Below are 143175 nucleotides of genomic sequence, written 5' to 3'. Positions count from 1 at the left end.
GATCCGCCTGAAAGTACCTTACACTGTTGGATGATGAGGTCTGTTAACGGTTTTGGATTAGTTTTGAGCTGGGAATTATTTTCTTCACCGGCTCCGACGGTAATGCATTAATTTTCTGTTATATGTTCGATATAACATTTTTAATTTTTCATAATTTGGTGATCACTCGATATATTAAACAAATAGGTTAAATAACTAATTAATCACTAATCTCGCTCAAAACTTGCAATTGAGTCATATTGTTGAAAAAAATTTCAAACGCATCACCAAGTAATTAAAAACTTTCAAAAGCATCACTTTATGTCAGTTCCGTTCAGTAATTAACGAAAAGGTCTTTTACTTAATGATAAGGTTCTTTTTCATAGGAGATTATAACCACGTCATTGTAGTATAATGAGAAATTTTCCCTGAAAACGGCGCCAACTCGAGATTTTAGTTATGATCTGTAACTATCATGATGATCATAGTCCTTTTTTACTTATTTTTTGGGCTTAAAAAACTTCTGCTCTCGTTCTTCATGCTTGGATTTTTATGATTTATAGGTGGCTAGTCTAGTCCTTAGATGGGCGAGAGGGACAAGTTATCTAGGACACGTGGGAATTAGTCCAGATTTTTTAGGATGACATGATATAAGAGTGATTGACGCGTGTTCAGCTGCTTGAGGGAGATAAATGAAAAAACCACGAGGCGCCTTGTCACATGCTACCCAAGGTTTACGGCTCGTCCGGAGATGGCCGTAGACTGCAACCTGATCTGTTCGGGTCTGCAGAGGCCTTCGGCTTCCCGGGCTATCATCTCGTATATTATTATTATTTAATAGACAATTTGGAGAGAGAATGAGAGAAAAATGATATAAATAGAAGGAAGCAAATATTCTATTTAATGATAATAAATCAAGAACACCTAAATGTTATTCCCTTCTCTCTCGTCTCTTGGTATCTCTCGTCAACGATTGTATATCAATCTTTGTGTTCGTGGTTCTATCTTCGGGCGGAAAGTTTATGGTGCTATTTGAGTATTTGTCAACCAGCGTACTAATCGGATCCGATCGTGCCTCACGATAATGGAACGGGAAAAGGAGTGCTGGTGATTCTTTCCCAACAAACATCATACACACGTATTCTAATCGTCGCGTCAGGGCTCATCTACGGATCTACATGTCAAGATTTCGACATTCAAAAATAAAGGTGTACTTTTTCCGATTCTTAATTTACATATTTATGTGATTATTCGTTTTCTTAGTATATTCAATATTTATGTTTTAAAAGTGTTGATGTAAAATTCGGATTTTCTCTTTAAGTTTGTATTTGTGCGCGATTATCATTTGTTGTAGGTGTTGTGTTATGTCATAATTTTGTCTTTTCTTGATTTATCTGATAGATGAGAATGTTGGTGAAGTGTAGTCAAAATTATTCTGTATATTATGTGCTTAATATGTTGTTTTTTTTATCAATTTTTGAGCCACAAATTTTATTTGCGATTGTGTTTTATGATCTTCTAAGGTTAGAATTTGTTCATCGTTGTTGTTAGTGACATGACGAGATATGGTGATTGTTGGTGATGATAAGATGGTAGTATCAATTAGTGTGATTTTGAAAAATATTATTCATTAATTTTCTTGCATGATTAAAGGCTTTGCTTTGTAAAATTGGTAAGCTTCTTGCCATTTTTTATTATATTGAATTGATTAATATAGTAGTTATTGCAGTTTTAAATTTTAGCTATTTTAAATGGTAAGTTGATTCACTTGATTGGTGTTAATCTTTGAATGTAATTTTCTCGAATAATTGCTTGTTTATATATGCTCTAAATGTTGTAATTCTCATTAATTAGAATTTAACACAATATCTTAACCGGTGTATATTGAATTGCAGCCTTGATTTATGGCTTTTATTTGTACCATTTATGGGTGACCATGATTGATGGCGTATATTCTTGGCCTAGTAAACGGCAATTCAGTGCCATTTTGTTGGCTTGTTTATTACATTTTATTTTATTAGTTCTTTAAAATTTTAGATATTTTTTGAAGATTACAGTTTTATGTTTTAATACTTTTATCATTAATTATTCTTAGTAATTATTTATCTTTTTATATATCTAGCCAATAGGTCTCCCTTTGGTTAGATATATATATATATATTTCTGTTTTCTTTCTTATATTATCTTTTTTTTTTCAAATTATTTTTATATTTATTATTTTATTCACTTTTACCATCTTTTGATAAACTATACTGATTTAATTATTAAATTTATTATATTTTCTTGTTATTAATTAATCGTATTTGTTTCAGGTAGCGGGGTCTTACAAGTTGGGATGTTTTCTTTTCAGACATTAAAGTCTTATTGTCTAAACTTCCGGAGACATTTTCATGTCTTTCGGTTAGATGATAAGCTTTTTTGAATGAAAAAAACTCCTCGGAGTATTTGACGTATATCGATACGAGCAAGCGTACTTTCTGTAAAAAAAAGAAACCACCTAAATGCTTTTTAAAAGAGTTAAAGAGAGATAAAATTCTCAAATTTTTAGAGAGCTAACAGGAGCACATTGAAAGTTTAACTTTTTACATACATTTTGAATTTAAAATTAAAAACTTCTTTAAAAAATCTATTAAAGATTCCTTCCCCATTCTCTTCTCCACAAACTCATAAAAAGCTCACTAGTTTCCACTTAAAAGCAGAAAAACCATGGGAAGTAATGATACATGCCTCGGTGTGTCCCGGAAAATGTATACCTGGCAGACGTCCGAGACAAGAGCTTTTCTGCTGCCTCTGATTCATCAACCGAAACAATTAAAAAGGGAATCTACTTTTCTCAGTAAACAAGGGCAACTCCAGGTCAGGCCCATAATGCAATAATAACGAGTAGTAATTTCTTACAAATAGTTTGTGACAAAATATAAGTACATCTTCTGCATCCACCAAACATTAATTTAATAATCATAATTACTTTAATTTCATGATATAATCTGAGGAGGTGGAGACATAACAACCTCATTTTATAATTTTGTACCCGCAAATTTTATTTTCATGATATATTATAATCTGAGGACATTAAGATATAGCAGGCTCATTTTATAATTTTGTACCGCAAACGCTTATCATACATATTTGTTTTGTTTTTTTACTTATTTTTGTCCCTTTTTTAAACCTAGACAACTGGTTCGGATATGAGGACTACTCTCGTAGTCGTCTGCATCATTTTTTCAAATTATATTCCTGAAATGGATAACATCAATTGATCCATGAGAATTTGAAGAGTGGACTATCTTGAGACATGAACCATAGATATCAGCCGCATTTTGTTATGATTTTAGATAATAAATTATAATGAATAAATTTACAACAGATATTTAAATTAATTAAATATATTATATCCTAATATTTTTAATATAATAGTCTGAAAGGTGCGGACTTATTTCCGAATGAACAATGTCAAAGAAGGATAAGGACAAGCATCCTCTTATAGTCTTATTCAAGAGTAACAAAATAGAGAAATATAGGATCTGTTTGGCAACCTCTATATTCTAAAATTAAATACTTTTTATAATTTTTTTAATAAATGTTAAAAAGAAATTTCATATTTGTTATTTGATAAAAAAAATGATTTTTTCAAAGAAATATAGAATTATATAAATATAAATTTTTATTTTTGAAAAATAAATTCATAAAAACGACACCCTATAATAAAGATGGTTGTAGAGGACTTGTTACTAGGATAGATAATTGTATAACATTAAAACGGGTCTTGAAAATCACTTTAAGATAATTTTTTTATGATGTTTCCTCACCGTAAGATATAATATTTATTTTTTATGTGCATATAAGAGACATATTTATCCATCAGTAAATTTACACACCTTCCGGTGCAAAAAAAAGCTTTCATTAGGACGACGCCGTTTGCAAAAAGAAATCCGTGTCCCCTCCTATCTAGCCTAAAGAGTTGGGCAGACTACCTAAACGTTAAACGTATTATGTAGTTAAAACCCTAACCAGAAGAGATAGCCTTGTTCCATAGTTTCCGGTGTGATTGATTATGTGCGCCACCTAACCTAACATATAAATATAACAATATTAGCTATTGCATAAAAGAAAAGGGCGAATCAGAAATAGCACACCGTGATTTGCAATAAAATAAATGAACAAATACCACTTTATGCACGTGGAAGTTGACAATCTCACTTGCTTCCCAATTGGAGTGGTTGATCATCAAACTTCCTTTTTCCACTACACCACCTAATTAAACATCTTTTATATACTGCTATGATGCACTCCACAATTGCAGGGGAATTGTTTAACACAATTCTGGTATTCAAACATTCTTATAATCTTACATCAATTCCACTTCAAAAGAGTACGCATATTACCACAAATATGTTGTTGTACGTTCTATGCGGCAACAACATTTTTACTCTCGTACAAGTAAGATATGTGAATATCTCGAATCATACTATACAAATGAAATATATCGAAAATCATCTGGTAATTTTTTTGAATATAAAATCACAGAGTAGTTTGCAGGCCGGTCTTAAATATTTTAGGGGCCTTATGCTACATAAAAATTGGGTTCATGATATAGGAGCCGTTTGGCTTAATTTAAAAGAAGTGACTTATTACTTAAAATAAAGAAGTGTATTATAAGTGATAAGTGAAGTTCAGTTATAAGTTATTAAAAGTGTTTGGGTAATTTTTATTTATAAGTTAATTGAGTGTTTCGTAATTTAAATTTATAAATTTATAAAAAATTTAAATTATTAAAATAAAAGAGACTTTATTAATAAATAAAGTTTATTACATATTGAAATTTTAAAAACTTCAAATAAAATACAAATACCTAAAAAAAGCTCAAAAAAATTAAACTTTCTAACTTCCAGCTTAAAAAACTCAAAAGAAGCACTCGTGCTTCTTTTGCCAAACACCACAATAGTATCGAAAACTCAAATTTCCTTTATAATAATAATAATATACAGGAAGATGATAGTAGTATTTTTCATAAAAAGGGGTAAATTTTGATTATAAGAGTTTTGATATGAACTCTACTTCTAATTTTCCTAGATATATTCTATATATTTAAAATAAATCAGAAATATTTGAGGTTTTAAAAATTACGAGGCTCTATTCAATTGAGCTGTTCCTTGTGGTAGTTTAAGATCCATGCTTTACGATATGAGAAGCAGTGAGGCTTTAGTTCTTGTGTGGTGTAATGAAATGGGATGAGACAAAACAGGCAGAGGCGTGACACTCTGTGTATGATAAGGACTTGGAGTTTTCTAGCTCTCGACTCATTTTGGTTGGATAAATAGATAAATGTGTCACCACCTCACATTTTTTCCAGGACCTATGCTCACTGTGTGTGTGTGTGATAGTGTGAGAAGGGAAAAAATTGAATAAAAATCAAGATATGAAGTGAAAGTCGTGAGGGAATTAGCTTTATACGTGTAATCAGTAAAGTGGAGTAGGAGGTTGTTTGGTGCTGATGTAACAAAAACTACACACTGTGAAAATCTAATTAGTGTCCCGTGCAGCTTCATGCATGTTTCTGGACAAACAAACATTGTGTTTCTTTATTTAAAGCAAATTTAAAATAGTCATCAACAGTTTGTCAAATTTTAAGAAATTTATTTACAGCTACTTATCAAAAAGATATTTATAATAGGGTTTGTCTAGTGTGTGCCCAAGGGCACATGCTAAGCACTAACATTTATAAAATTGGAGGGATTTGATTGGTGTGGTTGTTGTAAATGCAAGGGGGGCCATCATTATTAAAGAGTGTAAGCCAATCAAAATCTCCCAAATTTATAAGTTTTAGTGCTTAGTGTGTGCCCTTGGGCACACCATAGAAAAACCGTTTATAATATATGATAATTTAATTATTATGAATAATTTCTTAATTATACTAAATTATATATTAATAGACTAGCCCATGATTTACTCAAATCTGGCTATGCTTTGTATATTGCATAAATCTGTACATTGCTGGTAAAATTTTGTAACTTCATCTATTTCAAGTCTCAAATCTAAATTTTATTTCGTTATATTTGTAATGTAACTAAGTTGAATACTTGAATCTGAGGTTGCTTTCGGGTTGAAGTAACATTCCTATCTCTAACTGACGCTCATATGCTTCAAGGGACAACCATAAATAAAAGGCTGAATCTTATCTAGTTGAGCATGTATGAAATTTTGTTAAAATTTTCCCACGTTGATATATGAGAAGAATGTCTCTAAAGCCATCCTGAGTATAAAAAATTTATAGCAATTTTTTTTTTCTAGTTGTATTTTTAGACGGTAGGTCCAATATATATGAATGATAGCAGCGTATATTTAGCGGAAAAAAACGTTCGATACGAAAAATCTAGAATGATTGATTAAGTTGCCAACAATTTTTTTATAGTTAAACTTATGTCGGACCTGTATCTTTATATGTCGAATTTTTCTCGTTCAACAAAGTTTATTATATAATATTCGAAAGCATGAGCAAGGGATCATGGATGTTTTAGTAAATTCCAGAAACACAAAAGTTGCAGAGTGGAGTGAAAACTACAACACACTACACAGACTAATGTCCCCCCTTGCCATTTCTAACATCTTCACATGCTCCTCTGTTCACTCTACCAACTAGACAAAACCTCAAATATCTTCACATAACTCTCTTTCCTCTCTTTAAATCTTCTGCTTCTGCATATTCCTTCCTCTACACAATCATCATTTCATCCTCATCTACTCATCTGTACTGCAGACCTAATGCTCCAAATCCACCCCTTAGATTATATTCCTCATTCTTTGTTTTTTCCTCCTACCCAATAATTCACAACTATTTTTATCATTTTATGCACACCTAGTGTATCATAATTTTATTGTTTTATTTATCATGGCTGCTGCTGCAACAACCAGAGCTTCTGAAATCTTTCAGGGTAGTAATAACAAGAATGATGGTGAAGTGAGTAGACATGAAATCCAAGCTGCCATAGCTAAAGCTGTGGAGCTGAGAGCTCTTCATGCGGCTCTTTTGCAAGGGAGCAGCCCTGCAAGCCTCAAATTCTCAGCCGCTTCCCCTGCTTCACACCACCATGTCTCTCACCTTTCTGCTCAAGATTACCCTGTTTTCACCCCTGTAAGTATTCTTCTTCTTCTTCATTTAATTAAGTGATTGTTTTTTTGTTATACCCTTTGTTTTATATGGTTGTGATGATCAACAAGATGAGCCACTGGCCTTTTTATCGGAGTCAAACTGTTACTATTCATCTTTTTTGGATTCTTCATGTGAAATCTTGTGGAATGCAGTTGGAGCATTATAAATGAATCATGGATTATCTGTTTTGAATTCACTTTTTCATAAAATTTGAGACTTGAATTTCACATGATTTTGAGATATCAAGTAAAAAGTTATGTTGTGTTTGTAGCAGATGAGATGGGCTTCTGCTAATTTTTCTTGACATAATGTTCTCATTTCTAATGTGTTGATCATTTTTTCTGTTTTTATCTTGACGTGTATTAGGTATCACTGTACTATCTTCCCAAAAAACTTTTGACTTTTGGTGTTGAAACCTGAGCCTTGTTAATACTCTTAACTAAGCAGATTCTTACCCTCTTTGTACTCTTGTTGCCATATGTTACTTACAGATGAAGGTTCTAGTTGTAAAGTCTTTAAAACTTGTGAACACTTGTAGTATATTATTAAGTGGAGAAGTAACTTTTATAAAGCCCAAAATATATCTGAGATTTGGACAACTATAAAGGAGGTCTAAACAACTTGCTATTCAGTTGGTTGGCATTATAATACATTGCCTTTTGAAGTAGGCGTGATCTCAAAATTTAAGGCATTTCTAAGATGGCCGATACCGGGGGGGGGGGGGGGGGGGGGGGGGGGGGGGGCAAAAGACCGTCAGATAGAAATCCTAAAATGAGTCATTTTCTGCCGGATGACAATATATCTACCAAATTCACATCAAAACTTAGGGTGAAGGTCTTTCCGCTGAAAAAAAATGCCGATAATATGTTATAACATTCATATGGCAGGAATGGACCCTTCTAACAGTTGTTTAAAAGAAATTTAAGTTTGAACTTGGTAATCTCCTGGCATTGTTGCATGATGACATCTTTCTTATCTTTGATAATAAAAAAAAGAGCGTTGGAGCCCTTCAAAAAGCATGTGTATGTCTGTGGTATCACATTTCTATGTTTATCTGGTACATAAAACTTGTGAAAAATCTTGAATGTGGAAATGTTTAGTGACACTCGGTTTTGACAGACTTATGAAGATGACCCCTTACCAGGGTATCAACAGATTCAGTTAGAGAGTCGAAACTTACCAGAGAGTTGGGATGAATATGTTCTAGAAGGTGGAGGCGATGAAGACAAAACAATCCTGTCGGACTACAGAATGGAGAACACTTCTTCAAGAAAGGGTCTATTACCCTTTGAGTTAAGGAACTCGGAACCTCATATGTGTTCAGGACCTTCTGCTCTGCGTGCATCCCCTGGACCTGATTTCTGTAGGTCAAGAAGAAATAGTCTTGGTGACAATAGATCAGTGTCGTCTTGCAACAAATGCAAACCTGCAATTATTAGTAGTGATACTGATAACAGTATGAGAAATGGCAGAAACTCTAATTTGACATTGCCTCTCACAGATACCCACATATCCATACATTCTCAGCAGCCCAGGACTCGAGGCTTAGGTTTTTCGTGGTTGTTTCCAAAGTTGAAGAGAAAGCACAAGAGTGAGAATTCACCAAGTAGAACAGAACCTGAGGAAGTCCCACAAATTTTCAAGGATTTAGGGATATTGTCAATGGAAATGCTGAAGAAAGAGCTAATGCAAGCACATGATACTAGAGATGCAGCATTAACAGAAGTTTCTGAAATGAGATCATCGTTTGGCGAGCTAAAACAGAAGTTGCAGCACTTAGAAACTTATTGTGAGGATTTGAAAAAGGCTTTAAGGCAAGCAGCACAAGGAAAGAATTACCAAGGGTTTGAAAAACTTGGAAATGTGCCTGGAAAAGGAATATCAGTTGACGCCAGTCTAGAAAACTCGATGGCTGTCAGCGATGAAGTGATGGTGGAGGGTTTTGTGCAAATAGTTTCAGAAGCAAGATTATCAGTGAAGCAGTTCTGCAAGACTCTTGTCGGGCAGATAGAGGAGACTGACAAGACTTTAAAGGATAACTTGAACACGCTTCTTCAACCATATAAACTGTCTCTAACTTCCAAGTATTCAAAGGCTGTGCTATATCATTTGGAAGCTATCATAAATCAATCGCTTTATCAAGACTTTGAAAACTGTGTGTTCCAGAAAAATGGCTCACCAAAGCTCTTAGACCTCAAGCAACATCGCCAAGCACAGTTTTCGTCATTTGTGGCCCTGAGGAATTTGAGTTGGAACGAGGTCTTACGAAAAGGAACAAAATACTACAGCGAAGAATTTAGCAAGTTCTGCGATCAAAAGATGAGCTGCATAATCACAAATCTGAATTGGACAAGGCCATGGCCTGAGCAGCTCCTCCAAGCATTTTTCGTTGCTGCAAAATGCATCTGGTTGCTTCATTTACTAGCATTTTCGTTCAGTCCGCCTTTAGGAATTCTACGAGTTGAGGAGAGCCGAAGCTTTGATCAACATTACATGGAAGATGTTTTAATCGACAGGCAAAGATCACAAGGGGGTAGCCAGGTAAAGATAATGGTAATGCCAGGATTTTATGTGCAAGATAAAGTGCTCAAGTGCAAGGTTGTTTGCAGGTATAAACCTGTGGCTTAATATTTTGTTTTCTTGTTTGTGGGAGATTGTATAGGAGTATTTATTTGTTACAAAGTTTAGTAATCGTGGCAACATTTCTTAGCAGCATGCAAGTAAACCCTTAACTGTCTTATACATATAGTTTTATACAAATCCGTATCTATAGTGTTGTCTAAATTTGTTGCGATTGACAAGTTTCATGACTTGCAACGTTATGGGTTCCAATTTCTAAAAGAAGCCTTCTCTTAGTGAATGTCTGGATCCGCCCCTGGTACTAATATAATCACCTGAAATCCAATTGTTAAGATAGCATGACTGACTGCTGTCATCGAATCAGTCTTCAGTGAAATCAAATATTAACAAGCAAAGAGATCAAAGCGAAAGATAGCATGACGAAGCATTAAGGAAATTATGCACCACAAGAGCAGAGTGCTAAGAGCAGGGCAGGTTTCAGAACTGGAGTATGGAAATAGAGTCTTGAAATGTGCTCTCGAAAGTGGTGAGTGCTACCGGAGGTCTATAAAATGGAGTTTGGAAACAGAGGCTTCAAAAGCGGTCTTAGTATACGTTGGAAGACCATGGCCTCAGGCCGCTAGGCAGACTCTCAGAAACACGAAAGGAAGATATTTTAAAGGAATACTTTCGGTGTTGAAACAACAAATTTCACTAGGGTAGATTATGCAACATAGTACCACGGGTGGGAACATTCCAATGCTTTTTTCTGGAAGAAGAGAGAATGGAATGGAAAAAGGTTGAATTTATACGTGTCACACCAAGGTCGTCTCTCTTAAACAGGCTTCTGATGGTAAAGTGCTTGAAACCAAAAGGTCGCGTGGTTTCTGTCATGGGAGATGGAACAAATGATGCACTAGCCTTGAAACAAGCTGATATTGGACTTTTCATGGGAATTTAAAGCACAGAGGGAGCCAAGGAAAGCTTAGAAATCATTACACTGGACGAAGCCAAGGAAAGCTTAGACATCATTACACTGGACGATGATTTCGCCTGGCCTCCTAAACTTTCTTCTTTTAAGAAAAATAGTCCATAGGTATTTCAACACATAGCGTATACGAAGCACCAAATTTTATGTATTTAACTCATTCTGATTAGCTACTATTTATTAATAATGGTGGACCACCCTACATATACAAAAGCTCCACCAATCAAAACAAGCTCAATACATCAAATTTAGCTTAACATGTGCCCATGGGCACACACTAGCCAAACCCTTATAACATTAATAAGGCTCAAACATACATTACTTTATTTTCGTCACTTACTCCATCAATCCTATCAATGAAGCTTGGGAAAGAGAGGGAACTTTTTATCATCAAAAATCGAAGGTTGGGGAGGAGAGGGAAACGAGCACGACGATATTGAATCATTTCAAGGCTTTGGCTATTATCTTTACGCAAAGGAACGGATTTTTCCTTCCGCTTTCAATTTTCAATTCCTCCGGAAGGTGTATTTAAATTGTTGTTCATATACGACATATGGATTGTCATGCAGCAGTAAAACTCAGCGTTTTGGAAATGCCTTATATTAGACGCAGATCGATCGTTATAAGTGGAATTCAATCATTATAGAGAGCTTATGAAATTTACTTCTTCAGGTTGGCGGCATAGAGTAAAAATCACTTGTGATTTGTGTAGTATAAATTACCAATTCAATTTTGTGAATTTAGTGACATGTTTAACTAGCAGCATAGTGTAAGATTTACCATATGAAACAAGTCAACGAATGTGTGCAAAATTCACAAAATGGCTTTTACACTATGCCACCAATCTAAACACGGCCCGACTCACTATACAATATTAAGAAGTTTCATAAGCTTTTTGTAATAACCGATTATACTCAATTTCCGACTTATAAAGAAATTTGACTAAAACAAGACCTATCCCCGAAACTGAAAATATTACAACTACATCTACGTATCACAGGCATATGAACATCTATGTGTTACTTATGAACCTAAACTAAATACACCTTACGGAGGAAATTGAGAATTGAAAGAAAAGGAGGCAATATCGGTACCTTTGCGTAACAAGAACTTACTCAAAAGATAATATCCAAATCCTTAATCCCCTCTGCCAGGATGTGATGTGATTCCTATCCTTAGCATTCCCCTTTTCTTCCTCAAGCATGGACAAGACAATGAAAATAAAACAAGGCATTACATAAAAAAATATTATCGGGTTATAGGGCTGATACATAAAAAATAGCCCAACAATAATAATAATAAATAACTAATATAGATATAAATATACATAATCACCAGGTATTACATAAAAAAATTTTGCAAATGGAAATTAAAGACAATATACTGACAAGCAAAAGTGGTGACACATAAACTCCATTTGTTATTTTCCTAGTCTTGTGATTTTTGCTCAGAAAAGTTGGTCAAAGGAAAATACTCCATTGTGCAAGCCAAAGCAATAGACAAAGGCAAGGAAAATATTTACCTAAAATATTCAAAATGATTTTTTTTCCCAAACAAAGGGAGGCTGCTTGGCGGCTAAATTAACTCCACAAAAAAGTAGCATGTAGTGCATAGACTGTGTCAAAATGAATAGCAGTTAGAGAGTAGATATACTCTCACTAAAGGAGTAGAAAGAGAAAGGCTAATATATTAAGATTAAATTAAAATCTGGGTATATTAAAAGAAGTACATTGTTACATTTGCCTAAAATGTTGGGAGGGAATCCCTATAGAATTACCCAGCTATAATTGTTCTAAGAAACGCTCACATGGAGATATATAAGGGGAAGGAGATGGAGAATAAAGATACAGCAACCAGTCAGGAACTTCCAATCGTTGGGCCAAAATCTTGGCGTAATATTGTGGCAAGACATTGCAGAAATCAGGGTGTTGAATTCTCCAATTCGCTCCACCAAAAGCTCACTGAAAAACTTGTGGTGAGAGATCTAACATAGTGCCACCATTTTGGGGGGATATATAGCATTTCGCCTTCTTCCAAGATGCAGTCCATAAATTCCAGGTTCTGGATATTTGGAAACTGCTTCTCGTCTATGTTGTCCAAATCAACCTTCATAAACAATTTACTCTCATCAATCCTGAAGTTGGATAACTGAGAAACATGATTTTTTCTAGCAATGCATTATTACTATTATATATTGATTAACTTATAAAAAGTCCCATCACTGACTAACTTTGAAGTCTGTTAAAGTTTTTTTTAACTGCACACTGGTAAACCCACTTATCCCAGAAGCTGTTCCACCTACATTTATATTTTATACAGTTTGAAAAACAAATTAGGAGATGAGAGATCCTGCCAGGTTTGGGAGGATGCTAAATACATATGAGAATGAATCATTTTCAGTTTGTTTCATGTTACATATCTGCGTTTACTAATTGTGTCAGACACAAATTTTGTTACTTGTACAACATTTAGTTTTATCCTTATAACAAACGAGCTTCGAATTTGTCCATCTCTTGCCCACTTCCCTTGCTTGAATTAAGATATCTGATTTATATGTTTGTACGGAATCAAACTTAAATAAAAACCTAAATATCCTACCCTCACAAAATTAATCCAAAAATAAATTCGAAGGTCCACAGTTTGGGTCTTCGTTTGTTATATGGTTCTACACAGACTCTAAGGAAGGCATACCTGGCTGGAATTGCATAGCATTGATTCAGAATGTGGGCAGAGTTCCTCTGACAACGAAGCAGGATAGAGTCTTACATATTTCTTCCCAACAATCTGAAAACCAAGAAGTGCATAAAGACCACAAACACAGAAATGTACCACTTTACTGTAATACCAGACGGCAGACGGGATCAAAATTTGTATCTGGGCATAAGAATTAAGTTCATCCCTATAAGAAGCGTGTTTAACAATTACTTTGACCAATACTAAAGAAAAACATAGGGAAAGCAATTCAGCCTATTCTTCCCATTAGTTCATACAGAATAACACATCTAACAAACCAATATATACCATGAAAAATTATTTGTGCAGATCCTGCGAATTTATAACTCCAGGCAAATACAGATAGCACAAAATTATAGGTTTCCAGTAGGTTCCATGTTAGTTATTAAGTAAAATTTGCTAGAATCCACATGTTTTATTACTATGGTTAACTTTTTACTGCAGAAGTATTACAGCACTTTGCAGACAATTCCATCCTCACCTGAGCCAGTATATTATGGTGTGGATCATGGTGCAATGGTGTCACCGTCCCAGCAGGACCAAACCAAGCATTAATCGGCCTAAGCTCCCCTCCACCAGTATAACAGTAGTCTGGGACAACAATGTCCTTCCGTAGCTCAGGTATCTGCATTAATGATTATAAAAAAAGTGAGACTGCAGACTGAAGTACCTAAGTTACAGGTACTGCAAGAATTCTATACAACAGCTTATACACATCAGAGGATATGCATGCCTGATCAAACAATGGATGCTGAGCTAAATAAGTAGGGACAGAAGAAGTACTGTCATTGGTCTGAATCCTCTCGAGAAACTCAGAAAATGTGATTAGTTCTTGCTTCCATTCTGTGCATAAGTAGTTTTTTCCAACCTGTTGGGACATAAAGCATTATTTTTTTCCAAATGCAAAGTGAAAAGTTTAAAAAGAGACAAATACCGAAATACGTATATACAACTTGATGCAAACGATTATAAACTAATAGTTAAGTCACAATTTACTTATTGCCAGTTTTCTTTCCTTTTTGTGCATAGTTCCTTGAATAATAAAGCATATCCAAACTCAAAATTCCAGAACAGGAACTGACACCATTCCTGGATGCGAGAGTGTATTATCCAACTAACACAGTTTGAAAAAGTGAATTAAATATGGTCTGGGCATATTTAATGCAGCAGTGTCCTGTGCTACTTCAATTCTTACCAATATGTTACCGATTTAGGCATGATAAAAGAACTTTATAAATATACCATTAATTTCAAGTAAAACAAAGCTACTGTACGCTTCCAGAGTAGACCACTCTGTATAAATAAACAGTTTGAAATAAAAAGAATCTATTAGCACTCTTGAATATCTATTTTAAGGGACAGATTACCATGTACTCACATTACTAATCTCAATAAAATTATTGAAAGGATCCTATCTCACAATAAAGAATATCATCTAAATGTAACAGAGTCCACAAACCCAAACAAAGAAGATGCAAGAATACTTTTTAATGAGTACAAATTATATAATTGATGTCATTATCACATATAGTCTTAAAGTCTTAAAGATATATTCGAAATTGTGCAACTATAAAGTATATACTTTAGGTCAAATCACAATATTAAGTAGGAGATACTAACAGAAAAATGCAACATAAATGTTTTTATTGGAAAGGATATACCCTCTTTATAGTTATAATATATAGAGAAGTTGGGGTTAAGAGAAAATTTTCTTTTCCTCTTTTTGCTGATCCTATCCCTAATGTTGTTTACCTCCTTTGAATTACAACCGCATCTTAACAGCTTCATATTTTTCCTTCCCTCTTCTAAATTTGGTTGCGCGATTGTTTGTTCTTTTAAGTAAATGCGCATCAATGTATGCCAGCATCTCTTGCAAAATAAATTTCATTACCTCAACGGGAACTGTGCGAGAGCCAGCAACCTTTTTAAGGTAATTAATGTCATTCCATTTGACTCTTGCTGGCCAATGCACCATGCAATCACTCAAAATAACTGGAGAGGCGGACAGGAAATAGTCACGCAAAAATGCCTCCAAGGACAAAGCTGGCCTTTTTCCGACGAGTTTGCAAGACAAGGATTGCTTGGGTAAAAGCTGAAGCATCTACAAATTCATATTAATATATCATCTCTTATTGCACCGACATATTTAAATGTGGAATACAGATATATCAACACAACATTATTCAAAAATGATTAACATGTACAAACACATTGATTTGGAGGCTGTACTGAGTTGCAACTGCAAAATAAAATAAGGAGATATCAAATACAAGGAATATGTTGAAGAAGAAAAAAGATCAGCTAATAGACCAAATGAGTAGCAATTGTCTAAATTACCTAGATTTTCTAATTAGTGTCAAGGAGAATAATGGCAGATGTATTCAATCATTAATCAGTAATATCAAAATTAACTGTGCAACACTAATACCATAAGCTCTATGCATATTAGATCATACTTCGCATTAGGAATAGGCCACGGGATGACGTGTTTTCAGCCATCTAGAGACAATGAGAACAAAATCACTGATTCTCCACCAAAGAGGACATGGTGATAAAACAAAGAGCAGAGAACTTCCATCCATTTTATATATAAATATGATTTTGATGCATACCACGTTGGAGCAGAGTCAAATATAGCTAGCTGTTGGTTACAGACAACAAATGACTATTCCTTCATGGTGAAATTAAGACAATGCATGAGTCAAATTTCATAACCACAGTTAATTTTGAAACAAGGTTGAGGTGAGAACACAACTTGCTTCTTGTACAGAAATTTAGGTGAATGCACTACCCATGGTTAGCAGAGAAGTGGAAGGGATATTGTCCTTAAAAAGAGCTGTTTCCCAATCTGTATGTTACTAATATTCATTTTTTCATGGGTACCGACTATGTTAAAAGCCAAACAACATTTGTTAGTTCGAAATACATAGTACAGTGAGCCAGCACGCTAATAAGTCAATTACTATGTAATTGACAAGTTATTTACTATGTAATTGACAAGATCGAGCCCATTTGGATGGGCTTAAAATAATTACTTCCGACTCAAAGTGATAAGTCGGAAGTAAAAGTTTTAACCTACTAGTTTCTGTTTGGGTAGTTTTATACTATGGGTAACTTATGATTTATTAAAATGTAAAAAAAATATATAATTTGACAAGTTGTTCAAAAAATTCCCTGGCTTAAAGTGATCCCCAAGAGGCTGTGCATAAAAATAATGAGCTTCGCAAAATTATTCACCGAATTTGAAGATGTAAAATAATCAAAACATAAGTCAAGTCGAGATTGATTGTTTTTAAGGATCAAAATCTTCCTCTTTGCACAACAAAAGTCAAAACTTCAAGAAACTTCCTAGTTTTTCATGATAATTCCACTTAAAAAATAACTGAATGCTAATCTAAAACTAAACACATACTTTAACTCGACCTACATACAAGATCAAGTCTACTTCCTATCTTGACCAAATCATTTCTAATAAACCAATCAAAAATATATACTTCGTTTCAAACTCATCTACTTGACATTGCTTTACCAATCCACAAAAGCACTTTCCCATTGTTTAAGTCCAGAAAAGCTTTCAATAACACCAAATCACTTTTATATTAATCCTTTCCGCAAAACCTATATGATTCACAGTTTCAACTATTATAACCCAAAGTATTCGTAAAAAGCCATACTAAAATTTTTCATATTTCTAAATTTTCCAACTTGCACCCTCAAACTTTAAGAGACAATTTACAGCCTTTCCATTTTTAATCCAACTAACCTGACCTAATTTTTAGTAGCAACAAATATCCAAACTATTAAAAATAATCGCGGAAAACAAATTGATTAATATACACAATAAAAAGAAAACTAACCTCCTTGAGATTAAATTCAGCATCCACAAGCACTCTCTTGCCCTCATTCCCCTCGGAAATGCTACAAGCTCCACTCTCTTTCGCTTTCGTAATCGCAATCGCATCATCCAAATCCTTCCGCAACGTAAGGCCTCCCATGATAACCCCCAAATCCAAAACCCTAAGCGCCTCCTTATACTCCCCTACGGCACAGCAATGCTTTGCCACCAACAAACACGCCATCGAGTAGGCGTCTCTCCACACCGGCAGCACCGAGTTCCACGGCCCCGAGTGCAGCTGCTCCCACGCCATCTCACGCGCCGCCTCCGCCGCCCGGTGATCGCCGCCGGCGCCGAGCGTGTACATGCTGACGTAAGCGTAGCCGCCGTGCTCGGAGATCTGGTGGAGGAGGGAGGGTGAGTGGGAGGCTAAGAGAGGGGATTCGAAAGTTTCGCCGGGAATTTCGGCGGCCATCGGCGACGACGGAGAGATGAGTGAAGAGTAGAGTGACAGAAGTGTTGTGTTGTGCTCTGTGTGGAATATATAGATACAGAGTTGTGTGTATAGGGAGAGAGATATTTTTTCGCTTTATTGCTGATGTGGCAGATGGTGGGGTTGGAGGAGATATTTTTTGATGAGGCGATTTTATTATATCTACGTGGCCTGCTATATTATCACTACATTATAATTTATTCTTTTCGCGTTTGAAGAGGCTATGTTAGTGGGATGATCACAAGAAAATATCTAGTTCACAAAGCTTCAGATAAAATTTGGTCTATCATCTTTATGTATTTGAAATACTCATATACATATCGTTTACATAAAACGAAAAAAAATAATCCAAATCTCACAAAACGCATTTAGTTCGAAAAAATTGTCCAAATACCGGTTAGTGTTTTCAAATTTTGGGAAAACACTAGTGCAACATTTTACTTGATTAATCTCAACAAAATGTTACGAAATAGCGTTCTGTTTTCATAGCTCCAACAAAATACTACATCATATAATGTTTTGTTTTTTTCACCCTAACAAAACGTTACATGAAATAGCGTTATATTCTTTTAACCCTAACAGAATGCTAGACGATATAGCGTTTTTGATAATAATTCAAAACGCTGCATGATGTGACGTTAATAAATGATATTTAGGACCATTTTTTCCAAATCGTAATATTTTGGACATTAATGACGGATTTTTGTGATAATGAGGGCCAACACCCATTTACATAAAACGTCATTTGAAAATTTATATTTCATTTCGAGTTTGTTTTAAATGAAATTATTTGAGGTGTTATTTTAAATAGCTTCTTAACCCGTGCAAAGCACGGGTTGCTTTAAATTATTTTCTTTAATATATGTTATATATCGTTATTCATCTTTTTCATATTAAATTTCTATATTTATTTGTATTTTAAGTCATATTATGTTGATGTCTATACATATATACACATATCCTCACTATTATAATATTTGTTACTCCCTCTGTCCCTATTATTTCTTCACAGTTTTTTCATATTGTTCGACACGCATTTTAAGGCGCATATAAAAAATAATTCTATAAATTACTTTTTAAAAATTTTCTTTTTTGTATAAAAATTTAAACATCAAATTTTCATTCAGGAGAAAAAAAGTTCAAAATAATTTATCGAACTACGTTTTACAAGAGCATTAGAATGTGTGTCGAGCCTCCGTCCCCCAATGTAAACAAAATGAGGGGAACAGAGGGAGTAAAATATAAATACAAAAAATATATTAAAATTCGGTTAAATCGATGACTAATTGGTCGAAAATTGGATTAATGAGTCGAAAATGAGGCAGAATATTAAAATTTACAAAATTTTTGGGAAAAAATTAAAATTTTAAAAATGATTATATATATTATTTATACATATATGATATTAAATTAATTCTGAATAATGATCCTGTTAATCATTTTGATTAACCGCTGATTTTCTGATTCCCTCTTTTTACAACACTGGATATTTATTTATTTATTATTATTAAATCATAATTATATATGTATAATATACATATGTATTGGAGTTTTAATTATAAAATAATTAATGTATATTAATGATTAGACATTAATGTCTAACAAATACATTAGTGTTAAAAGTCAATAATGACCTCTCTCTATAAAAACATGTATTATGAGCAAAGGGTAAATTGGTCATTTTGAATTAAATTGAGCAAAGTTGCTCTATTAGATATATAATAGAAAATTATTAATTTTATAATAATATTAAAATATCATGAATTTCAAATGAAATAATTCATTTTTTTATTGAAACATGTCATTTTCTTAAATCTAGAATTTCAAAATAAATCCAAATTTTTAAACATCTCCTTACAATTTTTTTGAAAAAATTGAGACACGTGTTTATAAAAACGTATGGGTTGAGATAACATATTCTGATTTTTTTTAAAAAAAATGAGTTTTGAAGATGCCATAAAAAAAACTTAAGAACTTTATATGATGATAGCGAAGTTGTTTCAAGAAAAACACCAAAAATTGTGTCCAATTGCAATTAGTACAAAGGCTCATGCCCAGAGCCGTGCCTGAGGGTGTTCCAAGTGTTCAACGGAACAGGGCCCAAAAATTTGGAGGGCCCATTTTTTAGCGCCTTATACACATAATATATACTGTTGGAAAAAAAGTAATTATAATTTTATTTCCAAAAAAAGTGCAGATAGATAAAGTTTAAAAAATAATACATGCTAACTAATTATCAATTATAATTATAAGTAAACTTAAAACATGTTATATTGATCTTAAAATTAAAATTAATCCTAATAATTTAATATAGACTACTGGTCTTACTTATTTCATTAAAATATAATACAACCGTGAACACTAAGATTTTGTAGACAACTTCTAATTTTATCATTTTTTTAGTAATTCAATTCTTAGGTGATTAATTTATTTTATTTTATAACTACATGCAATGTTTACATATTAAATGAAAAATATTAACTTATAAAATTACATTAATTAAATTATATATTTATATAAAATTTTAAATAGGTTTACATATAAATTAGGTTTATGTCATTGTTTTTTTTGTTTATAATGATTACATCTTATTAATCATGTACTTGTAATTTATCTCTTAATTTTCGTTGTATTTAAATTATATTATAAAAGAAAATATTTAATTAATTTTTGAATTTTATTTACTTTATTATTTTATTATATTTTAATTATAGGGCATCATTCTAAAATTTTGTACAGGGCACATAAAATCTCAGGCACGGCTCTGCTCATGCCTCACAAGTATGTATGCTTGCTAGTATTCTATTATATGGACTCATTTGAATTTGTATAAAAGTAAGAAGTTTTTTGACATGTCCAATCCTCTGCAATCCTGAGTTAAAACGAATTAATAGATACTACAAATAAACTTTATAAGTTATACAAACAAAAGTTATACAAACAAATAGAACTCCTACATATGTAATTTTAGCCAACATTTGGTCATTTCTTAACAATTTGAAATAATGATAGCATATTATTTTTATAATATAGTTAGCCAAATCTATTACATGTTTAGCAATACCCAATATTTTATATGTCCAATTTAACCGACTATTGCTAACAAACACGGTTGGAGATGCTTTAGATAAACAATCTCATAAAGCACACTAGCATAATAAACTCAACATAATGCACTCTGGGAAACCAGAACCTAAAGCACACTTACGAAACACACAAAGGACAATGCAGATGTCTTGAAAACGATATTAGAATTCTGCTACAACAATATAACGCACTTGCTTTTCTCACAAAATAAACTATGTCTTTCGGTACACAGAATTCTTAGCCCGAAACTACTATAAAGAGAACACTCAGCTTGATGTCCTGAGCCTCATTCAGCGCCCTTCAACTGTGCTAATTGTCACATCATTGATAGAAATGACTCCAACACTCCTAGAACCCATGTTTGCAGGACTATCGTCTGATGTTCTCAAGATAAATGCAACCTGCCCTGGAGCTGGAAGACTTATCTGATTGCTTAACATAGACAATACTTCCGACATGCTTGGTCTTGCAGTGGCAGATTCTTGCACGCATAGTAATCCAATATGGATACATCTGAACATCTCATGATCATGATCACTTGATTCACCAAGCGACTCGTCTACTATTTCCAAAACTCTTGATTCGTTCCATAGATCCCAAACCTGATAATCATTTAAGCAATTGTAAACCTACTCTTAATTTAAGGAGAACAATTGCATGGAGACTTATTTGCGACAAATCTAGTATATAAGTTCTGTTGCTCCTGATTCAAACAATTGCCAATTTTTCAAAAATTAATTTTTATTTCTCTAATACTTGCTATTGCTATCACATAACGTTTATAGGCTCTACTGAGAGTTACAAAATAATGATATCATCAAATTAATATAAACTTTTTGTCAAATAATTTGAACACAAAATTGTTAGTTACTCACATGTCCAATAATATTGAGGCAGTTTTCAGAATGATAACTGCTGTTCTTTCTTCCTGTTATGATCTCCAAGAGTAGAACGCCAAAACTAAAAACATCGGATTTTCTTGAAAAAAGTCCATCCATTGCATACTCCGGTGACATATAACCACTGCAATCACAGTAGTGCCATGTTATATGTTTTGGCCTACTAAAAAAGGTGCTTATGTATCTATACATAAGAAGCAAAAGTAAAACGTACTATGTCCCCACTACTCTGGTTGTTGCTTCTTGAATTTTATTGTCTTTGAATATTCTAGCCATCCCAAAATCTGATATTTTTGGATTTAGTTCTGAATCTAGTAAAACATTACTTGCTTTCAAATCCCTGTGAATGATTTTCAATCTCGAATCATGATGAAGATATACCATCCCCCGAGCTATGCCCAAAGCTATATCAAACCGTTTCTTCCAATCTAATATGTTTCTTCTTTCATTATCTGAATTGAATCATCCAAGTATTAGTATATCATAGTTACCAAAACATAACATGCAATATATGTTATTATGATAAACAACTCTAATTAGTGAACCATACCGAAAAGAAACTCATCCAGGCCCTTGTTTGGCAAGTACTCATATATCAGCATTTTCTCTTCTTTCTGCACGCAATATCCAAAGAGTCTGACAAGATTCCGGTGCTGAAGCCTGGCGATCAATGTAACTTCATTCCTAAATTCCTCAATCCCTTGGCCAGACGTGTTTGATAATCTTTTCACTGCAATTTCTTGTCCACTACGCAGTTTACCCTACAATATTTCAGAAGAATTGTTCATGTACTGATATTAACCGCGAATTAACAACTAGGTGCACTAACTAAACTGCTAAATACCTTGTACACGGAGCCGAAACCACCTTGTCCAATTTTATGATCAAGAGAGAAATTTTCAGTTGCAAAAATAATAGTGCTTAATGGAAATAATTTAACATCAACTGTAGTTGTTTCTATGTCACTGGATTCCTCTCCCACGGAAGTGTCTGGGACAGGCATTTTACGGTTCCTGCTACTTCTAGACAACCTTAAACCCTCCTGCCTTCTTCGAGCTTTGTCTAAATTTGATTTGCGACATGTTTATTAGTGAAAAGTGGGTAATTAACAAGCGTAAAACATAATTTATACTAATATTGCATTTACCTATCTTCTTTTTTCTTCGTAAGCAATATGCAGTTGTTAACAGAAGAAGAAGTGCTGCACTCAGTGACACTGGAACTAAAACCTTGATGTAGTCATGGAATTTCTTCGACTTATTTAAAGAATTGGCTGCATTATAAGGAAGAAAAATCCGATATTAAAACAATTTAATGCAACTACTGAATTTAAATTTTAAAAGAAAAGCAAGAAGTGAAAACTGAGAACTAGTGATGTAATAACTTAAAAACAGATCAAATATAGAATAATATTATTAATATCACTTGACTTGTGCCATAGGGCACAGGATACTACAATAACCACTAATCCAGGGTCTTTATACTAGTAAACAAGACTTGACAGTTGACGATTTTTCTTCCTCACCATCTCTATCTATCTTTCAAGTCTTTGAGAGAAATGGAGCCATGAAGTGACTTGGGTAGGAGCCATGTCTCTCAGCCTTTAACTATATGCGCAGAATTTTCAAATTCAGAAAATTATGGGAAATTATTGTTATCATTTTTTATTAGATTTAGATAAAACAGAAGAAAGATTCAAAATTTTGCCTTCAATCCCAGTAATGCTATGTGATATCTAAACAGATATAAGCAGAGTTCAGTTTTTAAAACACCTGACTCGGACATGATTGTAAAAATTGGGAATCGGAACTAATGAGTTGACCTGCTAATTTAGGATTTATGAGAGATTTTTTCAATAAATCGGGAACTTTTAGTCAAATCGGAGGGTACTCAGTAAAACAGTAAAATATATTTTAAGAATAATCAGGAATCATTCAATAAATCGGGGATATTTAAAAGAGAACAACCAGGTTTTAATAGACACCTGAACTACTATAAGTGATTAATAAACCAGTAACAAGACAATAAATGATACCTAGTTCAACGGCGTCCACACGCAGGTAGAAATCCTGGCCACCACTTGGAAACTCTCTCAAGTCCACTAGTTTACTGTACCATGTAATGCAACCATTGAAACCTCCTCCACGCACATCAGCAGCAGAGTATCCGGTACACGAGCAATTTTTCAAGCACAGTTCAGTGCATTCATCCAGACTCAAGTTCTTGTCTCGCCTTGTTTTAGTAGTGTCGGGTAGCTTCATCCTAGCCAGCTTTATAAATCCTTCACCCTTTCCACACAATTGGCCTTGTCGCTTTGGAGAACAACCTTGTGAACCATCCCTCAAGTACCAGTCATACGATGACTTTGGCTCGAATCCTGGAGCACACTTGCACTCATACTCCCCCACGCTATACATGTTAAAACTACAATCACCGTAAGCACCACAATGACTAAAACGGTCACACTGATCCTTCGGTGCTGAATAGAAATTAATCCATTTCCTGGCATCCTCTTGCCACGTTAATCTCTGAAGCGTGCCAGTCGACTCATTAACAGTCATTCTAGAGATAAATGAGGGGTTACGAATATAATCAACTAAGTATACCTCCTCAGAATTTTCAACATAACTTGCACTCAACACGTAATCAGGTGATCCCATTCCAGGTACACCACTCCATCCGAGTCCATTCCAAGGTCCTCCGCGCCACAATGGATCCCAATTTTTGTACAAGAATAACTGAGGCAGAGTTCCATTAAGGTCAATCATCAGTGAATATGACCCTGTGCCTGGATCGTCCTCGGACTTCCAGGATGTGAGGACTCTGTTGAGACCAGACCTAAGGTCCACTCCAATCTTCATGTTGGAAAGTAGTGTATCTGTCGGATAGTCGAAGCTCTGCCATATAAAACCTTTCTTGCTATCATTATCATGCACAACCAAGTTTCCTGTATCCAGGAGCTCCGCTGAGTAGCTTGATTTAACAACAGATGACAAGTTGGAAATATTAGTACACCATATGGCAGCAGCATCTGGCTTTCGGCTATCAAACAGACCGATAGTTCCACTTGTATTGAGCGATAGAACACCGAATGTGTGGTTGATTGGATGATCTCTGTTGGCAACCCAGACTACTGTCTGTACAGAGACTTTATTGTACCAAATGCCTACATATCTCCTGGTAGTATTATGAGGGCTAAAGAAACCAAGTTTAAAATGTTCTCCAGCAGAAACTAAAACCTGGCCGTCTCTCAGAGGCTTATCAGGGGTGATGATGCTGGTGGAAGTGCAAGATCGGAGGAGGAGAAATATGAGAACTAAGCAAATAGAGATTTTTTCGCAAGACATAGTTCCTACCTGCAGCGTGTTGTCTTGCTAAACATTAATGCATAGTGCATGTAAATATATTATATATAGACACTCTTCGTGAGACCGAGTCTGTTATGTTGTACTTCATCTAATCCCGTTTTTGTCACGTTAAACGTTTTGTTAAATATATTAAGCAACGAGAAAATACATTGCTTCAGGCAGATCTAGTGGAGTTCTGGATCAACCAAGAGAAGCAAAAAATGCTGGTGAATATTTGAACATTACTGATAATATAGAGTGCTTCTGGTGTAAAATCTTTTTATAGATCTCAAACCTGAGAAAATTTTTTGACACGATCTTTAACTAATTCACTACTGTATAGTCAGGACCGGCCCTAGAGATTTGGGTACCCTAAACGAATTTTGAAAATGGTGCCCTATGTTTCAATTTTGTAAAGGAAAAATTTACATACATTCAAACTATACACTGACATGATCAAAAACATTGTATTAAGATTAATAACACAATCAATCAGATGCATGTAAATATATAAATACATGAATTTATCGTTAATATACTACATATGAATAGATTTTTTGGTGCACCTGAGATAGTGGTGTGGTGCCCCTGGCGTTTGCATTGGTCGCCCTAAGGATATATAGTATCAACTATCAAGTATTGTTTACATATAAGATGTGTGATTATACTAATATTTGATTGTTCATAAACTACTAGCAGAAGATGGACGAATATAGAATAAATTAAGTAAATGTAAACCTCTTCCTAATATGCAAAAAACTCCATGCTCATGATTTAAAGAGGAACAAATCCTAGTAGACTCATATACGACAATTTAGAGTATTATTTCCGTTGTTCCTGGTTCATACAACGCCCAATTTCTGGAGAAATATGCAAAGTCAGCGGCAGAAGAAGAAATAGTGCCGGCACCGTAACTAAAACCTTGATGTAACCATGAAATTTCTTCGACTTATTTAAACAATGGGCTTATAAGAAAGAAGAATCTGGTAGTAAGCACCTGGAGACTTTTTCGCAACACATAGTTCCTACCTGCAGTGTTGTCTTGCTGTTCGATAATGCATTCAAGTATATACACTCTGCGTCTGCGAGAATGAGTCCTTTATGCTGTATCCAGTCTAATCCTGTTTCTTTCATTAACTGAAATTTATTCGATCATTATCAAATATATTACCCAACGAGAAAATGCGTTGCTTCGGTCATATCTAAGTGGGATTCTGGATCAACACAAGTTGCAAGAGAAACAAACAATGTTGGTGATATCTGAACATTACTGATAATATACTTCCGGACAATAATTATAAACAGACACTCGTGCAACGTTTTGCTAACACTAGTATACTATCACAAATTTTTGGCTTCTAATGTAGAATGCTAAACTTTGCTACCAGCACTTCACATAATTACAATCGAGTTTTGTTTTATATCCCTCACTTGCCTAATTTGCCCACGCATCACTATTCTTTATTTTACCTTAACAGATTAGGAACCGAGATGTATAACAAAGTTCATTACTCGAGGGACTTCTAGGGAAAAAGAACACACACAAAGCCATGAATTTGCTACTGAGAAATGTAAAATGTTCCTCCATTATTTCAATGTCTAGGAAAACAAATTGCCTACATTATCAGCTCCCACCATCTCAAGAGTAGCATAAACCATAATAATTTTACAGTCTATCCGTCCACGGATGACAATGACGGCGCCAGATTAACAAAACTACAAAGAAAGATAATTCTTGTCAAATGATCCCATCATTCTTTCAACTCCCTGAAGCATGCATATTAAGTAATAACTAAAGTAAATAATTTGTACTCAAATCTGAGGGAGGGAGGTGGGAGGGGGATTGTTTAAAGGCTTTCGGAAAATCATACAGAATCTGATTATTTTTTGTAGCAGCTCCAGCAGTTAGGACCCAAAGTATTGCATTTGACCACCTTCTTGCCAAAAGTCCTGGTCTAGTGAACTCAGGTCTCCAAATTCAAGATTAAACGGACTGTCCAACTCTGGCAAATCATCCATTGGTATATCACCGAGTGGAGGTTCAAAATCGCTCGGGACGGTAGGAGCTTGCTCATTGTGAAACTCAAAATCGCTCGGGACAGTAGGAGCTTGCTCATTGTGAAACTTATCTGGAACATGATTGCCACTATGATGTCCATCTGATGCACCTCCATATTCATGAGAAACTGGTAAATGGAGTGCAGAACTATTTGGTTTCATCCGGATATCATTGTTAGTCACCTGAGATCGCTGTTCATCATGTCTAGCAGCAAATTGTACTGACGTATTTTGAAAATCATAAGGACGATCTTGATGTAATAAACCATTATCAGGTACATGATGCAAACCAGGATCATGAGAGCCAAAATGCAAACCATAATTCCCAGACCCATGAGGCAAGCTAGACTGATGTACTACAGCCAATCCAGACTCTTGAGGTCCTTGAGTGAACCTATGATCATAGAGCATATTGCCCATCACCGGGTACAGAAAAGACCTCTCGCCTGAAAAGGAGCTTGGTGAAATTACATTGGCAGAAACATTAACAAAATAATTGTTAGTATTCAACCCCGGCGCTGGCATCTCAAAATGTCTGTGTGCATCTTTATCATTAACCGACAATAATGCATCACTTTCCCGTTGACCAGCAGGCATGTTATATGCATATAACTGTGCATCAGATCGGTTTATATCATGTATAGTGCTCCGGATCTCATCACGATGCTCAGTGACAACTCTCGCAGCCTGTTGTTCAACAACATTAGTCTCAACACACTGCTTCTGTCTCTTATGCTGCTGCACCTCTGCTTTGTTTGCTTTCTTTCCTTTCTCTTTATTCTGAAGCTGTGGACCTATTTTATTAGAAGGAACAGATGGTTCCACAGTCATCTCTTTAACTCTACATCCATCCTTAGAAGAAACAGACCGTACACGATCTTGAACACCATCAACATCATATTCACTGTCACTACTGTCGGACAATCTGTCCTTCTGATTACGACCTCCGGACACAGAGTCGGTGATACCAGATCCCCCATTCTCACTAGTAAGCTGGTGCACAAGGGCTTCCTCTCTGCCCAACACCCCCAACCAAATTGAGCTCTCCTTAGCAGTCATCTTATCCTGCAAACATTTTGACTGCCTAATCAGCCTCTTGATCTTGGCAAAATTAGGTGACATGTGCTTTATCACAGAAGTGAGCACTGCCACTTTCCACATCTTTTTCAGATCATGAGGCTTCTTATAGGGGGGACCCTGACCCTTCGATAGTCCTAATCTTAGCCACCAGTCTTCATTTCCAGATGGCCACCATGGTGGTGGAATGCCCTTCTCTAGTGGATATTTTCTCTGAGGTGGATCACAATGCTGCATCAAAGAAGACAAAAGAGAGCCCAAAGTTGCATCTTGCAAGTCTTTCAGAGAACTCTGGTTGTTTCCATTTAAATAGCCTATACCCTCACCTTTTGCAAAACACTCTGCTTCATACTTCAGTATAGCAGCAGGTCCATTCTTATCGAACTTGACCTTTTCTTTCCACCAAGCCCTAATATTATCTGAAGCTCCACTGACAGCTTTACCCTTCTCAGGTATAATCCCATACACAAACCCACGAGCTTTGCAAACCTCCATAAGCTTTAACATATACTTCAGAATCCCATCTTGAGCTCTTGCCATTTTCTTCCGCCGAGCCTGATCAGTAATCTGCCTAGTCTTTTGCTGCTCCGCTGCCCGTAGAGCTGCAAGTCTCTGTCTTTCTTTGATCCTATTAAGCTTAATACGGTCTTTCCACATACGTTTCTCCAACTCTTCTGCTTCAATATCTTCATCGCTAACATCTTTATCCGCTAGATCAACACCCCTCAAATCATCTCCTTCAACATCCCAACTGTCACCCACCATAAATCATCAAACAACCATTAAATTTCAATCAAATTACAAACTCCCCAAACAATTCAAATTTATTTCAACACATATCAAATCAAAAACCCATCTTTCAATTAAAAAGAACAATCGTGGGGAGTCGAGAACAGCCACAAAATACTATAAACACACAGACACATCAAACCTGAAAGCCCGAATAACTAAAAAACAATGAAAAAGAGAACCCAACTCACAGATACACATAAAAATCACTTACACATTAGTATTTTCAAGAAACATCAGCAAATAAGTAAAACAATCATGATTCATGAATAACCCATAAAGAAAAAACAGAATAATTCATAAAAAATCAATCAAAAAGTTGGGAACAAAAAGAAAAAAGGGCATAAAAGATGATGGGTTTAAGACCTGATCTCCGCAACAATCTCTTCATCCATGTCGAAATCGATCAAAAGAACCCTTTATGACTTTATCTTGTTCAACAGCAACCAAGAAGATAGAAAGATTAAAGTAAGAAATATTGGAATATGTGACAGCATGAATGATATAGAGATATATGTATAGATATGAGTGCAGGGTTTGTAAATGGATGTACGAGAGAGAGAGAGAGAGAGGGGCTATTGGGGGTCCGAAAAGAATAAAAGATACTCCGTGAGAGAAAAAGCAAAATAAAAATAAAAAGAGTGGAGATGTTCAATTGTAATTTTGACTCTCGGTGAACATTAAGGATGCGTTTGGTTATATGCCTGCGGCTGCGCATATTTTACAACTTGTCCTGACTTTTCAATTCAAGTCACTCTTTTTTATTCACATTTTCATCATCAAAATTAACTATTTGCAATTCTTAGTAAACAAATTTTAAATAATCAATTATAACCGATATGAAAATTACTAAGTTCAATTTTGTAATATAGGGAATCTCATAAGATTTTGCCGGGGTTTGGAAGTGCAACTTCTGGGCTTAAAAGCCCATAAGCTTACTTATTCCTCTTTTTCGCCAACCGTTTGGCAAATGATTTCATACACTTAAAAAAGATAAAAAAAACTCAGGAAAAAAGTTACAGATCCTGACTTTTTTCAAGATCCAACTTAAGCTTATTTCAACTACAGCTTCCTGCTCTTTACTTCCTACTACCTTTGTTTATTTTTTGTTTCCGACGACTTCATGTTATAACCATCTAAATGTGAGAGGTGATCGAATATAAAAATTTTTTAATTTAAATTTTTGTCTTCAATTTGATGAAATACTCAAATATACTAATTTTATATATTAATATTTATAGAAATTTTATGAAATACTCAAATATACTAAGTTTTAATATTAATACTTATAAAAACTTTTAAACACAATTATTAATATTTTCGTCAACTTTTCTCAATTTATTTCGTAAATATCAAATAATTATATTACAAAACTACGAAACTATACAAACTTATAAGTTAAGTTATCCAAACACTTAAAAGCTTATAAGTCACGGTATCCAAACACTTACGACAACTTATAAGTCCAAACCAACTTTTTTACTTTAAGCAATAAATCACTTCTTTTAAGCCCAGCCAAATGGTCCTTTTGATGTTTATTCTAAAATTTCAATGTAATTATTGAAGTCTAACTTTTGTGTTTTTTTATTTAGTATGACTTCGAAATCCCAACTTAAGTATGTATATATGGGAGATGATTTAAATTTAAACGATCTCAGTAGCGATTGCTTTTGATTTTAATTTAAATTATAAATATTTATAAATCTTGCTGATATTGATGTAGATTTTCAAAAGCTTTTATACAAGATGTAGGTATTAAGTTTTTAAGCACTTTATTATAATTTCTTTATTTTAAAAGATATTAATATTTGAGAGAAAATGAGTAGTTAAAATTCGGGTATAATTCAAGTTCGCCATCTATTATATTATTGTTTTATAAGAGTGGAAATTTGTAAAAAAATAAATAAATGAAACTCAATCCAAATTAAGAAATGATTTTCACCAATTTGTTAGAAAACACACGCACTTAGTATCACTATGTATGCATATTTGGCAAATTCAAGGATATGATATAATTGTTGTGTGATTTTAGGTTTATCAGATTTAAGATAAAAAATAAGATTTTAAATTTTATTAAAAATATCAAATGATTGAAATTTCTAATTTATAATATTTGTTAATAATTGATGTATTTAAAAAGCGGATTAATCAAACGTCTACACGGCAGTTTAGCAGAAATCGATATTTAAAGTGATTCACTTCAAAATTGATGAGTTTTTACTTTCAAAAAAGACCTAAATCAGTTTTAATTATTTTGATTTCAAAACTAAGACCTATCTAATTTTTTTTTGATGATTTAAATATATATATATATATATATTATAATTAGAACTATTGATTATCATTTATTTATTCACGAGATTTTATAATTTTAAATATTCATAATTTATCATTCTGATTATATAAATCAAATCACATAATCTTGAGCGGACTATCGGATCCTGATCCTATTGTTGCATAGTTTATTTTAATTAGTTGGAAACTACAAAGATATTTATACTCACTTTCTATTCGTCTTTTAACATCTTTTAATAATTAAGTAACTAAATACCTCCAACTTGAATGTACGGGGATGAAGAGTAATGTATAATAATGACTAAGGATTAAGGAAGGATTATTTTGCTCCTCAATAACGAGGAAGAATTTGAGGCTCTTAAACTAATAGAGTTGCAAGGAGTTTGTGGAGGCATGTTTTCAATATATTTTCATGAAGGATTGTTTTTGTATTGGGTTAATTATCTAACTGGTCGCTGAAGTGAACTTAATGTATCAAGTTGGTCACTGAAGTGAAAACGGTATCAAAATAGTCACCAACTTGAGCCAATTGTATAGTCTGTTAACGTTTTATAACATCTGTTAAAATAATCATGGTTAGATAACTAAAGGTTAAGTGAACTCTAGTTATTTCAATGCATTATTATTACAGATGCCTATAAATTGAGGCAAGTAAACTGGGAGAAACTAAAACCCTGACTTGAATGTGTATTAATCAGCAAGGTAATGTATACGTGTAATGTAAAACGATCGTATGTCATACACTGGTTGTAATTTATATATAATGCATCGCTCTTTTCAATTTTACAGGATGTCAACAAGAGCTAATGTTTATATACATCATCATGGTAATTTGGATATTACAAAACCGAGCTATCATGGTGGGAAGGTGGATACGATCAATCTTGACACAAATGAGTTCTCCTTTCGTGATTTGGAAGATTTTAGTAAGAAATTCGATTATGATCTTATAGCTCTTGTTTATTATAAAACGAATGGTCATGATTTTAGTGATGGTATGAAGATTATGTATGATGACGAGTCTGTTAGAGAGGTTGTTAATGTGTCAATGCCTTACGGTAAGATAGACCTCTACATAGATCACTATTTTGACTTTGCTTGTCCATTTATCAAAATTGAAATCTTTAACAATGGTGGAAGTGATGGTGATAATGAACCAGTGCAATATAGTGTAACTGAATCAAGTGAAGATGATTGCTCTGATCATGTCGATAGTGATGAAGAATTGAATGAATGTAGGCAGTCACAAAAGTTATTTACGGAGAAATTAGCTAGCGACAAATTTAGAGATGTTAGCGGCCATGAGTCTAGCTTTGAGAGTGATGAACTGAGATTGATTGGTTCCTCGTCTGAAGATGAAATTAGCAAAAAAGTGTTTATAGGAGATAATTTGGTCAAGAATAAAAGAAGAAAAAGAGAGAGGGAACTATAAAGTTTACAATAGGCTTGAAATTTCTATCTATGGATGACTTTAGATCCACAATTAGACAATATGGTTTAAATGATAGGAGAGCAGTCTACTTTGCAAAGAATGATTCTCAGAGATGTCAAGTCATATGTGAAGAAGGGTGCCCATTTTATATATGGTGTACTAGAATTAAAAATTCTGAGAATGTTCAAATTAAGACCTTGGTGGATGATCATATTTGCACGAAGCCTTACACGAACAAGCATGCCACGGTTAAGTACTTGACTAAAAAGTACGGTGATCGAATAAGAAAAGACCCTCGGTGGAAAATTAAAGACATGATCGAGGTTATTAAAAAAGAAATGGAGATATAGGTTACAAGAATTAAATGTATTAGAGTGAGGAAAGATGCATTGGACGGGGTTTATATGAGTCTAAAGAACATTATGCTAGAGTGAGAGATTTTGCAAGTGAAGTTCTAAAGGTGAATCCTAAAAATACAATCAAAATTAGTACCACCAGGATGGATATGGATTCTCAGGCCAAGTTTAAAAGAATGTACATATGTTATCACGCCTTGAAAGAAGGTTGGAAACTTGGTTGTAGACCTATAATAGGGTTGGACGGTTGTTTTCCGAAAACGGTGTGTGGAGGGCAGCTACTATCTGTCGTGCGACGAGATGGTAATAATCAGATGTATCCCATTGCGTTTGTTGTCGTGGAGAGTGAAAGTACGGACTCCTAGGGTTGGTTTTTGGAGCTACTGGTGGAAGATTTGAATATCGGTGATGGTTATGGTTTTACCGTCATAAGTGATCAACAGAAGGTACATTACTTTCATTTTTTTGATTGCTTCTAAAGATGTCTGGTTATAAAAATAAAATAGATATTTTTTATTGTACGTTGAATGTTAGAGACTATTTGTACATTGAATGTTCTTGTTTGGCTATTATAAAAGAAAATTATCAGGAAATTAGTTTATCTGGAACACCAGTCCAAGTTGTACCATATATGTGATAGTAGAGTTTGTAAACGAAAAATGGTTACCGCAGATCCCAAGTTTGCCTTTAACATAAACCTTGGAATTACTAATTTTATAATAATAAATCTGTTGTAATTGTATAATCTTCTTATCATTGTAATTATGGTATTATTTTCATTAATCATTGTATTAATTATACTTAAGTTGAATAAGTTATAACTTAAATTAAATAACTTCTTGTAGGGCCTGGAAAATGCAATAAAAGATTACATGCCCGGCGCAGAACATAAATTCTATGCTCGACATTTATACTCCAATTTCAGAAAAAAAAAAAATCCATCAGCATTCTTAAGAGAGACATTTTGGATGGCAGCAACGGCCACACACCCTGTGCAGCATCATAGAGTTATGAATGCCATTGCAAGACATTCAAGACCTGCTTATGACCAACTGAGGAACCTTGATGCTAAATTTTGGACTAAAGCTCACTTTGCAACAACATCAAAAGCGGACAATGTGGAAAATAATATGTCCGAATGCTTCAACGCATGGATCATAAACGAGAGGTATAATCATGCATGATTTACATTTTTAATCCATTTTGTAATTATTGCAATGTTTATTTGTAATTTTTTTAAATGCCAATTGGATGCAGGTATATGCCAGTTTTGACAATGATACAAGAGATTACATTTAAGCTCATGACCAGAATTAAAAAGAAAAGAAAAGAAATGCTTAAGAGTGATCAAATTCTTTGTCCAAACATTAAAAAGAAACTTGACTTTTATGTAACCGAAGCCAGAAATTGGAATGCCATGTGGGATGGAGTTAGGACATATGCTGTAAGTAAAATAATGCTCTGTATCTTTTTTTACTTTAAGTTTATAAATATTAAAATTTGAATTTTTTTTGTGCAGGTTAAACAAGGTGTAAGGGTTGTGACAGTGGATTTGCTTAACAAAACTTGTGCTTGTCGAGTATATCAGCTAACCGGGATACCATGTTCACATGCGATAGCAGCTATACATGATAGCAGGCAAACCAATCAACTTTGTTTCTGATTACTTTAAAAGAGATAGGTACTTAAAATCTTATGGTCAACCTCTAGAGGCCATAAAAGGAGAGGAGTTTTGGGAATTTAAGACCACTGATCCATTGTTACCACCTGACATTCCGAAACAATTAAGAAATCGCCAAAAAAAATTTGACGAAGGGAAGAATGGGAGGGAGGCAACATGAGTAGGGCAAGCCAACCACTTCGTGAAGGCTCTGAATTCTAAAGTACGCTACACCAAAAATCATGCATTGCAGTGTTTGTGGTGGTACTAGACATAGAAAAAACAAATGTCCAAATTCAACTCCACGTGACGAGACCTGCAAATCGAAGAAAAAAGCTTGTACATCTGGGAGGACTAAAAGTACATTAACTCGAGAATCTGAACCGAAAACAACTCCAGATCAGAGGAAAAAGTTGGAAATCAGGAGAAAGCCTACATTACATACTCAAACTTCAGTGTTTAGTTGTATGACTACCAACCGGAGCATGGATGTTGGGAAAGGAAGTGAAAGTACTACCAGGGATGAAAATGCAGAAAATTTTACTCAAGACTTTTAGGATCCTCGTGTTTTATTATATATAAGCAGTAGACTTATGTTGCAAATATTATTTTCTGTTATTCTGTTGGCTTCTTTTAGTTGTCTTTACGGTGGATGTTATTATGCTCTATTTTGCAATGAAATGAAGTCTTGTTAAACATATATATCATGCACTTTTGACACATCAGCATTTTCTGTCAAGGACAACTAACGGGACAACTAACGGAAGATAATTGAAATGATTTTAGTGACTATTTTGATACCGTTTTCACTTCAATGACCAACTTGATACATTAAGTCCACCTCAGTGACAAACTAGATAATTAACCCTTTTTGTATTTAATGTCATGTTTGTGTTAGAAATGTATAATACCAAAGCCATTTCAGATTTAATTTTTTTTTTCAAATCTAACTGTATTTCAAATATCAGATTTGGTAAATTTCATTGTCATCGAAATCAATAATTAATTCGGCCAAATTAAATAAATTAAAAATTATATCTTATATTAGTCATGACTCTAGTGAACAAAAACCTGTTTAAGGGGCCCGGAAGTTCTGGGTTAAAGTGGAATACAGCCCAATGTAATCCCCCAAGCCCATAAAATAATTCATTGCGTTAAACCCTAGCAGAAGAGGACATCTTGTGTTATATATTTATATACACCACCATTGTTGGCCGCCTCTTGCTCAGCCAACTCGCACTCCCTTTGCATTCTTTTCATTTCACATCGGAGCGAAGATGGTTGCCGGAAAGAAGACGGTAAATATATACATATTTCTATATCTCTATGTATTTTCTTTTTGTATAAGTATATGTGATTCGATTCCATTCAATTGGATTTGATTTTACAGAAGAAGACTCATGAGAGCATCAACAACAGGCTGGCTCTTGTGATGAAGAGTGGTAAATACACTCTCGGTTACAAGACTGTGCTCGAGTCTCTCAGAAGCTCCAAAGGTTTCATCTTTTCTTCTTATTTTTACATATGTTTCTATATGTTTTTATTCGATTTAATTGTGGTGGGCCGGTGAATTGGAGTTGTTATGCTTCATTTCTCTTCTTATGTATATTTAGTGTGGCTTGATTCATAAATTAAAATGAACATTTGGGTTGTATTGTAGGGAAGTTGATTATAATATCGAACAATTGCCCGCCTTTGAGGAAGTCAGAGATCGAATACTATGCCATGCTTGCAAAGGTCGGGGTGCACCATTACAATGGAAGTAAGTTTACGCCACTTGTTGTTCGATTTTTTTGCTGCATTGTTTTGCTTATCACTCTTAGTTGGTTGTTTAGAGATGGTTTATCAGTCCCTGGAGTTTTCGGACTTGTTATTTGTTTCTACTGTCTTTTTGGGTTGTTCTGTATATAGTCTTTTCTGAAGGGCATTCACTAGTGAATTAGGATTTTTGATTGTTTAACAATAATGCTTCCTTGAATTAGTATTTGTAAGATATGTCCAGATTTGAAAGGTTCAGGAACTCTAGTTGTGCTGTGGTTATCATTGCTAATTTTCTCAGGGCTGTAACTTGTAAGTTGTAATATCTCTGATTTTGATTTATAATCAACATTTCCACTGTGCACTGTGATGTTGTTCCGGCTTGAAAACGTCACCTGATATATTTAGATACTGTATTGTAATCCATTACATACAACAACTATTATTCATTATCTTATCACTTTTCACCAGTACTTTCTGAAGGAGTTAATACAAAATTAGTACAGATTACTTGGAATTATTGTTTGTTTGTACAATCTCTTGTTATTTTGATGTGAGTGATTGATGGGAATTGATGCTTAGGAACTGACTTGGCTGTATAGCCTTTATTTTAGTTATTAAGTTATTCACTTATTCTAACTAATTGTTTTAGTTTCGTAAGATTTCCTTTTTTTTTTGTTCTACTTTCAACATTTCTATTGTGATATTGTTTTGTGCAATCATTCTTTCACAGATTTGGTATCTGATATTCTTAGATGCTGCATTGTTATGCAGTGCTTGTTGATCAACCATATACATATTTGTGAATTAAAATGCTACTTTTTCTAAATATCGTTTTGTTTGCTTTTCATTTGTTTAGACAATGTGGACTTGGGTACAGCATGTGGAAAGTATTTCCGAGTGTCATGCCTTAGCATTGTGGATCCAGGTATGATTTTACACATCAATCCACATACAACTCTTACAAACATAATGCATGGGTTCTTGTAAACTAATCCTTGATAAATATTTCAGGTGATTCTGATATCATCAAGACATTGCCTGGGGATCACTGAGAGACCATCGTTCAGCTAGTAAAATGATTTGTTTATTTCAGTAGTATTTCAATTGGGGACTTTTCAGACATCTATCTTGTATCCCATACTAATTTTGAGGCCCAGAGGTCACTATGGAATGTGTTCTTTGCTGTCAGAGACTTCTAGTGTCATGAATTTTGAGTATTGATGATGTCTTAAATGGATTATGTCTCTTATGAATTCAATGAGTTTTTATATACGAAGGAGTGTTTTGTTATTATACATAGGATTTTGTTCACTATGGTGCTGCTGCTGCAAGAATCATTTCTTTTGTCGAGGAATCATATGTTTAAATGATATGATTTTGATTACTGTTTCTATTATTATACGGAGAGGTACCTGGTATATCTGAGCTTAGGGTGGCAATCGTTTCGTTTAGTATACTTCCGTTTCTGTTTTGTGTTTTTTCGTGTTTCATGTACTCCAAGGCGAAACTTGTACCTCCCGTTATTAATTTCATGTATTTAATTTGAAACCTGTATCTGATCTTTGTGTGCTTAATTTGAAACTTGTATGATATTTCGTGTATTTTTCTTATACATTTCGTGTATATTATATATTATACATAAAAATATTAATATATTTTTTCTTGTATAATTAATTTCATTAAATGTGAATGATATATCTATACTTGTATACAATTCTCTTTGTAAATTTGTTAGTGTATCTAAAATATATGTCTACATATGTACATATAAATATATACTTTTTACATAATTATATATTTAATATATCGTACCATATATATAAAATAAAAATTATGTACAAATATTTTGTGTATTTTGTGTATCCAAAATGAAAACTCGTATCCGACATGAAATTTATCGTGTAATTTTCTGTTCATGTACTTTTGTGTTTCATGTATTGAAAATCATAATCCATATTCATTTTTTTCATGTCCTTTAGTTTCGTATTAGCGTGTTGTGTGTCAAATTACGAGGCCTAATCAGAGCTAAGCTAAAGAGGTAGGTCTAATTTGAGCTCAGATAAGGAGGGTAAGATGTTAGCAAAGATAAGGAGGGTAAGATGTCAGCAGGTTTTGGAAAGTCCAAAGGCTATTTCTATAAGACCCGGCTCATTATTAAGATGAAAATTTTACTTACAATAATCTGAGGTAAGAAAATTACGTAAGTATTTACATGGATTATAAATGAAATAAGTATAGTATTTTTTTCTTATATTGGAGCCGTTTGGGTGAGTTTAAAATAAGTGCCTCTTGCTTAAAATAAAAAAGTAGAATAGAAGTTAGAAGCATCCAAGAGCCTTCTTGTTGGCTCCTAAATATAATAAAAAATGTGGCTCTTAGCAATTTAGGACAAAGTTAAGAGTGTAAACTCCAACAATACTCTTTACATCTCTTCTCTATTTCATATTTTATTCATATATTGGGCTCCACTATAACAAAAGAGATGGAAAGATGGAGGTGAATTGGAGGAAAGGATTTTTTTATTGTTAAAAAATAAGTTAGGAGCAATGTGGTGACTCTTAACTTTGAGGAGAGAGGAGAGAGAAACAAGAGGCTCTTAGAGCAAGTCCAAGAGAAGCCTTAAATCATGTCTTTAGTCAAAACTAGTGAATAAAGCCGCGCTTCGCGGCGGCGTTATGATTTTTTTATAATTTTGATACGAATTAATATTATAATTGCGTAAAAGTTATTTTGAGTCATGTTCCCGTTAAACATATCATTAATAAAGAGAATATTATAATAATTATAAAAATTTGTTTAAGTGACCCTCTTGTCAAACACAATATTAATAAAAAAAAATAGTTTGAACCGCCCTCCCATCAAAGATAATATTAATCAATAATTATTATAATTATGATAAAATTAAATATAATAATATAGATAAAAATAGTTTGAGCTGCTCTCTTGTCAAACACAATACTAATAACAAAAAAGTTATAGCATATATATTAGTTTGAGTCGCCCTACCCCTACGGTCAAACATAATACTAATAAAAATTATTATAATTACGATATGATAAAGTTAAAGATTATAATTGGATAAAAATTATTTTCAATTGTGGTCCTATTTTAATAAAAAAATAATATTATAACTTAGATAAAAGAATTATTTTAGCCGCTTCCCCGTCAAACATAATACTAATAGAAAATTTATTATTATTTAGATAAAAATTAATTTGGGCCGCCCTCCCCTCAAACACAATACTAATCAAGAATCATTTACATTATAATAAAATTATAATTATATTCGGATAAATATATCCAATTTCATAGATTTTAGCTATTATATTTTTTTTTAAAATTTCTATTTCTTAATTGTTTAGAATTATCTCTCTTTTCTTTTAAGATTCTTATTTCTTAACTACTTAGAATTTCATAGATTTTAGCTATTATATTTTTGTTAAAATTCTTATTTCTTAACTACTTAGATTTATATCTTTTTTACGATTACTGTATTTTAGCTACTTTACCTATATTCTCTCAAAAAAAATAGAAAAATTAAACGGAGAGTTTTTAGAGACCCACGCTTCGCGGCGTCGTTATACATTTTGATATGAATTAATATCATAATAACATAAAAATTTGAGTCATCTTCCCGTTAACCATATTATTACTAATAAAAAAATATTATAATTAGTATAGAAATTTGTTTAAGTGGTCATCTTGTCAAACACAATACTAATATTAAAATTAGTTTGAACCGGCCTCCCGTGAAAGACAATATTAATCCATAATTATTATTTTTATGATAAAATTAAATATTATAATTTAGATCAAAATTAGTTTGAGCCGCTTTCTTGTCAAACACAATACTAATAACAAAATATTATAGTTTAGATATTAGTTTGAGTCGACTTACTGTCAAACACAATACTAATAAAAATTATTCAAATTATAATAAAATTAAAGATTATAATTGGATAAAAATTATTTTGAACCCTGGTACTGTTTTAACAAAAAAAATATCATAACATTGATAAAAATTATATTAGCCACTTTCCCGTCAAACATAATACTAATAGAAAAATTATTATTATTTAGATAAAAATTAGTTTGGGCCGCCTCCCGTGCCCGTCAAACACAATACTAATCAAGAATCATTTACATTATTATAAAATCAATATATGATTCCTAATTTATGTATCCTATTTTTTTTGTTAATTATTTTTATTTTATGATTCGTATTTATTGGTTAAAAATTATTATTCTTTTATGGTTCTAATTTTTTTAATGATTGATATCTTTACAATCCTTTATTTTTTATACAAAATTTTAAAAAAATTATAAGACTAAATCGAAAATAAAAATTGTACGTATTACCCTACAAATCCTAAATATAAATTGTATTTTATCTATGATTGTTAGTTTAAATAAACATAATCCTACTCCTTTTAGGATTCATAAATAAGAAAAGAATTGTATTGCCTTTGGAATCCAAAGAGGAATTGTATTAACTTTTGGAATCCTTGAACCTGATTTTTTAAATATAATCCTATTTCTTTTAGGATTACTAAGTAACAAAAGAATTGTATCATCTTTAGAATTCAATGAGAAATACTAAATAAAAAAGAAAAAAATTGTATTATCTTTAGAATTCAATAAGAAAAGAATTGTATTACTTTTAGAATTCTTGAACCTGATTTTTTGAATTATAATTATATTTTTTCTCTCCGAAATTTAAGAAAAATTAGAAGACTGAATCGAACAATTCTAGAGACACCCGCATCCTCCTTTATATATATATATTGATTTAGGGCATTTGATAAAAAGGATTGCTCCAACAATGTCCTAGTGATGCCTTATATCACTAGGACAATCCATTTAAGCCCTATTTTTGAGGCGCTCTCTCTCCTTGCCCTTTCTTATATTTTATAATAAATTCCTACAAACACTCTCTTTCTCTCTCTACTTTATATTATGTTTTAATGATGAAAGTGAACTTTTAATAATAAAATATTAAGGGGGTGTTTGGCTGGGCTTTTAAGCCCAGCTTCTAGCTTATAAGTCAACTTCTACTTATTTCGTAGTGTTTGGGTAAAAAAGTTATAAGCACTTCTGGCGACTTATAAGCTGGAATTTTGGAAGTTAGAAATGCTAGCTTTTTTTCTTGACTTATTTTTTTTTCGAAATTTAACTTCACAACAATGTGTAGGATCATTCTAAAAGATAGTTTATAATATTTTATTATTATTTTAGCAATTTTTATACCTAATAAGTCGTGAATTTTAATGAATTTATCCAAACACTTAAACAGCTTATAAGTACAAAATTACTTATCACTTTTAATCAAGAAATCACTTAAAAGCAATAAGTAACTTCTTTTAAGCTAAGCCAAACGGCCCCTAAACATATAGTGAAAATAAGGCACATTGTTGGAGTTGAAGTTGGTAGAATATGTCCTAAACTACTGGGACATAATTTTTTATATTATATTTAGGGTTCCAACTAGGACACTGTTGGACTTGCACTTAGTGATTTAAGAGCCACTTAAGAGTCTCTTGGAGCAACATTTTTCCTCTCCTTCCTCAAATCTCAAGTTTGGAGCCTAAATGAAGAGCCTCTTGGAGATGCTCAGCATCCCTAGATTTTTATAAGTGTTTCTTGACTTTTTACAAACGGTACAAATAAGTGCTTCTAACTTGTAAACCAGAAGTTGGGGTTTAAAAGCCGTAAACAAATACCCACATTATTTGGTTTGATTAATAATGAAACAGAGTATATATAAGGGAAAATGAATTTTTTTGTCATTCAACTATCACTTCTTTTAGAAATCTACCACTTATCTTTTAATTGACTCACAATTAACACTGAACTAATTAAAATATTTGATTTTAATCCTTCCGTTAATTTTTCAAACGGACGTTAACTATTTTGTCCGCGTAGACGCAGTAGTATACATGGCTGACAAAAAGAAATAAAAATTATATGGCTGACAATATATTTACGCAGTAGTATTTACTCGGAATTAATCAAAAATGTTAAATAAAATAGAAATCAAAAATCAGGAATTAATCGGAAGGATTAATCGGAGAGAAAATCGGTTGTTTTTAATATTAAAATATTATATTTAACATTTAATTATTATTATATTAGTTATTTAATAACAAATATATTTACTATATCATAAATTCTGTGATTATTCATATTTAAAGTAATATTGTATTTTATTTTAATAATTTATTATATATACTTCGATTGAAAAAAAATTATAAGAATTAATCGGGTTTCAAAAATCGGATCGTTCAACAACCTTACAGGGAATTAATCGGTCAAATCGGGGATTTTTAGAACACTGGCATGAAGGTGCAACGGTTGAAATTAGAGGGGAGAATCATCACGAAGGTGAATTTGAGAAGAAACAATGTACATACTCCCTCAATCCCAAATTAGATGAGCTCGTTGATTTCGGGCACGCATTTTAAAGTCTATTGACCGCATAGCTATATTACTTATTTTTGAAATTTTTTTTGGCAAATAAAAATTTAAATATAAAATTTTCATTTACAAAAGAAAAATTTTAAAAATAAATTTCGGAATTAGCGGTCAATGCACCTTAAGTTACGTGCCCAAAATCAACTAGCTCATCTATCCAGTCAACTAGCTCATCTAATTTGGGATAGAGAGAGTATTACTATAACGGATGTATACCAATTAGATTTACGTGCATTTACAGTAGATCGTTTTAGAACCCTATTTTTTAAATTCCCCAGATCTCACTCTTTAGCAGTAGTTTTTTGCTTCAACATCTTCTTTATTTTAACTCATTTATAAATCAGCGATGTCAACGAGTCACATCAGCAAAATAAAACCACACTGGCATCCCAATTTAACGGAACTTAACAGAGTGGTAAACTTCTAGTGCCCATATAACGTTAGTAACAAATAATAAAAACATAATAGATGGGTGGTAGGTTTCTAAAAAAAGTAATAGTTGAGTGACAAAAAAATTCATTTTCCCTATATATAAATATGTTTCCATGTGACAAAATAAAATAAAATAAATATGTTTCCCGTTTATAACCTGTTTTCTTCTTTCACAGATTCACATGGTCTCTAAACAATCAAAACGTACAAAACACATAAATCTGACATGCATTTCTAGATTCAATCCATCACACACATGCACTCAAATTTAATCTAAGCGCAAGATCATATACAGAATTTCACAACATGGGTGATCAACCACCTCCGCCTAAAATCGCCATCATTGGCGCTGGAATTTTTGTAAGATCACAATACATTCCCAGATTATCTGAGATCTCTGACCTTGTTGTTGTTAAATGCATCTGGAGCCGCTCCGAGGTAACTTCCATTTTTCCAATTTTTTTCTATTACAGACCTTCTTCGATATGATTTGTTATTTTCTCAAGTGCATCAGAATTCTTGTTACATACACAATGTGCAACATCAATGGTATTGTCTGCATGTAAGCGTTAGTGCATATGCATGTACGTGCAGGAATCCGCGAAAGAGGCAGTTAAAATGGCGGATAAATATTTCCCGGAGGTGGAATCCAAGTGGGGTGATGCCGGACTTGATGATATTATCAAGGACTCTTCCATTCTTGGTGTTGCAGTTGTTCTTGCTGGACAAACTCAGGTGCTGTTTCATTCATCTCCGCTTTATCATCAATTTATTTTTAACTATTATCATGGCTTGTGTTACTGATGAAGTTCTTAACTAGGTGTGGTTAGGAAAGTAGACTTAATTTGTAGTCACATTAAACTGAAGTTAAAATTTTTGTTTAGGCTATTTTAGCATGAGATTTCAGATGGCTTTTCTTCAACAGTATAATATAAACGTGCTAATAAAATTGAACCGAATCACACAGGTGGAAATGTCATTGAAGCTGCTGAAGGCAGGGAAACATGTTCTTCAAGGTAACTTACATTAGCTGAATCTGAAACATTGCTAAAAATTTCAAACATCTGCGACAGGATTTTCTATTGTATCATATGTAACTTGGCACTGCAACAATTTATAAATTGAAGAGTATATTTGCACATATCTTCTTGCACATTGAGCTGAAGCTACTCTGTGTGTGCATGCCTTGCTTGTTGCTTGGTGGAAACTGCGGGTCAACAGAGAAACCAGCTGCAGTTTGTAAGTAATCTACCAACAACAGAATTACTTTTTTCCTTACTCTGTAGCTTTCTATTTCAATGTTGTATATAAGGTACAAACTTATATGATCAACATTGTCTAAATTACGCAGCTGTAAAGGAAGCAGAAAGTGCACTTGCTTGCTATAATTCTATAAACACTGAAGTTGCTGGCCAGCCAATATGGGCTGTTGCAGAGAACTATCGGTTTGAACCTGCTTTTGTTGAGGTATATTTCCCTGGAACATTGTCATAAATTCACTGAGGTAGTTTGTCGAGTTAATACCTATTCATGGTACAGAGCAAAAAGTTAATGGCTGAAATTGGAGATATGATGAGCATCCAAGTTATCATCGAAGGATCAATGAACAGTTCAAACCCATACTTCTCAAGCATATGGAGGCGCAACTTTAATGTATGTTAATTTGGAGTATTTACACGTGAAGTTGAAAGATATTCTTACAGTTTATGTAAAGGACCTTCATATATTATGCTGATGCTGACATCGTTTTTATATGTTTTGGCAGGGAGGTTTTGTTCTAGATATGGGTGTACATTTCATTGCAGGCTTGAGGATGGTGAGATTTTATCCGTTCTCTGAGAAACTAAATCTGGTTTAGCTACCTTCCCCAGTTTTTCTTATATGATTTCCCCCTTTAATTGTTTTAACAGCTTGTAGGGTGTGAGATAACCTCAGTGTCAGCTACAACATCTCATGTAGATATGAGTCTTCCTCCACCAGATAGCATCTCCGCTTTGTTGTGAGCATGCATTCTTGTAATTAATTATAAGATTAATTTCCAGTTCCCTGACTAAATTCAAGTCCATTTTTTTCTTCCACATAGTCAGCTGGAGAATGGATGCTCGGGAGTTTTTGTGATGGTTGTATCCTCAAGATCACCCAAGGCATGTGCAGTGATCAGATTCTTTAGTTAACCTAGACCGCTGTTCACTAAAATCACCCCTATTCGAACACTCGTTCTGTATAGGTACTATGGAGGATCGTTGGCTTGAATGGAACTCTGCAAGTTGAGCGCGGAAATAAAGATGGAAAGCATGGATATCTGGTGAATTTTATGTCAGAGTTTTCATACTTTGTCATCATAGTAGTAGAGCATGATGAGGCTAAGAAAACATATAATCTGAGTTTGTGGTGAGTAAGAAAGTTTAATAATATGATGCTACCACAGGTGTCCCTTTATACTACTGATGGTCAGAGCAAGATCTCCTTCTACCCTTTCGGTGGGGTGACAGAAGAATTAAAGACATTTATTCATGACATGTCTCAGGCCACCCTTAAGGTAGTATAGACAGAAGCATCTAAAGTGCCTAGGTGTTCTTTCTCAACTTCAACTGGCTTATAAGTACAGTAATTGATTTAAGCGTTATTGTTCTGCAAACAACCAGTTCAGCCAGGTTGACTGGCAGTGGTTTGATGTCTTCCGAAAGCCGATCTCCAGCATCTCTAGAATGTCCAAGAAGGCATTGCCACCTTAACTCGCCCATCTTTCTATGTTATAACAGCATATTTTCTAAAATTTCACAATTTTAGCTTGTCATAACATGGGCTTTCATTAGATCTAGTTTGAATTTTCTTCTTCTAAATATTATTACCCCATGTTACTGTTCCATTCTGTCTGAAGTCGCCTGGAACACTTGAATATAATCGTTTTGTGCATAAGTTTCTGAAAGCCCTGGGCTAAGTAAGATAGCTAACATTATCTTCTTTCCACAATAGTCCAAATTTTGATAACGTAGTGATTCTGAAGAAAAGGAGGAAAAAATTGACTCCCACACTTTAATATTATTGAAACATTTTATTAATTCTTTTTCTATTACACTGCAGAAAGAAAGTTACGAAGCTGAGCCGCGTAGCTCATTCCTTGAAGGTGCCAGGGATATCGCTATTCTGGAGGCAATGCTAGAGTCTGGTATAAAGCAAGGAGCTGCAATCGAAGTGAAACAAATTTAGATTCTGAAACTGGATTAGCTCTGGCATTTGAGTGCCGTTTGTAAAATGATACAACTAGGAGAGGCGAGGATGCTTTCTTCTTTGTTTTGGTAAATAGGTGCATTTTTTCTACAGGTGATGATATAAGCTCTAAATAAAAGCTTGTTCAAAAGGATGGAAACCAAATTGTCTAATACATTTGCTAATGACATTCGTAATGTTGATTAGAGTACTTAACAAAGATTCCCCCAAACGATGTGGTAATCAGTTTGTTTACAAGGAAAACATCATAAGCATTCCCAGCGTATTGTGAGAACAGAAACTTCTGCTGATAAATTTTATCATTAAAGATTTTATGAAATGAAGAAGAAGATGAGCACACATTCTACACTCCCAAACTTATAGTTATTGGTACATAGGATCTTGTTTTCTGCAAGAAAGGGGATATCATACAGTGGTACACATAATTGGTTTATATATCATCATTGTCACCCAGGTATTTAGAATTCTCAGTGTCAAACCAATCAAGAAACGATAGAAGATGAATGATATTACTGGAAAGCGGACTGTTGGCCCATGATTCCTTAACAGAAAGAGGTTTCAAAATAACAATGAGCATAATTTCAAACTTCTAGTTGAAATGGCTAACATACTGCCCAACTAAATTTAATTATCATACACCAGATATTTCTATCAAGCAGTTGATCTTCTCCAAGAGAGTCAAGGTTTTACAATAACAAAATGAAGATTGAGCAATACTCAGACTTCGATAGTATTTTATTACTGACCACCCAGAAATTCCTCAAGCTTTTTTAACTGGCTCAGCTCGAGGCCTCCAAAGTCCTAGCCTGTATTTGTGTGCATATTTCAATATCAGCTTCCTCTGTGACCAGAAAAACACAATGTTAATTAAAACACAAACAAGCAAAATTTATTCAAGGAAAAATCACTCAAGGAAATAATACAAAAGAAGGAATAAGAATCACAGAACTATTCAGTAGCCGATAATATTCAGTAGTGTGGTTGGTTGCAGGGTGGAGGGCCATAAGACTGAGGGTATGCGATGGCACACCCTCCGATTTCAATATATAGATTATATGTGTTAACTAATAAGAAACTTCTGATTGCTGAAGGGAGTTTACATTGTTGATGTGATTAACAAGTCCTGTGAGTTCAACCCAATGCCCTTCTCATGTTTTCAGGTTTAGCCTAAACATATCATACACACCATAGATGTATCAATTCCATAGAAACTGTCGCAAATCCTACTAACAAATTATCTGCACGCCACTGGTTGGCTGGATGGAATGGACTTGATGGGATTGGTGATAGAGATATATGGAAATATGGAGGAGTCTGAGGAAGAAGAGAATATTCATAAGGGATAGGAGAACTCATGGTACAAAGGAATGCAGTGAATTCATTTTAGCTTAAATTTAGGTACATGAAAGTGGAGGATAGAAATTTTGCTTAAAAGCCAACTGCATAGCAAAAATGAATCATTTCATTTTCATCCGATTCCAATACTCTTATATTTACAAGGCAATAGATCCAATTACATGATAATTTTTTTACCAGCATTCTATTAACTATCAAGGGGCAATTTCATTATAAAGCTGAAATGCCAAGACTTCATACAAGACCTCTTAAATGACTATAATGGAATATTCAATATGGTAGGCAGAAATAAAACAGGGGGAAGTAAAAAAAAAAAAAAGCAAGACCAGCAAAATGAAGTAGAGTTCACATTTTACAAACCAGTCTTAAATAATAATACAGCTCCATTTTTAGAAGGAACACATTTATAAAAGAGTCCAATTCAACCAAGGCCTGGAGTTCTCATGGCTCCAAGAGTAAATACAAAAGCCTTACTTCTCCCTTGCTAACAATGTTACACAGATCGATTAGATCAATAAGACCTGCATAAATCTTTTACGGTCAAAACCAGGCACTTCTCAAGTTTTTCCAAATCCCCTTGCATCAGTAACAAGTGCTAGACAGAGTTGATACAACTTAAGGTGTCACAGCATGATTGAAACACCAGCCTAATACTTTGATAGGTTCTCTCATTAGTAACAACAGCTCTTAGTTTCAGCTTTTAATAATTCTTTTATACATTGCATCAAGACGTTCCAGTCTGGCACTATTGCACACGTAGGACAACCTATGTCATGATGCAGCAGCATCAATCATAATATACTTTTTCATATATTTCTGTCAGCCATTTTAGAACTCCTTTTAAGGTATCCTTCTAATTTGACATAAAAAAATAATTCATTTATGTTTGTGAAGACTAACTAATTATAATTATAAAATTATTAGGAAGGATAACTCCACACAAAAATATTAAAAAACTATCGCTACATAGTAAATTCTGAAATTATATCAATCTGGCTCTAAATATTGTCTATTCCTTCTGTTTTCCAAATTTCAATTGGGCTCAAGCGATTTGGAAAAAAATCATATCTACTATGGACAGGATGAGAGGACTATTACAAATAAGACATCTATTATTCCTGAAGTAGTTGGTCTAGAAAGAAAGAACCAAACAAGTCCAAGCAAGTCAACAAAAACAAAACAGATCGCAGAATTTGTAATATATATGGAACCCTAGCAAGCAGGACAGCTAGATTCCAATATACTATCAAAAGAGATCTATTATGTGCCTATAAATAAAAATCTAGCAAAAGTACCCATGAGGTACAAAAGACAAAATCTCAGCAAAAATCACCCAAGGCACCGAGAGATTAACATTCAACAGTATAGCAACCAAAGTTGTAAATGGATGGACACGAAAATAAACATACAATAACAATCTTGTAATACAAAAACACCCAGCCAAAGAGAGCCATTCATATAGGCCGGATCATGAAAGCAATAAAATAGACCAATATAAAGCAGAAGCTTCTCAGAGTTTCTTGGAGTAAATAACAATCTTGAAAGACAAGAAACACCCTGTCAAAGAAGTCAGACATATTGGGTAGGAGGACACATAGAGATAGAGTGAGAGAAGTGGAGAGACTCAATATTCACTAGACCTCTGACCTCAATTGCTCTGTTAAGGTTAGAAAAATTAAATTGGCCAATAGAAGTAGCAAATTCTCTAAAGAATGACTTGAGTGCAGTGCAACAGAAAACTTCTTAACCCTTAGGCCTATGTTACTCCGACTCAGGTACGGAGTGTCGGACACGACACATATCCGAGTGTCAGACTTGGAAACTTTGAAAATTGGGGACACGGGGACACCGTACTATTTTTGGACACGGGTACGGGTACACATCGTAATATACTAATAAACGAATATGGTAAGTTAGACATCTTAACAAAAAGTAACAATAAAACTCAAATTAAACATGATTTTGTTGGTGATTTTGCAAATTAGGCTATTTCTATACTACTTCTTTCTTTTTTCTCACTTATATCTTTTGAATTGTAAGTTTGACTCATATTTGATATTTAAATTGGTCAAAGTGTCCATATTGAAGTCAAAGGATCCGACACGAAATAAGTGTCGTGTCCGAGTGTCCGAGTGTCCAAGTGTCCGACACGGGTACGGAAACCTAAATAGAAGAGTCGGAGTAACATAGCCTTAGGTTGCGTCCACTTGGATAGAATGGAATGAAAAATTATAAATGAGTTTTATGGAGAAAGAAGAATGTACGAGAAAATAATGACAAAATATGAGCGAGTTTAAATTTTTCATGGTGAAGATTATAAGGAAACATGATGAATAAGTAGAATAAGAATTCCTTCCAAAACATGTGTGTTAGATTTCTAATTCAAAAAGTTTGGAATGGAATGTTAGAAAAAAAATGAAAATTATATACATTTTCTTCGAACACCTCCGATTTATAGTAGATTTCATTCCATTCTCCCTATTCCTTTTCATCCAAGTGAACGCGGCCTCTGTATACCAAAGCATCCGATACAATTGTACCTTTCCCAATGTATATTATCATAGAAAACTCAAAATGTAATGTTGTGTTTGGTTGGGGTGAATGAAAATGGAGGGAATGGAATGAAGTTTGAACTATAATATAGTTAAATGTTTGATAATTTCATTCCTCCACCATACCATTCTCACTAGAGCTCAAGCCCTCCACTATATGAAAGAATGCTCCATTCCTCATCATACCTATTTTCTACCCAAATCTCATCATACAAAATTTTCATCCACTCATTTTTTTGAAGCCTTCTCTTCTACCCACTATTATTTCCTTTCATTTCACTCATTCCATTCCATTCCATTCACTCATTCCATTCACCTCAACCAAACACAACATAAGAGAATAAGAGACGTATTTACACTGATAGGAGCAACCTAACCCAACTCAAGTATACCTACCCAGAACGATCAACCGCCCCTTAAATCCCTTTCAAATTAATGGTTTCATTCCAAAGCACCATACGAACACTATAATTAAATTGGTCAAAAATCATAAACCCTAATAGCTCCAAAACCCTCCCTCCCACCCTTGAAGTAAACAAAATCACCCCATATCATCAGACAATATCAAACCAAAAATCAGAAAAACACAAACAATAATCAAGTAAGACAAAAGGGAAGGGAGTATAACATGTTTGCAGGGGATCTCAAGTTTCTTGAGCTTAAGAGTGCGAGTAACAAGAAGCTTCTGGAAGTCACCAATCTCAGTTTCAAGCTTCTGAACATGGGTCTCTACCCCATTTCCCACTCCCTTAAGGAATTCAGGTATCCCCACTTTCACTGCAACAACAAGAACATCAAAATCTTACTGTATATTAACACAACACACATAATTTATGCATACATATACATACAAACGTGATTCTACCTAGATAAGGGGAAGAAGATTTGGAAGAAAATGCTGCAAAGGCAGATGGTAAATTAGAGGGGGCAAGCACTAATTTTGTGTTTAAAGCTGCAGATTGCCTCCACGCCATTCTCTAAATTCATCAAACACTATTTGTGTTTTGGGCATGTATATATATATAGGGTCTTACTCTGGTACAAACCACCTTAGCGTACAAACTACAAACTAAAATTAAAAAGTCTCTAAATCAAATCGAAATATAGCACATATGGTATGGAAATTGATCGTTGCGAGATGAACAAAAATACAGTGAAGTCGGATTTCAAAAAAAGTTCACCGATTAACGGGAAAATTCAAATTAAAAACAGAGGGGAATCTGCAGATCTTGTGTGACAGGGTGTATATTAACTGGTGTGTGGTTGCCCCTGCGGGGCCATTGGATTAGATTCATCCAAGGGCTTATATTGAGTTTGTAGTTTGTACACTAACTTAGTTTGTATTTGAGCACTTTCCTATATATATATAGGGATAAGATCAAATAAAAACTTTTTTAAGTTACAAACTTACAAACTTTTTTTTATTCTCTCCATCGTGTTAATCCTTAGTTATATAAAGTATCCATGTTGAAAATTCTTCAAAAAACATCACAATTTTTTAAAATAACGCATAAATAAATCGCGTTTTCAACACATTTATAACTGGGGTTCAACATCGGGTGTTGAACACTAATTATCATTGTGTTGAATATATCTAAAAAGATGTTTAAACTATACCTCTAGGGTTTGGTTAGGGTCTAGAAACATAAATATTAGTTATAAAACATGTTTACCTTAGTTCTTACATTTCAAAATTGGTTTACGTACTTTTCCACCACTATTTTAATCGATGTTCAACAAAATATGTTAAAAAAATGTTGAACTCAAATTATATATGTGTTGAACAAAAAAAGTTTGTAAGTTTGTAAGTTTGTACCAGAACCCTCCCCTATATATATACACATGTGACATGCCTGCTTTTGCTTTATGTTTATTTCAATCAAAATTGAGTATACAATTTTAAATTTCTTATTAATAAAAATTTGTGTAATTTATTTTTTGTATATTAGTTAGGAAATGAGATTCTTTATCACATTAATTTATGAAAAATTACAATATTATAAATTAGTTACCATACTAATTTATAAAGAGAAATTTTCAAAAAATTACTTTTTCAGTTTATAATTGGGTTAAATGGTGTTTTGGTCACTCAACTGACCGGAAACTTGCAATTAGGTCATCCAACTCAAAAAGCTGTCAGTCACATCGTTATACTCTTAAAAATTTTCATTCAGGTCACTGGCCGTTACACTCCGTTAAAAATTTGACGGAAAGCTGACTAAGCGTCGTGACTTGGAATAAATAAATCCAGCGTGGCATGTACAGTCAGCTGAAGTGGCATTTTGGCCACCCAACTGACTACAAACTTGCAATCGGGTCATCAAACTTAAAAAACTTTCATTTAGGTCACTTATCATAATATCCGTTAAAAATTGAAAAAAGAAAGAATTAAAAACTATCATGCAGCACCTTTTTTTCTATCTTAGAAATTTCGAAACTTGTTAACAGATGAAACAAATACACACACATAAAATCAATAGTTTCACCCACAAAAACTTAATCTTTGTTTATCTCTTATCATTTTATATATCTTAAGGTCATTTTGGAAAAACTTCATACTTCGAAATTTTTAAGAGAGAAAAATATTAGTGCTGCATGATAGCTTTTAATTCTTTTTTTTTTCAATATTTAACGGATATTATGATAAGTGACCTAAATGAAAGTTTTTTGAGATTGATGACCCAATTGCAAGTTTGTAATCGGTTGAGTGACCAAAATGACACTTCAGCTGACTGTACATGCCACGATGGATTTATTTAAGCCAAGTCACGGCGCTTAGTCAGCTTTCCGTCAAATTTTTAACGGAGTGTAACGGCGAATGACCTGAATGAAAATTTTTAAGAGTATAATGAGGTGACTGACAACTTTTTGAGTTGGATGACCTAATTGTAAGTTTCCGGTCAGTTGAGTGACCAAAATGCCATTTAACCCGTTTACAATTTTACTACCTCTCCATAACTTCGTTACCGTTTTAATTCTATACTGTCATTTTCTTATGGCTTTGTTTAATGTGAGAAAATAACTTAAAATTAACGAATCCATGAAAACTTAATTCAACTGAAATCCTAGATTCTTATGACAGGGGTGTTCATCAAATCACAGGAACCGCACAAACCGTCCCCATTGCTCCGCATCACACCACAAACTGTGATTTTTATTTTTGGCGATTCGGTTGCGTGTTGCGAGTTGACAATATACGAGTGCAGTTCAAACCGCACCACACTGCTATTTTCTAATATAAAAAACATATCACATATAATTACAAAGAGTTAAGTTCCATGTAATCCACATATTTACTGTAGTTGTGACGCCCCCGGCCCGGGATGACCTCAGCAACCCGACCCGGGGGTGCCATTCTACTGAACACACCGAAATACATCTTCATAATCTCAAACTTTAACATAACTTAAAGGCTTATTTTACCTTACATCAGAGTCTTACATCACTCTTCTAAAAGTTCACAAATATTTCTTTCGATTACATAATACTTCTATTAAACTTCTACTTGCAAATCCAATCAAGTCTAGCACTTCGGTTCATCACACTTTTACCCTTGCATGAATATCCTTCTCCAGAGTTCTTCCCTGTAAGGTTAGTACATAAAAAGGGATGAGCTTATAAAGCTCAGTAAGCATATACGTACATTTCAACTGAGTTTTATTCACAAAACTTGGTGAACCAAATCAATATTTCATCAGAGTTATCAAAACAATTTCACACACCAAGATGAGTATGAGTATGAGTATTCAAGCACGATTAGTTCATCAATTCATCAAGTTGGGATCCCGGCCAGCTAAACAATTGGTTTAGCTTTACTTCCAATAAGGAAGCATCATCATCAGTTCATCAAGTATCAATGCAAGAATACTCATTTCTCATCAGAAAATCATCAACAAATTTTTCACCGAAACATCACAAAATATCAACAGTGAAGGGTACAGTATATACTTACAGTGCACCACGTTCCAATTTAAGTTGACTAACAAGCACGCCTTCCAGCTAATCAATTTTCTATGTCACAAAATAATAATTTAGAATCTAATCTTAAAATGATAATCTCGTAAAATCTACTTATAATTCCTCATCTTATTTATTTAGATCATTTCCCATTTATTCTTTTCTTATTATTGATTAAAATATTCCTTACTAACTCATGTTATTAGTCTAAAAATCTCATCATTTTTTTTTCTAAATATCATTTTCATTCAATTATTAACTAAATCCACCAATTTAACTAATTATTTAATAAATCACCCTAATTATAAATTTATTTAATATCTCTCGAACCTAAAATTAGGCTTCACCATTAAATCCGAAAAATTATTTACTTAAACTTTCATGTTTTACACTTTTAATAATTCCATCATTTAATCCCTCAAAATAAATAAATACCAATTTTCAATATTATAGCCAATCAGAGGCTGCCACGTCATCATCTTCTCCAACACACCCATCTAGTTTCTCTCTCCCCGAAGTCAACACCCATGGCTAAACTTTGACCACTCATAACTCCGTCATTTTTTATCCAAATCATTTGATTCAAGAGTCCATTCCATCTAATTTTTCACAAGGAATCTAAATATGAATTTTATTTTACAATCCGAGACCGAATTAGTGCCCAGCGAATTATTTATCAGAAATCATTTTAATTAAATTACCAGACTGCCCCTACACTCATCTCCCTCATCTCTCCACCTCCACTGACCTCGCCGGCCGGAGTGTCGCTCCGGCAGCTTGCTGCCGCCACCAACCCAGCCCCCTCCCTTCTTCTCTCTCTCTCTCTCCAGCCATCACTGTCACACACACACCTTACACCCAACCCTTACACAGCCACGCACACACACCCGGTCTTCACTCCCTCAGTCGCTCCCCTGCACTCGCCGCCGCCGCGAGCCGTCGCTGGCGGTAGCGCCGCGACGGGCTCCGGCCCTCCCTTCATCCTTTCATACTTCCCAGCCAATGCTCTCTCCCAACAAATCAAATCTCAACCTCAATTAATTCAATCAACAACAATAAATCAAAAACCCCAATTATCAAGAACCCTAATTTAAAATATATACTCTTAGCTTACACAAATTTGGAGGAAAGCCATAAAAATGTTTGTGTTGCTCAATTAGGTCACGGTACAGTGCCTAGGCATGGCATCTGTGTTTTACTACTCAAATACATTAAGGTATTGAGTATATATAAAAGTGGGTCCTTAGCCCATATAAACAATTTATTATTGATTAAACTAGGTAAAGAGTTAATTACCTTAGTATTTGATTTGTTTTCCTTCTGCGACTCCAAATCTCTCCTGCTGATTCTCTTCTCCTCAGAACCTCTTTTCTAGTTTTGTGCAAGAACGGTGATATTTGATTTATTCCTTTGGCTTTTATACTATTTACTAATCACAATTATCTCTTTAATTACCATTTAATTAATTATTAATTATTAATTATATGATTACTTGGACGCCAATTAACATTACTTCGCAACCAAGTAATGTTGCTTGCATCCCAAGCAACGCTTCGCATAATTAAAAACTCTCGATTTCTATTATTCTCGTATCGGTTTTTAATAATCACGAACATAATATCGTACAGAATAATTGAATAACTAAAATATTTAATATTTTCAAGATCAATCCCCAAATTTTAAAATTAATATAATCGTCTCGGTTAATACGTAATATTCATTCACGACTTGTTAAATAAATATTCACGTTTACTATATGTTTCGTATAAACTCAGCTCTCGCGTATATACATATTTAAACTAATGACTAGCTCACACAATATGACCCCACGTGTTTTCTAGCATTTCCCGAAGCTATAATATTTTTAATTAATACTTCTCACATTATAAATATAAAAATGAGACTAATAAAATAGTCTTTTTACACAATAACTAATTAAATTAAATAATCATACTTGTAGATTTCACGGGTGTTACATTCTTCCCTCCTTATAGGATTCCGTCCTCGGAATCCCGATTGGTGTTGAACAACTCTGAGTAGTTTTTTTTTTTTTTTCTCATTTTATCTTCTAATTCCCACGTAGTTTCTTTTTCTATTAACTCTGGCTGCACTAACATCTCATAGATCCTTCCCTCCTTATGCTTTAAACTCTAAATTTTTAATCCTAACTTTTCCATTTCCTTAATCAATTGCTTTGATAAAGACATAAACATTGATTCTTTCTTTTCAACTTAATGCATCATCGACTACATTTGCTTTCCCTGGGTGCTAGTTATAGTCATAGTCTTTTATCAATTCTAACCATCTCACTTGTCTCATATTTAACTCTTTTTGAGTAAACAAGTATTTTAAACTCTGTAAATATCTCACATTTCTCACCATACAAGTAATGTTATCCGATCTTTATGGCAAATACTACAGCAGTTAATTTCTAGGTCATGAGTAGGATATCTCAATTCGTAGGTCTTAAGTTGTCTATAAGCATATGCTATCAGTTTTCCATATTGCATAAGAACACATCCTATTTTTAATATCCATAAATGCTATAAGTGCATTACTCAATCAGAAAGGCATCTCTTTAAGAAGTCACACTATTCATGTCGGGTCCCAAAGGTCGTCTTAGGTACATTTTCAGACCTGATATCTAATTGATGGTATCTAGATCTCAAGTCTATCTTAGAAAAGTAAAATGCTTCCTTCAATTGGTCAAACAAATCATCAACCCTAGTTAAAGGGTCATCTTATTTAACTCTCGATAATCGATGTGGCATCCTTTGAATCCAGGGTCTAGATCTGACATCACCATACAACACATTCTTAAAATACTTTTTCTAAAATAAACTGTATTTTTGAAAAGAACAAAATCCAAGGATTTGGAACCCGAGCATTTTGAAAAGAACAAAAAAGGAATAAGAATTATGAAAACTTTCTTGGATATACAAAAGTCTTTCATAATGGTAATCACCAATCAATGAGTTTTCAAAATAACTTTCATAAATAAAAGGATGATTGGGAGACCAATAAGATCAAATGAACTTAGTGTTGCGTGTCCAAATTAAGACACTACTAAAGGTTGTTAACCTTCTTGTAATCACAACACACACAAGTGATGGCGTCCCATCCAACTCCTATCACACAGACAGGTATACCTTGCGTCCCCTATAAATAGGGTTGTTCATCCCAATCAAATTAAAAAAATATCAAGAAAATAAGATTTATCTCAAAAGAATTGCTCTTGAACTGTTATCTCACAACTTAGACAAATTTGATCTACCGTAGTTACTTCCCGGTCAACTATTTTTATATTCATCGCTTCTTCTAAGGGTATTGACTTTTCTTTACAATTCGAGGCATAATAACTTTTCTTTCCACAGATCTTTTACTCAAGCAAATGGGTTTCTCTTGTAACACGTTCGCGATTTCTGGAGACCTGAACCTTTGATTTCATTCTATATTTTCTATATTTTCTGCTCGCGGCATCTCTTACTTCACAAAAGGTTTCTTCACATTATGATTCCAAGGTCTTTTTCAACATTTTAATTATTTTACGACGGTTTCAGCTTCCTATCGACTTTCTCTTTGTCAAACAACTCACTCCCCGACTCATGGATACAAGCTTTGTGTACTAACGTCGCATAACTAGAAATATCGAGAACAACAACCTTATTCTGAATCCAGGGATTTAAGCACAGCTGTAAACATCCAGCTTTCTTTTCGTTCATATTTACCTAATGCGGAAAATTCTCAAAAGTTCGATAACTTAGCTTGGCTTCGTATTCAGCCACTGACATATTCTCTTACTTGAGCTCTAGAAATTTGAGCTTTATTTGATTCTCTAGATTTTTGGGAAGATACTTTTCTAATAATAACTTTGTCCCTGGTCCATGATATCACACCAGACTCTTCTAGAACTTGCTTAGCTTCCCACCAATAATTAGTTTCTCCATTAAGCATATAAGCATCCAAGATAGTTTTCTTATCCTCTTCGGCACCAACTATTTCAAAAGTCTTCTTTATTTCTCTTAGCCATATCTTGGCCTCAACGGGATCTACAGTCCCATTGACTCTAGGAGTTCCAGTTATAGTAAGTACTAAACACATAGTTTATTCTACAAATTCACAAATAAGACCCATATATCTCCTAGACCTCTTTTCTAACTTAAAATCACACTAGTCTAAAGTCTCAATCCTACTTTCTCCGATTCTCGAACCTACAGCTCTGATACCACCTGTGACGCCCCCGGCCCGGGATGACCTCAGCAACCCGACCCGGGGGTGCCATTCTACTGAACACACCGAAATACATCTTCATAATCTCAAACTTTAACATAACTTAAAGGCTTATTTTACCTTACATCAGAGTCTTACATCACTCTTCTAAAAGTTCACAAATATTTCTTTCGATTACATAATACTTCTATTAAACTTCTACTTGCAAATCCAATCAAGTCTAGCACTTCGGTTCATCACACTTTTACCCTTGCATGAATATCCTTCTCCAGAGTTCTTCCCTGTAAGGTTAGTACATAAAAAGGGATGAGCTTATAAAGCTCAGTAAGCATATACGTACATTTCAACTGAGTTTTATTCACAAAACTTGGTGAACCAAATCAATATTTCATCAGAGTTATCAAAACAATTTCACACACCAAGATGAGTATGAGTATGAGTATTCAAGCACGATTAGTTCATCAATTCATCAAGTTGGGATCCCGGCCAGCTAAACAATTGGTTTAGCTTTACTTCCAATAAGGAAGCATCATCATCAGTTCATCAAGTATCAATGCAAGAATACTCATTTCTCATCAGAAAATCATCAACAAATTTTTCACCGAAACATCACAAAATATCAACAGTGAAGGGTACAGTATATACTTACAGTGCACCACGTTCCAATTTAAGTTGACTAACAAGCACGCCTTCCAGCTAATCAATTTTCTATGTCACAAAATAATAATTTAGAATCTAATCTTAAAATGATAATCTCGTAAAATCTACTTATAATTCCTCATCTTATTTATTTAGATCATTTCCCATTTATTCTTTTCTTATTATTGATTAAAATATTCCTTACTAACTCATGTTATTAGTCTAAAAATCTCATCATTTTTTTTTCTAAATATCATTTTCATTCAATTATTAACTAAATCCACCAATTTAACTAATTATTTAATAAATCACCCTAATTATAAATTTATTTAATATCTCTCGAACCTAAAATTAGGCTTCACCATTAAATCCGAAAAATTATTTACTTAAACTTTCATGTTTTACACTTTTAATAATTCCATCATTTAATCCCTCAAAATAAATAAATACCAATTTTCAATATTATAGCCAATCAGAGGCTGCCACGTCATCATCTTCTCCAACACACCCATCTAGTTTCTCTCTCCCCGAAGTCAACACCCATGGCTAAACTTTGACCACTCATAACTCCGTCATTTTTTATCCAAATCATTTGATTCAAGAGTCCATTCCATCTAATTTTTCACAAGGAATCTAAATATGAATTTTATTTTACAATCCGAGACCGAATTAGTGCCCAGCGAATTATTTATCAGAAATCATTTTAATTAAATTACCAGACTGCCCCTACACTCATCTCCCTCATCTCTCCACCTCCACTGACCTCGCCGGCCGGAGTGTCGCTCCGGCAGCTTGCTGCCGCCACCAACCCAGCCCCCTCCCTTCTTCTCTCTCTCTCTCTCCAGCCATCACTGTCACACACACACCTTACACCCAACCCTTACACAGCCACGCACACACACCCGGTCTTCACTCCCTCAGTCGCTCCCCTGCACTCGCCGCCGCCGCGAGCCGTCGCTGGCGGTAGCGCCGCGACGGGCTCCGGCCCTCCCTTCATCCTTTCATACTTCCCAGCCAATGCTCTCTCCCAACAAATCAAATCTCAACCTCAATTAATTCAATCAACAACAATAAATCAAAAACCCCAATTATCAAGAACCCTAATTTAAAATATATACTCTTAGCTTACACAAATTTGGAGGAAAGCCATAAAAATGTTTGTGTTGCTCAATTAGGTCACGGTACAGTGCCTAGGCATGGCATCTGTGTTTTACTACTCAAATACATTAAGGTATTGAGTATATATAAAAGTGGGTCCTTAGCCCATATAAACAATTTATTATTGATTAAACTAGGTAAAGAGTTAATTACCTTAGTATTTGATTTGTTTTCCTTCTGCGACTCCAAATCTCTCCTGCTGATTCTCTTCTCCTCAGAACCTCTTTTCTAGTTTTGTGCAAGAACGGTGATATTTGATTTATTCCTTTGGCTTTTATACTATTTACTAATCACAATTATCTCTTTAATTACCATTTAATTAATTATTAATTATTAATTATATGATTACTTGGACGCCAATTAACATTACTTCGCAACCAAGTAATGTTGCTTGCATCCCAAGCAACGCTTCGCATAATTAAAAACTCTCGATTTCTATTATTCTCGTATCGGTTTTTAATAATCACGAACATAATATCGTACAGAATAATTGAATAACTAAAATATTTAATATTTTCAAGATCAATCCCCAAATTTTAAAATTAATATAATCGTCTCGGTTAATACGTAATATTCATTCACGACTTGTTAAATAAATATTCACGTTTACTATATGTTTCGTATAAACGCAGCTCTCGCGTATATACATATTTAAACTAATGACTAGCTCACACAATATGACCCCATGTGTTTTCTAGCATTTCCCGAAGCTATAATATTTTTAATTAATACTTCTCACATTATAAATATAAAAATGAGACTAATAAAATAGTCTTTTTACACAATAACTAATTAAATTAAATAATCATACTTGTAGATTTCACGGGTGTTACAGTAGTACCGTAGACCACGTATGTTTTGCAACTATAGAATGACATAAAAACATCGCAAAATGTATGAAACTTGTTATTTTGTGAAATACATTCTATAAATATCACTATTTCATGAAAAATATTGAAAATCATTTATGTTCGACAAGTAGAACACATATGTTCTGTAATATGTAAATATGTTCTGCAAACTTAACATGTTTTCTAGAATAATGTGTTTTTCACTATTTAATTTGTAGAATGTTTAGGATTGTCAAAATTTTTAACAAAATAATGATGTTTATAGAACATGATTTGCAAAATAAACATTTTGCAATGTTTTTATGCCATTCTATAGTTGCAGAACATACGTGGTCTACGGTACTACAGTAAATATGTGGACTACATGGAACTTTGTTCTAATTACAAATATTTATATTATATATATAGATTATTTATTATGATATTATCTTCTATGTGTATATATATTCAAGTTACTCAGCTAAATTTATAATTTTACAATATAAATTAAGGTAAGTTCTAAGACGACAAATTAAACACTGTTTTTCATAAAATAATTGCTAATGTTGAAATCTTTTCATCTTCATTATTATACTTATATTTTAGTTTATATTTTTTTATGAGTACATAACTCTACATATCTATATCTATATATATATATATATATATATATATATATATATATATATATATATATATATATATATATTATAAAAATTATTTTTAAATATATATAGTTTAAAATTATATTAATATTGTCATTCAAAAGTAAAAATAAATTTGGAATGTATAAACCACACAAACCGTACGACACCGCACCACAATTTTGTGGTGTGGTTTACGCGGTTTTTATACCCGGTGCGGTTACGGTTTACGAACTTTTTCAAATCGTATGCGCCGGTTGTCTCGCGGTTTTAGAAAAAAAACGCACCACTCGCACCGCAAACACCCCTGTAACTTTATTTTATGTGACAAAATAAGTGTTCACTTTTCAAAACATTTTTATATAAGAAATATTATTTAAATTTTTTATTCGTTTGGTGAGGTTAAATATACACGAGTCAAAAATTTTGTAACCTCCATAGTAAAATAATTTGAAACTAGTTAGGCTATTATACTTCTGCTTCACAATTTATTTGTAATAAGATGTGCAAGTTTCTTCTTTCGAATTATTTATATTTGAATGATTTTCATAAAGTTTGAGATCGATTTCAGTACTTGGACATGGTTGCAAAAAAAAAAATCATAAATCAAAACTGACTAGATCTATGGATTGAGAATTTATTGAAGATTTATCAAAAACATTATCGCTAAATCAAGAATTTTAAGTCAAATCAGAATATAATCGATAGAATATTTTAAAAAATTAATCGGAAATTTTTAAATAAATTAAACATTTTTATAATACTCATACCACACAAAAGCTTACATTCGGTATACACTTATACTTCACAAGTCACAAAGATAAAAATATATTCACAAAGATAAATATCCATAGGGGTAACTAGACCTCAACACGTCTATTATCATATTTACATACATTATAACCAAAATACCAGAATACATTCCCAACATAATTAGCTAGAAGTTTTAGCAAATACTGATATATTTGAGTACAAAGACTGAGGATAACATCAAGGGGCCTTTGGTCCTGGTCAACGGGAACGGGAAACGGAACCTCAGACCCATGTGTTCCGTGTTTGGATTAACAACTTTGTTGGACAGAATGAGAACCTCAATCCCCCTTGCACACTCCTTGGATAGTCATTCCCATGCCCCTCATTCTCATTCTCGATTCTCATACTCATACACCATCCGAACGCCCCTCAAGTAAACACTCTAGACACTCACTATTTAATACATATAGTACCTGCCTAGCTTAAACAGTATTACCACATTTGGTATTCCTAGATTCCTGAAAGCTTCATCATAAACACAATGTACAGGGAGTTCTTTCATGTAGATAGCCCACTTTGTCTCCGGATGTGTTCTGGAATAAGCCTGTTAATCAGCTCAGGTGAAGCCCCTTCTAACTGCAATGACATGGGAGACAAGTACAAGAAAGTTAGAACATGAATGAAACGCTGGTGACACATGATATGAAATTTGGCATCAGTTACTAATCAACCTAGAGCTGCAAGGTCCACGCGCTTCTAACATCTTATACAATATACCACAATATGAACATTCATATTTTCATACTGACACAAGGAACAACATTTAAGTATCAGTCCACAGACAAAACATATCCTACATGTTTTGATAAACAGAAATAGAGGATATCTCTCCCTCTATGGTAATAACTAATAAGAGTTGGACAGTTCGAGCCCCAATAACAGTATGGGTTCATGTGTACTTAAGTGTGCAATAGAACATCATCAGGGAAAAAACAAAGAACACAGCTCTATAAATAATGTAGAAGATACACTTATTTGCCCTCTCATCTTTCCTCTCCAACTTTGTGAATTCACATATAACAAGCATATCAATCACATGGTGTGCTGTGCCCTGATTAATGAGACCACATTTCAAAATCAAGAAGACATTTATTCTGCTCAACAGTAGCTATGAATCAAGTAGAATATTCAAAAACTATAGTAGCTATGAATTTTGAAGAAAATCACTATTTAAAGTAGTTTCCTTTTGAATCACTCTCTTCTCTTAACCGTAGCACACTATAAAATAGTCGATTATGTTCAATTTTCTATGATTCCAACTTGAAGTTTCAAAGGCTTCTCAAAGTTACTTAGGTCAGATTAAACTCAGAATAATATTAATAGATCACATTTTCCCAAACGGCATACTGAATTACTGATAGAGTTACAGTTGAGAGGCATACTTCCTGCTTGAAGTTGAACAGAGGGGGTAAAGGGCGGCCATTTGGAAGGCGGGCACTGGGATCCCGTAGGTCATCAAAGAAACAGTGGGAACAAGCTTCAAGCTGCAGCATAAGATAAAGAAAAATTACTTTGTAGAGATATATGTGCAAGAATCAAGGAAACAAAAGACGGGTCTCTGCTGAAGAGATCATACAGCCAGTACAGTCCTAGACAGATCGTGGACACACAAATATAAACAACACATGATTTCATTAGGTCACTTAAGTTATGCCTCATTTTTTTTTCACTATTGAATAGGTTATGATGCAACGTAATATTAACATTTTAGAAGAAGAAAATTAAACTTACAGCAGTGCAGCGAAGACTTGGCGAGTATTGTAGGAGTCTTGAAGCAAGATCAATTGCTTCAGGAGGCATCCTTTTGTTGAAAACCTGACGTGGAGAACCATGTCAGCTGCCATTAAACCTAACCCAACTTGTGGTAAACAACTGCCAAAAATTATTTCATGAGGGCACAACTAGGGGAAGACATACCTTGTGCCAAGGGTGAGCTTTGATCTGCGGGAACCTAAAATCAGTATAGTTTGGATTCATACATCGTATTTCTTCTCGAGTTGGGGTCCCAAGAACCTGTACATAGATTCTCGATTGTAAGAAATCAAGTAAAGAAAAACCTGTACATAGACTAATATATGGCAGGCTGGCAACACCTTGATAATTTCTACAAGTTGGTCAACTGCATTTTCACCAGGAAACAGTGGCTGTGTGTAGCATAAGAAACAATAAAGTCAGTAATTTAGGTAAAATAACTCAGAAATATATGATAAAAAACACGTATACTACTGTACTGCCACAAGTTTTTGGACCTGTCCCAAGAGAAGCTCTGCGAGGACACAACCAGCAGACCAGATATCAACTGACGAAGTGTATTCTGTAGCGCCAAATATAAGTTCCGGCGCTCTGTAATAACGAGAGCATATGTATGATATATTAGCCTCGCCCTTGACCTGAATACAAAAAATTCAATTTTTACAAGGGAAGATCTACCGGGAAAATTAGGTGAAGTTGCTTAATAATGACATTGCATTTATTGGTTAAGGTAATTCATTTGATGAAAGTGCAATAACTATAAGTGAGGCTTATTCAATCGCAAGTACAATCAGCATGTGACCACCAATTACTTAATAACCTGAAAGCCCAAATGTTCTCAACAACGTATATCAAACGCTACAATAATCCTGGATGGACATTCTTAATCTTTAATGAAGTCTCCGATCGGACAGCAGCCCCTTCGGGGTTTCCTTAGGGACCGATTCACTCTGTGTAGACTGAACGCAGAAAAATGTTCTCAACAACGTATATCACACGCTACAAGAATCCTGGGTGGCCATTCTTAATCATTAATGAAGTCTCCCATCGGACAGCAGCCCTTTCAGGGTTTCCTTAGGGACCGATTCACTCTGTGTAGATTGACTGAACGCAGAAAACCTTCTGTTGGCAGGCGATCGTGTTTTTCACGACCGTGTTGAACAGACAATTATCTCACTCGCAAACATATTTGGGCGGGAATAAATATATGACGGGGTTACCAGATATTGTAATCATCATTGATCAACACGAAGAATATGTGACCCTTCAAGAATGTATCACTTTGGTATAAATATGGAAACTTCTCTGCCATTTGGATCAGAGAATTTATGGAGGAAATCGGGTTTTAAATTCCCACAAACCGCACAATTATATAGCCAAAGGGAATACGCCACCCCCATGCTACTCGGGTCAAAGCGTAAGCTAGTGATGCTTTCAGCTACTGGACTCTCGCCATCTAGGGTGCAGAAAGAATTCTGTTCAGATGTCGGATACCTATCCAAAAGTTTTCGCAACTCAATCATGTATGATGAAATCATCAAAGAATTGACCTTTTCAAAATCTGCGACTCACTAGAGGCCCGGGAAACAAAGATAAGATGTTTACGAAAGGGATATCCAGCAACAAGAAGGCAGACCTCCATATCTTTTATCTTTTTAAAAAAGGAATGCGATGATTCATGATTGTGGCATCACTCACAGCGGTTATGAGGGCAGCAAGTATACCTATACCCGGTCGAATACCCAAGAATGGGGGCTGTGTCAAAGTCAAAATTTACGGAGTTGGTTATTTAAGAGATTATCCCATGAACGGATTCTTTTTTTCTTTTTTTTGAATCCTAACTATTGACATTTTTTATTATGGAATACAAATGAGAAAGAAACAATATCTTGATAACAAAAATTCCAGAATCAAAAGAGCGATTAGGTTGAAAAAATAAAGGATTATTAAGTATCTTGTTATCCTATATGAATATAAATTTTTTGTCTAAATAGAAAAGAGAGGTTGTTCCACCTATTGAAAATTCAGAAGCGGATTTTGGCCAAGATCTTACAAGTTACAAGTTACAAGTAACAACCAATGCCATGACAAGATTCAAATTATGACTCCTGTTTAATTGTAAGTTGTAACAGCATACAATTAAACCTCGATTAAGTAATAAGGGACAAAGTAATAACCCCGTTCAAAATAATATTTTTTCTTGGTCCCGACATAATGAAGATGGTGTATGTTTACTCTCGATACATATTAAATTCAAGTAATTTTTTTCCTTGGTTCCAAGGTTATTACTTTAAAGAGGTTTAAATGTACTACTATTCAAAAGGGAACCATTCTTTTCCATTAGCTAAACAAATCTTTTAATCGTCAAAATGATATTATTCCATTCTAAATATATGTACTTAACATTAATATTCCAAATGCGGATGACAATTTTGACTTTGCATAAGTAAGACCAAGGCATAAAAAGCAAGCATACCAAAGCTTTTGCACTTCCAAAGTCGCAAAGTTTAACTTGGTGAGTTATGGGATCAACCTGGATGGTTAAAAAGTAATAATTAAGGTCAACAGTCAACGAAATTACAAATAAGATGACGTCTTTATCACATACCAGAAGATTCTGAGGTTTCAAATCTCTGTGGCAAACACCATGAACAGTATGAATATAAGCAAGCCCCCTAAAAATCTAACACATTCAAGCTTTTGTGAGCATAATTTGCCAGGGACATAATCTGGAAACATAGGGGTGGCCATAGGAGTTCATTACCTGGTACGCATAAAGTTTGATATAAATAAGGGGCATCCTCTGATTTGCATTAATGTGTCGCTTGAGAACCAGGTACATAGTCTCGGGGACGTATTCCATAACCAGATTGAGATAAAGTTCGTTTTTACTTGTCGTGGAATAAAAGCAATGCTTCAGACAAACCACGTTTGGGTGATCCATTAACCGCATTAATTCCAGTTCACGATTTTTGTAACGCCTATCCTGTAAAACCTTCTTTATTGCAACGGTTTCTCCGGTTTCCACGCACTTTGCCTGGAGAAAAGCGACATCGCACTATTCATAGAAAAGGCCAAATACAAGCCGCAAAAGTTGTTATAAAGCAAGGTAAATAACCTGAAAAACGATACCAAACGATCCAGTGCCAACAACGTCCTCTGCCATGTAAGAAAGTGTCTGCAACAGGAAATAAAATGTATCTTATTTTCTGAATCATAAAACTCGAAAAAATGAACATCACTTCATAATTTTGTTATTCAATATTAATTTTCTTCACTTACCAAGCTTAAATATTGACACATAAGTACATAACTAAACCCGGCTGATATTAGCATTTAAGCAGCTAGATTCTAAGCATTTTTAATTTCCTCAGTAACTGAACTTTATATATCACATACTTTTGACAAAAAGAGTACTATGAACTAGCATATAATACAAAGGTAAATTAATGGTGTTTACCCTTTTCGGTTCACCATTTCTGCCGCCTACAGTCGTCGTAATGATGTGACCATCAACTCGATCATTTCCTTGAACAACAGCAGCTGACATCTCCTGTAAAACAAGACAGATTAAAGAATGAATGTATTACAGAAACAACATATGTATGTTATGCACATGAAAATTCTTATACAGAATAGACTACCCAAATAAACAGAAAACATAAAAGAGATCTGTGTCCGTGTTTGTCAAGGAACAAGGAGGCAAAGTAACAAAGTCTTAACATAAATACTCTGAGAATAAAAATAATGAGATAACCACACCTCTCAAGCAAGCATCACATGCCAGAAAGCTTGCATATGAAACAAGAGAGAATCACTTATGAACAATTACAAAGCAATGCTAAACAGATTCAAGTACAGAGAATGAAAGGAGGACTGAAAAAGGAAACTCAAAATCCCGGCAAGGTTAAAAACAATAAAACTAGCTCGGGCAAAAGAAAACCAAACAACACAGACGGCCACAATTCACTGCAATGCAAAACTTGTAAGCAACTCAAACTCGTAATTACTCTAGGCTCTAGCATCAAATAATATAGGAAGTTATGTATAAATGTTTATGCATCAACATCTAGGGTTATTCTTATAATCTGCTTTTAATAGCACACTTTCCCTTTATATGAAGTTTCAAACAGGACCCTAGCTAGTTTTATACAAACAAACAAAGCATCAGATGATATCATAAATTTAATTGACACTAAATCAAAAAATAACAAATCATATGTAGCTAAACAAAAACATTTTAGACAATGAGATAGAGAGAATATGTGAAATAATAGACTTAGGAGCGAGATCAAAAAACATCGAGATTAATCAGCTCAAAATTACACCTAAAACCTCGAAATGAGTGGCAAGTTATATGAAATGTAAAGATGCAGAGAGAGAGAGAGAGAGAGTAATAAAAGTACTTTATTAGCGTCATTTTCCGTCCGGCAAGGAACGGTGGCAGCAGAATCACGATTGTCCTCAGTCGGATGCGGAGGTTCCTCAGACAAAGAAGCCATCTCTCTCTCTCTCTCCCTCTCTCTCTCTCTCTAAAACCCTTTTTGTAATATACAACTGAACTGAGAACTCACTCTCTCCGTTATGTTTCCGTGTCTATAAATGGTGTGCATATATACTGTTTCGCCTGTATGTATTTTGTTAGAGCAGTATGAGTATATGCAGCAATAAAAAAAGCAAAAATGACGGAATTATCAAATTTTGTGTAACTGTACCATCATACTAAAAAAAACTCCCTCCGTCTTTACATACATTGTTTGTACGACTCTGAGTCTCTTGTAAAATATAATACTCCCTCCGTCCCAGCCAATTCTTTACGTTTGGTTTGGGCACGGAGGTTAAGAAATATGTATAAAGTAGTGGAAAATAGAAAGAAAAGTGGGTGAAGTGGCGGGACCCATCACTTTTTAATGTATAAAAGAGAGATAGTGGAGTAAAGGTAGTGTGAAAAGGGAGTAAAAGTAGTGTGAAAAGGAAGAAAAAGTTGGGAAGTGGTGGGACCCATTTACTATTTTTGGTAAGTTTTGAAATGTAAAGAATTGGATGGGACATCTCAAAAAGGAAACTGTAAAGAATCTGGTGGGACGGAGGGAGTATAGTTTTATAACGTATTTTTCAATTTTTTTTTTCTAATAAAAATTTAATTTTTTTTTTCAGAAATTTTTTTAAGAAAATATATTATGTAAATATACTTTAAAGGAACCTCAAAAATGCGTGCCAAAAAATAACATAAAGAAAACCTGATGAGACATAAGGAGTAATGATATATTTTGATATATTAATTGGATAAAGAGTCGGAAATTTGAAATTATTCGATTTAAAAAATAAATATATATATAAGAGAATTTATTACTATTACTAAAATTATGATGAATAAAAATAACATGTGTACTTTGTATTCGTTTAAGTATTTCTTGTATTTTTCTAGTTTGTCAGTGAGATATTGACATTTTAATTCGTTAGAAGTTAAAAAATATTAAATATGTTAGAAGTTAAAAAATATTAAATATGTGTTTGTGAAATAAATGAATTATAAAAGATGAAAATGCACTTTAAAAAATTAAAGACAAAAATATACACATTATAATAAAATTAGAATTCCCATGATATTAAAAATGTGGGTAAGTGTAACACCCAAAATTCGAATATGCAACGTCTTTTGTGCAATTTATTCTATATACAATAAAGTAGTAGTATTAAATCACGTATTTACAAATTTATTTTTTCAGAAACAGTGGCAAGTGTACCGTGGTTTTCTCCATTTATTTTCAAACACATGATACAAACCAAACCAAACATATCTACTTAAAACTCTAGACATGGCAATTCGTGCAGATAGTGTACTTTCGTGTCGTGTACCTTTTCGTGTCGTGTATTCAAATGTCAAACACAAAACCGACCCGTTTAGCGTTCGTGTATTTTCGTGTCGTGTACTTCCGTTTTCGTGTCGGGTTTCGTGTAAAATCGAATTTAAATATAAATATAAATAAATATATAAATTAATGTGAATATTAGATTTCTAGGCAAAAAAATTTACAAAGTAATATGAAATATATATATTTAAATCATTTACACTTACAATATTATAAACTATGTATTATTTTAAAAGAAAATATACATATATTTATTATAAATATACATATTTATAATTAAATATTAATATTTAACTATTAAATTATATTTATTTCGTGTAACTCGTGTCGTGTACCCGGAGGGTAAACACAAAACCGACACGACATCTCAGTCGTGTATTTCGTGTCGTGTACCTTTTCGTGTCGTGTACTCAAAATGCAAATGCAAACACAAACACTAAATTTTCATGTCATTTTCGTGTCGTGTATTCGTGTCGTGTGAAAATTTGCCGGGTCTAAGCAAGACGCTCAGCAGCAAGTACCGAAGTACCGATGTCTAGACCCGCAATTCGTGCAGATCGTGTACTTTCGTGTCATGTACCTTTTCGTGTCGTGTACTCAAAAGCCAAACACAAAACCGACCCGTTTAGCATTCGTGTATTTTCGTGTAGTGTACCTCCGTTTTCGTGTCGTTCTCGTGTCGTGTTTCGTGTAAAATCGAATTTAAATATAAATATAAATAAATATATAAATTAATGTAAATATTAGATTTTTAGGCAAAAAATTTACAAAATAGTATGAAATATATATATTTAAATCATTTACACTTACAATATTATAAACTATGTATTATTTTAAAAGAAAATATACATATATTTATTATAAATATACATATTTATAATTAAATATTAATATTTAACTATTAAATTATATTTATTTCGTGTACTTCGTGTCGTGTCGTGTATCCGAAGGGTAAACACAAAACCGACACGACATCTCAGTCGTGTACTTCGTGTCGTGTACCTTTTCGTGTCGTGTACTCAAAATGCAAACACAAACACTAAATTTTCGTGTCGTGTAAAAATTTACCGGGTCTACTTAAAACAGGGTCTGGGTAAGATTTACGCAGCTATGCGGTTATGCCCCTACCTTTAAAGTAGAAAGGCTGTTTCCGTGAAGACCCACAGCTTAGTGCGCAGTAAATAAAATAGTATGTGATATAATAAGAATATAATACCTTACCACATGGCCTTCTTCGCATGGGATTTACCTAAACAGTTTTGATTGGCGCGAATGCATCTGGTAATGACTGAGCTGAACCCTTCCCTTAAAATATGACGCCATAACCCTCATAATCTCTGTAAGCCACAAGACCTAATCTCACTACTCTAATACGCCGTCTCCGATCATTCTTATCTAATATCATATCACCTGTGAGATTTAAGGCTCTCATGTCCAAACTTAATTAATCAGCCTATGTCTGACAAAGCCGACCCTTTTTTCTCTTGCCCCCGAACTGATATGTGTTCGACTTTCTTAACCGGTGCTGAGTTGCATTTACGCCGAACATTTCCATACCAACATAAACGTCCCTCCCTTGTCTTGTTAGAGATAGACTCAACACGTAAAAAAAGACGTCGAAAAATATGATTCGGTATATGATATGTTATGCTGTTTTATTTTCAAACACATATTTTTTTCAAAAATAGTACTAGATATACTATATTTTTCTTCGAAAATAATATTTGTGGCCCCACCTAATCGTTGTTCAACTTTTAAAGATCATATATTTAGAGACTTTCTAGACAAAATATATAATTTCAGTAAAATTCTAGTTAAAATTTGATAAAAACTTATTATTATAATATTTATATTTATTTAAGTATCATGTGGGATACATCATTAATTTTTGATATTTTATTTATATAAATTTCTAAAATAATTAGGTTTTATTGTTGTATAATAAATTATGTCGAGATTCCTTTAATTAAGTTTATAATTTGATAGTTTACCAGATAGTACATTTAATTTCTTAATATGGTATTAAATATCTACAAGTAAATTAAATCAAAAAATTGTGATTAATAATTGGACACAATAACCACTTTGATCTAAAATTAGATTGGTGTTATTTGGTGAAACAAATTTGGATTCCAATTTTTTAATAATGGAGGAGCATTTGTTCCATAGATCTATAATTTGAGCATTTGTTCCATTGATTTAGAATTGGACTGGTGTTGTTTAGTGATACAAATTCGGATTCAATTTTGACAGGGTAGTTTTTTCCAACATCTCCCCGAGCTATATGTGCCTTGTCTAGCTAAACAGTTTTATATTCGTGTTATAGTAATACAATGCAGAGAATACAGAAGAAATTTGGGGGAAAAGAAGAACAATTTGGGGAAAAAGAACAGTATCTCAAGCGTGCCCAGTGTCAGCGCCTGGTAAACAAGAAGACCCTTATGCTATCTATGTGAATAATTTGGCACCTAATCTGTTATGTTTGAAACATGTGTGCACCATATCTAAATATACAACTTATTTATCTATAAAGGTCTCGTTAGTAGGGATATTGTAGAAGACTAGGAGTCATTTGTATTGGAAACCATAAATCACTTCCAAATTTGATCAATCAGTATGTCTCTATCGTTCTTTCCCCATCCCATGCAACTATGCAAATGACAGACACACTTGCAGCGATCACGATCATGATATATGAATAAGACTACTGAGTTTAGGTAAATCATTATGCCAAAATCTATGAGAAAACCATACCCAGCCAGAGAAGATCAAAACTAAACACAGATATCAAGAACCTCGGAATTCAGAGGTATGTAATAAGTACCAGAACACACGATAAAGATGATACTCAAAACTTTAGTATAAGATACAAGAAAGATTTCTGAAAAGTCCCCAATTGAAGTACTACTAAATTAGACAAATCATTTTACTAGTCGAAGGAGGGTCTCTCAGTGATCCCCAGGCAATGTCTTGATGATATCCGAATCACCTGAATATTTACCAAGGATTAGTATGCAAGAACATGTGCATTATGTTTTAAGAGTTGTATGCGGATGGATGTGTAAAATCATACCTGGATCCACAATGCTAAGGCATGACACACGGAAATACTTTCCACATGCTGTACCCAAGTCCACATTGTCTAAACAAATGAAAAGCATACCAAACGATATTTAGAAAGAGTAGCATTTTTATTCACAAATACAAAGTATTATGTTTATGAAGTTAACCACCATGCACTGCATAACAATGCAGTATCTAAGAATATCAGATACCAAATCTGAGAAGGAATGATTGTACAAAACAATATCACAATAGAAATGCTGAAAGTAAAACAAAAAAGAAATCTTCCAAAACTACAAACAATTAGTTAGAACAAGTGAATAACTCCAATAAAGTCTATACAGCTGAGTCAGTTCCTAAGCATCAATCCCATCAATCTCTCACATCAAAATAACAAAAGATTGTGCAAACAATTAATAATTCCAAGTAATTTGTACTATTTGGTATCAACTCCTTCAGAAAGTATTGGTGAAAAAGTGACAATATAATGAAAAATAGTTGCTGGATGTGATGGGATTACAATACAGTATCTAAAAATATCAGGTGACGTTTTCAAGCCAGAACAATAGCACAGTGGAAATGCTGATAATAAAACAAACTCAGAGATGCTACAACTTACAAGTTACAGCCCTGAGAAAATTAGTAATGATAACCACAGTACAACTAGAGTTCCTAAACCTTCCAAATTTCAACATATCTTACAAACAATTAATTCAAGCAACCACTATTGCTATCACTAGTATATAACCTTCAGAAAAGACCATTTACCGAACAATCCGAAAAGGCAGTGAAAACAAGTAACAACTAACAAGTCCGAAAAATTCCAGCGAATGATAAACCATTTCTATATAACCAATTCCAAGTGATAAGCGAAACAATGCAGCAAAAAAAAATAAAAAAAAATCGAAAGAGGGCTTAAACTTACTTCCATTGTAATGGTGCACCCCAACCTTTGCAAGCATGGCATAGTATTCAATCTCTGACTTCCTCAAAGGGGGGCAATTGTTCGATATTATAATCAACTTCCCTACAATACAACCCAAGTTTCATTTTAGTTTATGAATTAAGCCCACACTAAATATACATAAGAAAAGATCAAGCATAGCAACTCGCCCACCATAATAAAATCGAATAATAATATATAGAAACATATGTAAAAAAAAAAAAAAAAAAAGATGAAACCTTTGGAGCTTCTGAGAGACTCGAGCACAGTCTTGTAACCGAGAGTGTATTTGCCACTCTTCATCACAAGAGCCAGCCTGTTGTTGATGCTCTCATGAGTCTTCTTCTGTAAAACATACATATATATAAATCAAATCAAATTGAATTGAATCGAATTACAGTTATACAAGAGGAACAAATCTAGATAAAAAAGAATATGTAAGTACCGTCTTCTTTCCGGCAACCATTGTGCTCCGATATGAAATGAAAAGAAAAGAATTCAAGGGGATTATGAGATTGAAGAGAGCAAGATGCGGCCAATGATGTGGTGTATATGAATATACAAACTCTTCTAGGGTTTAATGCGATGGTTATTTTATGGGCTGGGGGATGACATTGGGCTGGATTTCACTGACCCAGGGCCCGTTTAAACTCTTATTTGTCCTAATTTAAGTATATACTAGCGTAGAAGCCCGTGCAAGGCACGGGCATTTTTATAAAGACAAATTTTTGTTTGGTTATAAATTTATGTTGATTCTCATGTTATTTTCTGCTCTATCAATTTATTAAAAAGGGGTTGTGTAAATTTTTCGAGTGTGAATTGCATGTGTGGGAGCTAGTAGTAAGGGTATGTTGAGTATGTTTGGCTGTGTTTAAATTTGTGACTTAATTTAAACTAATGCAATAGTCATTTTGGTTGAACTTATTTTTTTAGAGGTTATTTCAGAAAATTACGTACAATTTTATTTTGTTTGAAATAAACCCTTATTTTCTTGTTAAAAAACGAATATAAAACGCCTCTTTAACATTAATATCAAAATAAATTATAAAAATATAATCTCCAAACATGATCATATGGGAGTTTAAAATGTCAGTTTGAATAATTTTAACTTATCAATGACTTATAAATAATTGAAAGTATAATACTAAAAATTAAAGTGAATTTTGAAGAATTTATGACTTTTAGGTAATTTTTATCAAAAAAAATTTGTTGCTAATGAACACTACACCTTATGTTCTAATTGAACGGGGATTTCTATGATACCTTGCATGTTTACGGTTCAAGTGGCCTCGGACAAGTGTACATATATAGACGCATTGTATATTCGTCATACAAAGAAGATATAAATATTAATTGCTGATAGAAATTTTCTAAATAGTTTTCCTATCCACATGTGGGGATTTCAATATGATATGCGTCTGTTTCTCGAAGGAAGGACACAGAAGTGTGCAACCTATATAAAAAGATGTTAATGGATACTCTACAACTTATATGAGTACCTCTGTTGTAAGCAAAGCTTCTGTACTGTAGTTCATTGCTACAATCCTCATATCACATCTTAATCCTCTGCTAAAAGGCATTTTCTTAAGGAAACCCAGTTCATGTTACTTGAATGTAGCGCTGTATGGCTGATAAGTTAGGCTTCTAAAATCCCCCACCTCCTACCCTCCTCTTAAGTGTCAGATGCCCTTCAAGAGTTGAACAACAACCAAGTTCAAGACATTCCATTATGCTGAGATTGCAGATGCTTCTCGGAAGATATGTGAGGCTCTGGTAGTTACCTAATTCAATCTTAACAGCTTTACTCAGGGACTGATGGATTCAGCTAATGTCTTGATATCTCATATTAACCACACCATCCAGGTTTCAAATTGTACTTCTATTAAACCTCGTACAATTTAATCTGAAAATTTAATGGAGGTTGAAATCCGTCTATCTGTAACACAAGCTTGTTGTAAAAGTGCCAGGGCAAAATGATCAAAAATGACACTCAAATCATTGGCCATTTTGGATTTCTCATGTGACACATCACCAAATATCTGAAGAAGAATAGATATTCATAGTAATGATCCAAATTCATCAGAAGAATCATCAGCACTCTCACTACTAAACTTCAAAAGTGAATCTCCTTTTGTAAAGATGTGATCCTCATAGCTCCATCAGGGGCAGACCCAAGCTTGGACTGGAGTTGGCTCAAGCCAGGGTCCTCTCCTGATTTTGTTCTGTAAATGTTTCAAAATTTTGATTTCTCTATTAGTATATAGCCCGAGTGTAAAACTTGTTTTTCTTGTATTATTTTCAATATAAACATTAGGACTCTTGTACATGTGTGAGCATTGTGAATGAAATTGTGCATTTTTATTCATTTTTGTCGTATTTATTATAGCTTCCATTTATCAAGGTTTTTTTTATTTATAACAAGCATTTAATTTTATTATTAAATTAACTATTATTTTTTAGTAATTCGTATTTGTGTAGAAAAGTATATGATTGAAATGAATAAACTATAAATAGTTTAATTACAAATTTTTTTATGAATCATATTAATAATGTAAATAAGAATGTATATTCATAATAAAATGTAAATATTTTGTTGTACTTGCGAGTTGTATTAGAACAAAACTTTTATTTAAATCTAAAAAAATACAATATTACATAACAACCGCGTATATAATCTACATTATAAAGAAACAGAAAAATTATATATTATATTATAGAAAAAAATCTAGTAAGAGATTCATAAAAAAGTTGAGAACATCAAAACTGATTTTATTATAAATACATATATTATTGTATTTCATACGTGTATATTATAATAATATATCTGTACAATATTATTAAAAAGAAAATATTAAAAATTTGGCCAGGCTTCTATAGGCCTATTTAACTATAACATATTTTAATGAGCATTTCTATTACAATTAAAATATATAATAACATTCTCTTTAAAACATATCTCTTTAGCATAATTTTTAGTTAGTTTTTGACTGAGTTCATTATTAAGAACATGCTAAAAAAATTATTTAACGCTTCTAATAAAAAATATATTAGCTCAAATTAGTTTATTAATTATTCAAAAAGTGTATTATTATTTTAACATAATTTTATTTTTATAATGAAATTAGTTAAATATTAAAATATATATAATAAAATAATAATATTATAAATCACATACTGGTTATAAACTAATTACATATAAACATATAATTTTTCAAATTAAAACTACTTACCAAGTGAAAATTTGGCTAGCCCGGGTATATGAAGGATTCTAGATCCGCCCCTGAGTTCCACCATACCTCCATACTCTAATTCCACCCGCTCACGTCCACTCATAATAACCTTCTAAACAAAAAATGCAATCCAACAATTTATTCGACCAGCCTCTGCAATAAACAAGTCTTTCAATTCATTGACAAATGACAAATATGTAGTATATCACAAGTGAAATAAAGCTACAAAACTAATTTGAGCTCTAAATTGACACAGAGAAACCGAAGCAAATTCATGAGATATTAATAGAAAAGAAAAATCATCTCTAAATCGGAAGCTTCTAATTTTTTAGTTTCATGCCTCCAACAACCACCAAAACAGTCCTCATATTCTCAAAATATTGAATTGCAGACTGTGCCGCACCCTTTGTTGCGTCAATACTGATTACTGGAGTTTCAACTACCTATTTACATACAATTTAAAAGTTATATGTGTCTGTCCATGTACATAAGCATATGTATGAAATCATGAAGTGATGAGGTAGTAGAGTACCTTGAGAGCAGCCCCATGATTGATCTTTTTCGAGGACATTGCAGAGGATGAGACCATTGCGAAGAGCTACACATAATTCCTCTTCCCAAGGCTCTTTTGGAAGCACCTCCAACACACATTGCTCCACTTCTCTTAGCGATTCCACCGCTTTGTATCTCCGCGAAGCTGCAATTTCATGTGTCACTATATATTAATAGCGTATTTCTTTGGCAAGCTTTCAATTTAAATACAGAATTTTCCATTGTTACATAATAAATCAGCCTAATAATATAGGTTTTATATCAACAGGAAAACAAAATGTTGGTTAATTAAACCCCATATTACTCCATTGTAAAACCCAAACTGTTACATTTTCATCTTAATACACTTTTCAAAAATTGTCGACCCCACCGTTAGGTGCATTTATATGTTACAAGTAAGCTGCGGAATCACAATGGAAGGGATCCTATTAAAAACAACAGATTCCAGATTTAAAACACAGATGAACAAATTTAACACCTAAGAGAGTCGAATACAATGAGCAAATGCAATTCTATCAATCCAACGTGTCAAATAACCAACTCGTGTAAAAATCTTAAGGTATCTGATTAAAGTCTTAACATCGTCCTGTATTATTCAACACAACGAAGAAGATTGGAATCCATATCATATCTCCTGATCATGTTTCATAGTATACACTTCACTTCTTGCAGGCCACCTATTTGAGCAAGGCCTAACCTTGAAGATCATTTTTTAAAAAATCAGGAGAAAAGGTCACAAAAAGTATTGGAAGAAAGATCACAGCGCGCAAGCAGTGAGCTTGTGATATTCAAGCTGATGAAGAATTCGCTCCATTAGAGTTGTCGTAGTGAATATTTTCTTAAGAAGACATGAAATAACATAAGAGACAAAGATAACCTATTCAAAGTATATATCATAATATTCAAAAGATATACATCACAATTGCTGGAGAGATTTATTTTGTAGGAATCACCAATTTTCGTTCCTCCATCTCTTTAGTGACAAGTAGTCTTGGTCTTCATCTCTTTTCCAGAGTCTGATTTCATTGTCCTAAACAAAGCATTCGTCCAGAACATCTAACATATTAGAGTGCATTATTGTTTTCTTGCATATATTTTTAAAAATTGCAATACAAAGAGTCTAATAACCTCGAGACTGAAAAATGCAATGTAATATTGACACTGCTATAGAATCGGTCAGGTTTGATCTTCTTCTTGCGCTTATTTCAGGGCTCATTTGACTTAATTTATCAAATAAAGTTTTTAGAATAGCGACAGTATGACTACTCTTTGGAGCCCCTTTGTTTAGGAAAATAAAACCATTTGCTCTACTCTGAACTGCCTAAAAAGGCAAATCAACCAGAAGAGCTGTATAACCATAAAGCAAGCTCAAGACAAGTGCACTTGAATATGTATACATGAAAAATCATAATGCAACACCTACTCATCAGTGGTATTAGTCATCCTGAATCAATAATAACTCAGCATTATTGTACTAATGTACTAATGAATAGACTTTCATATATTACTTTATATAACAATTCACATAAATTTGTATCTGTTACTACCAAACTCCCTTACCTTCCACCAGTGATCAAAGACACTCTAGCCTGGAAATGGGCGTTCCTATTTTAATCCCTCACATGTGCCTTGATGATGCAAAGCACGGAGGTTATGACATCTCCGTAGAGAGCGAAATCTTAGCCAATGTGATAGCTTGGCAACAATATAGCTCACAGTTAACAAAAATAACCAGAACGAACTGCCCAAACAGGAGCAAATTTATTTTTCCCAATATGAATATTTGAAAACAATGCGCAACAAAAAAACAAATAATCGGTCCGATCTCTACTCTACAGTTAGAAATTTCTAGCATTTGAAAATTCAAGTAATTACCATTCCTTTAAGCTCCTTAGGAACCTTAGCAATATTATCGACATTCCCAAGCACATTGGCCACCGACGCAAACAACAGTTCTGTAACCATAACCAAAGCATTCTTACTATCATCCAACGCCTCCACAACATGAAGCACGCCAGGATGCCTCAGCCTTCTTACCGGCCAGGAAGCATCCTTACCGGCCGAACCGATCTGGTCTAGGAGATCGTAGTCGTGGAGAGGCTTGGGACCCATGACGTCTTGCACGGTGGTCTGTACGGTGTTCTCGATCTCCGCGGCGGTCTTGGCTTGGCAAAGGCTTGACTTAGGGTTTTCATGTTAAGAGTATTGCGGCGGCTATGCGGTGGTTGAATGTGGTGGAGGAAGATGAGGTTGACCGGAATTTACCTTCCTCGCTACCGCAATTAGAATATAATATATACTTGAACAAATTGTACATTTGGCTGAAAAACAACGCAAGAAGATTCCGCCACTAGTCCATGAGAGAACGACTATAGATGCATAAGCCCTAACCTGCTAAATCAATTGAGAGGGATATGTATCGAGCTAACGGCGGTGAGCCCAGGGTAATTTGTAATTCAAAGAATATTGAGGGCAAGCAGGTAATTTCACTGGTATTTTTTTGGCTCATTTTGCCCTTCATCGCCTTTTAATATATAGAAGTAGATATTGTGCAAAGTATTTACGAATACCAAATTAAGATATAAATTTGCTTAACACTAATTTTAATTTTAATTTTAGACCAATAACATTGATTTTCAACTTTTTATTAAATTCCGATCATGTATTAATCATATAAGTTAAATATTAGTTGACCGATATAATTTTTATTTATAAAATTTAATTATTATCGCATACAATACTCACACGTCATAATAAGACTCATCTTAAAAGAAAAACACTCACAATAAGACCACCTTCGAGTTTTTCATGAAATTATAAATTTTATAACGATGAATCATCAATCACCTTCGAGTTTTTCACGATATTATAAATTTGTATAATTTGATCTAAAATATATTCTTATATGATTAATCAATATTTATTATTTTAGTTTAAATTAATTGATACTTATATTTCGTTCTTTAAAATTTTAACTAAAATTTAGATAGATAATAATTACTTAGCTATATTTTTTTATTATAATACATGTATGGTTCTCCATGAAACAACCACTGTAAGCGCTCTTCATTTGCTTCTTTTCATAAGGGTTAAGGATCCTCCTCTCAAAGGCGCTTTTCGAGGCTCCTCATTTGCTTCTTTTCATAAGGGTTAAGGATCCTCTTCTCAACGGCGCTTCTCGAAGCTCCACTCTCCCCCTGAATATAAGTAAGGCCTCGTTAGCCTGGGCGAAGACGAGAATAAACTGATAAAGAGTAAGAATTAAGCCCCCTTAGCTCTCCAGATCGATTGGGGTTGGAGATGAAGAATTTAACACCTTTCCTATCAGTCTTGCGATTAGGGTGGATAAAACTGTCCACCAAGTGTCAGTACCCACTTCTATTAAGACTGGGCTTAATGGGAGCAAGAAATTTGGTGAGATCAGTCTTGTCATTAGGACGGATAGACCGTATATCCAGTGCCGCTACCCACTTATACGAAGGTCGGGCTTAATAAGAGTAAGAGACTTGATAATAACAACCAGAATGAAATATTATTTGATAGCGGAAATGTCATGTCAAACGCAAATAATTAGAACAGACCAATTATAGTTCCATCTATCATCTGCCGGCATAATCATAATCATAAAAAAAGAGTGAGCCATTATTAAAACATTATAAATTGGCGATTCCCACCAAGAATTTGATCGGCGGTCATGTTAATTCCATATGAATCAACGTGTGCTCATCACACACACATATATTGGGATGAAGATAAAAATAATAAAATATAAGATATTTAGAAGTATGTATAAGTAAACATTTATCAGAATCTCAACAGTTTATAATATATTTAAACTGAATATACTATAATATATTGAGATTCCACTAATTGTTGAGATGTATTTTAATGGAATATCCAAATTCTACAAGGTATTATAGTTTAAGAAGATATTGATATTTGAATTTGATATATTTTTAAAATGATTTTATCAGTTGTTTAAATAATAGTTATAAATATCTTTTTAATTTTTTTAAAATATTAATGAAATTCACTATTGTAAGCTTTAAGTAAAGTGATTTTTTTATTACACTCGTAAATATATTAATCATTTTTTAGATTTTTTACTGATTTGTCTATTTTTTTCAAAAAAAAATATTGAAAATCTTCAGTATTTTTCAAATAATTAAATTTCTTTACAAAATCTATATTTTAATTTTTAATAATGAGATTCTGTAAAGTGTTACTTGAAATACTTAAAATAGAAGACTTCATGTATTCCAGTCAAAATCTTATCAATAAAACACAATCACTACATAACTACAGCAGACTATTTTTTTAGAGACCAGAGTCAGTCTAAGTACCAGTTCCAACCTTTAAATCAGAAGCTAAATAATTTCGGAAACTCCTTATAACATAGCCACGTGCAGCAATACTGTAACACCTCGAGAATAGTGGAGATATTTGTTTAGTTTATAAACATAAACACCACTATCAATTGCACCAATAAATCATGATCTTTTTGGGGCTGTGGTGTGGGCTTGTGGATTACCCAAGTTGTTGTAATTGGGTCAGTATATTTGGGGCTTATTTTCGGATTCGGAGTTCGGAACTTGACCCGATTTTCGAAAAAGAATCGGGATTTGACCCGGGTCGTTTCAAATACTACTTCAGTGTGCATCATCTTGGCACACAGTCTTTGAAAAAAATGGTGATCTTAAATGAACAAGACCTCCTCCTGCAAGCAATACCATTTCGACACCTATCATCTCCGCACACAGGTCTTCGAGAAAAAAAGCTGATCGTAAATGAATAAGGCCTGCTGCAACGGAGCAAACCTTGTCTTGACTATATCACCAGATTAAATTCCACACCATTAACTGTTAATTGATTTGTATGAAAATACACAGGAGTTTCCTGAAGTGTTTCCTAGTAATGTCCTTAGCATAACCATCTGGAAAGATGGTTTCCTACAAATAAATAAACACATATTTACAATTTACAAATAAATGAATACTGATTACAAATGAACCAGAAACCAAAAACAAAACAAGAACAACATATTATGAAACAAAACCAAGATGAATTAATCTTATAATCAGTTACAAGAATTCATATCTAGAACAAACCATTAAATACTCCAGATAAACATACATTAAAGTTGCACCTCCATATGCTTGAGAAGTACGTATGGGTTTGAACTGTTCATTGATCCTTCAGTGATGACTTGGATGCTCATCATATCTCCAATTTCAGCCATCAACTTTTTGCTCTGTACCATGAATAAGTATTAGCTCGACAAGCTACCTTGAATTTATGACAATGTTACAGGGATATATACCTCAACGAAAGCAGGTTCAAACCGACAGTTCTCTGCAACAGCCCATATTGGCTGGCCAGCAACTTCAGTGTTTGTAAAATTATAGCAAGCAAGCGCACTTTCTGCTTCCTTTACAGCTGCGTAATTTAGACAATGTTGATCATATAAGTTTGTACCTTAATTACTAGACAACTTACCCTCAAATCCTATTAACATGCTTCGTTTTATAAACAACATATAGTAATCAAATATGTCATGTTATTACTCTTAAAAGTGTGTAATCTAGCACAGTTTCACCAGAGAACGCCACTGTTAAATAGGTATAGTATTTTTTTCTTATATTATTTGTGCTGGGTCTTATAGAAATAGTCTCCATAGTCTGCTGACATCTTACCCTCCTTCGTATATAAAAACTCATTGAATTCATAAGAAACATAATCAAGTTCCATTTAAATCATCATTACTCAAAATTCATGACACTGGAAGTCTGTGACAGCAAAGGACACGCAGTAAAGCAAAAACTCTATACTCTTGTACATTGAAATCAATCCAAACTCATTACAAAAAAAAAAAAAAAAAAAAATCAATCCAAACTAAATTTCAGAAGGAAGAAATTCAAATCAGTTCTGTCTGAAGTGTGGCGGTGGAGGAGTAGGGAGAGGAGGATCTTGTTCATAGTATGGCACGACAGTGTAGATTGTCTGAATAATAGTGAGGGCGAACAGCAAGAATGCTGCGAAGACTGAACAAATAGCCCATGGACTCCTGAAGTAAGTATGTATAAGATTTGCGCGCCATTCATTCCAGGGCTTCTTGCAGTAGTTGTGAACACTCTTGTGCACAATATCCAAACTACTATCAGGATCAAGTGTTATATCCTTTGAAAGCGAGTTGAATAGTTTAGCCACGGCCTTATCACTTCCAACAGCATTTTGAATAATACCTTGCAAGTGCAAAAGATTGACATCCTTTGCATTGTCAATAATGTTGTCCATGAAGAAAACATAGGCTGTCACCTCATTCCCTGCGCCAACATGGAACCTTTCAAAGGCAATTAGGTTGAGAAACATGGCTTCTGTTGTGTCATCCACCACGATACGTGGGAGTCTTAGAACTCCACTGTGGAATGAGATGTCTTTGAGGCTAGTGGTTCTACTTGTTTTGAATCTGATACCTGCTTCGTTGAGCTCCATGGCAGAACGTATGATTTCTTCGTTACTGTTGTAAGGCCTTGCACGACGAAATTTATGAGGGCGGTGATCAAAAAGTAGGCTCTTCCTGTATACATCCAGCAAGTGCAGGCATTCCCCAAGGTTCGGTACTGGTATATCTGGAGAGTAAAACTTGACCATGTGGTAGTTTAAGAACTCCTCATGCTGCCACATTACACAGTTAGTATAATCACAATTTATAATTGAGGCTTAATAAATTTCTCAAAAGGCTATCACATTGTAATGAAATTATATATATAGTTTGTTTTACCGTAGGCCTATCATTTTGAATAGCCAGCAGGTTCTGAAGCAGCATCATGGGGAGCTGATTTTCTAGCATAAGCATGTCTCGCTTGATGTATGGCATGATATAGAGCTTCCCGTGATTGCTGAAAATCGGGTCATTAGGAGCATAATCAGCAACAAAATTATCATCGTCGTACAAATCAGCAGAGCTGGTGGCATTCCAGGTGTGATGTTGATAGAAACCATCAGTACTGGCTGACATGCGCAGAATTTCAAGCATGAAACAGCCATCAAGAATCAATAGCTTCAGAAACAAGTCGGTGTCTTGTTGTCTGTCAAGGAAATCATAAGAGCTTTTCAAATCCTCAAACAGAGGGGCTAAAGACTCCATGAAGTACTCCACTGGTTTATTTGATCTTTTCAGAAATATAAGGAAAGCGCGGTGCTTGTGTGCTTCCATTGACTGCAAATGTGGCTGGCCATGATGAAAAGGCCCGAAGGAGACCACCTGAGGCTTGTATGCACGTTTGTTCAGCTCTGTAATGGATGCTGGCAATCGGTAGATGGAACGTTTCTTCCAGTGCTGCTCAATCTCTTCAATCGATCTATGTTTCATCTGATCAACTTCATCATTTACTTTCACCACCCAATCATCCTGTACTAATTTTTCCATTGATCTATCTTTCAGTTGATCTCATTAATTCCTTCACCACTTATCTTTGAGTTCCTGCACTACTCAAAATGTGCTAATACTTCTTTATTGTTTCTTTTTTCCTGCAATCACAGTTTTCTTGTGCCCAACAACTTAGTATATGTAAGCTTTCAAATAAAGTAAAGAACTCCCTGGTGGATTGTGACTTGGGCATAGAAAATATTCCTCATGCTTCATCGCCATAATATTACTTATATATTTTATATTTTAATTACATATTCAATGATCAAGATTACAGGGTAAGATTTTCTGAAAGATATATTATAAGATTTGCAGTAACACGATTATTGCAGCTGAGGGGAATGGAAACAACCCTCATAACTACGTTTCTGAGAGATATATCAGAAGATCTCAAGATTACAATGGAAAGATTTTCTGAATGCAAATTATTCGTATACTATCATTCAACATTTACAAGTTCGAGACTGTAATGCAGAACAAGGAATTGACAGACGCGAGTATATATTAGAAGAGTGAAAGTAGCTGACACAATTAGCTAGTAGCTACAGAGAATGGAGAAGGACATGGGGGCTTAGCAACATCAATAACTCCTTCTAGCATCAGGATAACCTGCTTCATGCTTGGTCTCAAAGATGGATCCTCTTGAATACACCAAATCCCAACCATCACAAACCTCTCTAGCTTCTCCCAGTCGTCTAACATGTCGTCCTTATTTTCTACTATCTTCTCCAGTTTCCCTTCCTCGAAACAATCCCAAACCCAATCTGTTAAAATAGCTACTTCTCCATTTTCTGAATCATCAACGCTTCTTCGACAACATATGATCTCCAGCAGTAGAACACCAAAACTGTATACATCAACTTTTACAGTGATAGGGGTGTTTCTGAACCATTCAGGGGCAACATACCCTTTTGTTCCCCTGATTCCAGTATTTGTTCTACTCTGGTCCATCATCAAGAGTTTTGCCAACCCGAAATCAGAAATCCGAGCATTGTAATATTCGTCCAAGAGAATGTTCTGTGGCTTTATGTCACAGTGGATTATCTGTTTGCTGCATTCGTCATGGAGATATGCCAGTCCCTTTGCGATTCCCAAGCCTATAATTTTCCTTTCTCTCCAACTAGGCTTCACATCTCCGAAAATGAAGCTTGCTAAAGTTCCATTTACCATATACTCATAAATGAGTAGACGATTTTCTCCTTCATCACAATATCCAAGCAGCCGCACTAAATTCTTTTGATGAGTTTGAGCAATGACATTAACTTCAGTTTTGAATTCCTTGTCACCTTCTTGGACCACCCTATCTAATTTTTTCACTGCAACTAGTATATTTGAAGATGACATCTGAACTACCCCTTTGTAAACTATTGCAAAAGCACCCCTTCCTAGCTCTTCCTTGAATCCATTTGTGGCTAGTTCAAGCTCTTTATATGTGAAACTGCGCATATTGCTTATGACACTATTGTCACCTGATTGGACCTCTTTAGTCTTCTTGCTGTATACGCAGAAGTATCCCAAGAAAACAGCAGCAACTAGTATAACATTTAAAAATACTGAACTGCCTAATAGAACTGAACCAGCAGTGGTTAACATACCTTGATCTTTCTTACGTTCAGTAGGACAAGCTGCAGGAGGAAGATCACCTTTCCTATATTTTATGAAAGCCGTTCCAGCAACTTCTGGTTTAGATATACTCTTCCTCCCATTTGAAAGCGGTAGTTTCTTTTTCCAACAACTACTTTCTCTAAAAATTGCAACTGCACACAAGCAATCATTTAGGCAATACTTTCTACAATCTGGTTGAGTTGCAGGCGTTAGCTGCTCATAATCAGATGTTGGCCAATCAGTATCCGAAAGCTCCCAAAAATCATATAACTCTTCTTTCGAACTTGGCCCTTCATTTTCACAGCTCTCCAAGAAACTTGGCTTGCAGCTACCATACTTATCAGCTGGATCAATTAAGGAATAGCTCTTTGGGCATTCACAGGTTGGCCTTCCAGAATCGTCAACTCTGCTGCAAATACTGTTGAATCCACAAGCTCCGCTGCCTTTTTCTGTTTGAAGGTTAAAACAAATGTTTTCTGGCTGAGACCAGACAGCAGTCCAGTTAGGGCTTCCAGTAAATACTTTAGGGTGAGAATATAGAACAAAAACTCCATCAAATTCTAGAGTAGCTCTATAATAGGACCCTGAACTCTGAGCTGCTTCCGTATTGAGATTAAATATTCCACCATTTCTCCGCACAATATACATGTTCCCTGTCTGATTAAACCTCACCTGGACTCCGGAATTGCTGGCGTTGGAACGATCATAAGTCCCACTGGTATAGTAGGCATCATATGCATTATTTGAAGGTATATCTCTTAAATTAAGGACAAGATTTCCATCTTGAAGCAATCGAAGCTGAAACCTTCCTCGGGAAAAGTTCGACTCACTTCGTTTTGAATAAAGCACACCACCATTGTCCAAAGTCTGTGTAGGCAAAAGGGTATCACTTGGATTGCTAAAACTATCCCATACCTTTGTTGAATCACTACCAAGAATTACAAAATTCCCAGTATCATTCAGAACAGCATTAGCTGCTGTACCAGAAATTGAAGAGGATGACCATAAGTCTTTGGCTCGAGAATCACTGAGGACTAATCCGCGATCAGCAGTGAGCTGCACTTTAGATCCAGCAGGGACAGTAGTTCCATCATTTACAAACCAGACCATGGTCTTGTCAGGAATTTTGTCATACCAAATGGACAGCAAAAACTGATCATTTTCTCCAACTTTCTTAAACCCGAGTGCAAATTCACCAGAAGGCGAATGCCATGAGTTTGCGTTGTCTCCAGCTGTGAGAGACGAGCCTACAGATATGATGCCGCTGTCTTGAGCAAATGCAGAATACTTTAAGATAAATAAAATCATGCAGAGTTTATGTAAGAAGGAATGAGCCATTGTTGAGATAGTTTAGAAGTAGCAATGTGTGGTCAGGTCTGTTGTATACTATATGCTTGTAAAATGCAAGACATAATAAACTAATTTTTCTCAAGTCAATCACGCGTCAACCCATGAGCTGTATAATGATCTCAGCCTCAAATTGGGCTAAAGACCAAGCTCTTGAAAGTGAAGTTTTGAACCGGTCTGCAATTAATCTCAGAAAAGGAAAATATAAGAAAGATTATACACTATATACAGAGTTGTTTACTGAATTTAATCAATCTAAGAGTCTTTAAAAATATTTAAAAAATTGACAAATGTCAAGGTTGGTATACTTTCATTTTCATAGAACCATGTATAACACGTTAGTAATATTCTGACTATTCTGAGTGTACATTTCGGGGAAAATGAAGGAAACTTTAATATACACGACACCTTTCTAGACACGGAAACGCCACAAATTGATAGGCGCCCGCGCACCGACGCAAACGCACGCACGTACGCGCTCGCGTGTTTTATCAAGAGAAACTGCCCGTCGAAAGATAGTTAAGTTCAAATAATTTAAGGGGAGGGTGAGTCATTTTCGCGGATCGGACTCTGATAGCATGTTGAGATTCCATATTTAATGAGGAGTCATGTCATAATTGTTAATGAAACCTCAGAAGTACCTTACATGTCTAAAACTAGACTGCTTAAGAAATCTGATCTATTATTAAGTACTTAACTCTATACACAACTGTGCTGCAATTTTGTGTTGATGATGATAGGATATAACTCTTACATTGTTCATGATTGATTTTTATATTATGAACACAAGACTGGAAGGTAAAAAAATTATACTGATATTATCATTGAACATCTACAAGTACAAGATCGCATCTGCAGATTTTTCAGAACTCTGAAGAACTAATATTAATATCTATAATCAAGAAAAGAGTAAAAAGTGAAAAGTAAATCACCAGATCAGCTTCTAATTACAGAAAATGGAGATGGGCATGGGGGCTTAGCAACATCAACTACTCCTTCGAGCATCAATAAAACCTTCTTCATGCTTGGCCTTAGAGATGGATCCTCTTGAATACACCAAATCCCAACCATCACACATGTCTCTACTTTCTCCCAGTCATCTAGCATGCCCTTCTTATTTTCCAGGATTTTTAACAAATCTCCTTCCTCGAAACAATCCCAAACCCAATCTGTTAATATGGCAGCTTCTACATCTTCTGAAGCCTCAATGCTTCTCCGACAACAAATGATCTCTAGCAGTAAAACACCGAAACTATATACATCAACCTTTACGGTGACAGGAGTGTTTCTGAACCATTCAGGTGCCACATACCCTTTTGTTCCCCTAATTCCAGTGTTTGTTCTACTCTGATTGATCATCAACAGTTTGGCCAACCCAAAATCAGAAATTCTAGCATTGTAAGATTCGTCCAGAAGAATATTCTGAGGCTTTATGTCACAGTGTATTATCTGTTTGCTGCATTCTTCATGGAGATATGCCAGACCTCTTGCAATCCCCAGGGCTATATTTTTCCTTTTTGTCCAACTAGGCTTCACATCTCCAAAGATGAAACTTGCTAAAGTTCCATTAACCATATATTCATAAACGAGTAGACGATTTTCTACATCATCACAATATCCAAGCAACCGCACCAAATTCTTTTGATGAGTTTGAGCAATCACATGAACTTCAGTCTGAAATTCCCTGTCAACTTCTTGAACCGCCCTATCTAATTTTTTTACTGCAATTGATATATTTGAAGAAGACGATGACTGAAATTCTCCTTTATAAACTATTGCAAAAGCACCCCTTCCCAGTTCGTCCTTGAATCCTTTTGTGGCTTCTTCTAGCTCTTTATATGTGAAAATACGCATATTGCCTGTGATACTACTATTACCTGGTTGAAACCCTTTGGCCTTCCTACTGTACATGCACAAGTACCCGAAGCAAGCAGCAGCGACTAATATAATATTTATAACCACTGAACTGCCTAGTAGAACTGATCCAGCAGTGATTAAGGTACCTTGATCCTTTTTGCAATTATTCGGAATAGTTTGAGGAAGATCACCTTTCCTATATTTTATAAAAGCCACTCCTTCGACTAGTGCCACGGATCCATTATTCCTCCCATTTGACAGGGGTAGCTTCTTTTTCCAACAGCCACCACCTCTGTAAATTGCAACTGCACAAAGACAGTCATTTAGGCAATATCTCTTGCATTCTATTGCAGTGGCAGTTGCTAGCTGCTCATAGTCGGATGTTGGCCAGTCAGTATCAGTAAGCTCCCAAAAATCATATAATTCTTCTTTCGAACTTGGCTCATCAGCACAGCTCTGAATGAAACTTGGCTTGCAGCTACCATACTTGTCAGTAGGATCAATTAATGAATAACTCTTCGGGCATTCACAGGTTGGCCTTCCAGAATCGTCAAGTCTGCAAACACTGTTGAATCCACAAGCCCCGCTATCTTGAATTCCTTGAAGGTCGATACAAATATTTTCGGGCAGAGACCAGACAGCAGTCCATTGTGGGTTACCAGTAAATACTTTAGGGTGAGAATATAGAACAAAAACTCCATCAAATTCTAGAGTAGCTCTATAATAGGACCCTGAACTCTGAGCTGCTTCCGTATTGAGATTAAATATTCCACCATTTCTCCTCACAATATACATGTTCCCTGTCTGATTAAACCTCACCTGGACTCCGGAATTGCTGGCGTCGGAAGGATCATAAGTCCCACTGATATAGTAGGCATCATACGCATAATTTGAAGGTATATCTCTTGAATTAAGGACAAGATTTCCATCTTGAAGCAATCGAAGCTGAAACCTTCCTGGGGAAAGGTTCGACTCACTACGTTTTGAATAAAGCACACCACCATTGTCCAAAGTCTGTGTGGGCAAAAGGGTATCACTTGGATTGCTGAAACTATCCCATACCTTTGTTGAATCACTCCCAAGAATTACAAAATTTCCAGTATCATTCAGAACAGCATTAGAAGCTGTACCAGAAAACGAGGCGGACCACCATAAGACTTTGGCTTGAGAATCACTGAGGACTAATCCGCGATCAGCAGTGAGCTGCACTGTGGATCCAGCAGGGACTGTACTATTGACATTTGCAAACCACACCATGGTTTTGTCAGGTATCCTGTCATACCAAATGGACAACAAGAACTGATCATTTTCCTGAGCTTTCTGGAACCCGAATGCAAAATCACCAGAAGGCGAATACCATGAGGTGGCTTTGTCTGCAGCTGTGAGAGACGAGCCTACGAATAAGGTGCCATTAACTTGAGCATATGCTAAAAATGGTAAGACAGATAGAAAAATGCATAGTATATATGAGGAGGAATAAGCCATTGTTGAGATGACTTAAAAGCAGCAACCTGCACATGCTTATATAATGGTCGATGCATCAGCTTAAAATATTAAGTCAACTCATACGTCAAATTATAGCTATAAGTTGCTATCTAATTTCAAGTTCTGAACCAGCCTGCAACCTTTTTTTTTAGACTGCTGCAGTTCAACTCCAGAAAAGAAAATATATAAAAACAAACATCCTAATCAGTATAGTTTACTGAAATTGTACTTTCACTTTCATGGAGCCAAGTAGACACACGGTAATAACTAATAAGTTTGAAGTATTCACAAAGTCAAATATTTCACATGAAAAGCATATTAACAGAATAAAACATGAGATTTAAGGTATGGGGGTTTCGGTCAAGAAAAGGCCCCAGATATCATAAATTGAAGTTAAAATGTCCTAAATATCATGTTCTGAAAATGTGGTCTTAAATACCACTTTAGGACGCATGATGAAGTTACCACTGATATCATAAATTGAAGTTTATCAGGATGATTTAGAGGTAAAATATGGTCCTGATAAAGTCTTAGAGTTGTATTCTGGCATATATTCAGAACATGATATTCAGGGTATTTTAACTTCAATTTATGATATCCGGGCCTTTTCTCAAGGATGAGCACTTTTGAAGAATACTCCCTCAGTCCCCTGGATAGTATACATTGGGGACGGGTACGCGGCACGAACTTTAATGCTCATGTAAAGTATAGTTGTGTAATATATTTTTAAAATTTTCTTTTTTTGAATCAAAGTTTGGATGTTATATTTTTATTTGGAAGAAAAAAATCTTAAAAATAAGTTATGGAAGTATATTCTATAAGACCATTGAAATGCGTGTCGAGCATTTGAAAAAAACGTATATAATTAAATGGGACAAAGAGGGTATAATTTTAACTAAAAAAGGACACAGAATAAAATCTTAATATTTGTCATTGTTAGAGTCCTCTTACCTGCCTGGAGTGTCGTAGCTCTGTTATCAAGCCTTCCGGCAGTGGATCCCCCAACCCCCACCCCGTGTAAATTTGGTGGGATTTGAATTGTGACAGCGCTTTTAACTGAGGCGTTGCGACTGTTGGTCATATTGGAAGAAACTCCGGTGGAAAGCTTAATGGTAGATGATTTTGTGTTTTTGCTACTTCTCCTCTTCAATATGAGCTTCTTGCAATTCGTTAAACAAAAAAAAAAAAAGGGTGTTCAGGTGGCATTGAAAGAAGCAGCCTCTTTAAACTCCAAAAAAGAGAAATATAAAAAAAATTAAAACATCATCTTCTGCCTAGGTTGTACATTCTCTGTTGTGGAACAGTTGGAGAATAATAAGACGGTTTCATTATGTCAAGCTTGAAATCCATGGATTACAAAGAAAAAAAAAATCAGTAACTAACTGATCAAGGAGAAGGACATGAAGGCCTGGGTCGATCATCGACTCTTTCAAGCTTCTGGATTGCTCATTTCATTGTTAGGCCATATTGGTTCATCTTCTTAGTATGGTTTCCGTGGTAAAAACAGGATTGTGAATATCCGGAAAACTTCAACTTATGTCAGATCAAGTGAATTGTTCTACGAAGAATGAATCCCAAAGCTAGTGACATGCTCTTGCGGCAATAGATTGATAAACACTAGTACCGTCTGACATGAACAGAATTTCACAAGGAAATTTATACTTTCTGGAGGTTAAAATTTGTAATGAATTATAAAGAATTTGTAAATTCTCCTACAAGGACTCCAACGGAGTTGCACATGCCACAGAGGTTATGTAAGAACAGGACATCAGAATAATTGTAAAACAATTAAAGCTGTTTTAAAATTACTGGTTATAAAATGTTTATAATGCAGACCCATTGTCTTTCCATTCTACATTGTCATAATTAAATAATTGTGCGAAAGAAGATATCAGTTGCTCCTCGATCACTTCTTCAGGAGGAAGCTCAGACTTTGCTTCTCTCTTCAGAGACGTGACTTCTTTATCTGCAATTCCACAAGGCACGATGTGTTTAAAATAGTTTAAATCGGGATTTATGTTGAATGCTAAACCATGAGAGGTAATTCCAGAAGAAATTCTAACACCGATTGCTCCAATTTTTCCCTCCCCAACCCAAACCCCAGTCTGACATTTTCGTCCTGGACGAGCCTGAACACCATATATTGAAGCCAAATTAATCATAGTTAACTCAAGTTTCTCCACATAGTTTCTAGCACCAAGTCCAATATCCCGCAAAGAAATAATGGGATACAAGATGGCTTGGCTAGGGCCATGATAGGTAATATCCCCTCCCCTTTGGGTGTAATGAAGTTCCGCACCCATAGTCTTTAATTCATCCTCAGAAACTAGTAAGTTGTGATCAGTCCGCCGTTTACCAAGGGTATATGTAGGTGGATGTTGTAAGGCCAACAAAGTATCAGATATCTTACAGGCCTTTCTATCAGACGCCAGCTTCTCCTGCAGTTTAAGTGCCTGCAAGTAATTCATGGTGCCCATCCTCCAAACCTCAAGTTTCCGTGGAATCCTCATTCCCTGCAAATCACGAATTCCAATATAGTCATTTAGAGCAAGTCCAATAGATTACCTAAATGAGCTCCGAAACTCACATTTAGGTAATGTATCAGAAAAAAGGTACTCCAACACTATCCTAGTGATTACCTAAATCACTAGCACATTCCCAAATTCCCTAGCCATTACCTATTTTTAGGTAACCTCTAGTCATTACCTATTTAATATTTATGAATAAAAAATTCATTTCCCTCCTTTCTTTATCTTTTCCCCCTTCTTTCCCTCTCTTTTCTCCCTTCCCTCCTTTTATTTTTACCAAAAAATACTAAAAGTCTCCTGGACTTTCTTGTCTAAACCACCCTCCTTTTATTAAATGTTTGGATGCTTTGGCAGATGGCCTTATTTTGTGAATGTTGAGTTCTTCCTGGTAGCAGTGCTGGTGAATGATGTTAATTTGTAATCTTTTGTAATTGAAGCTGGTGAATGATTGCCTTATTTTCTGAATGATCTACCAGACCAATTTCTGTGATGCATAGTACTATTTCTGTGATGCCACTTACAGTGATTTTTTCATGAGTTATGCTACTTACAATAGATAAATAGAGTCTGCAGACATTGGTAGGTTTGCTTGCTGATGGTTTTATTTGAGTATGTTTGCAGGTCCTGGGCCTGTCCAGTGATTGAATCAGATTATGAACTAATTAGATATTATTGTTGTCTATTTCTGTCTATTTAAGATCATGAGCAAATTAGATTATGGAACAACACAAACTTGCAGCTTAGAAACTTGCAATTCAAGAGACATTTAGCAACCTCAAACATACGAATAAGACCCAAACTTTGCACAAACATAGTCAAGCCATTATTGCAACATAGCTTTTTATGTAATATTTAAGAATAAAAAATTCATCTCCTCCCTTCTTTCTTTATCTTTTCCCTCCTTTTCCCTCCTTTTCCCCCTTCTCTCTCTCAAATTTATTATTAAAATAATAACAGGGGATCAAGTACAGGGATTGCTATTGGAGTTGACACTTAAAATACATTACCTAAATCACTAAGACTCACTAGGATTCATTATTTTATATTATTAATAGGTAATGAGATGGGCAATCTATTGGACTTGCTCTTAGCTAGCAGTGACATGACCTACAAGGCTACAACCTATCATTTTTAATTGAGAGGTCTAATACCTGATAAAAGAAAGGCACACACAAGCAAACTTATATTTACCATATGTTATCAACAGAAGAATGGGCAATTTACGTAGCTTCCCACAGTGATTAGTACCCGAGACTCGATGCAAACAAAAACACCAGGACAAGTATGCTAATCAAATCTTCCCAGTCTAGGACAGAATTTCAATTGTTTCAATCCCGTGTACTTATCCAACCATTTGTGTATTACATACGTACACAGATTCAACTACACACAAGACCATTACGCCATTACAGTACATAATACATATGGTATTAATCATGATTTTTTGACATCTGTTTCTTCATTCACACATATCATCGAACATGTTGACTACAAAACTAGGACCAGAAAGATGTTCAGTACTAATAATTTGCAGATCCGAAAATAACAAAACTGAAATAGGAAGAATATTGAGATACTAACCAGACAGCAAACAACAATCGAGGACCTCAAAGCTGCATCAACTGGAGTTGTTTTTTTCCTGGAGGGAGTTGAGTGCTGTCTGTTTAATCTCTGTTTTTATATTTGTTTTTTTAATGCGGATCATATGAGCCTCTGCCTCACATCTATTATCGCATCACTTTCTTAAAAAAAATATCTTATTATTTTTATACATTTCCAAAATAACAACTTTTTAGTATAATATAAAACAAAAAAATATTTGAGTCCCAACACTTTATCCATTTTTCATCTAATTTTACTCATTTTTTACTCTTTTTCTTGATTTTCGTGTACAATTATACTCTTATATATAACTTTACTCATTTCTTATTCTTTTTCTTGGTCTCCGTGTACAATTATATAATTCATTGGATCCGATCTCGATGTATATAATTCATTGGGATAGAAGAAGCATATTTTGGAATAATTTAGATATAATATTCGTTATTCTATTGTTATATTTTCTTAGCAATTTTATAAATATAATATAATAGAATTGATAAGATTTTGTATATTTGTTGTAATCTTAAATTAGTATGTATAAATTATTTTTATAAGAAGTTGTTAACGAGAATCCATATAAATAAATTTAATTTTGAACTGAAATTTTAACGATTGTAAATAATAGTTAAGTTATTAATCGAATTATAATTATATTATATTTGTTTATTATTTCCGTATATGTATATTATATTTATTTTATCTTCCTACTTATGTGTAAAAGCATTAGTAAAATATAATACTACTGCGTGAATGAATCATTTTGTTATCTTTTTTCTTTACTAACTGATTATACTCAACCACCGTACCAATCCTTTATTAGCCATTCTTTAATTATAAATTATAAATATTTAACTTTATAACAAATCATTATGTTTGTTATCTTTTTAATTATAAATATTCGTATTATAACATATCATTATGTTTGTTATTTTTTTTGTTATAAATATTCAATTATTTAACTCAAATTCATAAATACCAAATGCCGTATAAAACGATGATATAATACTAAGATAAATAAATTCATTCTAAGGTTCAAAATTCAATTCTCACAAGAATATACTAACATTAATTTTATATAATATTAGTTCAAATGTAAAAATGATTATATAAAATCCTAACCACCATTATATCCTATTTATAAATTATTAAGTAGAATATAGTATATATTAAAAAAACCTAATAAAGATCACCATGCACGTCTTAGAAGATTATAAAATTTTGAAATACCAAATTCCTAAACAAATTCCCCATTATTGTGATTTGCCGCCATAGGGGAAATATTTTTTCCGGTGAATTTGTGTTGCAAAATGGTGCTGTTTGTCAACACTATTCCAGTATTCCTACATTTAAAATAACTTTATGGGTATCAATCAAACAAAAAGCAACTGAATATCCGACGAAATTAGGAAATAAGATCCATTAATGTGTATTCATAATCCAATAAATCCCAGAAAAAGATTGCTACTACTATGGCATTTCTATCTATAAGACTATAACAAAACAGAACTTGTACAAAGGAAATATCAAATTTACATAATATCAAGTACACCTGTTAACCATTAAGAACAAGAAACAGAAAAGGAATACCACGAGAAAAAAGGCCATGAGCAGGCAACAGGGGCAAAAGTTACACACTAGTATACACAACTAGTATACTTGCAATCTCCAAAATTTCCATATATGTATTAAGACCGACTTATGATGAACAGGAGAGCATGCATACACCTGGGCGGTATGCCCAAGCTGGAGGGAGGCGAGCATATTTTTCCATTCCTGGTTGCTCATCAAACGGCTTTTCCATAACCTTGAGCAGCCTTCGAACTTCTCCAAAATCACCCGACTCAGCTACATCAATAGCACTTTGACACAGATAGTTCCTTAGGACATACTTGGGGTTTATAGAATTCATTGAAGTTTTTCTCTCCTCGTCTGATATACCACTTTCAACAAGCTGAACATTGCCAGAAGAGGGAACGAAAATTGATTAGGAGATATGACACATGAGAAAAACTTTTGTAATGCACCTCACTTCTCTGAGACTGGAGATAATTAGATAGTAGATACAGATTAACCTGTTTGCCCATCTATCTAGAACTACTGATGCCTGATAGCTGAACGAGAAATAAGAGTCTCCATTCTAAGATCAAGTGGTTCACCTCATATAAAAAAATGCTTCGCACGTCAAGTAAATTCAAACACCAAAAATTTCAACTTCCTTGACTGTTTTCACAGTGCACTGACACAATCGCATACATAAACTACAATAGCAATCAATAATATTGGTACATTTATTATTTCTTGATTTAAACTATGCCTAATTCAGTGAGCACTACTTCCTCCTTTTGCTAAAGGGAAATTGAAAACTTTTCCTTTAAAGTTAGTTTACTCGCAGAAAATTTTTCCTTCAAAGTTAGCTTACTATGCCTAAGATACCAGTCTCATATGTCTTATCACAAACCTACTTTGCAGCTGATTTCTTGTACCTTTTTCCTTCGAGTCGCAAGCATTGTCTATCCTATCATTTTATGTTCACTATAAGAAACAATTAAATAGAGGGAGTGTTCATACCTCTTGTATGTAAGTTTGCACCCAGCTAGTCCAAGCCTCCTTCCTCTCCTTGCCAATATCCAACAGAACAGCCTTCAGAGGAACCAACAAGTCCTCCTCTGGAATGTTAACATCAGCTTTGATATTTGAAAGTATACGAAAGAAATTTGTGTAATCAACTTTGTCAACAGCCATATTATTTAGGAGTTTGCTGATCAACTGTTTATTGTACTTGGGCAGGCCTAGTTTCTTGGTCATGATGGCCTGGTATTCATCCATAAATTTGGTTCCGTATCTGTATAGATAAAGGACACATGAATATATCTGTAAACAGAAAACAGTCGGCTTATATAACGAGATCCACAAATTCTAAATACCTTTCCATTGCATAATTTGCTTCTTTGTCATTGATCAATTTGGCAGCTGATATTGTTGATGCAAACTGGGCAATATTCCATAATCCAATATCAGGTTGATTAGCAAAACAGTACCTTCTGCCCGGAAGATCTGTAGTATTTGGAGTGTAACTGGGATCAAAAGCATCCAGAAAACCGAAAGGACCATAATCAATTGTGAGACCCAACACGCTCATATTATCAGTGTTCAGAACTCCATGGGTGAACCCAACACCCTGCCAGCTTGCAACCAAAGAAGCGGTTCGTTCAGCAACTTCCACTGTCCAAGCTGTTACAAATGTAAGACACAAAAGGTATATAAGAAACAAGAAAGTGTGGCTTTGGTCTATATTCCCAATATCCCCAATTCAATTCTTATTAATTCTTTGCAGGGCAATTGTCAAATAATGATAAACAAGATTGAACTCGGGAATTCACAACAGAACTGGTATCAAACTACAAATACTGATTGATTCTAGCTGTTCGCTCGTAGGACAAGTGAGCTATTCCTCGAAAAAAATTAATCACCCCAATACATCTGTCTACACACACTACTCCAAGGCTACTCTTAAACACTAGATAGGTGGGGTGGAGTGTCTAACATTTGACACCTGAATATTTGTTTATGCCGTTTAAAGTAGGCCACAATGCCACATCACAGACGGCAAGGAACTGAAAAAAGAAACCTTTCTGAAGAGCAGGGAGAGATGATAGGGTACGACAGGAAAATATGTGTGAATTAAAAAATCAAAAAAATATGTCTACTTAAGTATTTATTTAGCAATCCATTTTATTATTATCACAGATCTTGCTTAAGGTACATAATGTAATTGCACAAGAATCAATGTTTCAACACTTGACACTTCACAAAAAACATATATTTGAAGCTACTAATTCTATAGATACACACAAGTAAAACATACACAATCGATGCACCAGCAGTGATTATTACAAGGGGAGAAAGATGAACAAGTACTGCGAGAACTAGCATCACAAGATTCAAAAAATCTGGGGGAAAATAAAATCTTTTCCATACAACTCTGATAAAAATAGTTATTAGTCAGTAATATGAGAGGCATGCTACAATGCACAGAAAAGTGTTTTCTTGTGTGCTACGGCGTCGCTAAACTTTATGAGGTCGCATGCATATTATGTCCATAAAAAATTACCAACAAAAGATTATCTTGTTTGACGCCAATTAATGACCACACTAAAGATTTATGATGGTTTTTGAATTCAATCAGGTATAATGTAGCCAATTCAGAACAGATAATCACCTGCATACTTGTTTGAAGTCAGATCTACGACTGCATTATCTTCCTCCCCTGTACTGAACGATAGACTCTCACTTTTACTCATGTTCTCTATATGAGGAAAGTGATGTCTAATGGTGTAGTCTGCCAAAGTACGCACAATATCTAGGTCCTCCTTTCCTCTAGATGCATGTAGTTGGAAAGAACCAAAACGCAAAAAGGACTGAGCAACTCTACAAACTACTGCACCAGGTTCATCCTTTGGATTGCCGCTGCAAGCACATACTTGGTCTCAAAAAGCAGATACCCAAAGTAATTAATAAAACACTTGCGATATATGCAGCAGTTTAGTAATGCCAAATTTGAAAACAAACCACACAACTCTTATTCTATGACATTAACTGTCTCGCTCTTTTTATATTATGCCAACTAATATAAAAATTCTTGGCTTGCTGTTTTAGCTGGGGGAAAACTCTAGCTTTGATTAAAGAATATAAGTTACAGTGCATCAGTTCCATAATATCAAATCAAAGCACGAAAGGAGACTTTCATGGCATTAATAATACTGAAAAATTAATCTGCATATATAGCAGTGGCAGAATTAGGCCCACTCCCACCCCCCGGACCTAAAAAGGAACATCATCGAGAACAAAACCGACATCCTTATACTTGGGGATAATAAACTCGGTTACAAGGAAAAGCACTATATTTGCATGTAGCACAGAAATGCAACTCAGAATTCTATGAACTAAGATGAGATACACAATTACTCTCCCTGGCCTTATAATCTCATGTGTCCAGCTAAGGGATATTAATTTCCTAACACTAGTTGGAAACATAAATCTTTGTCCAGCATCCCCTAATTTAGCTTCGTAATAAACTGTTCCATTCAAACTTAGGCAAAAGGGAGTAGGATTAAAAAGGTATCACTAAAGCCTTTAAGCCACATTTCGGGAAGACGGGAACCATGTTGCCCAGTCCAAACAACCCATGATGTCTTCATAGCCATATTGTATTCAAGTCCTTACTCTCATCCACGAGATAGAAGGAAAATGTCTAGGCATGTAAAGCACATTTGATATCTTCTTATAATAATGAGCACCCCTGTAGTTCTGAAGCTCTCTACTTCAATATTGGTTTTTGTGCAGTTACAGTTCAATTATCTTGAACAGGAGTAGCATCAGTGGTTATATGTATTCCTAGATTGTTGTCCTTAATTGTTACAGCATGATACTTTGGGGTTATATAAGTATTGCATTCTTCCAGCATTTGCTCAGGTTGGCTAATCAAGAAAGGAAAAATTTGATATCAAAATATAAGATATATCGAAGTTAGTAACACTTTTTCAGTCCAATAATAGTCTTTCTTCACAAAATATTTGCCGACTTCAAATTTTTCCTAGTAGTATGTATTCTGCACAGATACAATCTTATCTGTTTCTAAATTATATTTAGCACAGTTTCTACAACTTCTACTAGCTCTTGGGGTTTTAATAAAATGACTATTAATAGATAAGTTTTAATTCACTTCAATTAAATAGATATCACTAGACTAAAGGCAAATATAATAAGTAAGTTTAGTTAATATTATGTGACCACTTCATTAGAGGAGAACCTCAAGGAAATGAGTAAGTTCAGTTAATGTTAAGTGACCAGTTCTCCTAGAGGAGAACCTCAAGGTGTTAGGTGAAGACTTTTTACCAGGATCATTATATTCTGACACAAACTCTAATTCTAGTTGTAGAATAAATGCATCCAATTCTCATATATCAGACTTTTAAGGGCCCGAGACCTATATGATAAAAATCCCTAGGGCAGTCTCCAAGCCTGTCTTTCTTATTCTTCTAGCTCCTTCAGCTTCTATGCTGTTATAACATGGCTAAGGTGTCACTAATTTATCTTGCATCTACCGTTATATTAATCTTTAACTTATTACCCTTAACATAATAGACAATTTGACACATAACAGATAACCCTCAACATTTAAGGCAATACCCAACTAGCCATTGAATAAAGAACCCTTCAAACAGGCCCTGAAATAACAAAAACACCGAACATCTTTAATTCCACCTAGTCTGCACTAAGAAAAATTAAAACGTATCCTGGGAACAGCATCAAAACAATTGTCAACGCCTATTTAAAGCCTTAAAGTCCCTCTCAGAAGAATACCAAAGCATCAACAGTGAGCTGCAGACGAAATACTTAGTTGTCACCTGGCTCCAGTAATATAATATAGAGAAAATGTTTTCGAATGGTAGGGTTGCACAAGGACATAGCTAAACAGTTCATAGTCATACTTTATACGGTACACTCATGTAGTGTGTCATCCAATATCAAACATTTTAATGTAATAATAATAATGTGTTAAACATACTCGTAGAACATGTCACGGCTAACATTTTTCCCTGTTGTCACAAGACAAAGTGCACGTGTTGTTGGGATTCCCAAACTCTTCATTGCTTCGCTGCATAGGAATTCACGGATGCTACTACGCAGAACTGCAAGACCATCAGCAAACCGACTGTATGGTGTTTTTCCAGCACCCTTGAGTTGCAATTCCCACCTTTCAGACTTTGAATTTAAAACCTCCCCAAGAGTTATTGCACGACCATCACCCAACTGACCAGCCCACATCCCAAACTGATGCCCTCCATAGCATTGAGCATAGGGCATCCTGAAAAGTAAACATAGTCAAACTGAATGAGAAATTGAGGCTGTAAATAAAGACCTAATTGGAGATATAAAAGAACCATAATGCTTACCCTCCTGCCAACGGAGATGCCCCAGAGAATTTGTGCGCAATATCAGGTCTTTCAAATCTGAAATACTAACAAATTAGTTGCCCTAGATAAACAATAGTTAATATATATACCAATAGCAATAATAACAATATCAGAAAACTCCACATGGACCTACTTACATAGATTAACAGTAAAGTAACATACATTAACAAATACAGACACACACACACACACACACACAATCTTATCCAAAAAGATTAAAGCAGAAATTGAGGGTGCAGCATAGCCACTCTCACCCATGACAAAGAGCGTGCATAGATTTGATGTAGAAAAGGAAGTAAAATAAATAATTTTTACAGTATTTGCAGTCCGTATAAGACCATATACGTTTAGAAAATAACAACCCTAATAAGAACCAATCATAATATATGAGATATATAATTACAAACAATTAAACTAAATTTAGGAAACAATCCTGAATGACCTTGTACCAACCAAATGCTTCAAATTAAAGGCTTCAATTATCTCCGGTAAGAACTACACTCTTAGACTGATTCAGGACGGCTGATCAAAAAGCAAAAAGAAACAATGTGGGAACAACTGAAAATATTTGAAAACCCAATACTTAGGATTTAATTTGTTACCCTGTAATTTGGGAAATAACATCTTTTAGATTGATTAAATGTAGAGAGTAGTTCAGGTTCATAATACACATGAGTTCAAATTAAGTAACTAAATATATAATAGGTATTTGGAATAAATGCACTGGTTCCAAAAATACTTACAAACCCCAAATTCCCCCTCATGTTCCTCCTCATCATAGACCAATTAGATAGGAGACTTCAAAACAGTTGACAAAATTCATCTTACATGTTTATTAGTACTAACACACAATCTCCCTTATCCATATCAGTCATTATTATGATTGTCTTGCTATAATTATTATATATAGTATAACTCAAATATAGAATAAAAGCATTATCGAGAAGTAACTCACTCCCCAGGATCCAAATCGAGTAAATCAGCCACTGATTCTGACCAGGCGACAAGTTGTGGGTTCTCCACCTCAACTGACGGCGAGACTTTTGTATAACAAGCATGCAGGACCTACATAATAGACAAGACAAAGTACAGAAAAAATATGTCAAAAACTTTTAAGATAAAGTACTCGCATACAATTATTAAATCTTATAGCATGACATTCCTTGATATATAAACGGAAGCTTTTATTATACAGAACTATATCAAGAAACCTAAGTAAGGGAAAGATAATTCTGTCTAGAATTTTGTTTAGGTAAATATATACTATATATACAAAAAAAGCTAGTCAAATGTACATAAAACTTTATAGTGCATGTGAATGCAAAAACCACTTGAACACTTAAATATCACTCCGGACAAAACTTATCTGGTAATTATCAAATGACGGTAGTAGGGTTTTCGTTCTCTTCAAAGATATACACTACAAATGAATTTGAAACAGCTAACGACTCAATCTATGAAACTAAACACGTTCACAAACAAATAATAACGAGCTCAAGCCCAATCTCACCATTTCATAACAAAAAAATAGATCACATAACATGTATTACATTTTGCATGCCATCTTGTCATCTTGATAGTGTACACTCGCATCATAAGCTTATAACTGAAAATACTTCTTTATTAACTGCAGATAAATAACGCTCACTTAACACTTGATCATTAATACTAGTAATGAAGTTCAGACTTGTGATTCCTTAGGGTTATCCTAACAGCTGAAACCATAATTCATTTCTTCATGTACACTTGACTTGATGCTAAATGATCAGCTAGTCTTAACACATATCTTCTCCAACTCCAAAGCGGCAAATTTCTTGCAAAAAACTTCTATATAATTCAACCATGTTTCCTTAAAGTATAACAACTAACAACACTCTCATAATAAAACAAATCACTTCCCCTTCAAGCTTCAAATGTCTCGGGCAAATGAATTTACAAAGTCCTGCATAATTAACGATAATTACATCTAATGCCACACAAACTTTATATATATCACATTCCCACATAACAAGAAGTCCCATCACATCACAATCTCCCACCAACCGAACAAGAGTTGCAATCTTTACAGGTAGCCTCTAATTACATCAAGTAAAAATACCCAAAAAGCAAGAACCATTATAACCCTAACCCAACAAAATAATTTACCAAATAATCATCCAAAACAGACCAATTCCAACAAACAACCCTCAATTATCATAAACCCACATCACAAAAGATCCTAAACAACACAAAAAACATAGAATCATCCACATACATACACACACAATATATACAAACCTGAACATACCTCACGGGGAATTATATCAGTTCTTGGATCACCAGGCAGCTCACGAACAAACGAATGGTCCCAATTGAGATCTTCAAGCTTTAACTTAGCTTCACCCAAGCTTTGCTTATTGAAATCATCAGCTACAGATTGAATAGCCACTTCAGGGTTGTCCATTTTGGAGGAATTGAGAGATGAGTTTTTCAAGAAAGTTGATGGGGTGATATGAAAAATACGAAAAAGAGGTTTAGAGAGAGATGGAGGTAGAGAGAGAGGACGAAGATGGTGGGAGAGAGACAAGGCGGTGGTGGTGGAAAGAGAGTGAGAAACTGAAGAGGGGAAATGAGAAAACATGTTTTGTATATGTATTGTATGTCCAATTTACACACACGCAAGTTCCAACCAAATATTGTGGACTTTTACATTTGTTTTATGGAACTTTCAATTATCTACAACTATGTTTTCATATTGATGATTTTTTTTTAGATGTATTTATTTGTTATTTTAGAGTATTTGTGTTTTATATATTAAAAATAAAAGAATGTTCTTTAATTTACAATAAATAAAATACTTATATTTAAATAAAAGCAAAATATTATAAAAGCAATTTCATAATTTATAGGCAATAAAGTAATATGGTATGCAAGTCATTCATTCGGAAAAATTAGTGAGATCAGCAACGAGTTTTATTAGTAAGAAATTCGATATTTTTCACTACCAGAATTAATCGAGATACATTTTATAGAAATTTGGAAATGCTAAAAGAACGTATTATTATATTATTTTCATGTGTCAAACATTTTAAATGCATGATTACTTGTTTTATAAAATTATTAATTATGCTCGTTTAATTGTTTAAATAATTATTTTCTATATGTAAATATTATTTATTAGCGCAGTCCTAGTTTTTTTTATATTTAGAACATAAGTATCCTTGATCATTATTATTTAGATTTGTTTATACTAATTATACTCAGATTAATAATCAAGAATTATAAATATTCATTATAGACATTTGTGCATAATTTTTCAAAGCAAATTATTTAAACAAACACTCTTATCATTGTTATTATTGCATTATTGAATATTCTTTCGAAATTCAAGCATTCAAAATATTAGTATAAATCTCATAATTTAAAATGATAACTTAAATACTGTCATTTGGATTCTATTATTTGAATGAAATTCATTTTTTCAACACTCTCTTATATCATTTGAGATCATATCTTATTATTTTAGATCATCTTTCGCTTAATAAAAAATTCAAATGATTATCATTTCGAATATAATTTTTATATGCACATTAATTTACTTATATATAATTATTTTATTTGAGCCAGAGTTCTGATTGTTTGCTTCAAATTATTCACAAAACGTTTCTAACTAGAAGAATACAATGTCTGAGAGTCACACACATTATATTACAGTCTTGTTAAATAATTTTTATGATGTAACAATTATTTTAATTTTATCGATAGAAAAAGATTTAATGTCTATTTGACCCTCAATGTTCCGGGTGTATATCGATATGTTCTCAATATATAAACTCCGTCAGTTCAGCCTACAAGTATTTGATATTTTTCGATTAGTCCTTATATCAGGATGGAGTCAAAAAATGTCACATAGTGAAAAGGCAAACTCAATAATTCACAATCATTTATCGCGATATGAGAGTTACTCGGAACATAACGAAAACTATGATTTAAATCGACCAAGTTAAAACATTGAGCGCTAGTCGCTACACCCAAAAATTTAAGAGTTAAAAGGTCTTGCATATTATAGTATCTGAATCTTTGACCATTTATGATAGATAAAAGTTATCTTATCATGACACCAAATGATATGTAGCATGCAAGTTCTGACATAAAACTGAAATCAAGATTGTCAACATGAAGGTTGCATAACCAATAATTTGAGTGTGACTTGTTAGGTATCAGCCCATTACAAGGTAACATGGATTTTGGTGATCCAAAATATATAAAGATAATAATTATATGTTTAGACAATTATTATAATTAAAGAATATGTTTTGGTCACAAAGATAGAAGACCTAGTTGGAATTGGATTCTGATTTTAGTTGGAAATCAGAATTGGATTAGGACTATGTGTAGCTGTTTTAGAATTAGATTCTGATTTGTCTAGTTTGAGATGGCTATATATACATAGTTATATTGTGTTTGATAGGTGTGCTCAAGATGTAGACTTAGGTATCGCTTGCGGGCGGATACTTGGGTAGTAGACTTGAGTATCCAAGTTTGGTTGATTGTATTATTGATAATGGTTTTGTTTAATAATACAAGTTGGGACGTGAGTTTTTCGCGTCAAATATATTGTTGTGTGTGTGCTTTGCATTAGAAGTTGAATCTCGTATTTTTATCCCTAACATGACTGTGAGGAACTGTTGTAGTTACCAATTTCCTATGAAATTTCATGAACATGTCCCAATTTGTTAGCTGAGCTTATCATTTCAAAGTCAATAAGACCACATAGATACTCAAGTATTTGCGGAGAAATGATGTCAATACTCATTGTATTCTCGAGTTAAAACAGCTAGCCACAGTGTATTCATTACATGGAATGCAATCAAATTTATCCATGCAACAAATTATTGGGATTTGGTTTCTTTCACATATATGTTAAATATACACTTAGGGGTCGTCTGATTCGTAGAGCGGTATGAGGTTGGAATCAAAAATGTGGTTGGGGTGGTATGGGGTTAAAATATCATATCTGATATTATGTGTTCGGTTGAGTGTTGAAATGAATTTGTTTGGTTTTAAATATTATTATTTTATTATTTCTAGCCTTTTCATCATCTAATCAGCTTATCCTAGCCTCTTCTCTCTCTTCTTTTTCCAGCCGCCGACGGAGATTTCATCGATTTTCACCGATGAAAAGCTCTGAATCAGCTTATTTCCCTTGATTTGTTCTCGTTTTCTTAATAATACTCCCTACCGGATCCATTTCAAGATTTAGATACACTCGATTTTCAAGATTTTGATTTGGTGATAAATCAATTGAGATGAGTCAATGACGAGAGCGATTGCGATTCAATCTTAGCCATAGCAGTGATTACATATATTTATATTCGATAAGGTAAGGATCATGTGAATCGACTCCACGACAATGGTATGAGTTCGAAATCTTTTGTTTTAGTGGTTTTAAATACATTTGTCTTATATGTCCTTTGTAATTGGTTACATATTTAGTTTTTGATTTTTATGATTCGTTTTATAATTAGATTTATAAGACTTATTGTTTCTTTGATTTTTTTTATTGTGCCCCTTTCGAGGGAGTACCATAGTTGATGGCTTTTTGATCGTGTATTGCGATTTTGTTTGTCGTTTATTAACGATTGTGTCATTTTGATGGCTTTGTTCCGGTGCCTGGCATAATCTTTCGTACTTGATTCTTTTTTCTTTCCTCCTTTTTTCCCCTCTTTAGTTTCTTCTTTTCCGCGGACTTTTGTCTTTCATCCGGGTTTTCTTTTCAGTCATTAAAGTTTTATTGGCTAAATTTTCGGGGCCATCTCTGGATGACCTTTGGTTACTCGGTAGACTTTTTTGAATTAAAGTTTTCCTTTCCCCTTAGTTCCTGGGATTTTGCTTTTCTTTAAGTGTTTTTTTTTCAGACATCAAAATTTTCATCTAATTTTGCGGAACTTTTCGACGTGTTCTTTATATTTAGAAGTAATGTAACATCCCAGATTTTCAGAATTAGTTTATTAATATAGAAATAAATTTTTGAATATTACTATTGGCTTTAATTGATTTCTTCTGATAAGATGAACGGTCTGTGTAATATGAGTATAATTGTGATGTGAATTATAAGGTTAAAGACGGAAGATGCATTCTTTTGTTGTGATTTCGTTTATTTTAGCGACCCGGATTTTTCAAAAATTGTTTATTGTTATGAAAGTTATTTTCTTAGAAAGAGAGGAATAAAGTTTAATATTTTATTCCAGTTTAATGTGTTTTCATAATTGTATATTTGAATTCCGGGTTATTGTATTATTGATACGGGGACTGTCTTTTCAAATTATATTTCATATAATTGATTCTAAGGATTTAAGAGATTGCTATGTGAGTATAATTGTTACATGGCTAAGTGCTACATGTGAATTGCGAGTTTAATTAGTTATAATAATTAAATGTGAATATTGCATGAATTTTGGTGTAAATTGATTTTCTGTAAATGTTGTTTATATGTGTCAGAACTGTGAGTTTAATTATTGATATTGGTATTATCAGAATGAGTCATATGTTATTTAGATATTTTCAAATGATTTATATATGGATATATAAATATCCTTTCAAAACTCATTTCGAATATTATTTCCGAGAGTACAGAGATTTGTTATGCAAGAGTTAGATGGTTGATATGGGAATATATGTATTACCTGATTAAGTGTTATGTGTGTACTGGTCGTGTAATTAGTTATGGTTATTTATGAATATTATATGAATATTTGGTAAATCGTTTGACTACTAGTTTTCTATTTTGATTGCTTATATATGTTGCAATCATGAGTTCTTAATGTTTATATTCTCAGAATAAAATATGGAACATTTGGGTATTTTCCTGTTAATTTATGAATAATATGTGATATTTATATGAATTGTTGTGAGGTTTGTGTTATCTGGTTTATTGAACTGGCTACTCATATGTTTTCGGATTTGAGATATTTCAAATTTCTCTATGATCAGGATAAAATATAGTTTATTTAGATATGTTCATATCGATTTTTGGATTGCTATTTGATTTTATAATCGATTTATGGATTTAATTTCGTTTAATTACTAATTATATTTAAATAGTTATTTAACATTTTAAACCCCGCGGGCGTTCGGGAAAATTTCGCCATTAAGCTATTTGGGACATTCTGAGCATTTTTCATGTTTTAACTTTCTCAATCCGGAGTACGGTTTGCCCCGTAAATGATCCGGTATGGTTTTATTAATATTTTTAAAGTTAATAATTATCTGGTTGTCTCGTAGTGCGTGAAGCATATTCCAGGAATATTCCAAAGCATATTCAAGGAATATTCTCTTATCTTCCTCTATAAATATCCTTTATCAGTTTATTTCGCACGTACAATCATTTCGTCAGTTTCTCTGCACGAATACCGAGAGAAGACGAACGGGTGTTCTTCGTGTTCTTCATATTCAAACGAGGATTTGAAGGCGTTATTGGAATCCGATGGAGGCGTATAAATAGTAAAAACGAAGCTCTTGACGCGTAGAATCTATTGTAGTCATCAATATCAGCGCTGAATCGACAGGTTTTTGCTAAATAAGCTTTTTAAATTCGAATTATATTATTTCAAAAGATGAATTTTCGTAAATGATATTTTTTGATTGATTTGATGATTCCATGTTGTAGAGCATCTCCTGCCATTCGTTTTCATATATTATATGTCGATTTTTGACTTCCGTAACATATAGAAATAAGGGTTTGATTCTTGAGATGTGTTCTTGGATGTTCTTGAGGTGTTCTTGAATGTTTTCAATTGAAAATTGGGGGTTTTTATTTTATGAAATCTGGGCTGAAAAGGATGATACCAGTGTGTTGGTCTCGATGCAAAGAGTCTGTACACATGATTAGTTTGTGTGTGGGACGTCTAATTGAGGCTCGACGGAGTTTTAAAACTCAACGGCGGCGAGCTTCTTTTCGAAGCTTTTGCGGCCATTTCTAATGGCTTTTGGTGATTCTGAGTTTGTAGATGTGTTGCTTGTAGTGTGGGCATGAATTCTGGAGTTTATGGTGAGTAGAGGACGCCGGGAAACGTTTTCCGGCAAGTGTAGAAGGTGGCCGGCGGCTTATTGCTGTTTGGTCACCGAAGTTATGACGATGGTGAAGTTGTTGTACCCAAGTTTTGAATCTTACAAAACACCCCCTGAAACTTCTGAAAGTTACACTTTAGACCCTGGACAAAAACTTTCAAAAGTTTACAAAATAAACCTTTTGATTTAATTTTCTAAAATTGTTTTATTTATATATTTTAAATTCCAAAAATAGTTTTTAATTATTTCTTTATTCAAAAATAAATCTAAATTAGTTTCTTAATTAATTTTAATTAGTAATTAATTATTTTAATTGGTCAATTAATTTAAATATTAATTGATTAATTAATTTAGTTAATTATTAATTGATTTTAATTGATTAATTAATTAGATTTAATTGTTCCTTTTGATTTAAAATTCCGAAAAATAGTTTCGAGCTTTGGATTATTTTTCTAAAATATGTTTAAGGCTCGTTAATTGATTTCAAATGATTTCGGACCCGATCTTGAGCAATCGGACTTGATTATTTATTCAAAAATGGATTCTTTTACCTATTTTAATTCCGAAAAATGTCTAGAAATCCAGAAAATTCCCGAAAAATCATTTTTAACCTGAGACTTGATTGGATATCGATTGGGATGGGAAAACTTATGTGCAATGTGTTGTCTGCTGTCTGTGTGATATGTTATATGTCGATAGGGAGTTAGAAAACTGTTTTGTTAATAACTTTTGATCCGTAATTCAGAATCGAGTGAAACGAAAAAGAGATTAAAGCTTATAAAGTCTATTTTAATGTGACATAATAATATGGTGGAGTATAGAATGTGAATAATTGTTGTTAAATGTATAGAATATGAATATATGTGATCTAATTGCTATTAATTGATGATTGCATGGACTATCTGGTTGTTCTAGTATTACATACATGTGATAAACGGTTAAATGACATAGTGTCGTGTCTTGATAGATGTCGGATAAAAACATATGGATTATAGTGATTGGATTTGGTTGGTTGATTGTTGATTAAGATAGGATAACAGGTGGATAGTCTAATAAATAGACGAGACGATGTCGGATTTTCGATAAGATTTATATGATATTTAATTGATAATATGTTATGTGAAATATGATTAGACTATATGGTAGAGTTAAAGCATGATTATGTGTTAAGTGAAATTTGATGAGTTTAAAGAGTTATATAAGTGGGTATCGATATACGTGATATGTGTATGCGATAGGTTATGCTACCGAGTTGATAAGTAGAGATAAGAATCAATAGATTATTTAGTGATAATGGTAGTATCTTATTCTCGTAAAGGGTTTGGACGAGACGGATACGATCGAAGACGTTCAGAAGGTCAAACGATGTTACAAAGCGAATAAGGAACGAATCGAGTAAACGAAGCAGTGTGGCGAATAGAGTATAGCCAAAGATGGTCTAGAGACTATGATATGCATAGAGTGTGAAAGTGGAAAGATGAGATTGAGATATGAGACTGGAATCGGATTTAAGGCAAGTTTTCCTAAATCCTTCCTCATATATATATTGCATGTTCTGATTATTCAGTAAAGATTATGATATTGTTTATACTGAAACCCTTCTCAAATATACCCTTACTTCTGAGAATGAATCCCATGATTGTTTTTCTTCTTCCAAGTTTTGAAAAGCCAAACACCTAATTACTCTCAACTTTCTATTTTGATCCATTCTTTCCAATCCTCAAGATTTTAAGAATGTCAGCTTTACAAAGTAATTCGAAGTTCAGATTGTCATTGAAGCATGTGTTGTTCAGTGATAGTTAGAACTTAGAATGAATTGGGATCTTCTTGATTATTCAACCCGCCATTGTCATGCTGGTTTAGCAGGCTAAATTCAGTTGCTTAGCCGATAATGGAGGATACTGAATAGTTAGGAATTTCCTGAACTATGATTTATCAAAAGACAGATTGTGGTTTATGAAATGTTGATTCCCAAAAGTTGATTTGAAATATTTCTGTTGTTGATAATGATTATGATTCTGTTCTGTTGATTGATTTTTCTATTGATTTAAATTGTTAGAATTGGATTAGTTTTTATAAAATATGTGGACCAGATTCGTGGTCAGACCAGATTCGTGGTCAATTATAGGCCAATGTGTGCCTTGGATCCAGTATAGAGAACAGGGCTGTGTGCCATGTTCGGGGTTAGTGCGTGACTGATCAGCAGCCTAACCTTTGGTTTTAAGTAAAAATGTGATGAATCCAATTCGACAATTCTTCTGTAAGTTTGAATTCTGATTTCAATTGCTGATAAGAATTGTGAAGTTTTCAATTACATATCTTGATCTTGTGAACCCTGATAAGATATTCAGGACTATTTTTGCTTATATACACTTGCTGAGCATTGTTGCTCACCCTTGCTATTCCTTTCTAACCATTTCAGAAAAGTTGAAAGATGAATTGCATGATTGAGATTGCGAGTATGGCTAAGGCTAGGCGAGGAGTCAGAGTATAGAGTATACAGAGGACAAGTGGAAATGTTCAGGGAGATTGTCAAGGTTGGTTCTAGATAGAATTGTTGAGATTCAGTTGTAATCATAATTTAAATAGATTGGCAGTGATTCTTCTCATCGAAGATGATCTGAGGTTGTAAGACATTGTTTATTAATAGTGGTTGATTCTAATTTCAATACTGTAACCTGGATGCGATCCTGTTTTTAGGGGGTTAAAGTGTTTTCTTTTAAATCTTTTACTAAAGTTTTCAGGTTTTAAATCCTTTGATTTTATTACCTTTTTCAAAAATACAGGTTTTCAAAAGTGTTTTAGAATGATTTTGTGTGGTGACGTCAGAATCCAGACCCCCGGATTCTCGGGCTGTCACAAGTAATGTTCAAGAGAGAACCATAGAACCCTTACCTTATTTCTAGTATTAGTTAGGATTCTGCAGCAGAACTTCACATGCAAGAAATTTCAATATCTATGTATTTTATTTTAAAATTATTTTTGAGCGCACACAATGATGAAAAAACATGAATTTAGATTTAGATCCTAAAAATCTATTTAAAATTTGAGGTTTTGTAACAGAACCTTAGTGATTCTCTGGTTCTATTTTAAGCACCGGTTCTCCCTTGAACGCGACCCTTATATTTAGTTATTATTTTATCATTGTGCTCCTGGTCCTCACGACTAAATGGATCCTCAATAGATAAAATAGAGTATTCGGATACAAATTATTTGTAGAATTTTTTTCTCTTGAGGACATGATCTCTCGATATCTTTTCTTAGTCATCAATATTATTTTTCAAGTCTAAGAAGGAAGTAAAATATATTCAAACAAACTTCTAATCGAACATAGATAATACCGTGGTGCCATAATAACATACAGATGTACTCGCATCATGCCAAAACTCAAACCACTATTAAATATGAGCAAGGGACCCCAAAATTTGTCCCCAAATTATTTTTCCAAATGACGTGGCAAACACAAATGACGTGGCAAACACATGACGGAATTTGGTTGGGTGATTTATGTGCATACAGGGGGTCCCATTATTTATTAGTACTAGCCTTTAACCCGTGCGAAGCACGGGCGGATATAAAATTCATAATTTATTAATTATAATTTAAATTTTAATATCATTTTAATAGTATTTTAGAATTGATGAATTGGATTTTAACCCGATTATATTTACCAACTGATTATATTTTTTGGATGACTACAAATTATACCAATGTCGGTTTATTATAATATAGTATATAAATTATATTTTAAAGAATAATAGTGGTGTTTTTATCCTCTACTACATCTCAAGTGTTTGTAATTTAAATGGTATAAAATTCTTTAATGTTGTAATAGCAAGAGAAGTTTACATGTGATAGACTTGTAGTTACAACGGAGATGACCAAACCAAAATTTTGTACGACTACATCTCAAGTGTTTGTAATTTAAATGGTATAAAATTCTTTAATGTTGTAATAGCAAGAGAAGTTTACATGTGATAGACTTGTAGTTACAACGGAGATGACCAAACCAAAATTTTGTACGACTACAAATTAAACCTATGTTGGCTTATTATAGTATAGTATAGATGAGTATAACCAATCACAACTTGCCACATAGATTTGGGAACAAAATTTGGGGTACTTAGCATTTTCCATTAAATATTAATATTCCATAAATCACTGCACATAAAAAACCTGTTTTGCACTACTTTTTGACTAAATTCTACTCCCTCCGTCCCATCCATTTTTTTACACTTTCTTTTTTGGGGTGTCCCACCCAATTCTTTACATTTCAAAACTTACCAAAAATAGTCAATGGATCCCACCACTTCTCCACTTTTCTTTCCTTTTCACACTACTTTTACTCCACTATCTTCTTTTTATACATTAAAAATCAATGGGTCCCACCACTTTACCCACTTTTCTTCCTCTTTTCCACTACTTTATACATATTTCTTAACCTCCGTGCCCAACCCATTCGATAAGAAATGGGTGGGACAGAGGGAGTATTGAATAAGTATCTCCATAGGTGCGTTTAGATTTTACTTCTTTAGTAATATATATCTCAATACTTTTGCCGCCAGATCTTTAGGCTATAAAGTCTCCATGTAGTATCGATTTCGAAAGAGTAATTGAAATGCAAATATTAAAGAATCGATATTTAAGATGTTAGTGTTTATTAATGTGAAGATAGTGTTTCAATATCCATTTTCGCACATTTTTTAATTTTTGATATATTGTTTAAGTAATTTAAATCATGTTCATTTATGGGATGCAATTTAAATTTTGTTACAATAAGCTTATGCATGTCTTTCTTTTAAAAATTAAGTATGAATAATGTTTATTTTAGTATAAGCTTGATAATTAAAATATATAATATATCGGGAAAATGACTAAAGAAATCGTATTATTTTTGAAAGAGCGAATGCTTGTAATTATTATTTTCTGAAACGAGAGTGCTTGTAATTATCGGATTGTCAATTGACAATCTAACTTTTTATAATTGACAGTAATTTAAATTATTATTGTCTAAAGTGTGTAACATTCTCCAAAATTATAAATCTACATGCATATATATAATATTTCTTCGTTGATAAATTATAATTATTATAATGAAATTATATAAAAAAAATTCTCAAATATTACTGAAAATAATGAAAGATTATAACATGATTCCGTAATGTAATAAAAATTGTCAAAAATTATTTTACCATTAGAATCAAATTTATATTCAAGTTTTAGTCGTTAAATTTTTTAAAAAACTTACATATTATAATAAATAAACTTTATTTTTACGAAATAATAGATAATATTATTAAAATAAAATAATTTTTTTAAGTGAAAGGTTCACATCAAGATGTATTAGTCAAAATGTTAATAAATTAATATGAAAATTATAATATGTTTATTATATCTTTGAAATATTGAAAATCCAAAGAAAGGACAAAGGAGAAAGAAATACAAAGCTTCAGCGGCGTCGTTTCTAGGTTTGAACGATAATCGAAATCTGTCCACTTCTTTGATTCTCTCTCATCCTCGCCGCTCATCTCTCTCCTCAGCCACCGTGAAACGCTGTCCGCTGTCACAGATACTCCGGTACGAACACACACACACACACACAATTTATGTGTTTATATATTGATAGTCTATCTGAACCCTAATTCTTTGATTATTTAATTTACAGGATTGCTAAATTGTGTAAGCTCCATATATTGATTGATGCTTGAAATATTATGAATTACCCGGATTCCGATAGCAGTGGTAGGTGATAAAGATCATGTTTTTATACAATTCTGTTTCATATATGTATGCTGTTTATGTAAAGATCACAACTTTATTGCTTTTAGGGCATTCTTTCGGTACCCTTTTCTTCGTTTGTGATTGTTTGATATGATAAAATCAATTTTTGGGGTTTTGTGGGTTTTCATTGAAGTCTCGAGCTCAGGGGTTTGTGTGTGTGTTTGTTTATGTAAATATTACTTATTTGATTGTTTGTGGCATGAATTTTACCCCCTTTTCCCTGGATATTGTTTCATATGATAGCTTGACATTTTAAGGTCTTATGAAGGTATGATGGGATGTTGGTCTTAAGGTTTATATGTTTCTGTAGGCGGTTGTTGACTATCCTTGGGTTTGTATTTTAGCATGAACTAAAATAATACTTGCTAGAGAGGGTGTAGGACAAGAAACAGGAAAAATAATCGTGGATTGGAAACTAAAAAAGCTGGACTTGGGTGGATGACCCGTCTAAAGTATGAATTGTTTTAATGTGCATGAGGGAGAAAACGTTATCGATCACCACCTAAGAAAGAGAGAAGAATCTTTACTTCAACATCAATTAAAGTCTTTGTTAATGACTAACCTTAATCGTGTATGTGCAATAACCCTTGTAAAATTAGCCTATTGGAATAGACCAGCTTATTGAAAATTGTATGAATTAATATTGTATAAGTATTTGTATAGCTAGATAGCACATAAAAATATCTGTAAATAAATGGATAATTTCCCTATAGTCTACGCTATATATATTTGGACTATTCTAACAATGCATAACTATTTCCTTTTGTTTTCAATTGTGTTGTCCATCACATGAACAAAATATTTAAGCTCCCATGTGTCAAGTGTGTCTGGTTTTCTTGGTAATCAGTGTAGTATTTGATTATATTTTGCATTTTTATTAGAGATTATGAATTGCACACAGGTCTGCTGCCTTTATTACGTAAATCGTTGTTAGCTTTATCATTCACAAGTAGTGCAGATTAAAGGCAGACGAAGCGCGTCACATTTGGAGTGATTTGTGACTCTTTTGTGTGTGCTGTTGTTAAGAGGATAGACATTGAGTTGCATAGATCTGAATTTAATTATAAATCTTTTCTAGACTTCCTAGATTATGTTTCTGCTACTGCCATGTTTGTTGATATTTTATTTGGAAACTATCAAAATACAGTCTTGTCTACTGCATATATTTTCATTGTTTAAAAAATTGGAGAAAGAATTGTTTTTCTACTGTCTGACTCTTTTTAATGTTAATGGTTTTTCTCCATATATTTATAAATGCTACCTCGTTGATTGTTTATTCTTCCGTCCAACCTTTTTGACATATCTAAAGGTCTTGAAAAGGGCAGCTGCATACATTGGCCCTGTTTGGAAGTTAGATGTTTGAGAGAAAATTAGAGGTTTGACCATTTGAATCATCTAATATTGGTGTTTGATAGTTAGCGGATTGAAATAGCGGTTTTGACTTTAAAAGCTAATATTGAAAAAGCTACTTGGAGGAGTTTTTTCCGTTAGAGGTTTGTTATGTGTGCATTTAAAATACAAAAAGCTAATCAAACAACTATTTACCAAAGAGTTTCGTACAAAATAGCTAATTCAGTTCGCTGGCCAAAATTCAAAACTACTCCAATCAACTAGTTAAAACAACTAATTTAATCCGCTTACAATTAACTGACAACCACAATTGCCAACCAGGAACAATGTATTTGTAGGAAAATATGAATTTGATTCCCTATGTCAACTAACACTGGTTAGATATATTATCTGCAACCGTTTTTACAAAGCTTGAAGTATGCTATATAAATCAAAGACACAAGTACATAGTAATGAAGGGATTATCTTAGTTATGGATAAATGGCTTCTGCTGCACATTGTCCCCTTAAGTTCTGGCTTGGCTGGATATAAAATCGTTGATTGAGGATGGACGGTTAAAATGTGAACTTCAGAAGTACGGAGTTACTGCTATATGTTAACTGAGCAACTCTCTGTCTTTAAGCTCAATTGACATGACTGACAGAAAATTCGTAAGTCAAGTTCAATAATCAGGTACTAGTAAGAAATGAGCATATGCTTGATTTATATTTATTAATGCTTTTACTTATGTATTTGTGGCATCACTGTAAATATTAGCCTAATCTGAACTGTATTCTTATGAGTTTTAGTTTTAGGCTACATAAAGACCTATAGCAGGCAGTATTTTAGATATGGAAGTATGTGCATGACTTCGGGAATATAATTGTTCACTACTCTTTATCTTCTAAAGGTGCAGCACAAACTGCAATACACCATTTTGTCAGGTGTTTAAAGTCTTATATATTAAATGTCGGGCTTGTGTGTCTGAGCTTGCCTTTTTATATTTTACTTGCCTACTTCGAGCCTTAACTTGTAGCACCTAGCAAATATAGAGAATTCCATTTCAGATTTTCGCATGTGATAGCACCCGGCTCATATCCTTGCACTTATTGCTTCCCTCTCTAGGTATATCTTTTAATGAAATTGTTTCTTTATTCGGGACAATTTAGGCATCACTGAGCAGCTTCTTGATTGTTTTGAGCATTATTATATATCTTTTTCTTGTCTACTTAGCCAATTGTAATTTTATCCAACATCTGTAGAACTTTCATCACAATGTTATTGGTGTGTTGCACTCTTCTCTAATATTGATACCATGACACTGCTGTAATTCTATACGGTATTGCTTTATTTAGGTAATCAGTTGTGGGAAATTGGTTGCATGTCTGATTCTTATGAATATGAAATTTCATTATGGGTTATCCTTTCTTCGTGGATGGATTACTTGGAATCGAATGTCTGTACCTGTACTTATCATGTCTTGTAATTCTTCAGATTAATTTTACTATGTGGTAGATTGCAAATTGAAAATAGCCTGCAGTTGGGTTTTGATCTTAGTAAATATTCTAGTAATATTGAACATTCTTTTTATACGTGTAACAGTTGGCAGCTGAAATTTATAAGGATTCTATGACAAGAATATACATTATTTATCTCATTGATTAATATGTGCAAGGTTTTTTACTATTTAAATTTCTCGATGCACCTCTCTTTAGTCTTAATGTAGTTTGATTTTTAGTCCTCAGAGCTTGTTTGGCTTTAAGCAGTGCATGAGTTAAAAGTAGCTTCAAGTTATTTTAGAAGTTTAAAAAAGGGATGTAGCTCTTTTTATGGTTATGACTTGTGAGAAATATATATATATATTTGGCCCAACACTAGACCGGATTAGTTTATAGGAGTTTAAGCAGGAAAGATTTTTTGTTATTAGCTGAAAGTTACTTAAAGGCTTGAGTGAATGGGGCCAGTTCTAGGCAGATAAGATTTTCCTTGCCATTTGTTAGGCATGCTCTTGTTGTTATTATGTTATAAGATAAGAATAAGATAATAATATATGATCAAATCCATAGCTTTGATGTAAGCTGAGAACTTGTTGTTTCCATCTCTGATTGCATTTGAGTTGGTTATAGAGATAATATTTCCTTGATATAAGCTTTGAATTTTTGTTTCAATGTGTTTTCGATATTTGAAGTAGTTATATTATAGCTCTCTCCCTTTTTAATGTTTTTGCTAGTTAAATTTAAATAATATAAGCCCTTGCAATTGTTAAGAAATTATTACTTGGGTTCTTGCAGTGACCAGATAGCTTTACATTAATTGTAATTTGATTTAAAACCATCCACGCATGGTTAAATTATTTCTTTTATTGTCATTTATGGTTTTTCTTGTCATAATGCAGGAACAGATGATGACATCCCCCCTTCACACCAAAACAGATATTCAAATGTTGGTCGAGCTTCTGCTAATGGTAGATCAGCAGTTGTAGGAGTTGCTTCATTAGGATCTGCTCCATTTCCTCCTACTCATAGTGATATGGAGGCACAGATTCACCAGATTGAGCAAGAAGCCTATAGTTCAGTTCTTCGTGCATTTAAAGCTCAATCAGATGCTATTACATGGGTCTGTATATATGATCCTTTTAGTATGCCGATGTTGAATGGACTTCTGGTTAATAATAAAAAGATTCTTTAGCAGTTTTTTGCCTGTCACTTAATGTTTTACCAGTTGAAAAATTTTCATGTGATACTGTAGGAGAAAGAAAGTTTAATTACAGAACTCCGAAAAGAGCTGAGAGTATCAGACGAGGAACACAGAGAGCTTTTGTCAAGGGTCAATGCTGATGACATGATTTGGAGAATAAGGTCAGGTCATATACTTTTTTCCTCTTTGCAGAGACTCTATTTCCCTATTGGTTGCGTGTTATAATAAGATTGTGAACAGGGAGTGGAGGGCAAATGGACTCCAAAGTAGCATGCGCAGTAGTGGACCTGCTCGTGATCCTTTGCCAAGTCCTACCGTTTCAGCGTCACGTAAGAAACAGAAAGCATCCCATTCTGTTGCTCCCTTACCAATGGGAGCACCATCTCCCGCACTTCATCCTTCAATGCAGCCATCTTCGTCCGCTATAAGACGAGGCCCTGTCCCAGGAGTGAGGGGAAAGAAACCCAAAACAGTAAGATTTCAGCAATTTTTTGGGACGATAATTTTGATAATGTTCCCTGCACTTACATTGTGTTCCCTTTATTAAGTTTTAAGCTTATTCCCTATAAACTCTATGGTCTATGCAGTATAGTACTACCAGTTTTAATGGCAGGGGTCCTGTTCATGTATCTGGTCAAGGGTCTGCCTTTGGAGCTATTGAAACTGCTGAGGTAGGGAACCCTGATCCATTAGTTGGAAAGAAAGTTTGGACTAGATGGCCTGAAGACAACAGTTTTTACGAGGCTGTTATAACCGAGTATGATCATGTTGAGGTATTACCCACATGCCTACCACATTATATTACACTTGTTAAGTTCACCACAATGTAACCATCTTCATCTTCTGCAATCTTCTGTAGGGTCGTCATGCTCTTGTTTATGATATCAACACGGCAGATGAAACCTGGGAATGGGTTAATCTTAAAGAGGTAACTTTTTGCCTTTTTGTCTACTATGTCATGTGTGTTCTTGTGATTCTGTCATTTTTGCTATACATTGTGTTCAATTGTCATTATATTTGTGTTATGAGCATCATGCTGTATGTTTGGTCTTAAATATTCGTTGTTTGTTCGAAATGCTTTTTATTCCCCCTTCTAATAGACAATTATTGGATAAACTATTATGGTCTTGATGGTTCCTTCAGGGGCCCATGTCATCTTTGTTTGAGTATAGGTTCGTAAGTGCTTTCAACTTCTTATATATCTTGCACAGTACTTTTTTTCTTTTATAAAATTGATTGAAGATGGGGAACTAAAATTATACGTAGTAAAAGGCTATACAAAGAAGGAAGGCAATAAGAGTAGAATTGATGAAAGATACAGAAAAAGGAGTTTTAAAACAAAGAATTAAACCAAATTTCTGAAACCGAAATGCATACTCCCGAATATGTTAAAGACATATTTAAGTATGAAAAGTTCTTTATACTTTTATTAATTCTAAACTGTATCAGTAGAACCATAATATGCCTAACTTACGTTTAAATGTCCATTTATCATTAGATCTACACTATCATATTTGTTACTTATTTGATTAATTTTCTGCGACATTCAGTAAAAATGAAGCATGGCAATATTTTACTTCTGAACTTGTATCCTCTTGGTTGGTGCTAATTAGGCTCTAATGTTTGTTATATGGTGGAATATGGTTTTATCCTTCTTCTTTTTTTTTTTTTTTTTTTTTTAATCATAGATCTGCAAAACAAACTACCTGTACAGTGATGAGATACTAAACTCCAGGGCTCCAGTTATGTTAAATGTCGGGAAATTAAATTTCAATTGTATTATGAATTCCTTCTCAAGCTTTCTTAAAGTTATTGCATCTAACCAAAAGTGGTATAATATTTTTTTATCATTTCGTGCACGGATAGCAATTATTTCTAGCTTTTTAGTAAAACAAAGAACATGATAGTAAAGCTAAGGGAAATCTGATATTACAATCATGGTTTTCACGGCTTTAATCGAGCCGATAGAGGTCCAGCTATTCGATCAGTCGATAAATTAATAATAATTAAATATAATATGTATATATAGTGTTCTCTATAGACAACATGTTTTAGCGTGAGAACATTGAGAATACTATTGTTTTGAGAACATCGAGAATACAATTGTTCTGTTGCAGAACAGATACAAAATGTGAAATATCTGCAAAACAGTTATTCTGCACTTTATGAAAAGAAGAGCAGAACAATTGTTCTCACCTAGGAAGCACCGACTCGGATACGGCGACACGGGATATGGGGATTCTCCAATTCTCAAAGAGTCTTGGATACGGGACACGGCAAAAAAAATAAAAAAGAGTCATAAAAAATTATAATATCTATATATGTCAAATATTGGATTATATTCATAATAATAGAGTTTCTTTCAAAATGAGACACACATATATTCTGCATTTTCATTCGAATGATCATCTTGTGTAAAAAGAACAGCCTCCATCTCCGGTTCATCAAGGGAGAGATTTGCAATTTCTAAAACACCCGCACCTTCCTTTTTCTAACTTCATTATTAAAAGCTTTCTCCAAAGCAGAACCACCACCGTCAGCCCTCCTTTTTCTTGATTCCGATCCAGAGCTTGCATTTCCTAGTGTACCAGTCAATTTCCTGGGGTTTTTTTTAAAAGGGCCGAGTCGGTCGTGTGTCGGATGCGTGTCGGACGCGTGTCACGTGCCGAAACGCCACATGGCGAGTCGGTGCCGAGTCGCCGTGTCGGACACGGCAGCCTTTTTGGAGTGTCGGTGCTTCCTAGGTTCTCACATATAAATATAAATTGTTCTAACCTGAATCACTGTGTGTGTGTGTAGGTGGAGAGAGGGGGGGGGGGGGGTGATCAGAGAGGAGAGGGGGAGAGGGGGGGGGGGGGGGGGGTTGATCAAATAGAAACCAAAATTAAAACAGAAAACTAACTGAAGCCGTTAGATCAAACTAATCTAATGCCCCCTAGAATGCACCACACACAATTATATACACCTTTCCATACATGATCCCCTCTGTTTCCAATTTGGTTTTGGTTTTCCCATTAACAGGTGAGCTTTTCTTTGAATCTGACTTCATTCGACGTGATTTAGAATTTTTTTATTTTAGTTTCTATTTTTTATATAAAGGAGGTTTCGAGTGGAGTAAGACCATATATCCATATTATTATGAAGCAAGTAAATTAAGGCTTGGAAAACAACTATAGCCCATATAATAAACATGGTTAACACGTTGCCCAGCAAACACATAAACAGGCACTTAATAATTAACATTCATTTGATATAAAATAATACACATTAGTTCAGGAATTCTAACAGATACACACATGTACAATATTTAGATACATCTGTTTGTGTGTAAACACTTGCAGGGGTGGATCTGTAATATATAAAAGCTGAAGTGGAATATCACGAACTCAAAACACACATTTATACAGATATGTATTAACATTGTTTAAAGAAGCTATGAGGAACAGTCAAATTGATGTAATAGACACTGCCACACTGGGCTTCACAAAAAATGACAACAGATATTATCTTTTCTCTGAGCATTAAAGCTTCTATGGTAACTGATTAAGAAAGCCAGGCATTGAAAGGTATTTTTTATAATGGATTTGGGTCGGGTTCACCAATCAATGATCCAAAACAACTAACCAATCCAACTAGTCTCCCAGTTGACAAGTCGGTTGAAATTTTAGTTTTTCTCGAGTCGACAACTTCAGTCTACTCGACCACCTCAACTGCTTGACTAATCGAGATGTGTAGAGGATGTATATAAGTGAACATGAATATCTAAGAAAACTTTTAGGGGGGTGTATTCAACTGAGATTTTAATGGATTTTTAGTTCAGGGATTTTAATGGATTGTATCTGATTTGATTTTGTGCGGATTCTTGATAAAATTACAGAATTGATATAGATTTTTTAAGATTTAAGCACAATGCTTTAAAATCCCATGGATTTTGGTGGGATTTCAAAAAGCTTAAAATACAGTGAACAATCTTACAAAATCCATCATTTTATGAAGTCAAAAAAAATCCATCAGCATTTGAACACCATCAGATGTTAGTGGATTTTAAACAATCCCAATTGAAGACCATCAGATCTTAAATCATATTTTAAAATCCTAATTGAATACCACCAAATTTTGTAGCATAATTTAAAATCCCAATTTTTTTAAATTCCGAGTTGAATACCTTCGGATTTAATGAATGAAAAAAAACCTTATAAAATCTCAATTGAATACCCCCCCTATTTTTTTTTTACCAAATTAGTACTGAAGTTAAGGGAACACATGGATTATTATTGTTTTTCTTTGTCAGCTAGAAAATGTAACAAGTTGTTGGTTGTAACAAATTAAATATCATACAATAGCTACCAGCTGTTGTGTGGGGTTTATAACAGGTGTTCTACTTGGTTCTAGCACAATGAAAAATTCCAAGGGTTGGTAACTCAAATTTATGTTTTATTAAGTTGGGGTAGTGTGTAGAAGGACATACTGGTATTTGTATTGTGTTAATTTTACCTGTAAAACTCCCAGGCCAGATATTTTAAATTGATTGCAAAATCTTTGCCTCTAGTATAAGTAGAGTCAGATTAACCAAGCCACATTAACTCTGCATTATTAGTTCTTGTGTGTATTACTGCCGCGGCCGTTTGGGTGAGCTTAAAATAAGTGCTTGTTTAAAATAAATAAGTGGAGTAGAAGTTAGAAGCAAGTTAAGACTTATAAGTGATTAAAGTGTTTGGTAAATAAGTAGAAGCCCTGAAACAAAAGCTAGCATTCCTAGCTTTTTATAAGTAATTCTTGACTTTTTACACAAATGGTACGAAATAAGTGCTTCTAACTTATAAACCCAGAAGCCGTCTTTTAAGCCGTTGCCAAACAGCCCCTGCTTCATGATTTTTGAAACTACTGTTTAATTCCAGTGCAAATAGAACTAAATGCCATATTCCGCTCATTCCTTTCCAATTGTAGGTAAGATGTTTTGATGTTTTGTGTGTTGGTTTGGCTAAACTATAGTTGGAGTGTTCAATATGTTTTTGGATATTTGAAACATATTAAGTTCTTGTTAGTTTGCGACTTGCGCGAGTCTATTTTAAAAGCTACCTTGTGAATTTACAAGTGTTTCTATTGTCTGGCTGATGTCCACGAGTGCAAAAGCCAAAAGGTGATTGAAAAGCACAAGCCAAATGACAAGCCGAAATGCCTGATAAATATTAAATCTACAAGATAATTTGTTGTCATAATTATATTTCATCTGCAATTGTTAGATCTCTCCTGAAGACTTAAGGTGGGAAGGGGAAGATCCTGGAATTGCTCATAGAGGTGGTCGTTCTGGACCAGGTCGTGGATTTAAAAACTCTATATCTCGTGGTGGCTCTTTTGCTGGCGGAAGAGGTAGAGGGATGGTAAGGAATCAGTCCAAGAGAAGTTTCCCTCCGCAAAATGGTATCATTAAGAAAACACTAGGTGACATTGAAATACTTGACACTGACATTTTGGTTAAAGAGGTACACAGCAATTTTGTTTTTTCTGCATTTTAATGATATAAATGGTGGCAAGAGGCTCCTAAAGTAATAATATACATGTTACAGGTGGAGAAAGTATTTGGTGCAAGCCATCTAGATTCTATGGAGATTGAGAAAGCAAAGAATGTACTCAAGGTAGTGATACTTCGTCACTTGGATAAACATACCATATTCAAATTATTCTATGTGGGATTTAATAGTTTTGCTTTTGGTTTTATTAATGCAGGAGCATGAACAAGCGCTTATTAATGCGATTGCTAGATTGGAAGATGCATCAGACGGCGAGAGTGGTAATAAATGACTACATATTACTGTGTCATACAATTATATAAAATCAATGAAGACAAGTAGTTTACTAAATTTAATTGTGCTCATCTTTGTCCTTTTCTTTCCAAAAGAGCCAATGATTAGGTAGAACATTAAAAAAACGGGGCACAGCATGACTATTCAGTTGTATCACTTGTCCCTTCTTTCTTGGTGATCCCAAACTTGTAAATATTAAATGATTTTTTCTTGGATTTGTAGAACTTTGCTCAAAATGGGTTTTTACTTGGTTCATTTCAGTTTTTGGATTTAATTTTTGGGAAATAAATTTTGCAGTCTTGTATTATTGTCCTTTGCTATCATCAGGAACTCTGTAATAGTTTATTGCTTGGAGTTCATATCCATTTGTCTTGTTACATCCATTTATCAAATAGGTGGATAACTTCTGTTCTTGTAACTCTTATAAACTTCTGGTTTGGTTCGGTCGTGACTGAACTACTCTCTGGACTTCACCCTTCTCTTGTGATGCAACTAAAAACACTACATAAGTTGAAACTGGTGACAAATTAATTTATACTTGTCATGAGTAGACAATACCCTTCAATTTATTTCCTTTTAATGACTGAGCAGATAGGAGAGAGCCTCATTTCTCCAATGATCAAGAAAAGGGGATGACAGAAACGACATTATAATTAAAGCGGCTGTTTAGAAGGTGGCTGCGTAGAAGGTAGAATAGCTGAAGTTTGAGTTGGTGTCAGGGTGTCACATAAACAAGAAAGCTAATTGCATCCAACAAGTTGGATGAAGTGACATGTAATATTTGTAGGTGTTAGAAGGAACAATACTTTGGCTTTGATGTAATGTACCTTAGCAAATTTATGATTAGCTATGATACACTTGCACTAGCGCTTTCAACTATTGTATCCAATCACATTTAGCAGGAAAACTAGTGCAAATTTATGTAAGAATGATAAACTTTGGTTATCTAAAGCTATTTATTTAATTTAATGAAGTGTGACATCTCTCACTTGTCATTTACACTTTATCCTCTTCAGTTCTGCATCATATTATGTCACCGTGGAAATGCTGGTACTACAAAAGGCCACCAATGTTTTTCAGAGATTCTTTCTTAAATTATACTACAGTGAAACCTATGGTTGCACATTTTAGTTATGGTTATATATAATTTTTGTTATGATTATTAGATACTCTCTCTGTCCCATTTAATTGTATACGTTTTTTTTCAACTGCTCGACACGCATTTCAATGCTCTTATAAAATATAGTTCCGTAACTTATTTTTGAGAGTTTTTTTTCTGAATAAAAATATAACATCCAAACTTTAATTCAGAAAAAGAAAATTTTAAAAATAAATTACACAACTACACTTTAGAGGAGCATTAAAGTCTGCGCCGCGTCCCCGTTCCCCAATGTATACTACTTAGGGGACGGAGGGAGTATATGTTTTAATGTTTTGTGAATTCATATTTTATTTATAGCATAATTTTGTACCTGTTATTAGTATGTATAATACAGAAATAAATTGGATGACTGTGGTTCTCTAATTATGTCAGAAGCTGATTTTTTATATTTAAACTATAATATGATAATTGCTATGTATAACTTATATAGCAAGCATATTGATATTATATTATTTAAAAAGAACACAAATATATTGTAAAGTTAAAATGTTGTTAATTGCTAATATCTTCGACCACCCTTAAACTATTAGAAACTGCTATTTCTTTTACTTTCACACATCATTGCTTCAATACTCGGACAAAGATTCTTAGGAGTTGTAATAATTAGATTATTATATATACTAGATTTAGTTAAACATTATATGTATATGTTTCAAATGTAGTTTTATTGAAGAATTACTTTTGGTAAAATATGATACTAGTTTGTAAATTTTGCAAAGATGATTTTGTATAATTTATGTAGGTGATATAAGTGTTCTGTTACGCAGCTTGCAATAACAGACTTTAGAGTTCAGTTCTGTTGAGATTTTGTAATTTATCGAGTCTTCTATATCTGTTTAATATTTACTATATCTCTGTGTTGATTAAGATAGGTTTAAAGACCTGATCGCAAAAGACTAATACAAAAATAGTAAAATACAAAATGAAGTACAGCTTGCAAAAAGAAAGTGAGCGTGATTTAATACAAACTTAATTTAAAATATGAAATTGTAATTAAAATAAGAATTATTTGGTTAAAATTTCAATTGGAGTGCCCAACAACAAATTTAGGACCAGCATATATTATTAAATTTTAAAATATAAAATAGTGAAAAAAAAAGATAATTCAATCAAAATTTCAGTTACTGGCCAAGCACAGATTGAGGACCAAGCACTTCTAAACGTATGAGGTTTGCAATAGATTCTTCAAAATCTATACTCTTCAAAATGATTAACACTGACTTTTGTTGTTTTTAAATTCTTATATGTTGTATCTGTAACAAAATTCTATCAATTTAAGAAATGTTATTAGAATTATATGTTATTTTAACCCAAAAATATTAATACACAAATGTTAATCACTCAAAAATGATGTACATATATGTATTAGTATGAAATATATTAATTATAATAATTGATTTCATTAGTGAATTGAAATTTTTTTGGGACCGGAATATCACTTTAGGTGTTCTACTGTATTGTTATATTTTAAGAATAAATTCTTAAGTTCTTAATAACAGGTTTATGGTAAGATATAGAGCTGAATCTTAAGTTCTTAAGGATGAAGCCTGAGATGCAATTGAAATTAGGATTTACTTTCAAAAATGTAAACGTATCGTTTATGATAGGCAATATTAGGTCTTCCTACCAGTACAAAGTGATAAAGACTCCGACTTTGTTAAATTTCTTGTTTTTACATAACTTAAAACAGTGACCAAAACAACAGGACTCCTTGCAATGGATCATACATACGTAAGGAAAGCATTGCTTGGACTACTGAACAGAGGTCATACCCGGATTCGTTATTGGGATGAAATTCTTTAACAAGGAGACATAGGAAAAACTTGATGCAGATACTGCTGCAAGATACCCTTTCCTTGAAGTCCCGGGCAGAGGTTTTGTTACCAGGGCCTCGTTTGTTTCTCAGGACTTTTAGTTACATCGTAACTATAAGTTACATGGAATTAGGTTACAACGTGCACTTAACTTGGAACTTTGAAAACTGTGTTTGGTGTGTTAAATTTAGAGTAAATTTCAAGGTCGTGGCTATATTTTACACTGATTTGTAAAAATGGGGTTGAATTTCAAAATTTACAAAATGGTGGCCAGATTTTGTCTCCGCCTCTCAAAATGTTGGCTCCCGTTAAATCTACCTAAACGGAGTTAACGGAGCAAGGGTATGTCTGTACTTTTAGAAATTATAACGGGTCAAATTATACTCGATCGAGTCATATACTAAACCCGAACAAAGAACACAGCCCACCCACTCTCAGGCTCTCAGCACCTCTCTTCACCATCTCTCTCCCAAAGCATCTCTCTTCCCCCACAAGACTTCTGCCCATAAAGCCTCCGGCAAATCGCTCAGTGTAACACCCCCATCTTAAATCAAGACGAGGAGTTACCTACAAATCCAAAAACTGCAAACAGAGCACTAATATCCGATAAACATGAGTAAATAGAATCACTAAACAATAAAATCTTAACAACATTATAGGTCCATAAATCTCGATCACTGTAACTTAGGGCAGCTCTCCATCACACAGCCCCGGATCCCCCTAAGAACCTGCCAGAAGAAGAATACGGCATGAGCCAAACGCCCAGTACGGATTGGAATTATTTAGAAAACAAGAAACATTTAAAATATTTTGACGATAATATAAAACAGTTATTTTAAAATAATAGGCTGAGACAACGAGTGGTTAGGATATTTCATACCGAGATCAGAACATATACAAATACACACATCATAGGGTACCTAATGTGTGCAACAAACCGGCTAACGTGCACGGCATATACAACGTCACCGTCAAATATCATATCAAAACTGAACTGGGTGCACCCACGTATCCTGAACAAATAATTAAAATGGCCAAAGCTCCTCCCAAGAGCTAACAGAAGGATACGCCGTGACCAATCACACTGTCACGGAAGTGTCATGTCAATGGTGCCGCAAAGACATGGCTGTAGTACCCCCACAGCTGGGAAACTCGGTATACCCTATATCTCTCTAAGGGTTCAAAACAAAATAGTTTTCACAACTTAAATCACATGGTACAGATATTTCAAATAAACTGAACAAATCACAATTTTGTAAAATCTTTGAAAACCGCATAACAAATATTTCAATCTTTCAAAACAGATTTATTTAAAATATTTTTCGGAAACCAAAACAGTCAAATGAATAGCACAGAACAAAACTTATCAAATCGGACGGATCAAAAGAGGACAAATCAAAATCATTTAATATCGAAAGGAGTAGCGCTGAATAAAAAGAGAACGAAATCTGTACAAACACACCGAACAGAAAGGATTAAAACAGAGTAATCAAATTTACCGAACACTAATAGAATTAGAGCGGAATAAAAGAGAACAAAATCCGTACCTCGAAAACATCAAACTCAGAGACTAACGAAGTTCACAACGGACCATCTAAACACCCGAACCCCGACTTTATCTTAAACTCCAAATATCTCCATTGTTCCAATCTGCCCAGATCAATAATCTACTGTTTTGACCCTCTAAACGATGTTTTATGGAAAAACTCAAAACACGAAAGTCGTAGAGAACGAAAAGACCTTTCTGAAAAGGTATGGCTCATCAAAATCGGAGTTATAACGAATCGGTAATTAAATAAAACGTCTGCTGATCAGATTCAGAGCGAAAACATGACCTGAATATGTTTTTGGGATTTTGAGAACAGTTCGAAAACGAATCTGAGAAAACATTGTGAACGAAAGTCGTAGGAGATTGAAAGAGCTTTCCGAAACATCAAGAATCGTCGAAATCCGATAAGAATTGAATTTACTACGAATTTTACAAGACAGCTGATTTATTAGAATAAAGCCCTGCGAATTTTTGTAATAAAAACGAATAGAAGGTTGGGTGGCTCTCAAAAGTGTATATAAAAGAATGGAGGATTACAATCAATATATAGAGTCTTGAAACCCTAATTCTAAACCTATCCATAATCGGAATACAAGTCTGATCCAAATTCTAAGTCCATTATCCTAATTCAATTTTAAATCCTAATTATAATCCATTTTTAATCCCCTATTTATTAATACTAATCTATTAATATTATTCTAAAAATTACGGGATATCACACTCAGATAGTCAAATACAAAAAGATCGCCGGCCGAGCTGTCCTCCTCGCCGGCCAACCTGGTACCAAGAAAAACCACCTGCTCTATCTGTATATTTTGTGAACCCACCTGCTCTATGTGTATATTTTGTGAACTAATTGTTTGTGTTTTATGGCAAATGGTTTATATCTTGGAGAGGAGAGAGGACAGAAATAATTGCTGGCTTTTGGAGGAATGAACAGGCCGCCGCGTGTTTAAACCGGAAAAGAAAGACAAAGAAGGGAGAGGAGGGTTGAGGAAGGGACTACCCTGCTATTTTTCTGATTTTACGTGACTACTCCTTAAATTTATGTTTTTTAAATGAGTTAACAGCTAAAAACTAACGTTTTTAACGGTAGTTTTTGAAAGACAGAAGTGAAGTCCAGCAACATTTTTGCGAATTTTAAAATTCAGCCACATTTTTGCAAATTGGTGTAAAACATAGCCGCATATTTGAAATTTACTCGTTAAATTTATATATGCATGTAACTATGTAACTGAAATTTTGATTATTTATGTAATATAAATTAATAAATTTATACAAACATATAAAAAATAAAAATTATTTGATATGTAATATTAAATGAAGTTATATAAATTTTAATATAATATTAAAAGGAAAAAGTATATATTAATATTTATAAAATAGATAAAAAGATTATTAAAATGAGCTCGTATATAAATATATCAATAAAACACATGTTTGGTATAGAGTATTTAACTATAATTATATTCACATATTTTATAAAATTTTAAAATTTTTAATTAAATAAATTAATTATATAAAAATAAAATTATATATATAATTATATTAATAATATCATACAATTAAAATTTTATTTTTATTTATGTATATTATTTAAAATAACTTATAAATAAAATTAGATATCAATTAAAATTTTATAAACATGATTTTATAAATATCGACATACAAAATTATTGTGACATAAAATTATTATAACGATTAGTATTGGAAGTAATTGTAACATATATAAATATTAAGTAAAAAGTAAATTAAGATCAATGTATATAAATAGGTAGTGTTATATCAAACATTAATTTTATATATCATAATTATATTATAAATAGGAAAAGTTTGCAAAATATATTATAAATAGGACATTGACGCAGTAACTCAGGAAAGTCTGAGCAATGTAACTAAGTTGTAATATTTTAATGTTATTTGAGATTCTTAGGGATTGTAGGTTACATAGTTTAAACTAAAAATTATATAGCCAAACAGTGTCACCCAGATAAGTTTCAAGGAAGTGTAGGTTACTGTGCTGGGTTACAGCATATCAAATTAGGCCCTGATAAAAACAGATGTTCATCCATAAGTAAATGGATAAACTGCAGTAAGATAAATAATGGGAATCTACCTCTGGCTCAAACAAACATTTCTATCTCATAGAACTTTCATTTAGGGGTGTTCATCGGACCGCCCACACCGCACAAAACCGCACCACAAAATGCGGTTTTAAATTTTTGTGGTGCGGTCGAGGGTTGAATTTTTTACAAACCGCGCGGTGCGGTGCGGGTTGTGGTTTGAGATTTAGGTATCGCGGTTCAAACCACACCGCACCGCATAGCATATAATATATATATATATATATTATAATATTTATATAATATAATATATGTATATATAATATTTATATCATATATTTATTTTGGCCCATATTTCAGATTAGCCCACCCAACAATAGTGTAATCTAATATTAACCCTACGACTCTCATCTCTTCACAGTTCATTTGACATGTACTTGTTTTTATATACCATTGTAATAGCTCCTGCCACTGTCTAGTATGCCAAATATGAAGTTGCTTTTGAGTTTATAATTGATTATTTGTAATGTAATTTTACACTCGGATGTTGATTTGGCCACTCAATGAAGAGACGAATTATTTAGTGACTTCTAAATTTTATTGTAATTTTTAATTTTGAATATTTTATAATTTTAAAAGTAAAATTGTTGGACCGCACAAACCCCACCGCACCGCATTTATGCGGTGTGATTTACGTGGTTTTTGATTTACGCGGTGCGGTCGCGGTTTAAGTTTTTAACCAAACCGCATATGCGGGTTGGTCTGTGATTTTAGGTAAAAACCGTACCGCGAACACCCCTACTTTCATTGCATCAACTGCCTTGTTCTCCCGACAAAACCCAAATTCAAGTGTATTATAACGAACAATATCAGGATTACATCCTCTCACCTTCTGTATATATATAAGCTTATCTGGCCGACTTTTGGAACGCAGAAGAAGACACTGTTGATTCTTCGTCTCACCGTTTTTTTTTTTACTTTCCCTTGATAGCTGAATTTTATTTTAGAAATAAAAATTATCAAATTGTTATTTTTTTACAACTACATAGAAATATTATTTTTTTCATGAATTAACCACGCACATAAAAAACGCAGCTGAATTTCAATGCAACTTGTATTAATTTTACATCAAAAGTACATGATTCTAAATTGTATATATAAGGAAGTTTTACCAACATTATAATAAAGAAACTTAATAATATAAAATGAAAATAATGGCAGTCTCTTGTTTAAAGTTCAAAAAGTCGCATGTTGTATATATCGATATTGAATTTCTTTTACTCATCTCAATCATCTTAAACTAGTCCTTATAACATATAATAAGGTAATGAAATATTGGAGAATACTATATTCATATGGGTAGTAATCAGAGCGATCAACCAAGTGAGATGCAACTCTCCTACCATGTCCGACGTTATCAATTAATCAAATTATTTGACATAAATACCGAATTACTATAAGAAAAAGTTAAATATGATCATATGATTACAATCGTGTATATATTGAACCGAATAGCGATGATTTATCAAATTATCAAGATATTTATAACAAGGTAGGAGTTATTCCATTATAATTGATTTCGATCAATAATATTTAACAGTCCATATTTATTCGATAATAATGTGTCAAATAATTAGATTATCCTTTAAACTTATTATATATAAGGATGTAATTTTATATATAGACAATTTTTCAGGTTCAAAACAAATTGGATAAACTTGATCCAGTTCATCAAATGAATCTAATCTAATGACACTGACCGATCACTATACACAATTAAAATACACCATCTCGCACATGATCTCATATAATCATAATCTTTTTGTTTTTAATATGATTTTTTCTCGTCAATCAGTGAGTTTTTAAAAAAAAAAATTGACTTAACTATATTTTTCTTCATCTCACAGTGATCAATTTTGCATACTGTTAGAGTATCTCCAATAGATTCTTAGTTCACTCTTAAATATATTACAAAATATTGACTCCTAGTAGGTTAATGTGTGTTTATCTTCAACAATACTCTTCATATTTCACTCCTTATCCATTTTTCTATTTTTAAACATAATATGCAATCATAAGAGTACATGAATAAAGTGGTCAGAAAAACAAAATATATCATATAATATTAGTTAAGAGTCTTTAAGAGAGAAGAGACTCTTGCTGATTCAAAGAGCCACTAAAAATCTCTTGGAGCAACCTTTTTCCACTTGCTCTTCAAATTTCAAGTTAAGAGCTCATATAAAGAGGCTATTTGAGATGCTCTTCTATGTTATATTTTGATGGGATTTAGATATATTTTTGAAGTTTGTAGTTGTATTGGAGCCAGACTATATATATATATATATAGACTCATGATCAAATAGAAATCACTCTTAAAATAAAAACTAGAAACCAGTTTTCCTACCACTATTTATAATTACGGGTATCACTAATTTATACTGTACTAATCACTGTTTTTATACAGTATGTAAATAGCGATTTTTATTATCAAAATTGAGAAAATCTACTTATCAAAACTATTGATAATCGATTATAGATGATCAATTTCATCCGTAGGAAGGTTCTTGACTGTAGAAAGCCGCAAGGGAAGTTGTATGATGATGGTAAGTAGTCGTTAGTTTTGTAAGTTATGATGGAAAGTGTATGTGACTATTGGTGATGATAGACGATGGTGGCAAGTCATGAAAACGTCTGGTAATGATGGTAAGAGGTCCATTATTATGATTTGGGTGAAGATGATGGTCATATGCGTTGCATATATGTGTATATATATATTTATATCCGCGAGATATGCTATATATAAATTAGTGATATGTTATGTACAAATTAGTGATTTCTATAGTTAAAAATAGTGATAAAAAACTGTCCAGAAACTGGTTTTTAGTTTTTAGGCTAATTTGGTTTCTATTGGAGTAGGACTCTCTCTCTATATATATATATATATATATTGGCCATTATTTCATGGAAACCGTATTATATGGAGTCTCGTATAGAATCATTTGTTTCTACTTCAAAATTCATATATTTTTTTAAAATTAATCATCCTTATGCATAAATTTTGATTCCAATTCAGAATATTAATTACATCTAACATGTACAAACAATCTAACACTTACAACTTAAATACAAATTTTGATTTTGAAATTTGATTCTAGTGCAAAATCACTTTCGACAAAGATGATTTTACAATGGAAGCAGTTGTGATATTGTAATTATTTTTTGACGATTTTTGGTAAAAATAATTAAATTAAATTTTTTTGATTTACTAATTTAATATTTGATAAATAATACGATTGATATGTGTATTTTGTGTGCATATAGAGATGTTTACTATTAGAGCTTTTTATTTGACTTCCTGGGATAATCGGAGCATGATGTTTATTGAAAGTAGTTGGAGGTGGTGGTTTGTAGCTAAAAATGAAAACAATGATAAATAATAAATGGAACGAAACGAATTCGTTATAAATAATGGGATAAAGGATGAAAGTGAATCGGATATGCGGGCAATAATAAGAGTTATCAGATGTGATTGATTTCATGATAAAGTGATGTTTGAAATGAGAATAGTGATAATGATATATTCAAGTGTATTAATGTGTTTATCATTATAAAATGGCCAAAAAAATCTTAAGATTTAATTATAAGAATCATCAATTTCTAGGTTTTATTGAGTAAAATCTAAATATATTATCATAAATACTAGAAGTCATAACCTTGTACTAAGTTGTGATAACATTCAAGAATAATGTGTAAATCTATGTAAATAATATTTTTACTCCTTGAACTCATATTTAAAGATACATGTAAGTGACTTAAGTGACCAATTTGAGACGGTTTTGAGTTCAGTGACCAACTTGATATATTGAGTCCACTTTGATGACTCATTTGATTATTAACCCTATATATATATATATATATATATATATATATATATATATATGTATGTATGTATGTGTATATATATATATATATGTATGTATATATATATATTTGTTATATGCAACGACTTATCTCATGCTTATTTATGGATCTTCTTAGTTTGTGTAATTTCTTGTCTCATTACTCATCTTCAATTTGCTGACGATGTGATTCTTTTCCTTGATGATGATGTAAATTCGATGTAGGGAATCAAACAAGTGCTTCAATGCTTTCAACTCTTATCGGGATTCAAGATCAATTTTAACAAGAGCTCTCTATATGCTTTCAAACAATCGAAACAGCGGATTGATGATTGTGTATCGATTCTTGGCTGCAAGCTAGACAAAGGTCCTATTATCTATTTGGGAGCAGTCTTGGGTGCAAATCCTAGAGCGGTGCGATTCTGGGATCCCTTAATTCACACAAGTTCTCTGTTAAAATCAACTCGTATGATGCGTCAAGGATCTCATTAGCATGGAAAACAGTTCTATTACATGCGGCAATTGATAGTATTCCTATATACTAGTTCACCATGTATAGGATGCCGGAAACGGTCGTTCATATTTTGGAACGGCAGAGAAGAGCTTTCATGTGCGGGCACAATGTTCATGGAGGTCAAAAGTTACACTTGCTTAACTGGGAAAACATCTGTCTTCCAAAAAATTGGGGTGGCCTAGGCCTAAACTCGATACGTAACAAAAATCTGGTCATTCTTGCGAAATGGATCTGGCGTGCCTACAGTGAGAGGAATAGCTACTGGAATCAGATTATGTTGCAAAGGTATGGTGCTCATGTACATTACGATCTATCACGGGTGGAGAAAAATTTGTGTTCTCCGGTTATGAAGAAGATAGTAGAATTACTCTCGGACCCAGTCATCGATAAATTCTTGAGAAGGGAGAATTTCAAATGGAAGGTCAAAAGTGGAGACTCGGTTTATTTCTGGGAGGATTGGAGGATTGGTCCTTCTACCCTACAATCAAGCTTCCCTTCTCTTTACAAACTGGTTCGAGTGAAACATATTCATGTGGATGTATTTATGAAGATCTGGAATGAAAATAGAAGGGACCCTAAGCTTTGGTTAGATTCTCCCGAGGTAGAATCAATGGCAGACTTTTCATCACTGGCTTCCCTCGTCGATAAGATCAATCTCTCACAGGGTGCTGACATTCTACAATGGCTTCTGGGGAAGGAGCAATTCTCATCGAAGTTGTGTCATGATCTATTAATGTCGTCCAGCACCCCTGACCCGCAAAATAGTTATATCTGGAGAGTGATATGGAAAATCAAAGCCCCGCCGAAAATTCTTGTTTTTTATGGAAAATCCAATGGAACATTGTGCCTACGAGAAAATTCATCAGTTCCAGGATTAGAGGCACTCTGGACTCGTGTCCTTGGTGTGAAAATGCGCAAGAAACTATATCACATCTATTTTGGGAGTGTTCTCTAGCGGAATGGGGTTGGCTCTTCGTGGGAATTTTTCATTGTTACGACTGCTCTCTATTTTCCCTTCTGCAGTGGTAAGCTTCCTTTGGAGAATACTGGTGGTGGCTGTTCTCTGGTCTATTTGGTTGGCTCGAAACGAATTAATCTTTCTTAAAAAGAGAATTAAATAGGAAAGTTTGAAGGAAATTATCGTTCTGAGATTAGACAAATGGGGGCTGCTTCGGGAATGATTAATTTCGGAGCGGACCCATTATGGCGTATTAATCCGCAAGGGGCCATCGTGGTCCCTTTTTTCAAACTTTCAAACTCCTTCTGGAAGTATAAAAGGGATAACTACGATTTTATAGCGGCAACGGATGGGGCATGGGGAGCATTAGATGATTATAGTTTTGGAGGAAGCATTGGAGGTATATTAAAAAATCGTGATGGTAAGACAATAATTCTCTTCTCAGGCCCAGTTCCCTCTGTCAATGCATTAGACACCGAACTGGATAGTGTCCTACGCGTCATTTGGTAGGTGATAAATCTTGGCATTGCTCACAAAAGAGTTGTTGTTTGTACAGATTCGTCTGAAGTAGTCAGTGCCTTCAATGAAGGAATTTTTATTAAATTTCCTCTCAAGTGGGTGGATTTTGAATTTGAGCATCTAGTAAATAAATTCATTTTCGTTCAGTTTGTTCCTCAGTATTTGAATGAGCAAGCTGATGACTTAGCCAAGAAGGGTTTAAGTAGACCAAATCTGATAGAAATAGAGGAGGGTCAGGCAAATCTTCTGGACAGCTCTTCTATATCTATACAGCTGTCTCAAGACTCTCAGTGATCCTGTAAGGGGGTAGTGGCTACTTGGGGGTTCTGCTGTGGTCTACAGCATTGGGAAGTCTCCCTAGGCAATGCTCGTACCTGTTTCAACATCGACGGACTACTTTCTCAGGATGCCCTCAACTTGCTGGATGGTGGCTGTTAGTATTGGTGTCCTAGAGACAATACTATTGTGTTCTATCGTAGACATTTATGGATTATGTTATATTGATTATGGAATAAATATTTATTGTGTCTTTATTTACTGCGTAATAAATTGAAAGTATAATAAATGTCCTTGGAATATTATATGTAATTCTATATCTCTAAGTACGTGACTTAGAAATGAGATTATGAGAATAATATCAATATTCCTAAATGTCCCTAGTCGAGTATCATTGTTAAGGGACAATAATGATGCATTAAGACTAGTATGTTTGTTGACTGATGATCACATCTCATTGATCATAGGTATAGTGATGCTAAAGTCAAGAACATAAGTGCATGTATCGACACATGGCACTGGAATGACCCACCGTGAGATTTTACATGTTAATAAGTGTCATTAGAAATTCTCACTGTGATAATGATGTAATGATCCTCTGACTTGATATCATTATATTTCTATATGAGAATTAATATACTTTGGTTGCACTAAAAGTTACCTTTGACCGGGTAATGATGAAATGTACATTGGGTATATTATGAATCGTATGAGAAATATGAATGATCTAGAAAGGATTTAACCCTCCTATTTTAGGAGTGATATTATTGGCCTCTTGATTGAGTGAGACTATAAAATGCATGGCCGTGCTCAAATATTGATTTGTTTAATAGTCTACTCATTGATCAAGGAAATTCGGATTAGACGATGAAGAGGATGACACAATACATGCCTTGAGTCTGATCTATAATATAAGGTTAAAGGGATTATATTACATTGTACATTATTCACAAAAGGTTTAATTGAATCACCAATTATTATTGTTACTTGGGTAGCAATGATGTATTACTAGATGCCGCTCATTGTTTATAATTTTATTATTGGATATTAAAATTATTGCCAACGTAATAATAACCTAAAGGGTCACACACTTTGAACGTTTAAAGGAGTTTTTAATTTAAATTCTGAATTTAAATTAAATGATTAAGTTCGAAATAAATTAATTGAGCCAGTCTTAATTAAGTAATAGAATTTCGAATTTAATATTAAAACCAAAATCGGATTAGGTTTGGAGAAGCCCAAATCCGATTAGGGTTTGGCCCATCTATCTCTCTTCCCTATAAATACATAATGATGTATTGTTTTAGGGTTAAGCAACATAAAATTCGTTTTATTATAAAACCCTAGCAGCTCTACATCAAGAGAGGCTAGAGAGAGAGAGAGAGGCTGCATTCGGCTAGTACCGGCTCCGGTGATCTTTGGCGATCAGACGTTCGTGTGGACTGCTTAGAGACGCGATCCTTAGACGAGGGCTGCGTGGTGATTGCTTGTTCCGGACCTCCGTGTTTCGTTTACGTAAAGCTTCTTAAGGTATTATTTCGTATCTCCATGATCAGCCGGTCTTTATAGATGGATCCTCGGGTTAGGGTTTCGGATTTTTTTTTGATTTTACGTCGATTATCCGCTGCGTTTGTTGCCCCGAAACCCAACAGTGGCAACCTCGACTGTTTCTCTGGAGCACCACTTGATTCACTGGTGGGTAATGGTGTGTATGTAAAAGATGTGGCGCGTAATGTCTTAATGGGGTCGTTTGCAAAACTCCTCCCCAATCTTGGTTTTCTCTTGTCTTCATCAGCTGACAATAGGGCCCCTAATGGTCTGTTGGATGTTGAGAGTGTCCTTCAGCTCATGGGATTTGGTAAGGCTGACAAAGTTATTATCGTAGGGGTGCGCATGCTGGGTCCGTCTGGTCTTTTATCTCTACTACATGGTTATGAAGTGTTGCAGCTTAGTTATTATCATTTTAGTTGTTATTTTGGTTTAGGTATCGGATCCTCTTTCAAAGTTGTATGTAATGCAACTTCTTTTGTTAGTAGCTTGTTCTACTAATTTCAATCTGTTTTGTTCTGGCCTTCATGGGGTCATTGTAAGATTGAGATTTAATGTATATCAGTTCGTTGCTTTTCAAAAAAAAAAAACTAAATTTTTTATTACCAGAATGTATCCTATAGTTTACTTGATGATCGGATCATAAATTTTTTTTTTAAAATAAGAAACTCCTCGATATATATGTAGTAATATCTAGTCGTAAAATTAGGTTCAACAAAGTCCGCATTTAAACTGGGCTATTGGAGCACCTGTCACAAGTTCTTAATCTAATCACTAAAATCATTGTTCTACGAGCTGTACTGTAGATTGTAATATTTTGTGATTTATAAAATTAATTTTTCTCCTTTTTTATTACAACGATTACGTTACAGAACATAATCAACAGGTTGTCGGATGTTTAAATATATTGTGGAAAGAAAAAGTGAAATTAAAATGACTATATTGTATTTTATCTAATTTTGGATTCTATTACTCTCATCTTTTGTGCACTCCATAAAACTAGACCCTATGTTCATAATATATTAAGAAGCCGTTTGGTTAATGGTAACTAACAAAGGAAAATAGAAAGCCGATTTCCGCTTTTCTTGATCCGTTTGTGTTAAAAGTCAGAAGAATTTATAAAGAAGCTGAGAATGCTAGTTTTTGTTTTAGAATTTCTATTTCTTTCCCAAACAGTTTAATCACTTATAAATCTTAATTTATTTCTCATTTTAGTCCCTTTCTTTACTTTAAGTGATAAACATTTTTTTTAATTTTATCCAAACGCCCCTAAGTGACGAGCGGGAGCTTGACCATTTAGCACCACGGCGAAATTAATTTAAGAACTCCGATGGCAGGTATGTAATTTTATACTCCCTCCGTCTCATTTTAGTTGTCAACTTTGGTCAATTGTGACATTCAAATTGACCAAAGTTTGACTGAGATTTATTAATATTTTATTAATTGAAAATTTTAAAAATATATGTCATCGGAAATAACTTTTAATCTACTTTAAAATGAAATTTTCAATTTTTTAAAATAATGAAAGAATGACTTATAATCTCTAGTCAAAAATTAATCAATTTAACCAACAAAAATAGAAATGTTATAACTAAAATGGGACGAAAGGGACGAAAGGAGTAATTTTTCACAAAGATAGCCAGCTATATTTAGAACAAATCATTTATTACACATAGTTTTCTTGCACATAATTTATGACACATAGTCAAGTTAATTTGTTGGGAACTAAAAATTTCTAAGTTGCACTGCATGCATTCCACCTGTAAGCTCAGCTTGCGAACACCTCAGCAAACGCGGGTCCCAGTTTTTGCTAGAAACTTTCAAACTCTCCGGGAGTCCTTTCCGTTTAGTGAATCTGGAGAAAAAATCTCACCGTTTGTTGTCTACGCATCATTATTATTATTTATTATATTTTTATTTATATAAAACATTCTCATCGCTACATATTTTTCCTAAAAAACTATTAGGGTTCTTGAGCTATAAAATTGAATAAATTTTGTTTTATTGATCAAGGTTATAAGATACATCAACAAGAAATCCGTGGAAGATTTAGGCACAATTTGTTTATTGTGCGAGGAACAAATCATACTTGTTTGCCGTAAATGACAAAAAGTGGTCTCGAATATTTTGATATTTTTCCGGCGAGTCAAGTGATTTTC

At 33.7% G+C, this 143175-nt stretch overlaps 15 protein-coding genes and 3 long non-coding RNA genes across 20 annotated transcripts; 5 read left to right on the top strand and 13 right to left on the bottom strand.

Annotated features, from left to right (window-relative positions):
* The first annotated feature begins 6494 nt into the window (after positions 1-6494).
* On the top strand, positions 6495-9871 carry LOC108226999 (IRK-interacting protein). The gene is made up of 2 exons (XM_017401997.2): positions 6495-7111; positions 8249-9871. The coding sequence occupies exons 1-2, from the start codon at positions 6869-6871 to the stop codon at positions 9755-9757; spliced, it is 1752 nt and encodes a 583-aa protein (XP_017257486.1). The 5' UTR covers positions 6495-6868; the 3' UTR covers positions 9758-9871.
* Positions 9872-12343: 2472 nt separating this feature from the next.
* LOC108227309 (lysine-specific demethylase JMJ30) lies at positions 12344-17794 on the bottom strand. 2 transcript variants are annotated; one of them, XM_064079393.1, is made up of 6 exons: positions 17267-17794; positions 15301-15501; positions 14143-14277; positions 13891-14034; positions 13368-13460; positions 12344-12782 (listed from the first exon to the last, which is right to left on the bottom strand). In XM_064079393.1, exons 1-6 carry the CDS (start codon positions 17717-17719, stop codon positions 12597-12599), a joined length of 1212 nt encoding a protein of 403 aa, XP_063935463.1. In that variant the 5' UTR covers positions 17720-17794; the 3' UTR covers positions 12344-12596. The 2 variants fall into 2 exon arrangements, with proteins under 2 accessions (XP_063935463.1, XP_017257870.1); XM_017402381.2 differs by having other exon boundaries at positions 15301-15510; positions 17267-17793.
* A 3098-nt stretch (positions 17795-20892) lies between these two features.
* On the bottom strand, positions 20893-25113 carry LOC108226851 (G-type lectin S-receptor-like serine/threonine-protein kinase RKS1). Its single transcript, XM_017401846.2, has 7 exons — positions 23759-25113; positions 22871-22996; positions 22568-22785; positions 22274-22484; positions 21938-22175; positions 21700-21847; positions 20893-21426 (listed from the first exon to the last, which is right to left on the bottom strand). The coding sequence occupies exons 1-7, from the start codon at positions 25068-25070 to the stop codon at positions 21115-21117; spliced, it is 2565 nt and encodes an 854-aa protein (XP_017257335.1). The 5' UTR covers positions 25071-25113; the 3' UTR covers positions 20893-21114.
* A 1496-nt stretch (positions 25114-26609) lies between these two features.
* Positions 26610-29666, bottom strand: LOC108226943 (ETHYLENE INSENSITIVE 3-like 3 protein). The gene is made up of 2 exons (XM_017401939.2): positions 29361-29666; positions 26610-28956 (listed from the first exon to the last, which is right to left on the bottom strand). Exons 1-2 carry the CDS (start codon positions 29387-29389, stop codon positions 26976-26978), a joined length of 2010 nt encoding a protein of 669 aa, XP_017257428.1. The 5' UTR covers positions 29390-29666; the 3' UTR covers positions 26610-26975.
* A 6178-nt stretch (positions 29667-35844) lies between these two features.
* On the top strand, positions 35845-37793 carry LOC108227747 (large ribosomal subunit protein eL30). Its single transcript, XM_017403063.2, has 5 exons — positions 35845-36035; positions 36128-36233; positions 36398-36499; positions 37355-37423; positions 37510-37793. The coding sequence occupies exons 1-5, from the start codon at positions 36015-36017 to the stop codon at positions 37548-37550; spliced, it is 339 nt and encodes a 112-aa protein (XP_017258552.1). The 5' UTR covers positions 35845-36014; the 3' UTR covers positions 37551-37793.
* A 5790-nt stretch (positions 37794-43583) lies between these two features.
* On the top strand, positions 43584-46821 carry LOC108220752 (dehydrogenase FPY6). The gene is made up of 12 exons (XM_017394607.2): positions 43584-43839; positions 43996-44136; positions 44369-44417; positions 44623-44640; positions 44753-44868; positions 44941-45054; positions 45167-45217; positions 45312-45400; positions 45485-45545; positions 45629-45706; positions 45830-45940; positions 46486-46821. The coding sequence occupies exons 1-12, from the start codon at positions 43708-43710 to the stop codon at positions 46609-46611; spliced, it is 1086 nt and encodes a 361-aa protein (XP_017250096.1). The 5' UTR covers positions 43584-43707; the 3' UTR covers positions 46612-46821.
* Positions 46822-47120: 299 nt separating this feature from the next.
* Positions 47121-51567, bottom strand: LOC108227760 (uncharacterized). The gene is made up of 3 exons (XM_017403088.2): positions 51406-51567; positions 51169-51317; positions 47121-47473 (listed from the first exon to the last, which is right to left on the bottom strand). The coding sequence occupies exons 1-3, from the start codon at positions 51512-51514 to the stop codon at positions 47393-47395; spliced, it is 339 nt and encodes a 112-aa protein (XP_017258577.1). The 5' UTR covers positions 51515-51567; the 3' UTR covers positions 47121-47392.
* Positions 51568-53914: 2347 nt separating this feature from the next.
* LOC135147049 (uncharacterized) lies at positions 53915-57243 on the bottom strand. Its single transcript, XR_010284414.1, has 3 exons — positions 55794-57243; positions 54493-54551; positions 53915-54124 (listed from the first exon to the last, which is right to left on the bottom strand). It is a non-coding gene; the product is annotated as an uncharacterized LOC135147049 (long non-coding RNA).
* Positions 57244-58798: 1555 nt separating this feature from the next.
* Positions 58799-61095, bottom strand: LOC135147048 (uncharacterized). The gene is made up of 3 exons (XR_010284412.1): positions 60678-61095; positions 59377-59435; positions 58799-59008 (listed from the first exon to the last, which is right to left on the bottom strand). It is a non-coding gene; the product is annotated as an uncharacterized LOC135147048 (long non-coding RNA).
* Positions 61096-62802: 1707 nt separating this feature from the next.
* Positions 62803-69223, bottom strand: LOC108227313 (shaggy-related protein kinase eta). Its single transcript, XM_017402392.2, has 12 exons — positions 68970-69223; positions 68024-68116; positions 67682-67741; positions 67328-67600; positions 67172-67246; positions 67040-67096; positions 65061-65201; positions 64905-64955; positions 64729-64824; positions 64543-64626; positions 64194-64295; positions 62803-63387 (listed from the first exon to the last, which is right to left on the bottom strand). Exons 1-12 carry the CDS (start codon positions 69063-69065, stop codon positions 63310-63312), a joined length of 1206 nt encoding a protein of 401 aa, XP_017257881.1. The 5' UTR covers positions 69066-69223; the 3' UTR covers positions 62803-63309.
* A 3977-nt stretch (positions 69224-73200) lies between these two features.
* LOC108227753 (large ribosomal subunit protein eL30) lies at positions 73201-75046 on the bottom strand. Its single transcript, XM_017403077.2, has 5 exons — positions 74888-75046; positions 74682-74787; positions 74425-74526; positions 73510-73578; positions 73201-73425 (listed from the first exon to the last, which is right to left on the bottom strand). The coding sequence occupies exons 1-5, from the start codon at positions 74906-74908 to the stop codon at positions 73385-73387; spliced, it is 339 nt and encodes a 112-aa protein (XP_017258566.1). The 5' UTR covers positions 74909-75046; the 3' UTR covers positions 73201-73384.
* An 8987-nt stretch (positions 75047-84033) lies between these two features.
* LOC108227264 (UPF0481 protein At3g47200) lies at positions 84034-85904 on the bottom strand. Its single transcript, XM_017402323.2, has 2 exons — positions 85006-85904; positions 84034-84899 (listed from the first exon to the last, which is right to left on the bottom strand). The coding sequence occupies exons 1-2, from the start codon at positions 85651-85653 to the stop codon at positions 84144-84146; spliced, it is 1404 nt and encodes a 467-aa protein (XP_017257812.1). The 5' UTR covers positions 85654-85904; the 3' UTR covers positions 84034-84143.
* Positions 85905-86049: 145 nt separating this feature from the next.
* On the bottom strand, positions 86050-88748 carry LOC108226877 (G-type lectin S-receptor-like serine/threonine-protein kinase RLK1). The gene has a single exon (XM_017401875.2). It carries the CDS (start codon positions 88594-88596, stop codon positions 86185-86187), a length of 2412 nt encoding a protein of 803 aa, XP_017257364.1. The 5' UTR covers positions 88597-88748; the 3' UTR covers positions 86050-86184.
* On the bottom strand, positions 88365-93110 carry LOC108226861 (G-type lectin S-receptor-like serine/threonine-protein kinase LECRK3). Its single transcript, XM_064079324.1, has 4 exons — positions 92899-93110; positions 91820-91856; positions 89538-91735; positions 88365-88505 (listed from the first exon to the last, which is right to left on the bottom strand). Exons 1-3 carry the CDS (start codon positions 93026-93028, stop codon positions 89542-89544), a joined length of 2361 nt encoding a protein of 786 aa, XP_063935394.1. The 5' UTR covers positions 93029-93110; the 3' UTR covers positions 88365-88505; positions 89538-89541.
* A 614-nt stretch (positions 93111-93724) lies between these two features.
* On the bottom strand, positions 93725-96212 carry LOC108227618 (octanoyltransferase LIP2, mitochondrial). Of its 2 annotated transcripts, XM_017402872.2 has the most exons (3): positions 96057-96189; positions 95027-95105; positions 93725-94460 (listed from the first exon to the last, which is right to left on the bottom strand). In XM_017402872.2, exon 3 carries the CDS (start codon positions 94455-94457, stop codon positions 93771-93773), a length of 687 nt encoding a protein of 228 aa, XP_017258361.1. In that variant the 5' UTR covers positions 94458-94460; positions 95027-95105; positions 96057-96189; the 3' UTR covers positions 93725-93770. The 2 variants fall into 2 exon arrangements, with proteins under 2 accessions (XP_017258361.1, XP_017258355.1); XM_017402866.2 differs by lacking the exon at positions 95027-95105 and having other exon boundaries at positions 96057-96212.
* A 1267-nt stretch (positions 96213-97479) lies between these two features.
* Positions 97480-105724, bottom strand: LOC108226978 (uncharacterized). Its single transcript, XM_017401976.2, has 8 exons — positions 105342-105724; positions 104010-104119; positions 103034-103090; positions 102646-102945; positions 100297-100544; positions 99002-99308; positions 98646-98919; positions 97480-98028 (listed from the first exon to the last, which is right to left on the bottom strand). Exons 1-8 carry the CDS (start codon positions 105672-105674, stop codon positions 97774-97776), a joined length of 1884 nt encoding a protein of 627 aa, XP_017257465.1. The 5' UTR covers positions 105675-105724; the 3' UTR covers positions 97480-97773.
* A 4680-nt stretch (positions 105725-110404) lies between these two features.
* Positions 110405-113780, top strand: LOC135147043 (uncharacterized). The gene is made up of 3 exons (XR_010284397.1): positions 110405-110601; positions 112422-112616; positions 113526-113780. It is a non-coding gene; the product is annotated as an uncharacterized LOC135147043 (long non-coding RNA).
* Positions 113781-116529: 2749 nt separating this feature from the next.
* On the top strand, positions 116530-127683 carry LOC108204745 (protein EMSY-LIKE 3). Its single transcript, XM_017374328.2, has 11 exons — positions 116530-116680; positions 116769-116845; positions 120609-120829; positions 120962-121071; positions 121151-121382; positions 121498-121683; positions 121770-121838; positions 126154-126393; positions 126478-126546; positions 126638-126701; positions 127306-127683. Exons 2-11 carry the CDS (start codon positions 116818-116820, stop codon positions 127365-127367), a joined length of 1281 nt encoding a protein of 426 aa, XP_017229817.1. The 5' UTR covers positions 116530-116680; positions 116769-116817; the 3' UTR covers positions 127368-127683.
* Positions 127684-143175: the final 15492 nt, after the last annotated feature.

This window comes from Daucus carota, chromosome 1 (genome assembly GCF_001625215.2).
Source record: "Daucus carota subsp. sativus chromosome 1, DH1 v3.0, whole genome shotgun sequence".
In the NCBI taxonomy this organism is placed as follows: domain Eukaryota; kingdom Viridiplantae; phylum Streptophyta; class Magnoliopsida; order Apiales; family Apiaceae; genus Daucus; species Daucus carota.
This window is presented reverse-complemented; position numbering and strand designations above follow the sequence as displayed.

Excerpts from the sequence above, each read along its gene's own strand:
- LOC108226978 (XM_017401976.2), bottom strand. The coding sequence starts at position 105,674 with ATGTTTTCTCATTTCCCCTCTTCAGTTTCTCACTCTCTTTCCACCACC. Across the intron at positions 103,091-104,009 it reads CTCGATTTGGATCCTGGGGA|ATTTGAAAGACCTGATATTG; the intron begins GTGAGTTACTTC and ends TTAGTATTTCAG. Across the intron at positions 98,029-98,645 it reads TGCAAACTTACATACAAGAG|CTTGTTGAAAGTGGTATATC; the intron begins GTATGAACACTC and ends GGCAATGTTCAG.
- LOC108227309 (XM_017402381.2), bottom strand. The coding sequence starts at position 17,719 with ATGGCCGCCGAAATTCCCGGCGAAACTTTCGAATCCCCTCTCTTAGCC. Across the intron at positions 14,035-14,142 it reads AGCATCCATTGTTTGATCAG|ATACCTGAGCTACGGAAGGA; the intron begins GCATGCATATCC and ends TCATTAATGCAG. Across the intron at positions 13,461-13,890 it reads ACCATAATATACTGGCTCAG|ATTGTTGGGAAGAAATATGT; the intron begins GTGAGGATGGAA and ends CTTGGTTTTCAG.
- LOC108227313 (XM_017402392.2), bottom strand. The coding sequence starts at position 69,065 with ATGGCTTCTTTGTCTGAGGAACCTCCGCATCCGACTGAGGACAATCGT. Across the intron at positions 68,117-68,969 it reads CGGAAAATGACGCTAATAAA|GAGATGTCAGCTGCTGTTGT; the intron begins GTACTTTTATTA and ends CTTGTTTTACAG. Across the intron at positions 67,247-67,327 it reads TCAAACTTTATGCGTACCAG|ATTTTTAGGGGGCTTGCTTA; the intron begins GTAATGAACTCC and ends TGAATGTGTTAG.
- LOC108227618 (XM_017402866.2), bottom strand. The coding sequence starts at position 94,457 with ATGAGGATTCCACGGAAACTTGAGGTTTGGAGGATGGGCACCATGAAT.
- LOC108226999 (XM_017401997.2), top strand. The coding sequence starts at position 6,869 with ATGGCTGCTGCTGCAACAACCAGAGCTTCTGAAATCTTTCAGGGTAGT. Across the intron at positions 7,112-8,248 it reads ATTACCCTGTTTTCACCCCT|ACTTATGAAGATGACCCCTT; the intron begins GTAAGTATTCTT and ends CGGTTTTGACAG.
- LOC108227753 (XM_017403077.2), bottom strand. The coding sequence starts at position 74,908 with ATGGTTGCCGGAAAGAAGACG. Across the intron at positions 74,788-74,887 it reads TGGTTGCCGGAAAGAAGACG|AAGAAGACTCATGAGAGCAT; the intron begins GTACTTACATAT and ends TATGTTTTACAG. Across the intron at positions 74,527-74,681 it reads GTCTCTCAGAAGCTCCAAAG|GGAAGTTGATTATAATATCG; the intron begins GTTTCATCTTTT and ends GTTGTATTGTAG.
- LOC108227264 (XM_017402323.2), bottom strand. The coding sequence starts at position 85,653 with ATGGAAAAATTAGTACAGGATGATTGGGTGGTGAAAGTAAATGATGAA. Across the intron at positions 84,900-85,005 it reads TTCAAAATGATAGGCCTACG|CATGAGGAGTTCTTAAACTA; the intron begins GTAAAACAAACT and ends GTAATGTGGCAG.
- LOC108220752 (XM_017394607.2), top strand. The coding sequence starts at position 43,708 with ATGGGTGATCAACCACCTCCGCCTAAAATCGCCATCATTGGCGCTGGA. Across the intron at positions 45,055-45,166 it reads TATGGAGGCGCAACTTTAAT|GGAGGTTTTGTTCTAGATAT; the intron begins GTATGTTAATTT and ends ATGTTTTGGCAG. Across the intron at positions 45,218-45,311 it reads TCATTGCAGGCTTGAGGATG|CTTGTAGGGTGTGAGATAAC; the intron begins GTGAGATTTTAT and ends TTGTTTTAACAG.
- LOC108226861 (XM_064079324.1), bottom strand. The coding sequence starts at position 93,028 with ATGACCAACAGTCGCAACGCCTCAGTTAAAAGCGCTGTCACAATTCAA. Across the intron at positions 91,857-92,898 it reads AGCTACGACACTCCAGGCAG|GCTCGTCTCTCACAGCTGCA; the intron begins GTAAGAGGACTC and ends CCTTATTCGTAG. Across the intron at positions 91,736-91,819 it reads GCAGACAAAGCCACCTCATG|GATACCTGACAAAACCATGG; the intron begins GTATTCGCCTTC and ends TTGGTATGACAG.
- LOC108227747 (XM_017403063.2), top strand. The coding sequence starts at position 36,015 with ATGGTTGCCGGAAAGAAGACG. Across the intron at positions 36,036-36,127 it reads TGGTTGCCGGAAAGAAGACG|AAGAAGACTCATGAGAGCAT; the intron begins GTAAATATATAC and ends TTGATTTTACAG. Across the intron at positions 36,234-36,397 it reads GTCTCTCAGAAGCTCCAAAG|GGAAGTTGATTATAATATCG; the intron begins GTTTCATCTTTT and ends GTTGTATTGTAG.
- LOC108227760 (XM_017403088.2), bottom strand. The coding sequence starts at position 51,514 with ATGGCGTGGAGGCAATCTGCAGCTTTAAACACAAAATTAGTGCTTGCC. Across the intron at positions 51,318-51,405 it reads ATCTTCTTCCCCTTATCTAG|TGAAAGTGGGGATACCTGAA; the intron begins GTAGAATCACGT and ends TTGTTGTTGCAG. Across the intron at positions 47,474-51,168 it reads TTGAGATCCCCTGCAAACAT|AGGAAGCTGATATTGAAATA; the intron begins GTTATACTCCCT and ends TTCTGGTCACAG.
- LOC108226943 (XM_017401939.2), bottom strand. The coding sequence starts at position 29,389 with ATGGATGAAGAGATTGTTGCGGAGATCAG. Across the intron at positions 28,957-29,360 it reads GAGATTGTTGCGGAGATCAG|TTGGGATGTTGAAGGAGATG; the intron begins GTCTTAAACCCA and ends GGTGGGTGACAG.
- LOC108204745 (XM_017374328.2), top strand. The coding sequence starts at position 116,818 with ATGAATTACCCGGATTCCGATAGCAGTG. Across the intron at positions 126,547-126,637 it reads AAGCAAAGAATGTACTCAAG|GAGCATGAACAAGCGCTTAT; the intron begins GTAGTGATACTT and ends TTATTAATGCAG. Across the intron at positions 126,702-127,305 it reads TGCATCAGACGGCGAGAGTG|ATAGGAGAGAGCCTCATTTC; the intron begins GTAATAAATGAC and ends ATGACTGAGCAG.
- LOC108226851 (XM_017401846.2), bottom strand. The coding sequence starts at position 25,070 with ATGTCTTGCGAAAAAATCTCTATTTGCTTAGTTCTCATATTTCTCCTC. Across the intron at positions 22,786-22,870 it reads ACGAAGAAAAAAGAAGATAG|ACAAAGCTCGAAGAAGGCAG; the intron begins GTAAATGCAATA and ends AATCAAATTTAG. Across the intron at positions 21,427-21,699 it reads GCCTCAATATTATTGGACAT|GTTTGGGATCTATGGAACGA; the intron begins GTGAGTAACTAA and ends AATGATTATCAG.
- LOC108226877 (XM_017401875.2), bottom strand. The coding sequence starts at position 88,596 with ATGGCTCATTCCTTCTTACATAAACTCTGCATGATTTTATTTATCTTA.